Source organism: Neopsephotus bourkii, unplaced genomic scaffold (genome assembly GCF_033783945.1).
Source record: "Neopsephotus bourkii isolate Nb327-2 ecotype Australia unplaced genomic scaffold, CSIRO-AGI_Nbou_v1 NB_196, whole genome shotgun sequence".
Lineage (NCBI taxonomy): Eukaryota > Metazoa > Chordata > Aves > Psittaciformes > Psittacidae > Neopsephotus > Neopsephotus bourkii.
In genome coordinates, this window is record NW_026900709.1 from 4,962,406 (window position 1) to 5,084,301 (window position 121,896).

The 121,896-nt window shown below is 40.6% G+C and overlaps 1 protein-coding gene across 3 annotated transcripts; it reads left to right on the plus strand.

Annotated features, from left to right (window-relative positions):
- Positions 1-34,797: 34,797 nt before the first annotated feature.
- On the plus strand, positions 34,798-121,070 carry SPATS2L (spermatogenesis associated serine rich 2 like). 3 transcript variants are annotated; one of them, XM_061377575.1, is made up of 12 exons: positions 34,798-34,819; positions 76,080-76,141; positions 88,481-88,589; positions 93,320-93,369; positions 94,518-94,758; positions 98,669-98,869; positions 99,298-99,433; positions 112,041-112,099; positions 114,830-114,939; positions 116,218-116,320; positions 118,237-118,457; positions 119,632-121,070. In XM_061377575.1, exons 2-12 carry the CDS (start codon positions 76,103-76,105, stop codon positions 120,028-120,030), a joined length of 1,668 nt encoding a protein of 555 aa, XP_061233559.1. In that variant the 5' UTR covers positions 34,798-34,819; positions 76,080-76,102; the 3' UTR covers positions 120,031-121,070. The 3 variants fall into 3 exon arrangements, with proteins under 3 accessions (XP_061233559.1, XP_061233550.1, XP_061233567.1); XM_061377566.1 differs by lacking the exon at positions 34,798-34,819 and adding an exon at positions 54,518-54,576; XM_061377583.1 differs by lacking the exons at positions 34,798-34,819; positions 76,080-76,141 and adding an exon at positions 77,441-77,579.
- The last annotated feature ends 826 nt before the right edge of the window (positions 121,071-121,896 follow it).

Consider the following 121,896-nt stretch of genomic DNA (forward strand, 5'->3'; position numbering starts at 1 on the left):
TGTGATTGGGAAGTATAAAATAACTTTTCAGGTGACAAACATTAAATGCCTCTTAACAAACATCTCCACTATGAAGCTTTGTTTACATGTTTAATGGTTAAATGATTAACCAGCAGTCTGTTTCAAAAATGTCTTTCAGTTTGGCTTGCTCCTACTGGTTTTCTAGTAATTGTGGAAAGTGCTCCTAGCCATTCTGTGAGGCTGACAGAAGAACAGACCCATGAGATTTCAGAGATACAACAAGTTCCTGATAGCTGTAAATAAGAAATGTATTATAATGTCTTCATGTTGGGTTGTATTTAGAGTTCTAAATACATGCTGCTGTGGGTTCTGTGGGAGGTGTGCTGCTGTTGTGCATCTTCCCAGGGATGCCAGGCTATTCCAAGGTCATGCAGCGCTCTCAGTCCTGCTCTGCAGTGAGTTTTCCTCCCTGACATGCAGTGTCAGCACTCTGCCCACAGCAGGGCTTTGCATGCACACCGGAGGGAGAGGTTTTATTTCTGCACTGTGCCATATGGAGTTGTATGCTTTAATGCACCCTGGCATGATGGCATTCAACAGACTTGTCTCAGACCATTATGGCTGATGCCTCACTCTTGAGTGCAAAGATCAAACAGCCATGATTATCAGCTGGGCATTTTGAAGAAGAGGGTGCTCAGCTCCTGATGAGACTTGAGACAGGTGATTTTGGATACACAAAAAGGAGGAAGGGAGCTGGACATCTGTGTAGCTGTGGTGGGGCTATTACTGCAGGGATCTATCCAGCAGACAGCTTCCTCCTACACTGGTTGTTGTGGATGCAGGCACAGAACAACTGTGTATTGTCATTTTAGCATGTCCACCAAATGTCCTAGGAATACGTGCCCCATGTGACAGGAGCTGAGAGGGAAGGGACAACCTTCTCAAAGCTTTTCTGGTAAGTCTGCTCCAGATATGGGACACTGCCTAGATACTGTGGCTGTAGAGGATTTGTGGTTGGGTCGAAATTAACCTTTAACCTTTACAAAAGAGTAGGGTAAAAGAAGTGAAAGCTTCTTGAACTGTAACTCACTTAATCTGAAATCAATACCTACATTTCCTGGAACTCCTTGGCAATGATGACAAGGTTTGGGTTTCTTGAAACTGAGTTCTCATCAGCCTCAATCCTTGCTTTTGCTGGAATAGTATTTATGTAGGTGCATCCTGGGACCATGGCATCTTACTAATGCAAAAATTAAATCACATTGATGCATTTTGAACCAACATTTTTGTTTGCCTGTTCCCAGTTGTTAGTATAGCATGGGAGTATGTGATGTGATTTTCATTGATTGTCAAAAGGAAGATGGGCTGAAGTCCAATGATTTGTGAGACTTCAGCATCACTTTTGTATACAAACGTCTTAAAATACAGGAATTGTTGTTCTTGAAGCTTTTGATAGCTGGAACTGCCTGAGATTGCCTTAATACTAAGTTTTGCCCCACTTCTGCAGCAGAACAATGAACTCTTGTCTCTGTTACCTGGCAAATGTCAGCTGTTTAAAACAACCAACATTAGCATCTAAGAATTGTGACAGTTTTAGTAATTATTGTAGCTTCAGATGGAAAAGCAAACTTTTGCTCTTGTGAATTTTTCTTTGAAATGGATGATACAATGGCTAATCCCTGGCACTTAACTGAGTAGTTAGAAGAAGTGCTGGTACTGATAACACTAGAGTTGAATGATTTTTATTGTGGCCGAAGTGATTAATTTCCAAGTGCTATTTATTTTCCTGTTTTGAGAACTGTTGCTATGTTTGATGTATCAGATACCCTATTGAAACCAGCAGGGAATTGTTAGGAATTTAATGGGTCACCCAGTAAGTTGCTGTTTCTGGAAGGACTTAATGATTCATGCAGGATACATACATACGTACATAACAGGATAACATTTTTTGTTGTGTGGGCAAACAAAAGGTATCTGAGTTCTTGCAGTGTATGTGGTACAACTTTGTGAAATAAGCCACTAGTGAAATGAGTTCCAAGAATCCATATAATTAAACTGCTGAAGTATATAATTAAACTGCTGTAAAACCACTATGTTAAAGTACTATGTACTTATTGTAATGGAGGATTTGTGAAGTTTCTGGGATAGAATCTCGCTACAAATTGCCGGTATTTTTTTAAACTCTTATGCAAAGTGGTTTTTTAATGGGAAATTTTTGTAGTTTGGGATTGATAGTAGCTGCCTTTAAAAAATTACAGTCTATCCTCTCTTGTTACAAGGCTACAAGGCTGTAGCCTTTTCATTCACGTTATCCAGTGGAAGTTAAAACTGTTAAGCAAGATAAGGATCTGACATTGTTCTTCTTGCTTCTAATGTAGAGTAAGTTTTTGGTACAACTAAACCAGAAAGTGTTGGTTTATAATGTGTCACAAAGTATTTAAAGCTTTGTAATGAACTGCTTTATATGTGAACTGTGACTGATCTTCCATGGTGCAGGTCTCTGACATGGAAAAAGGTGTGGGGGAAAGAGACAGATCTTTCCTGGTCTGTGAGTGTGGATCTGTAGGGAAGGGTTGTGAAGATTACTGAAACCATGAGTACTCAACTGCTTAATAAGTAGGGGAGAACAGGATTCCTCATTCCAATACCCTGATATAAACTCATACAAAGCTTATTCAGGTTCTTACACAGAGGAAAGAAACTGAATCATCAGTACACATACAGCAACATTTTATTGCCTTTAGGAACTGGATTTTGCCACCTTTATCTGCCACCTAACAGTAATAATTCCCAGGTTTCTAGTAAGTCAGTTCATGGACTAGGACACAATCAAAGATACATGTGTACTTTGAATCTGGCTGCTAAATGTTTAACAGAGGTTTTAGATAAAAGGTAGCATATATGTAGTGAGGCTGCCTTGTTGAGTCACAGAACTGGAATAACAGGACCTTTTTGTCACTGTTCACTGAGCTGTTCATTTCCATGTGGAATTCATTTGCATGCCATTGACATTTGGGGAGAGTGCTGGGAAGCGTCTGAGAGGATCTGCACTCGATGCAGAACAGATCTCTGGCTGCAGTTGGACGGGAACAAAATTAGCTTGTCCTGTGGGGAAAAAATGACAAACTTGGCTTCATGAAAATATCTCTCAAATGTACACTTTTGTTTGGAAAGACACAGCAATGCCATGTAGCTAAGGCATAAGTCCTAAGTATTGGTGGGAATTGGTAAGAGAGTTTCATTGCAAATCACTTTCTGGGCTGCATCTTTGGGGAGTTCTTGGGGATTCACTTTTTCCATCTTCAGAACACTTTCCTGGTTTATTGAAGGGCTCTGTAGATCCTAAAGTTCTGTTCCTTACGGTGCTGACCTGGTTAATCTTGTATGAGAGGCTTTTTCAAAGGTAGCCTGTGAATGTTTTCTGAGGTTCTGAAATACACCAGCTGCAGGCTTGTCAGCAAAATGTTCCTTTGGCTTAGTAAGTACAGGAGCCAGGAAAAGTTGCCTCGTGTTTACCAGGACCAAACAGTCTGGTGGAATGAGTATTCAAGGTAGTGAGCCATGGCTGGAGTGATGCAAATGTGTGTGGACACTCAAAGCTGCTCTTTTGCTTGGAGTGAATGTTAATGACACTTCTGTGTCTCACGGTGGATTCATTCAGACATTAAGTCACTGGAAAAAATACTCTCTGAAAAACCGGCACATGTTCCTGCTGACTAAAAACCTTGTAATAGCAGCATGGTTACAAAAAAACCCCACAACAACCTGATTATTTTGTGATCTTAACAATCCAATATTGCCAGAACATACCCTGGATTCTGACTGACGTGGTCATTTCAGTTTGTCCAGGATATTTAGCTTCCCCATGGTTCAGTTAAAGACTAGGATCTGGGATGTCTATTGCATATAACCAAAGATGGCTTAGAGCAATTGGTGAAGTTGGACTGGAGAGAGGATATTTATGTTAAATTGCTGTATTGGGTAAATCATTCTTTTTCAAAAATATTTTTTAAAGATGATAACAAGGTGATGGGAGTGATTTAATTTATTATTTCTGTAATAGCATTAATTTCTAGCCTGGCACTGAAACTGTAGAACCTTAATTAGTGAAAGACTACTGTCTGAGCAAACAGAGCAGCACCTCTGGAGCTGCACCTGAGGTGACTATATTAGGACATGTTCAACACAGTCAATTACAGCAATTACAGTAAAAGTAATTGCTCAGCTTCTGCAGTTGTGGTGTGAGTGTTCTTGGTAAGGAATAGCCAGTTCTGGATTTGATGAGTCTTCCTATGTGATTTTGGTCAACTTTTATTTGATCTTTCTGTGGCTTGGGTACATCTGTTTGAGGCTGATCATTCTCCTAAATTTGTTGGTTTGGTTGTTCTTTAAGGATCTTACATTCTTCCAGGCAAAGCTGTTTCCTTCCCACTCACAGTGTGTGTAGTAGCTGGCACAGTATGTCCTCATAGGTGCTATTGTAATACAGAGCTCACTACTGCTAATAGTTGTAAAGAATTCCCATTCATGTGAGTAGGAGCTGAGCCTCAGTAAAACCAGGGAAAAGGCTTGATCAGGTAAGGTGGAGGGCGCATTGGCCTCGTGCTGGTATCCCCCGCTGAAGCATGAAGTGTCTGCTGCATAAAGCAGAGTTGGCCACTCCAGTGTGTTTTTTCATGGGAGAGAGTTTCAGATTCATGATGAGCTTTAAGCTCTATATTTAGCACAGGCACCTGCTTCATTCACATTGCACGTAGTAACTGTACAATGAGAGTTTAAGGGAGTTCAGTTTCGGGTAGGAGTGGGAGAGGAAGAAATACATCTATTAAAAAATTCCTCTCCACTTCTACAAAGATGCTGGCCACATGACCTATGGCTGGCATCTCCTGAATGGGGAGTACCTGCATATACCATAGAATGGTTTGGGTTGGAAGAGACCTTAAATCTCATCTAGTTCCAACCCCCCTGTCACAGGCTGGATCACCTTCCACTAGACCAGGTTGCCCAAAGCCTTGAACACTGCCAGGGATGGGGCAGCCACAACTTCTCTGGGCAAACCTGTTCTAGTGCCTCACCACCCATATATGCCCATAAATGAGCTATCCTCCTACTAAGATGCTTCCTGCTAAGAAATTAATAGCAATATGCTTAAGCAAGGAACAGATAAAACCATCACAAAACAGTGACTTGCTGTTTTCTCCTTGCAGATTTTGTTGGCTTTAACATATATGCATGTTCTTTATATGCTTATGTATTATTTTAAGCATGGGGACAACACCCACAAGCTTACAAATCAGTTCAAACTTAGGTGCTTATCAAGCTTGAAGATTAATTTGCAGCATAAACTGCTGCTAGCTGAACACTGAAAGCAACATTAGTTTCCAGTTCCTCCTTCAGTGAGTACTGATAGGAACATGGATCCCTCAAGCCTGATATAACATCAAACTGTTATTAGGATGTGGATTCCATATTTTGTCTTTTGGGTTCTATTCTGTTATATTTAAGCATATAAAGCCAGACCTTGGAAATGTCTGATTGGTGCTGATTTACGTCAGCTAAGGATCTGGTTCAAGGCACATGTTGGAATCCTAAATTGGACAAATTCAACTACAAAGCAGTTACTGTCAGTTCCTGTATTCCTATAGCGACTAACTTTGATTTTCACAACACACTGTAACTGAAGTATAGTTCACAGTTAACCCAAAGTCACTGCTGAAAAACTGTTTCAAAAGTGAGCTTACTTAACTTTGAAAGATATTCAGGCACTTAGAAATGGCAGGCAAATCCCTCATTGCTTTTGAAAATCCCATTTGGTGCTTACTCCTTGTTGACTACTCTGGGAATTGAGCGTGTTTGTGTTGTTTAAAAACCCCTTGTGTACTTGCATGCATCTTTACTTATAATTCTGATTCTTGTCATTTTGGAAAGTGTCATCAATCGCTAGCATAACTGGAGAGTTGATTGGTGTTCCTGTCCTGGATTTCAGACACAGTCCTGTCTACAGGGTATAGCTTACTCTTTCGTTTAGCATAAATATTACGTTCTGGCAAATGCCAGTTGACTGATTTGTTATTGATTTTGCATATGTAATAATTATTCTTCTGTGGTTTAAGGTGTGTCAGCTGCATGGGACAGAAAGGATTTCTGTGCTTGGAACTAAAAGCATACAATACATGTTTACATACGTACATGTTTAGAGATGCAGTTCCTATTGCATTGAGCAGATTTTCACAAAACCAGTCTGACCCTTAGAGTGGGCAGCACTGTATTTAATGTGCTTTTAATTTATCTGAAGGCTTCACTGATTTCAATTTTACCTTTTTAATATCGGACACATTTCCATTAAAAGGGATTCTGCCAAGAGCAATCCAAATCACAGTCAAAAAGGAAAAGGTGCAGAGACAAACACCTCATCCCCCTTCACTGTTCATAGCAAATCTGTATGAACGGTAATATCAGGCATCTGTCTATGCTGAGAGGCTGGTGATTTTTAGGATGAGAACCAGCCAGCTTGCACGTGTGAAAAGTGTTTCTCTTCTGAAGTGCAAATAAATACCTAGAAATGCATGGTAAATTTAACCTTATGAAGTGTTGGAAGTGAAGAAACTGACAGATTGTGGAAGTCATCCAGCAAAACTGAGTTGGATTTGAGTAATTTAAGAAAGGTGCAGAGTAATTTGTTCATTGAGTGCTAGCAAGAAGCAGTAAGGCATGGCTTTTTGTATTGCTGCAATGATACTCTGCAAAAGTATGCAGCCAAGACAGGACAGACAACTGCAGCTGACACTAGCTGCTCAGTGAAAGAGCTCAGATGGGTTTTAGCCCTGTGGCTTTTTAGCTTTCTTACTGCAGTTCCAGACCTAGAAGTGCTTTGAGACAAGCAAAACTTCAATAGCTAATAGAAAGTCACAAACACTGAATAGGAAGATACCACTGATCTCCTGCTAGCCTTTCTAACAGGGGAGGTCCAAAGGCCTCGGAGCATAACACAGGTTACTGTGTCTGTGATGGGTCCCACCAAATATTCATCCAGCTTATTATTCTTCTTAGCCTTCTGGCTATGATTGTAATATCTGTTCTTGCCTGCTTCATAGCTCATAGGTCTTTGCTGTGAAGACTTGCTATTAAATAGATCTGTGGAGCTCAGCTATGGCCTGTGGCCTTGCTTTGTCTTCCCTGTTTACTGAAACCCTTCCGTGACCCATCACAGTAGAGTACGGTAGGGGAGAACAAGGCGAATAAGGCAAGGAAAACACTGCTTTCCTGTATGTCCTCACATCTTCTGTCATTTGCAGCTCTGGGATTTTCTAGACCAGTGGCGTTATCCTTGTGGTAAGCTCTTGATGGAATTGTAATAGTCATCCTAACAGAGTCTTCATCCCTTCGGGAAGCTGGGGATATATGTAGTGACTAAGACAAGTATCTTTCACTGGCATTCCCTCTGGACCTCAGTGGATTGCTGATCTGCAGTACACAGGTACAGGTGGGGTTTAGAGGCTGACAGGAGCAAACTTGAAGGTGAATTGTGTGAAGTGTTTGTGAGAGACTGCTGAGGAACAGAGCTGTCTGTGGGAGCTGCCTCTGAAACAAAGGCTGATCTGCCTGGTGGTGGTGTGAGGACTGCAGTCATAAGGATTGTTTGCAGCAGGGTTTATAAACCTACACGTGGCACTGGGCAAGAAGCGAGCTGTGGTACATGAGACAGGAGGAGCCTGTGCAGACTTATGCTGTAGGCAAGCCAGAAGGCAGAAACCAGATGCTGGAGGGCCTGTTACCTGGATAGAAGACTTAAATATGTGGCAGAGCCAATGGGCCCCACATCATGCAGCATTGCTGACTGAAATGAGTTATTTGGCTTCAGAGATGAGTAAGACTGTACAAATACAGAAAAATAGTGCTGGAAATGAAATTCCTGCCAAATTCAAAATTAGCAACCATGAGTGACAATTGCTAGCAGATGTCAGGTTTCTATTTATTTGCTTGTTTTCTGGGATGTTTATAGGTTTCATTTGAATCTTTTTTTGTATGTTAGTCTTTCAAATTTTCTCATGTGAGATGCAGAGAATTTGTATACCAGCTCTTGGTAATGTTGAGACACCTGGGTGAGATCCTACGTGACAAGGAAAACTCTGTATGTGCTTATTGCAGCTGTAGATCTTGTTTATTTACTGAGTGACATGTTATTAAACAACTTGGGTGATAGGCAGACTAACCAGTCTACCCTCTCTGGGCTAGTATTGACCATCATCTCCCACCTGGCTTCTTTGCAGAGCCTGCAGAAAAAATTAACATCCCTCCAAAACCTAAGTAGCTGTCAGACAAGAAGCCTGGGCACTAGCAGTGCAAGGGCAAAACCATTCCCTCCCCTGGAAGAGAAGAGCAGGGACTTGCAACTTAAGGATGCCACTGAGCCACAGCGGCTCAGTGCTCTGGAGCCATCCCATGAGCTGGTGCCTGCAGTGCAAGTGCCAGGCCTCTGGGGCTCTCCACATTTGCAAGGAAAGCATGAAGGGAAAAGGAAGACTGTAAAATTTTGCTTCCAAGATGGTCCTTTCACTTGCGGCTGTTGACACTGTTCTTGGTCCAATGAACACGGCAGAAATCCATGTTAGCAGCTGTTTTCCCTATCAAAGCATTTTATTTGGATGAGAATGTCAGCTGGCTGAAAACTGTCTCCAACCGTTTGACTTTCCATGGTGGGGGTGTTACTTTGATCACCAATAAAATATGAGAACCTTTGGATGTGGTATTACCTGGCTTACTTACACATCCTGGTAAAATTTCCAACAGCTTCTCCTTTTTTGTGACTGTCTGCTTAATTTAAATCTCCTATTTTTTCTGTGCAGGGAAATGAGCAATGCAAGCTGAAGGGTGTTTTCAATATGCTTCTTCCCCAAAAGGACATACACTTTGTGTGCTGAGTGGGGGGAGATGGAATGGGATGGGACAGGATGGGACACAAACTTGTTTCTCTGCAGTTTCAAAGGAAACCTGAAAACTTGTTTCCAGTTTATGTGCAACTTCCTTGTGTAGGCAGCTAGACCCTTGGCAAGGACTTGGTGTCCCTCACTTCAGGAGGCTTGAGAATTTTCCTTGTTGACTCTGGTTTCACTCCATTTTAGAAACATATGGAAGAGGGGGGCAAAAAAGAGTTCAGCAGCCTACTTTAAGAAAACACCAAGATGGACCGGAGAGGACAGTATGCTGGGAGGGCAGAGACATAGGTCCTATCCCCATATCTATCATTTGATGCCGAGATGAAGGCAAATCACTTTAGGTCTCCCTTACACTTTATTCTCATGCTTTTTTTTCTCCTTGTCTATTGAGCCTTTGAATGTACAGCACCTAACACAACAGGAACTAGAGGTCTGGTCGGGGCTGCCATTACTGGTAGTCATTGCGACAGTGTCTCTGCAATGTGTCAGCTGTGAAACATCTGCCATTCCTTACCCATTCCTATTTGGCAGTGGGAGCTTGTTTTTCTTACATATATTGTCTGATGAAAAAAGTAAATTTTGATGGTCTGGAAAGTTCTACAGTAGTGAACAGTCTGGCCAGCATCCGGGATTCAGACAACTCTATTTAGCTTTCCTATGCTGGTTGTCCTTAGGTTTAACCTATCACTTGTGCTTTTTGGCGTCTTTGTTCTCTCCTGACTAAAAGGTGTTAGAAAAATCTCCTAGATACAAAGGTGTTACTGAATATATACCCAGAAAAGCTCTCTATTACAAGTACTGCTGTGTGTTTGACATTGCTGTGGAGTATACGGAGAATGAGTGGTTATAGTAGAAGATACGTAATCTTTCTGAAGCCTTTGTACAGAAAAACAATGCATTACTCCATAACACTTTTGCTTTTGGTGGGCATTGATGCAAAATGTTGGCATTAACATTTGATAAATACCATCTTTTGTCTTAACTGGTGAAATGGGAACTCCAGGCAAGACAGCAACAGATCTGTCAAAGGCATAACAAAGAGCTCACCTTCTGCTTTAAATCTTATTGCAAAAAAGAAAATTGGATCTGAGGCTGCAGGCCACTGTCTGCAGCTATTGCTTATTCTGCTTATTTAGTGCTCTGATATCTTGCAGAGACTGGAAAGGAGTTACGTATGTTTCAGTACACAGGTACTCAAAAGCCTGTCTTCACTGCAATGTGGCATTCTCCCAGCCATAGGCAGAGGTGCCATTGTCTAGCCCTATCTGAACCTGCCCACAGAACAGCATCTTCCCTCTGTGCTCTCAGACTGCTCTGCTTAGTTGGCTCTGACAGGGTCTCCAGGGACTTTGTCCAAGGATTCAGCCTTAATTTGAATTTACCTCCACTCCCAGAAGCTAGGCCATGAGATTATTTTAGGAGTGTAAATGTATGTGTGATAATTCTCATGTGTCTGCCTCAGCAGGGTCTGACAGACTGCTGTGCTCTTTGACATCATGAATTACAGCCACAATTGCATAAAGCCATCTACTAATTTTTTCCAGTGGTGACTTTTTTGTTCCAAAAGGTCACGGACTGCGCTGCTGCTCACTGTTTACTTAAAGAGAAAGAATGTAGTCACATATGTTCACATATATAAAGCATAACTGGTCTGATACTGTACTGCGTACATTGCTTTCCTTTGAATAACTGAAAACAGACTGGCATACGTAGCTTCAAAAGTTGAAGAAGAATGAAAAAGGAGGAAAACAACTGAGTGCATTTTGTTTTTATTTTGGGTTTTTGGTTTGGTTTTTGGTTATTTTGTGTGGTTTGGGTTTTTTTTTGGATTTGTTTAGTTGGGGTTCTTTTAATCTTTTACCAAGTATTGTGGGTACTGTAAAGCAAATAAATGTGTAACTTGTTTGAAGTTTCTGCCCAGTCAGGACATGGCTAACTGATAAAACTGAAACCCTTTTGTAAACGTTTGGAAAGACAGTGACAGTGATGTGAGAACCCCTGGCACAGTGTAACTGAAGCATTTCTGAACAGGGCAGGAATGGCTTTGTAAAATCCTGCTTCGGTGGTGATTTTTGAAGAAAATAGGTCAGGACTCTAGACTGTAGTCTTGTTGAGAAGTCTTTAGTGCCTTAAGATGACTTCAATACTTAGCTGAATGGCCTTTGTATCTTTCTGCCAAAGGAGGTATGGCTTTCAAATTAGAGTGAATCACACTAGTAGGTGATTTCTGAGGTCCGGTTATGACAGCCGAGTTCCACAGGCTGAGAAGCACATTACATTTCCAGCTATCCAACTCTCTCTCCAGGGCTGTCAAGTAACTTGACTAGTACAGTTCCAGAGAGCTGGCAGAAGCTTCTTTTCTGTAAAAACTTGCTAGAGTGATTGCTATAGCTTTTAGTTTAAATTGCAGAACATGAAAGGGATTGGGCAGAAAACGTCAGGTTGTGGATAAGACACTGAGCTGTGGAGGAAAATAAGCCACAAAACACTGTAAAGGAGTAACATGGACTAAACATGGGAAGTAATATGGGAAGAAGATAGCCTGGTGGTGGTTTATCAGAGCCTGACCTGCATCCCAACCATGGTTTAGTCCATGCATTATGTAACACTGGGGTGACTCAAATCGTGCATCCCCAGGACCCATGTGGTTCTCGTTGAAGCTTCTGAAACATCTGGTTCCTCTCCTGGTAATTCACAAGTGGTCTGCATGTGCAGACCTTGCTGCTTACATCATGGTATTGTCATGTGAACTCTTTTTGTTTTGCTGTCAAAAGTACATGATTTCATCTTTAAGAATAAGGAGTGAGGGTTACAGGAGCAAATAGGAGACCTAATATAGGTCAGTAATTAATTTTCTTTTTTTTTTTTCCCCCAAGGCTTATAACTGTGCATTAAGATGTGCTAAGCATATGGATGTTGTAAGTGTATATACAGCATATTCATGATCATAGAAGTGTACAAAAAAATTATGCATGCACAGCTAGGAATGCAGTTCACTAGGACATGTACCCTGGCAGTAATGTACATTCCCTGCTAAATGTTTATCGTATTGTATCTGTATTTATTTAGATGCCTTAATGTGTGTTTTGAAGCTGTGGGGCTCCATTTGGGATTGTTTCCCCGACCAAATAGTATGTGGTAGACAGGCCAACTAGCTCATTAGTGAAAGGTGCTAAATAGACATCAACACATTGATGTCCTCTGAGTACTTATCTTCTGGATTGAAGGCTTGTGCTGTTGATAGTGAAACGATGGATAAGGACAGAGGATGTTCAGTTAGAATTCAGTTGGAGTAACTGATATGGCTTAGGAATGCTGCCTCATTTAATGATAAGCATAGAGTTGTCCATTGTTGGCCTGGAAACTATGCAAAGAAGATTGCTATGTGATGTGCGCTGTCTTTCCTCTGTGGAGTAGCTGTGAACAGACTGAACTAAGACTATCTTTGCTTCTTCTGAAGACCTGAGAACAGGATGTCTAGCTAGCATGGTTAAAGCATACTTAAAAATAGCTGAGAAGAATGTGTCCTTCAGATAACTCTCAAAACTTGCTGAAGGATAGAGCGTTCTTTTACATACCAAGGCCCAAAGTAGTGAATTCCAAGGAGAATAATCTCTATCTCTACCATAGCTGTTGCCACAGGTCTGGGCTGCCGGACTCTATCAGATACTTAGTTATTTTGTTCTTCTGATTTATGCACTGTGCTTTCCTCCTCCTGATTTTTTGCCCTGTGGTTTCTTCTGGTGTGTTTATTTTAAGTTGTCCATCACACTGAATGCCTTGTGACTAAGGAAGATAGGCTGAGGCTCCTTCAGAGCTCTTGGCTATCTCTCTACTCATAAGGGAACTAATTGAAAAATTAGGCCCATTAAGCCTGAACTATTCTTTCTCTGACCCCAAGACTTTTCTTCTCCTCTGGATGCTGTGCTTGGGAGAAGTGTTCCTTTGCTGCTTTGTAAGGGATTTCAAGGAGGATTTCGAACCAAATACTTTAAAAATGAAACGAAAACTAAACCCCACACATGCAAAAGAGTTTCTCACTCTGCTGTGAGTATTATGAGAGTGAGTGTAGGAAGAAAAATGTGTCCTTTTAGGGAAGTAAAAAAAGGAAGGCAGGAACCCATCTGAGCTTATAAGAGTATAGAAAGAATTTCTGCTTTGAAACAGGAGTAATTGTGCTGACAGAGGGAGGCTGACTTTATACCCAGCTAGCTATCATGTGATTGCATTACTCTACAAGATCTCCTTCACAACTGTATGTAATATGATGCTGCAAAATCAATCTGTTGGTTTCTGTATGCAGTGTACTTAATGGCATTAAAAAATGCAAATGATTTTGTGTGAAATAGAGAATAGTTTTAAGTTGCTAGAAAACTAAATGAAGCTTATGGTGTCATCCAAAGTCCACTGAATTCAATAGCATGATTTGTATCAGGCCTAAAGTAACCAACTTAAATTTATAGATGATCAACATGTTAATTTTCTTTAATGGAGAAGTAGATTTTTCCAGTAATTCTGAAAAAGACTTCACTGTTTTACTCACAAGGGGGAAGGAAGAACCTCGGGTTACACATTGATTTCAGCATGCATAATGCTACATATTCATTTGAAATTACTAAACGTTTTCCATAGGAAAAGTGCCATTCACGTGCTTAGAAAGTAAGGCAACCTTGAAGATAATTTATCTGCTGTCAAACTTAAAGAAGAAGTCCACAAATGTTGTTAGTGAAAAATGGTGGATGAAGAACATTTCAGAAGCCTAACATTCCTATTCCACATCATGAGCTATAGTTGGAAAAGGCTGTTAAAACAAATCTGATTTCTGTAAATGTAAACCAGCCATCTCATGACAGATTTTCAATTGCAGTTTGTAATCTAGTCTTAGGCCCACTTAAAAGACTGATTTAGTAGTAATGTAACCAAGGATACAGCATATGTGTGTACATAGTCACTAGATTGATAATAATCTGTGCTACATAATACAATGTGGATTACTGTGAGTTTAGCAACTATGAGGAATCTAGCTTAAAATAGAAGTACGAACATTTTGATACTGTTTTGGACATGTGTATCTGTGACCTCTGCAACAGTTTTGCTGGAGGACAGTCAATTGTTCAGCTGCTGTAAATCTACCACATTCCAAAACCATCAGGGCATCTGCATTCTTTTGCACAAGCTGACACTCTCAGAGGATACTGTATTCTCTTATACTAATACTAATAGCAGAAGCATGTAAATAAATTAAGGGGAGAAAAAACTGTTGAATCGCAACCTATAAAATTAACTTCAGCTTAACTGGAAAAAAATAGATAATTGTTTTCTAAAGTGGGTACTTAGCAATAGATTACGATATTCATATTTGGGCAACTCTGTGAAGGAAGATGCTGAGAATTGAATTCTCCTACTCATACTGGCAGTATTCCTACATATTCAGCATACTAATCTGCTAGGCTGAGTAGAAAAACGAGTGTTTAGCTTTCAAGAAAACAAGAGCTAGGCATTCTTGGTCAGTGTAATTCCTTAATTTAGTTTAGTTCATTCTTCTGACATCATAGGAGCAACTGCTTAACATTTCCATTTGCTCAGACTTGAGGCTTGTAAAAAAGAGATGCTGGGAATAAAGAATCTGCATAGGATTCAGTCCATGGAAACAGAAGCTGATTGTCCAGATGGTGCTGGGAGTGATGGTGGTTATCAGCAGTCCATCCCTGCACTGGCCTCCATTTGTAAACTGCAGGTCAGCACTACATTTCCTTGCATCTCCCTTGACTTGGTGGGGTTTCTGCATTACTCCTGTGTTCACACTATTGAGAAGTCATATGCTTTTCTCTGTGCCTTTCCATACTAACTAAATCCATTGATGCAGTGTAGGATCTGGCCAGTAGCATCAGAGCCACAGTTTGGTGATGTTTTACGTAGTCATTTGGTCTGTGGTGTGACAGAAACTTTTATTCATTTGAAAAATAAGTACATTTTTCTACTTGAAGAGACCCTGCTTTTCCCTTGTGTGTCCTTTCGTCACCCACTCCTTCTCAGCAGTTTTAGTGCCCTGGCATTATGCTGTGAATAGCTTCAATCAGTGCTGTGGGAATCATGGAGCAGCAAGCCATTCAGGTATTGTGCATTCTTGTTCTACTAGCATTAGTTACAGTATAAAGTCATTTCACATTCACATGAAAGAACATGTAATTCTACAGCAAATACCACATACCTTACACTACTCTAAATTGCAACCTGTGAACCTGAGTCTAATACCTGAAGCAAGAGTGGGGTTGGAATTTGAGAAGTGGTCAGCAGCGGATAGTTTGTTTGGCACTGAAAGAAAAGTATTCCTGATTCTGTCATCAAAGGAAGAAGCTTTGTCTGTATAAGGAGCCCCTGAAGCCTTTTCAGCGGGATTCTGCACTCTTTCGCTGTAGTAGAGGGCAGTAATATTGGGCCTTCCAATAGTAGACCTCAGCCAGGTGAAGAGCCCCATGACTTCTTCCAAAGCTGATTCCTTTACAGTAAAATTCTAATACAGTAAAAGACTTTCTGAAAAGTCACTAAAAACATTTGCCATGACCCTGTTTTCCATTACAAAATCTCATTACCCAATTGACTTGCAGAAAATATCCCACTGAGCTATGGTTAGCCCACCTGATGTGTCCTGGCCTGGGAGCACCAGTAGTTCAGTGAGTAGAGCAGTCAGCTAAGAAATGCAAGATTTTCTGATTTGAGTTTGATCTGTGTTGACATGCAGGATGTGCAACTCACTAGTAAGCAGCTCTGCCAAAATGTTTACAAACATCATGGTGTTCTCCCATCAGACAGGTATGTAGTGAGTCCATCACTAGGAGCTGCAGCATGTGGGAGAAAGGGAGGGACCCTTGGTTGCTGTACCAGAAAATAGAAAGATAAACTGGTTATGAAATTATGTGAGTTGTCTAGATAAAAGATTAGCATAGTCTTTCAGTGTCACCTTTTCCATCTATAAGAGATTGCAATTATGAAATATGCTCATTTTAAATTATATATATATTTATATATAAAATTAATTTGGTTCACGTCATAAGTACCTCTCCAAGCTTATCTGCATATTCCATTATAATTCATAGTTTTCTACTAAGATAGCCCCAAACTAATCAGTGCTTTACAAGCTAATCAGCTCATACCATCACAAGGGGCATAATGCGAGTAATTATGCTTTAATTCAACTTCCAAACAAGGAGAAAAAATCAGATTGAACAAAAAGAGGCTTATCGTGAACTCATGAATTGATAATCATGATTAATGGAGGTTCTCTAGGAGAAGATGTGGTTCAGTCTCTTACCTGCGACCCTTTCATTGTGTTTTCTGTATGTCACATATGCATTCAAGTGAAAGGACAGACTGTTTCTCTAAAATGCTTAATTATGACAGTGGATTCCCAGGTCCTGTTCTTCACTGTGTTCTTGAATCTCTGCAAATATATGGACAATAAATCTCTCTGTCTAATATTTATATAGAGATCTGCAAGGAAAGGTGAATAAAAGCACGAAATAGTTTTGCTGGAGAAGTTAACTTTTAGTAGGAATTTTGTTTTAGAAAAATGCTTTGAAAGTAAAGAGAAGTAGTAAAAGTTCCTTAATTGTGTAAAAAATGGGCAGTATAGTGCCTGCTCTGTATCAGAAATCACAAACTGAATAAACTGTTGTTTTTCCCTGGAAAATGTATTAATATCAAGGCAGAAGTTCCATTTTATTTAGCACAGGTATGATTTTTCTCTAACTTGCACGCATTAGGCTACTTAGAAGGCATTCATTAGAACTTCTATTGCATTAAGACTGGTGTTTGAGGAATAGATGGATTAGAGCTCACTATTATATTTGCCTTTGCCACTCTGCAGAAATAATGAATGGCTTAAAAAGGGTAAATCAGGGTAAGACCTGGGCACATACAGTCTGTCAGCTCTGCAGTTTAACTTTCTTGGGAATGAAATGGAGATCTGGTGTGCCAGAAGAGAGCACAGGACTGACAGTGCAAACAGTGCTCTGTTTCTCTGGACAGCATGCAGTGTAATACTTGGGATTTTTTCCTGTACCAAGAAATTCCACATGATATTGGATTTTAAAATCTTGTTATTTTTAGAATTTACCTATTCTCTAAACTGAAAGAAGAGAATTATAGTTATCCAATGAGACTGAAATACAGATGTTTGAAACCAGTTAAATTAAATATGTTCTTGTATAATATATAGTGTCTTTTGGCAATGAGTTCCATCAGTTTAAGTCCCAGAGATTAACAGGATTTAAAAATCATTAAAGTGTAGATGTTGAAATTAACTGTTACATAAGCTTTTAAAGATTAGCTTATGTAGTCCTGAACCTTGCAGCTGGAGGCTATGAGAAGAAATCTCACTTTCATCAGGTCTCCAGCGAAACCAACAGCTCAGCTAACCAGGCTAGAACCGGGAGAGCTTGGTTTCCATGCTATGCTATAAATGTCATTGTTGAAATTGGGTCACGGTAAAGAAGTTTAGTGCTTGCGCTTCAAGGACATGAGCTTAGTCGATGAGGTATTTTGTAAGGCTTTCTGTATTTGTAATTTCCTTCTACACAGGTAATATTTTTCTTGCTTTCCTGGAGAATGACAAAATAACCACAGAGAGTAATTGGTTTGTTCATTTATGTCTTAAGGTTTTATAATAGGTATATATGTAGGTAAAGTGTTCCTGAAACTGTACAATATTGGATCTTAAATGATTCTCGAACTGGCTGAAGATCCATGCAGGTTCTGTTCTGGTTGTAGTAGTCTGGGCAGTTGAAGTGAAAGAAAACATTGCAGTTAGATATTTTTAAGAGTTTTTCTTTGCTTTCCTGGGTTGTTTTGTTTTTTTTTTTTTTTTTGTTTTTTCAATACCAGGTAAGCTCTGGTTAAAGGACAGAATTAAAGTGCCTCGTTCTCTAAGCAGCATCTGATCCTAGCCAGCAGCTAAGTATGCACACAGCTGCTCCATCACTCACTTCTCAGTGGGGAGAAAACAGGAAGAACTAAATGAAGAAAAATCTGGAGTTTTGATAAAAAAAGCTAAATAGGTGAAGAAAATGGGGTGGGGGGGAGCACTGACATAAAAGTGAAGATCACACGCCACCTCCCACAGGCAGTCTCTAAACAACCACTTTGGAAGCAAAACCCTATCTTTTCCTTCTTCTACCCCAGTTTATATTCTATTTCTGAGGATGCCTGGTATGGAATGTCCCTTTGGCCAGTCCGGGCCAGCTGTCTCAGCTGTATCCCCTGCCAGCCTCTTGCCCACCCTTAACCTATTGGCCGTGGGGGGTAGTGGGAAACAGAGAAGGCCTTGACAGTGCGAGTACAGCTCAGCAATAGCCACAACACTGCTGTGTTATCAGCACTGCTGTAGCCACAGAACCAAAGCACAGCACCGCGTGGGCTGCTACGAAGAAAGTTAACTCCATCCCAGCCAGACCCAGCAAAGCCCCAAATCATGCTACTTTTTAGTTTATCTTTACATATCCTACTTTACAAATTCCAATTTCCCATTTTCTTTGGGATCATTTTCTTGCTGTAGGGACATCGAATACTCTGTTTTCCTCAGGTGATTATCACATTCCATTGCTGCTGCAACTCCTTGGCCTATTCACTTGTGTTACTATTTCTATACTGTTTTCTACTAGCCCACTGGGGCTCATGTTTTTCTTATATTACTAGCAAAATCTGTCTTGTTTAGCCTGGCTTTCTTCTTGGTACATGTAATAGCTCTTCACAGATTCTTCAAAACTCTTTATTTAGGGCCAGTAAAAAAGCTAGTAGCATTCTTTGTCTTATTCAGTCAAATGTCTTTTAAATCTGCCTATCTATTAAATATCTCCAAGCGATCTCTGTTAAGACAGACATCTACCCCTGTCTTGGCAGACTGGGGGCTTGCAGGCACAGAGAACATGCTCACTCTATGCCAGTTGTCGAAGTCATCATGACAAGGTTTTGCGGCAATGCTCCATCCCCATTACTGTTTACTATCAGGCAAGGTGTGTCTGGTTTTTAATCAAATTGCTGTGTATAATGCCTAGCTCTAGACTTCTGTATCACTGCATGTTTGCATATACTCTGTATATGCATTTGTGAGCAACTTATTTTTGCATTTATTAGTTTATTTCTCCATGACTGGAACCCACTTAATTTCTTCAGGTTCTAAGGTTTAATAAATGTGTTTATTAAAACAACAGCCCACATCCATCGTTATCTTTGCACAGTGATTCTTTCAGGTTACTGGTTTGAGCAGCTGGATGCCAATTTCACTCCTTAATTCACAGTGCTAAGAAGTCTTTATTTGCCTGCAGGAACAACCCCAACCGTTCATTGACCCTCTCATACCTATTACTCTGGCAAGGTCTTCTTGCCCAGCTTCAAATATTCCTAGAATAGATGGCTGATTCCTTCTCAGGTCAGTTATAATCTCCTCTAGACTTTCTCTGCCTATCTTTTCATATCTTTACATTAAAAACATTTATTAGGTTTGGTTTTCACATGGAGTGAAATTACTCATACAATTTGCCCCCTTCACCTGCATTAGCTGAAAGATATTACAAGTACTTGGATTTGCAGAAAGGAAGGCCTCTGATCTCTTTCCCTTTCCTTGCCATCTGTGGCTCAAGACTTTTGAGCTACTCCCTAGACTTCTCTCTGAGAATAAAATATATATATTTGTTGCAAATTTCATCACCTTTGTAAGAAAATGAAACATTCCAGTCCCTTTAAAATGTTTAAAATTCAAAACTGCTAGTGATATTATGCATGAGTTTTGTAGTGTCTGAAATGGGGGAGGTGCATTACAGAATAAACATCAATAAAGTTCCTATACCAAATGTAATTGGAAAAATACTGCATGATAAGACAAAGATTGTTATGGAGGGATCATGACTCTTTTGTCAGTGATGAGACTCTTGACTGGCAAATTAATGTAACTATATTAAATGGTAATGTATTCCTTTCTGGTGGACTTAATGTAGCAGTGCTGTTCATACATGTACTTTTTGGGGCATACGTAAAATAGGTCACCAGTTTTTGTGAGAACTGCACAAAGAACCTGAGCCTGGGGAAACTGGGATAATAATGAAAGTGAAGAAAATGAGGTTTATGAGATAAAGCAAAGGAAAGGGACTTTTTGGTCTATAAAAGAAAAAGCTGAGTGAAGATAAAAATGAGAATGTAAGAATTGTTCTAAGAGGAACAGTGATAAGTTGTCCTTCCTCTGGACATGGGGAATTTGGTTTAATTTACAGAAAGGAAAATAGGAGTTTGATGTGAGGAAGATTTCCTGACTGTACAGGCTTTGAAATGCTGCAGAATTCAAAGTGGCTGAGAAACGTCCCTCAGCAGTGTTGGAACAGACACCTGCCAGGGTAGGCTGAGTCTGTTCTTTTACTTGTGGGTATACCTGGAATACAGCGCTGAGTCTGTCTAGACTGTGCTAAGTCAGTTTAATGTATTTTCCCAGTGTTTCAGATAAAAGAACTGACTGGCACGCACATGATTTCTGACTTCAGTTCCTATGCAGCAAACAGGAAATGTCTCCACTTCGTGCAAATGGCAGAAGTGCCAGCTTTTGTTAAAATGAGACTGTCAGGACAAGGGTTTTATGAAGTTCTCTCCACTTATACTGCTGTAAGTTGCTTTCATTTAAATCTCTGGGTAAAAGTGAGCTTGCTGAAAGCAGCTCTGCATTTGATTTACATCATTTGGCTTTAAAAATGATACATTTTTTGTATGCATTGCAAATGATTATGAAATATTTCTGTTCTGCATATGAGGAAAAGCCTAACCTGATACATTTGGCTCTTCCCCTGGAATTTGAGCATGTAATAATCATAATTTCCTTTTTTTCTTTAATTCTGTGTGTATATAGTTTAGATCAATATAGAAAAGTATTTCTCCCCTTCATTTATCTTATACTCAGGACAATATTTTTCTGATTCATTTTACTGAGGGCTTTAAAACCATGCATTTTTCTGTTTGCAGAAAGCTCTGAGTCCCAGGCTTCTTTTGGTGTTTCAAACCTGCATTCCAAGAAACAGCGCAAGAGATAAATATTCAATAATCATTATATGTTTAGTGTTCAGGAATTTGGGATTAAATTCTCCCTTATTGAAGTCAGGTTTTTTAAAGGGGTTAGATTTGATCCTTTCCGAGGATTGAACAGAAAGTAAGTTTTCCTTTTAAGCTTCATTTAACTTAGGCTGAATTATTATAATGCTTGCATATAATCTTGTTAAAGTTCTTCTGAAGTTTTCAGAAGTAGAATGAATGAAATTTCTGGAGTCTGGCCTGCTGTTTCTCCAGAGTGTACCTTCGAATAAAGACAGCTTTTGGAAACACCGAGAACCTAACACAGTTTAGGCTTACCTTCCTTCGAGCTCTGGCAGCCCCAGAGCAAAATCAGACAAGACCAAGAAAATGTCCTTCTCCTCCCACTGTTTCTCAAGCTTTAATCTTTCAGTTCTGCAAGGGGCTTAGGAGCCTGGCCTTGGTCACTATGGAGACTTTGGGATTTGTCACCCATATAAAGTAACACACCCCAGTGCTGTTTGGCATTTCTCTTTTTCAAACCCTGAAAGATTAAAATCCTGATAATTTCCACCATGCCAGAAGAAATGTGCCCTAGGTGGACTTTTCTGGAAGCTGGGAAAGTTCAGTGGAGAAGGCACACTGCATGCTTTCTCTCATTACACTCCTGTTTTAAACATCAGTTACTGACTGTGATTCCGAGAAATGAGACACTGAGGTTAGACATGTGACCTGACCCTCTGCCACTGGTGGTACAAAGTTCAAGTGCTCTTTTCTGGCTGAAATGTCATTTTTGCAGCTGACAGGAGGTGAGTCTCTCCATCTTTAAATTCTAGAAATGAGCCTGCTTTACAAGGTAGATAATATCTGAAAACTGTGAGACTGACAAATATGCTGCAGATTGCCAGGTTGCCAGGTTACAGAAGGTGAAATCCAGGTGGCATTAATGGCACTGGGCCCATTAGTTTTTCTCTCTTATATGTCTGATATGATGGGAAAAGATCTTGATGTCTTAGAAAAAGTTGCTAGTTTTTGCACAGTTAACATTCTTAGGATATGTGTTTTACCAGACCTCATTTCTGCAGTTATCATTCTAATTATTGTTAAATGCAAACAGTCAGAAACTGGCAATAAATGTAACTGTACTGAAAGTTTGTTTCAAGAACCCTCATAGAAACTTCTTGGTTCATTCAACAATGAGATGAGCAGGTTGACTAGCAATAAATCACACTTTTTAAGTGACAGTTGAATATCTTTTATTTGGAATGATACCTCATCAGGCAAGAGTAAAAGGTATCACAGCATTACACTTAAATGATAGACAGAATGATTAATAATGGCTGAAATTTGGAGGTCCTTACTGGGTTTTTGATTCCATGCTCTACTTTAATGGAAGTTTGCCTGAATAAACATCAAGTAACAACTGATTCTGAACCTCAAAATGTGACCCAGTAATACTTACCACTTACGTTGTGCTCTAGACTTCCAGAGTTCCTCTGTGGGTCAAATCTTCAACACAAAGGGGCTATTGAAGTGAGCATGATTTGGTCAATTAACCTGTTAAATCTTTGTGTGCAAGGCAGTCGGAGGCCCACTGTGGTTTTGGAGAGGGGTTACTCAGATCCAGCAATTTACAATATGTTGAGAATCCCATAGGGGTTGTATCCAAGTAAGGGACTTGTTGGACTGCTGCTCCTCATGGAATAAGAAATCATATGGTACTTTTTCAATTGGAAAAACATATTAACATATCTGCTGCTCCAGCTGGAGAGAACAGAGTCATACTGATATATGATAAATTGCATATATTACTTGTATCCATACCATTTGTGAAATATTGTTTTCCCCTCCCGTTGAAACCACAGTAACATGTAGAAAGGATTCTTTATAATGCACCATCCTTGCAGTCTGGAGGAATATTAAGGACTAATCAAAAGTATAAGTCACCAAAGTTGATTACAATACAAACTAGGCCTGATTTCATGCAGGATTTATTAAAGGCAGACAAGGTTGTAGTAGAGAGGCAAAAAGGCTGAAGAGCTGCTATATTTAGCTAAAAAAAACCCTGTACACTTAAGCCAAGAATCCCACGGAGAAGAGATGAAGGGTCAAAGTGACAAAGACAATAGGAAGCACAAACCAAAGAGCGGGAATACTGTTGCTGCATTTCAATCACATTGAAGGCTTCTCTGAGGTGACTTACTGAAGCAAGCTAAGCAGGATTTGGTTAGAGTCAGTTATCTTGAATTGGCCAGCATGCTGATGCTTTCTCCTGATGCTCCCACTCTGAATATAGCCTGTATTTATAGCTGCTGGAGGCTAGTTACTGTGAAAGCACTAGAGGTAGGGCAGTGGTAGGCAAATCACACACATTGCTCAATATGGACCAGGACCGATGTTGACTGGGAAGAGAACTGAACTTTTTTGCCCAAATCAGGTGAAGAGATGTGTGGACACATCCTTTGTTTAAATTACAGCAGCAGACCTATTTTTTCCCCTTCAAAAATCAGCATGACATGATGAGGTTTGTTTTTAATAACCCTTTTGATATCCTTGGTGTGTTGTGGTTCTGAGCAATTACCATGCTGCTTTTCCCTTCATCCAAAGCTTTCTAGAGGCTGATAGCAGCTTCACATATTAATTCCTAGCACCATCCCTGCAGCCAGCTGTGTCATCACAATTGCTCAGCCATTTGACTGTGGTTACTGGTTTGATGAATTACAATCAGTATTTTGATCTCAGAGCAGCTTTGCAACAGCAATGAATGCTGAGCATGACAAATGATATCTTCCTGAACCCACATTTGGCTAACCGTGAGAATTTCATCTTACTCAACCACTATGTAGCTTTCTATCTTGTTAATCACAATTCTTTGATGAGAGGATTGTAGCCAATTGTTGATGTCCCTGGAACAAGTACCAGGACTGCATTTTACTGCACTTTTAAGTCCGACCTTAGATTTGATTCTAAATCTGGTGTTTTCTCCCTTCATAGAGCCATTTTAGAAGAAATATGTATAGGCTTGTCTCTGGGTTGTGTTTTGTTGTTTTGGGCTTTGCTTTTGGAAATGCAGCTGTTGCTTTACGTAACTTAGTTAAAATTAACAACTGATTCCTAGCTTGTTTCATTACAATTCACTACTTCTGGGACTTGAGGTTTGACATTGCACATAGTCAAGTTTGCAATCCTTATTTTACAGCTGTTACTCACAAAAACACAACTGGCATTTGGTGAGGTCCTCTTCATTATTCATTGACCTATACAATAGATGCAGATCTTTAATTTTTCATGGGGAAGATAAAACTTCCGGAATTCTGACACGACTTGAGAGCTACCAAATCTACAAAGTCTGGAGATCTCATAGGTGGCAAGGGTGAACCCTTTAAATACTGAAGCAAGATCTATGCAGTAGAAAATAACAATGAAATTCTCCAGTTGTTCTCTGTGGACATTACCCATCGGTTTGAGATCTCCCTTAGGCATGCCTCCTCTTCTTCAACTTTGTGCTTTCCTAACAAAAGAGTAGATTATGTGGATTAGATTGGCAAAGCTACCATATTTCTTCAGGTAAGTGCAAATTTACTCTGTTTAGAAAGTTATTAGCATTTCTGCTTGATATTTATAGTCTAATTGTATGTGGTGTAGGAGACAGAAGGAAATGCTTTGAAACCCAGCTCCACAGCTACAGCGTTTATTTGTTCACATGGTATATTCTCTTCTGTGGCTCTTGAAGATCTTCTCAACACGAGACGTTCACAAAGATGATACATTATTTTTCACTGTAGTTTATTCAGGCGTTTCAATTGTGCAGCTATACCATTCAGCTTGTGGACTGTAGGGATCAAGGTGAAGTTTCTGAACTGTGCCTGCAAAACAATGTCAGCTGTTACTGTAACACTTACTACTGCCACAGCTAATAAGTGTTGGATGCGGCAGGAGAGCTGTGGGAATGAATGGTGGGGTCTGCATGTAAATTTTCCACTGTTTTTTCCTACACTGAATATCCAGTTTAGAGTTCAAGTGGAGTCATTTCTGCAACCATAAACAATGATGCATACTGAAAAGCTGTGCGCTTTTTTTCACATAAAAAACCTGTTCTACTTCAAAGGGTTTATTTAAAGCTGGGAATCGAATGGCATAGCTGTTGCAGCCTGCAGCTTAGCTCTGTCTAGCTTTCTTTCTGTGCCTTTCTCTGCCTCTTTTCCTGTGAGGAAATTAACTCTTACTTTGCTGTAGACAAAACACAGCTTATATAGTATTTGTGACATAATGGGGGGGAACAGCTAAGTACTTTGTTATTTTGTGGCCAGCTCAGCAAATGATGATAGGAGAGGTTTTACAAGGGGGCACAGGTTGTTCAGGCAACTATGTCTTCTGAGACCTGCATGAGCAAACTACATCGTTGGGTGGAGAAGGCCAACTGGATCTTTCATGATGTTCACACACACTGAACCTCTTCTCCAGGAGACTAAGACCTGCTGCATTCTGCTTCCCCTGCATCCTGTCTTCCCATCGTTCCATTCAGGTTGTTTTCCAGCCTGTTTGTGCCAGAGTTCTGTTTCACCAAGCCTTGCTCATTGTTTCTACGCAGGAATGGTGGGAGAATCTGTATCAGTAGTTTTACTTGTGCAGCTTTACTGCATGGGATTGGTGGAAGAATTCCTTTAATGTGAGAGAAAAACTTTAATTGTTTTTCTTGTGTAGAGCTGGGTGAAGAGCCTGACCCAGCTAGGAGGTGGTTGTTACTTGTTATCCATCTGTAGCATTCTCTCCCTCTGTTCTTTATTCTTTAGCAGTGGACTGTCTGCAGTGTGTTGAGTAAATCAGGAAACGCAGTTCTGATGCCCTAGCAGCTGCCTCCTGCACCAGTTGTCATGTTAGTATTTCTGATATAGTGGGTATACAGATCAGAAGCATAATCATGGCTGGCATGTTACATGGTCTTGACTGCTCCTTACTGTTTTACACACTTTCTTGAGGTACCGTCATTTCATTGTACCGTGCTCTTTCTTCTCAGACATACCATGTCCCGCAGGCAGCAGCACCATCCCGATCCATGCACTTGTTTGTGGGCAATAAAAGAAGATCCAGGTAGTTTTTGGCACGTTTTATCCCAGCAAATGCTTGTTCTGAGTTTTGTTTGATTCTTCTTATTCGTGTTGTACTGTAAACAGCACGATCAGCCTCTTAATGTTCAGTTAGCCTTATGAAAGGACAGCCTTTTGTTCCACCTTGCCTTGTCATTAAATTTCATATCAGATTAAGCTTTTAGGACACAATGCAAAATCTGGCCTCTAATTTCTGTTAAGGTTCTGAATTTGGAAGTCGACTGGCAGTTCTGCTGAGGGACAATGGGGCAGAACAAAATGGTCTTTGCCTTGCTGTCATGGTAATGGCAGTGAAGTGCTGATAAGCAGCAATATGCATCTCTGTGAGTTAACTCCTTACGTGTCCTTCTGGCATAGTGTTCTGGCATAGAATAATACTTTCTTCTAAAATTCTGAAGCCAGCCTAAGGATTTTAATTAATAAGGAATTATATTCTCATATAATACAATGGGTTGCAAATGCAAAATGTTCATTACAGTCTAGAAGGTTTGGGAACCATGGCTACAGAAGTACTGCCTGAATTCTGTTACACACAGTAGGGCACTTGTACAAAGGATGACCCCAAAGTTATGTTGGGGTTTTTAATTATGTGTGTATATATACGTTGCTTTTTCAGTTTTGTCTTCTGTTCTTCTAGTGTCAGCTCTGTCTTTTTTCAGCCCATGAGCTGTTCTTTCTGGTCTTTGACAGTAGTAAGCTGTATTTGTGCATTAAATCAAGAAACTGCACATAGACAAGTGTTGTTCTTGTTTTAGCCAGAGTGCTGTTTTAAGTAGATTTAATTTAGGGTAACTTTCAACAGATGCTATAAGGTGGAGTCCTGCTGGAGGGCTCCCTTCAATCCTTGGTTCTCATAAAGCCTTCCTATGCCGCAAAGGGTGAGGCACTTGCTGAGCTGGGACTCCCTCCTTGTTAAACGGAGGTGCTGCTTTCCTAATGCACAGAGGCATGGGGACACTTTTCTTTCTCTTCTGAGGAATTTGGATTTTACCATGTTGAGCTTCACTTAAGTCTTTTCAGAGATAAATGAACCTGTGCTTGGCATCATTCTGAATTAAACCTTGTTACCTTGGTAATTTCTGAATCATGCTGCTGGTGTATTTTCTGTTATTGTTATTCTCCTTAAGCACACTGATGATTGATCAAACCTTGTTACCCCTTGGTTTTGTGATATCTTTTAGTTTCATCTGTCATTATTATCTACTTTTTACTACTTTAATTCCATGTGTGCTGTGTAGTAACACTGAAGCTGTAATCCTTGCATTTACTGTTTTTTTTTCCAACTTGATTATATGTTTCTCCCTGTTGGCCAACCCTCTTTTCAAATACTGTCAGCCATTTCACTGCATCAACAACAATAACCTCTACTGCCAACTGCAGTAGTTAAAGTATGATTCAGATTTGCTGTTTCCATTATTTACAGTACTTCCCAGGTAAGTTTCGTATTGAATTCCAGATTTTGAAACCATGCTCCAAAGCATTGAACATTTTTGCTCTTCTCTTTTTCCTCCTGGCGAGGATTATCTTGTGCAGATGACTTTTTCTGAGTACCATCCATATGCAAAGCCAGCCCTTGAGAGTAGTCCCTACTTTGCATCCTTCCGTTACACACCTTCTTTCATTACACCAATGTAAGTGTCAGTTAAACTCCCACACATCTCCAGCAGTGGAATACTTGCTATCAGCTTCAGTGCTTAAGGGAAATTGTCTTGATTTGTGTGATTAGTAAATGACATGGTGCTCTTTACCTCAAGACTGTTGTTTGAATTCAGCCTGGCTTATTAGTAGCAGAAAGTAAATTACCATCTATAAACTCACCCAGGCCCTGTGGAAATCTGTTGTAAATTACTGTTATTAGCAGAAAGAAGGACAAGGGATGAAATACCATTTTGTATGCTGCTGAGGACAGAACTCTTATGTAGAAATTGGAATTGCCACACTTGTTGTGGAACACAGAGGTTTTTTTGTTCAGTGGTGTAGGAGAAAGGATTGTAAATAGTTTCTACTAAGCTTCACACTGCAAAATTTGGAAGCAGATCTATATCTTTGTGTGTCAAGTTTCTTCATCTACATCTGTTCTTGGCTCCCACATGAGATTGATCAGGCAGTAGGACTGAATCCACTTTAGGGAAGTGGGACAAGGTTTAGTAAATAAATAAATGAATTAATTAAAAAGTCATGGTGCACAAATTAAACATTCTCACGGAGTTGCAGTATTTGTATACCACATCTTCCAAGCTGCAGTAATTTGCTCACTGGACTACGACACAATATTGAGTTTACATGTGTTAAGAGTTGCAGTGTTGCAAAAGAGAAGGACTTTTTCACTAAATTTTATTCTGTCAGTGTGTTTGCTTTACCATCAACACTGAGATGTGACCTTTGTGTCAAAAGAGCTAGCTCTCACAGCATCTCACTTATTTGTGCCTAGGAAAAATGCACTACTGGTTATAAAATGTGAGTGTGATGTTCAAAAGCTCTCATTTTGCTTATGAATCTGCAGATGTTCTGCTCACAGTATCGAGTCCAAAGAGGGTAGCAATCTGCTAGTGCTACCAGCTAATGGACATTCCTTGTTCTTTTGTTGCTGGGGTTTTGGAGTGGACCAAGCGCTTTTGGAACATAAAGCAGTAAGGTGCTGGAGTCAAGACTGTGGTAGAAGGCCTCTGGGTCACTGAGGGTAGTTTTCCTTACAGGCAAGCAATGCAAGTAGCACTGTGGCTGTTTAGGTCATCCCTGCACTGAGGTTTTTCACAGTCTAATGTCAGGCACCTGACTGGTGATTTTGTGGCTGAAGGCTCCTGTAGAGTCAGTGGGACACCTACAGCTTCTCTGACAACATAAGCACTGAGGCTGCTGGCTTAGGCACCCATGGTGGATGCCTTAAGCTAAATAGTGAGACTAGCCTCCTTAGCCCAGTGTCTAGTCCAACCACAGAACAGAAGTTTACCATGGCTGTGAACTAAAGGACCCATCTCTTCATCTGTTTCCTAGTGCTGAATGCATACCAGCATCCTGAATGCATGGTGGAAGTCATCAAAATATAATATTAATACAGCTTCAGTGTCCAGGAACATTAAGTGTCTAGCTTCAGCATCCTGGAACTGCAAGCTTCTATCAGAAACTCTTCCAGCCAACCACATCCTTTTTGGGGGGTTGGCTGGTGTCACTGAGAGCCACCTCTGTGTCTTTCCCCTCCTTTCTGGATGCCCCCACAGGAGGAGGAAAGCCGTGGTCTCAAACAATCCCATGTATAAGTATAGAATATTTTTTCTTCCTATTCCTTTCCGCTATTGATGAATCGAGAGCTTGTGCAAAAAAGGAACACTGAGGTGGGGGAACTAAAGATATGAAGCCTCATACGTTCACACGCTCTGCTACAGCCCAGACTCTGCTGCTGTGCAGTGTCCCTGTCTGCAGTGCTGGGAAACGCAGTGAGGAAGAGTATGAGGTTACACACCCTGTATGTTGCTTGAGCAAGAATGGGGGCTGAAGTCAGAGTCAGAATCCCAGGACCTGATACATCATGGTGTATTGTTAGCTGTGTTTGTTTTGGGAGGGGTTGGCAATTTTTCTTCTAGGTTTTTGTCTCTCTATTTAATTATCCTTTTCATTACTGATTTCCTGACTTAATCTGAATGTGCATAAATCTCCACCATAGATTTATCATCTCTATAGAAAGCGCTTTCAGAGTGGTTGTGCAGCTTCCCAGAAAAGGGACACTGTTGGCAAATGAAGCTTTCAGATTCAACAATAAGCCTACTATTATGCTGATTTTTGCCAAGCTTTCCCTCACTTCTTTCCCATTTACTACAAGAGAGAGCTCAAGGCTTCTTTTGGTTTGTTTTCAAGCTTCAGTCATTCTTAAGTGTTTACCACCCTACTCAAGTCCACTCACTCTGAAACATCAGGCACCACAAGATACTGCTGCATTGCTTCTGGAATCAGAAAACATTCAGGTTCTTTTTCCCATTGCATGTTTCATTGAAGGTTCTAAACAGCTTGTTTGCCAATCTTTACAAATAAAAATCTTTCTTGGAATACTGTACTTTGTCACAGTCATTTGAGGACATTTTGTTTTTTAACCAAATGTAAGATCTCAAAGCAGCAGTTGAAATTATCTTCAGTATAAATAATCTCATTGCAAAACAGATTTTTGTTTATATAGTATGTAGTCTGCATGCCCATAACCATTTAATCAAATTCAGGCTTTGTCTAAGCAAACATAATGGCCATTAACTTACATGTGAGTTGTGAATTATCCTTTCTGAATTTGACTTGTAGCTTTCAGAGCTAAAAAAAGCTGTCTTCCTTGACTTCTTTGCTTGGGATCACACATGTAAATGCAAGGGCTTTTTCTAATATATCTCCGAATGTTGAATACATCTTTCTGCTGATAACATAGCAAGACAAGCTCAAGATTTTTGGTCTATTGTGACTGACTGTCAGAATCTTTACAGTTGTCATGAATCTTCTTTTTCTTCTTTCTGTGTTGATATTCTGTATAATGCTCTCTGTGACTCCACACAAGTCCCTTGAAAGGACCTTCTGTCTTTGCTTGGCAGCTTGCTCCTAAGCCAAGCATGTAAACATCTATCTCCTGAAGACATATCCCTGTTAATCACTTCTGGTGCTTCTCTTTGAACTTTTTTCTGTTGACACTGCAGTTTTTAACTGCAGTTAACAAAAGCCAGGATAAAATGTTATTATCAGTCCTTCTCCTGGCTTAAAAGAGCTATGTTACGTTCATGCCCCAGATTAGCAGCTGCTATACAACATGAGCTATGTAATTTGCTGTTTTCCATATCTTCACCCTCAGATCTGTTGCCAGACCACTGTGACTGTACCAGTTTATTTCCAAATTCCTGTGTTGAATCAATTTTCCCCTCTGGCAAGCCAGAAACAATTTTGTGCCAGGGGAATTTCAACTGATTTAATTTGTTGCCAATTAACAAACTTTTAATCACTGATTCTGGTATTGAAACCGACAAACAAATGTATGCTTAGAGCGATGCACCTCAGCTCCCCTCCACATGCCTCTCCTCCCTGCTCTGTCATCTCCAGTCCTGTCACTGCACATGGCACCCAGTCCCTTTGGGGGGCCAATGGGCCTCACCAAATAGGTGAGGTGAGGCTTTGTAGCTAGTGCATTGAGCAGGACTTAGAAGACCTGTATTATTTCCGCAGCTGGGAAGCTCCCTGCACCATTTATTTCTGTGCTGCTGTCTCTTATCTCTAGGGCATGAAAAAAAGCAGTGACCCGCTTTGGGCAGTACTGTGAAACTGACTGCCGAGAAGCAGTCCAAGAGGACATGGTGTTATTGATGTAACTGAAGCCTGGGAGTCTGGCAGTCTTGTGGGAACAGTAGGTGTTTGAAAAAGCAAGGAGATTAGAACAATTGCATAGGGATATATTTTATTACTTTGCCTTCAGTTGTTTTTTCTTGCATCCCTAGCCCCAATAGCAATTAAGTGGCACCAGACATAACCCCATGTCTGTGTGGCAGTGTGTTCTTTTCCTTTAGAAACAGTGAATTTACAGTGGTTGTGTTGTGACATCCCTCTGGATTACTGCAGCTCATTATCTCTCGTTAGAATATGACATGTCAGTTTTCAAGGTCCTTTTCAGGACAGGTCACTAGCTGCTGGAGCATCAATATCAACTAGATCTCAGTTAAAAAAATCTTTACGGAAAAGGGGGGGGGGGGGTGGTATTTTTAGCCCAGATCATTTCAATGGTCTGGTCTGCAGGGAACTTTCATGAACTGAGTAGAATAACAGATCACAGTGCATGGATGGAGGCTGGGAGGTTGCAAGAGAGCAAGAAATCACTAAGGCACCTTTACTGCCAAAGTTACTGCATTGTGCAGCTACACCTGGAGTATCTCATAATCTCTGTCATATACACTGAGTTTTGGAAATTCCTCTCTTCTCTGTGATCACATCAGAAATACAACCATGGTTGCATAGGAAATACTGTGTACTGAGGATTTAAGGCAAAATCCAAAGTCAGTGCTCTGACCAGGCCACCTCACTTCTAATACAGTGCAAAGGTTCCAGCTGGGATGTCTGATTGTTGCTGATTATCACTTTACATTTATCAGTGAATAACCTCTGCAGAGGAACTGAACACGTGTTGGCCATAAGGTTCATACTGCTATTTGGCATAAACTCTGGGCAGCTGGTGTCCTCTTTTTGAAAATGTGGGCTCACCATACAGCCAAATAAACTGCAAGTCAACATGGATTTGCACATTTGCTGCAAAATTTAAGAAGCTGGTGGAGCCTTTAAGAAACTAAAACTGCTTCCATACTAATGGAGAATCTCTGCACCTTGTCTGGAGATCAGCTTCTAGATATTGGCCCTTTATTCCCTACAAAAACATTGGCAGATGTTGCATCAGTCTCTGTAGGAAGGGCTCCTGTTTCCTGAAGATTTGTTTGAAGCAGCCATTCATGATCCTCTCTGCGGAATATTCATGATCCCTTCTATGTTCCCATTCCAGCCTCTGCGTTCAGTTTCTGTGGATGGCAGCTTCCTTGTGCCAGCTTTTGCATGCACCTGCAGGCTTCCCAAAGCTGTTATTCCTTCTCTGTTTACAGCTTAGCCTAGTACTTAGTGTTTTCCTCACTTGTGTTTAGTACCTAGACAATTCACTCCCAAAACTGTCCAAATTATACCATTTCTCATCAACAGTGCTGGATAAAAAAGCCACAAACAGGAATGGATTTCAGTGTACAGAGGGTACAAGGACTTTAGTGGAAAATACATGACAAGTAGACCACTTGATTTTTGTTTAGCTTTCTAAATAAATTTACAGTTCATCTTAAATAATTAAGTCGCTATGTTTTCAAAAGTCAAAAGTAAAGATACAGAATGAAGTTGCAGCTCAGGTTTTTCTTCCCGCTATGCTGTCACACAAAAATCTACGCTATTTCTGGCTGTTCTTATTTTTAGATTGCTCTTCATATACCATCTACCGTCATTGAAATTAATGAGAAAATAAAAGGAGTGACCTTTGCCTGAGCACATACAGTTTATGCATGAGCTAAACAGCAGGATCCTTTTTCATTCTTCTTTTTCCCACATTCTCTTTCTTCCTGCTCTCCCCCATCCAAACATAATTTGTAAAGCCTTTAAAGCCTTTCGTCCTATGTGTTTCCACTGTGTTTCTTTAGAGGTGTCTCAGGTCCATGATTCACATCTATTGTCTTGTACTGAAAGGTCAGCAGCACCCTTGTTTTATGAATATAATGCACTGTTCTCTTGAACTTGAGAATCATTTCCAGAACTCCCAGGCAAAATACAGCTCAGGTTGTGGATACACACCAGCAATGCTATAAAGAGCACTCTCAGAACACAAATGTAACCGTGGACATTCAAAGTTACGTTAAGGCAAACCAACATTTAGTGAAGTTCTGAATAGTTTGGAAGACATGACTCCAAATCAGGTTAATTCTGAACCTGTGGCTTCACTATAACTTGACTATCTAATTCATGCCCAGCTTTCTGCAGTAGGTGGATGAGTCCATTTAACAGATACTCATCCCATGAAGCCGCTGCAGCTGAATAGAGTAGAAACTGCCTGGCGAGGTTCACTTCGGCACCACCATCAGAGAGAATTGTGTGTCTATCACACTTAGGTGGTTTTGTGCCAGCCTGCTTGCCCACCATGGGGAAATGCTGCCGGCTCTGCCTCGTTCTCAGCATGGGTTGGCTGTGGACTTGGTGTAAATCTCACCTTGAATTATTTTCCGTGCTGCAGTTTGTGAATCCTTGGTTGAAAATAATAAGAACCAAGTGCTGCCTTCCGCCCGTGCTTGAAGGTGGAAGAAGTTAGTTTTCAGGCTGAAGGTGTGGAGTTCAGGTAAAGGTGTGTTATGGCTGGAAGAGTCATCTTTGCATTAGCAGGAAAAGAGGTATGAAGTTATTTTGTTGGGAAATGCTATGATTTTTCCAGGCCTTGTGGCTCTCAAAAATGAGAGCTGACGTGTTTGGTGAAGGGAAATGCTGATTGATGGTGTAAGACACCAATACTGATAGTAAATCCGGATTGTTTATGGAAAATGTGCTGATTTTTTTAGTTCCAAGTGTGTGGTTGTACCCTCACATTCTAGTGTTTAAGTGGATAGGTATTTATTAATCTTTAGCCTCGTGTTAACCGTGCCTGTGTATTTTCTTTGGAGCTTTTCGGTCGTATTTTAAAACGATTACTGAAAACGTTACCGGTATGTTTTTATGTTCCGGTTGTTTGCCAAGTGTATTCACAGGTAGGAAGGCTCATAGGTTAGCGAGGATTTATGTTGCCTGTTTCCTCTTGCTTACTGAGGAGGTCTTGAACAGTCTTTACATGAGCACTACCGGTGTCGCTGCACGTCCCGGACACCCATCTGTACGTGGCAAGAGGGGCACACATACGCTATGGTCCCGCTGCAGGAAATGCTCTCCCCGCCCGGCACCCGCGAAGCGCACGACACGCTGTTGGAGCCGTGCTTCGGGCAGGTCCCGGTCCCGGTCCCGGTCCCGGTCCCGGTCCCGACGGAGCACCCCGGCCACGCCGCCGCCCTTGCAGTGAGCGCCATCCGCTCCGCCATTACTGAGGCGGGCCTGGGGCGGTGCGCGCGTGCAGGGGCGGGGCAGGGGGGGGGCGGGGCGGGGTGCTAGGCGTGTCCCCACGAGCCGGCGGCAGTACCACAGCCGCGATTCGCAGCCGGTCGCCGCGGTTCCGGAGCTTCGGCACCGGCCTCGCTGCGGCCCGGCCGATAACCGGTAAGGCACCGTTCTGCTCCCTCCTCGCTTCCTTTCTCCTTCTCTGCACCTGCGCGGGCCCGCCGGGAGTTTCCTGCCGGGGGGTGCCGGGCGGGTGGGGCGGTTGCTGTGGTGCCGCGCGGCGCCCGCCCGCTACTCTAACGCTTCGGGTCCCGGCGCCGCGCAGGGAGCCCCTCCTGGTGGCACGGGGACGGCAGCGGGGCCGTTTGCGGCCGCTGGGGCTCCGCCCGGCGTGCGCTGGGACCGGTTCGTCGCGGCTTTCCGGCGCTCCGCCAGCCCCCCGGCGCCGCCGGAGCCGAAACTGGGCTGTGGTGTGCGAGGCTATTCAGTAACAGCCTTGGTCATAAATGATTAACTGCGCACCCGGGGAACGGGGAGCCTGGGCTTTCCGGACGCAGCCGTTTATCCCCGGCTGTCTTGGCGGCCAGACGCGCTGAGCCAGCGGTACGTTTGTTCCTGAAATGCCGCCTTACTTTTTTGCATGGGCTGTGAAACGCTGCTGCGAGTGCTGACATACCACAAGGCAGGGACGAAGGTTGCTGTGCCCTAGTTGCTGTTTCTGCACAAATCCAGTCGTTTGAGGGTTTGTTTTATTAGCACGAAGGTGAAAGACCGCTGAGGTGATAAGGGAAGTTTGCTTTTGCGCGTGTTTTTTAGTTTGGGTTTTTTTTTCCCTTGTGTGTGTGTGCATGTGGGGTTTTTTTTGGCATTCCTTTTTTACTGTGCATGAGACATTTAATCATTAGGCGTGGAAATCTTTGATAAGCAGTGGCAGCTGGCAGTATTCTTTTATTCTCAATTAGAGTGCAATGCTTCCTTTGTTGAGCTGTAAACGAATAGTGTAGGTTTCTTCCCCACCCTCAGCCTCATCATCCTGAGATGTGAATCACTTGTATCTGCAGATTTATCTTCTTGAGGAGAGCTGAGAGGCACCACAGCAAATCCATCTTTTTCATTCCAGGACACACTCCACTGGACTGATTTAGTTGATTCCACCTTGAAAAATATGCTTCAAGGCAACTAATGATCTTCTGTGGGGATTCTTTTCTGTTAATTTTTAAATTTGGGTTGCTGGTTTCTGTGTGATTCATCTTTCTTCTATTTCTTTGAGCTTCTGATAGTCAGATTTTCCAAAATGTGATGATTCAAGGAAGGTGAACTGCAAACTTTTTATGCAGCAAAAGTCTGCTGCATACAGAATGTCAGGGTTAACTAGAAACGTATTTGCACTGGCCATGAAAGAAATCCCGGGTGGTAACCTGTTGAATGCCACTAACTAGAGTCTTCAAGCTGCTGTGAGCAGGGCACTGCGCCCTTGCCACAATTGTTTCTGTGAATGTGGTGAAACCGTGTAAATGCAGAATAATTTCCAGGTCAGAACAGGTTGATGCATTTGGTGAGGCGCCATCACAACCTGCTGGAGCTGAATGCTGCAGCTCGACTGAGTGCTCGCCCATTAATTGTGTTATGGGAGTTGAAGGAGTTTGGCCCTTCAGGAGAGCAGCAGGATCTGTTAAATGTAATGAGACACTAATCAAGATAAGGTTAGTACTGTGTCAGGTGCTGTATAAACATGTCGGAAGGTAAGGTCACAACTCTGGGAAGCTTACGATGTAAGAAAGTGTTATGATTAAGTAAATTAAGTACCCTTCAAAATGTTCTCAGGGTTATTCTGAAGTGAAGGGTCTGTTTCCACAGTCCTTATGCCCAGGCAGGTGTCTGAGAAGGAACATGTGCCTAAGAGTTACTGTTTTGTCTGACCTACTGTAATAAGCTTAAAAATTGAACACAATCATTTCCTAAGTACTTTATATGTTGAGGGAAGTTTGGTTCTGAATGTAGATCAGTTATTCTTATTTAGTCCTTCTTGCTCAAAGAAATGGAAATGAGGCTAATGTCAGGACACCTTTCTGCCATTTCCTGAATTTTAAGGAAATACCTGTCCAGTACCAAAATCAGTTTAGGCCTATTTTGAAGAGAAAGCACAACAACATTTCAGTGGCCTTCAGTGTGTTTTATATCTTCTCTGAGTTTTCTTCTGGCAATGGTAGAAGCACCAAAGCTGTGCCTGTCAGCAGTTGTAGGCAACCTGTGCTTGGTATTAACTTCCCTAGGCTGTTGTATTCATGGTCCTTTTCACCCACATGTGTTGCCCCTGTTGCCACTCTGGGAACTGCTTTTCCTAGTATCTTTTCAGGGCCTGTGTCTTAGAGGTCTTTAGTCACTGTTAAGTAATGTTAGTCATGCAGAAAACAAAATCTTCAATCATTTTCTCAAAACAATCTGGTGTGGTGCTTTACACATCTGAAGAGAAGGTCAAACTCCATTTATCGCTGCTCACTGGAGGATAAAACTGTGCAACAATTTGGAGCAGAGGACCCAGGGACAGTAAGGCTTTGCGTAAAGATCAAGGGAAGAAAAATAACTAATAGTTAACTGTTAATTTTAGTTAACTTGTAGGTGATATTAGGGATATTACTGTCTGTGTTACTCTGGGGAAATATGTCTCCTCTGATGTTACTCTGCACTGTTTCAGTCCTACAGTTTCTTTCTTTCTACCTTTTCTTCCTTCATGTGCTTCACCAGCTTTCTCACTTTTTTTCTTCTTCATGTACAAGAATGAACAGTGCTGAGATAGTTAACTTTGATAGCAGGCACCTTCCCTGCTAATAGTTGTTTCGAAGCAACACTTCGTAGCATTATTTTATCAAAGAATTTGGCTCTTCACTGAGACTAGCAGGTGGCTGTGCAGTTCATGTCTTTTTGCTCCACTTGTTTCTGAGTCTTGACCTTCAAGAAGGTGGTGGAACATTGTTATGCCTCTGCATTTGCAAGATCCTCTGTATAGTCCTGAGGACCTCTGGAGAACTGTATGTTCATGTTTTACAGAGTTTGAGATGATGGGTGCATAGTTACCTTGTATTACTTCCAATACGTATTTGAAAGGGGCATCGTGGGCAATTCCCACAGCAATGATTTTGGCCCTGGTAGTGCTTGTCTTGTAGCATGCTAAAGACCAGCTCCTTGGCAGATTAATTTGATGGGGTAATCAGAAGAACTAAATCCAGCTCGTACCTTGACCAATGGTGTGTGCAAAATACATTGCTTTTATTTTGGGAGGAGTTGTGGCAGCACAAGGGATATAAATTCAGGGATGCAGAGAGAAGCTGGAGAGTGGAAACTGATATTTTTTGACTGTTTAGTTTCACAGTCTGTGGGTGGAACAGACGGGTGTCGAGGGCAAGTCTGACAGCTGTGACTTTTCTTTCTGAGTGGAAGTAGAGTAATTCCCTAGTTCTGGATATGGATTAGAAGAAATCTGGTTTTGGTTATTAGCCCCCACTGTCTTTCCTGCTGAAAGTTTGTCCATGTGAAGCTTGTTTAGAAACTCCATAATGAAATCCTGTGTGCAAATCTCATTTTGGGTGTGTGCATTTGTGTGTAAAACCTGAGAAATGAAAATGTGATTGGGGCAATTGGAGAAGTAAAACATTACTTCTGAGAAGTTGTCAGCAGATGTAAGCTACTCATTTTTTTTTTTTTTTTGGAAGATATTTCAGAAGGAGACTTCAAAATTCAAGAGTCAGATGTTGGTTTCTCAATGTAAGAAATGACTTCTTGTTGAGTAGGCCACCGTATACTTTATGGGTGATGGCTCTATTACTCAGTTACTAAAGTCATTATTAAGCAACAGTGACAGTGCTTTCACTTATTCTTCCAGTGCAATTATACTTTCACTAGAACTTGTACCAAAAATGTTTCTGACAATTTTTTTGTTTAGACAAGGCAAATAGTGCTGCAGACCGTAATTGGGGTTTTGGAATAAAGTCAAAACTGCATGTGTTTTAAACGTCTTGTAAACAACAGTAATACAGAATCCCTCCCCATCTTTTTGTAATATGAATTAGAGACTAATCTAAAAATATGCTTTGCATATACATAGCAGGAAAGGACTGTGGCATAACATTTCCAAAGCTTGTTCTTTTCTTGGTTTACTCTTAGCTGAAGGTATACCGTTTCTTCAAAAACCATGAGTTACAAATGAATTTACAGTACTTTGTGACTCCTTGTCCTTTTCCTTCAGACAAAAGGCCCTTTCAATCCATTGTGGAGCAGTCACTGATTTTCATGTGGTCATTCAAGAAAAGGATAGTGATTTGCCTTCATAATAGGCCTTTCAGTACTCTCTCTAGTGGTTTGTTGACTGAAAAAAATGCCTATGGCTGTGTGCTGTGTCCAGTGTTTAAATTACTGATGAATCTAATTTCCCAAGTGTTGAAAAGTTAAGAGTTCAAATGGCAAGGAAGCCTCACCTGTTTGTGAAGACCAGTGTGCTGCTGCTCAGAGTTGAGGACAGATTTTGCCCTCTGTAAACTTGATACAGTTTTACGTTCACTGCTTGAAGGTCTGCTCTATTTATTTCATTTTTTTTTAAGAAACCTGGTGTTTCTAGGAGCTGTGCTTCTAAGAGGGCTGATGCAATGTTATCTGTTTGTGCTGTGCATGGCCAAGATGACTGAGTGAGATTTCTTGGGAGGTGTCTTATCCTCGAAAGCTGTGGGTGTGTTTTGAGTTAGCATTAAAGAAGCTGCTGTCACTGTTGTGTTTACAGCACAGTCTCACCGTGGAGTTATCCTTCTGTGCTGGTAAGGCCAACCTGCCTGGCAGCATTCAAAATAAACACCCCACAGTTGGGGCAGGTAGGCTGGTGTTTGTTGTTCCAACGTTATGCAAAATCCATGCATGGATTTATGATGTTTGACCTGAATCTTTCTTGGAACAGTACCAGAAGATGTTTGTGGTATGAGACATTTCTGAATGATGGTAGATCTTCAGGATCCCGGTTGATCTTGTTAGAAACCTGTGCAGATCTTGAAGGTTCAGTGCAGGAGTGTGTGTCTGAGTACTCTGTGGTATTTTGTGGCTTTTATTGCTGAAGACTGATGCATGTTGACAGCTCATGGGGTTGGCACATCAGGAGTTAAGGCTTTCTTGCTGGTTTAGGTACAACTGCCAAGAAAGAGTATTTGGGTTCTGGATGACTCTAAGCTCAAGCAGGTACTCAAATGGTCATTTCAGACTGAATCACTTTTAGTAGTATATAAAAACAGCTTTCAGTATGTACTGACCTACACACATCCAATTCATGGCTTTCACTTCTGCACTACACTTAAACTATCTGCTTATAGTGTTTAAATTACAGTGCTGTGTATGGTTTTCAGTATAAAATTAAATGCAATAAAAACCTTGCATGTGCTGTCTGGGTGTGGTGGTACTTCTGGGTGGGAATGTTTCAAAGACCGTGCTTTATGCTAGTGTTGGAAAAACCTGCAAATCCCAAAATGTCATTACTACGGGACTTCCTTCTGTGTTGATGCAGGGGAATAACTATCTTGTGCAGTAATACTAGCTTGCACAGATTTTGATTTAATGATCTTTACAACTCTGAATGAAATGTTGCCTTTTCTGTAAGTTTGTTTTCCAATAATAACTTAGTGCTGGCTAGAAATTGTTTTGAGTTGGCTGCTTTTTAAGCTGCTGGCATGAAGTTGTGCTTTGGTGTTTAAGATCAGAGCTTGTGCTCCTTGTTCTGAAGTTGATGAGGAGAGGGATGATGTGGACGTAGACTGCTTGCACAGCATCCTTCTGTTCCTGCAGCTCCTGAGGTTTTCCGTGCACTGCAGCCACTTTGTTACTAGAGTGAAAGAAGAAAACCTACTTCTCATTAAAATCTTAAAAGAACTAGGGGGTTGCTTCCTCCACAATAGCCAAATTATGTTGTGTACAAATGCAGTGGGAGCCAGAAACGATTAGATGATTCCTTTGGCCAACAGAGAAGCAGCTGTTCCAAAAAAGATTCAGTCTATCTTAGGTCTATTTGCCAATGGTGCTCTGAAGAGGTCTGCAGTGTGAGGCAAATATAGATGAACTAGAGCAGCTCCTGTGTAAAGAGAGTCTGAAGGCTTGTAGTAGCAAAGAGAGTAAAACATGGTGGTTGGAAGGAGCCTTGGTGAGAGAAGAAGGTCAGAGAAGATCCCATGGGCTAGAAGGAGCTCTGGCAGTAGGAAGACACAAGGCTTTTGCTTTGGTCTGTTTAGATACCCAAGTGTGAAAGAGGAAGCTTGTGAGGTGAGGGGGGGAAAGGAGGGAATTGCAATATTTTCTGTGATGCTAATATAAAATCAGGGCTTCCCTGGCCCCAGTGGGGTTTTCCTCAGGTTTGGCCATTTGGTTAAAGAACTGATGGAAATGGTGGGCTTTCTGCAGTTCATATGTTACTGATTTACAGCCACATTCTGTTATGCACTTATGTCCACTGAAATCCACAAATACAGAGTTTGGACCATTATCATTGCTTCCTTGTCGCTCAGAGAAAAAAAAAAAGTTCTTCCTTTATTATCTGTTCCTAAAATCACCTGTCTAATATCCATGTTCTTGTGCCTCGTCGGCTTACATATGCTGTTTCTTTACCAAATTGCTGGTGGATTGGAAGATTTTGAGGGAGGCCAGAGAACATTGTTGGCATAGTCGATTGCGATAGCTGCTCTGACTTTTTTCAGTGTGGTAATTATTATGTTATCCTAGAAGAAGTAAAATAAATATCCAAATGATGATGATCTGGGGAAACCTTGAGCTGAGTGGACAATTAACTTTACATCAGAAGAACTCTGACTCTTGAGTGTTCATCTTTGTGTGAAAGGGGACTATAGAGAAAGTCACCATTTTTCTGGTGCATGCCGAAACATGAAATCCTCAACATTGGTGGAGTTGCAGTTTTGTGATACTGGTATAAAATCAGTATCTTGCCTTATGTAATCTTTCTAATATTAAATTCTCCTTTTTGCTGTCTAGTTATATTTTACATTAAAAAGCCAAGAATATGGCGTGAAACACAGCTGTGGAGCAGGCTGCAGCAGTGTGCTGCCCTTCAATCCATTAGTCCTGTGTTTATGTAGTGCTCAGTCCTGAAACTTCTGGCAATCCTGTTAGAAGGTTCACAGTCTGCAGAGTGTTTTGTGGTAAAGGGTACTCTATAATGTGTTGTATTTTGTAGTAGAGAATAAGTCTACAAAACCAAGGAAGTTTTGAACAGGCATTTTGCAGTCTGGAAGGTCACTCTGCTGTTGCTTACTCTGGCAAGATGTTAGCGTACAAAAAAGTAACCCATCACTCTTTATCAAGTGGTGTCAGTGCAGTGGACGGATTTAACATAGATGAACAAGACAAATGGAGGTTCCCATGTTAGCACGTTGATATGTTACACTGTACCCAATCCTGATTATTTTGCACATTACTGTATAGATTAGGAAAGGTTGAAAACATCTAATTGCCTTCCTGGTGTTGGATTTTCAGAGGTGTTGAGTGCAGAAAGTTTTAATTGGAATTGTGTGCAGTCAGGTCCTCATGAAGATCATGCTGTGGGTGAATGGTGGTACCTTCCAAAGCATTTTAATGAGAATTGCTAAAGAGCAAAACCAGATTTATTAAGCTCTAGCAAGGGGCTTGTTAAATGAAAGAGGGATCATCTTACAATTGCAAGGACTGTTAAACTGCAAAAAGGTTACTCATTACCATTGGTGCATCATATTAAAGGAATGAAACAGCGTAAATGCAATCATTAATTAAACTGAATAGCACACCTTTAAACTATCATTCACTGTTTTAAGTGAATAATATCGTCTGCCTTTTGGAGAGCCACTCAGCCTTAAAAGATTCATTTTCTGTAATTAAAAAACAAAAACCTCGATGTCTGTTTATTGTCATAAGTAACAGCAATTTTGTATCATGGTATGATGCTCATTCTGGGCTGAACTAAGCCTGCTAAGCTCTGCATCCTGACTGAGCTGCCTGCAATGTCAGAGGCTGGCTCTTCAGAAGCAGTTTAATAGAGGGAAGTGGTCAAACATCTTGATAGCAAGAGCTCTTTTTATGCGGTGCCAAAAGACCTGGGCAAGGACAACTCATTTTGAAATCTTGGGCTATGAGGCAGGAGCCTGGTGAAGGCACTTGACCACACTTGTATGGGAGTGAGGCCCCTGCAGAGCTGAACTCTGCATGACAGGCTTGAGGAGCTGCTGGAACTGCCGCCAGCTGGCAGCTGGGCTGGTTTGGGATGGCTGTTGCTGAGTGTGCTGGTTTTGTTGGATTTTCATCTTTAAACAGATTTGGTACCAGACTCCATAAAAGGCTTTGCCTTTCGCTAGTTTAGGATTTTTATGGGAGGGACCTCAGGCTGTTATGTGCTACATTTTTGGACATTTTCAGTTTGCAGTACTGGCCACAGAAAAGAGCGTTTGAAAGGAATCTGCTGCTAACTGAAATGGAAACTACAGGGATACACAGGCTCTTGAGCAGCAGATGGGCTCCTTGAGAAGCATGCCATAAATTATTAACTCTCTGTGTTAGTGCAAATGTAGAAAACTACCTGTTCATGGGTTAAAGTTTAAAAAACTTCAAAAACCAACACCATTTCTTCTCTACCCCAGAAAAACCCAAATCACAAAAAGCCAACCATCACACACACACACACACACACACACACACACTATACAAATGAACTGTGAGTAGTTAAAAGAAACATCCAGAGACCAGTAAGATGGTGATGATGGGATGGGAATGTATCAGCCACTCATATTCAGCACTCGCTGAGCTCTGCTACACTTGATTTTTCGGGACATATGATCCATTAAACTTCTCGTCACCAAAATGACAGAGAAGAAAAGCACCCATACAAAGAGTGCATCTTTCAGAGCTGTTATAAAAATGGTTCTGCAATTCTGTTTCATGTGCAATATGTATGTAAAGAGTCGTGGCAAAGCAACACCTTGATCTCTGGAAGCTTGTCTGTTGCAGATAAATGTTAATTTATTAATTTCTCTTGTGGAATTATTTCTGTGGAGTTACTGTTCTAGTAAGGAAATAATTTGTCAGTTTCTAAGTTTGTCTCTTGCATAAAATATAAAAACCCACATCTGAACAGTACTCTGTTTTATTGGCTTAAGTAATATTTACTAAGCAACCTGGATTGCAGGTCCTGCTCAGCTCTGGCTATGTTGCCTCCCTCATCCCGGATCCAAGGTAGTCAGATTTTGGATGATTTGTTTTTTGGGTTTTTTGGGGGGTTTTGCTTGCCTTTCTTTTCCCAGTGGCTCTCTATCTTATCCTCCCATGATAACATATTAGTCAAATTTAGGTCAAAATAGTATCCTAAGGAGAGGCTGTTTCCAGAAGTCTTCTCTTACTTAAATGCCAGGTATGTGAGAGGGACCAGCAAATGGTATTTCTAGTGAACTGTTAGACTAGTACCAGACTGCCTTCAGGCTTTTGAATTTGACGTATTATCTTTATTTTATATAACAAATAATAACTATCGATTGATATATTTAGGCTTACCTGAAGTTTAAAGGTTTTTCTTAAATTTCTGTGTTCATTTTACTTAACCATAAGGCATCAGTGCTGAAGGAAGACTGTTGCAGTGGTTTCATGTTTGTCCCTTAACGGCCTAATGTTGAGTATTGTGTTCTATAATGCTTCAAGTTTCACATTTTTGCATTTCCAACATGTTTATTTTTAGGGGTGGGAATGGGCAGGTCACTTGTGTCAGTAGACTCCTCTGAGTTTTTCCTTTATTCCTGCCTTGTGTTAGAAGTTCTGACAATAGTCATAGGGACTAGGATACAAAATTGGCCTCTAATACAATGAGGAGTGGCTGTTTTGGTTTTATCTGCTACCCTTTTTAAAATGTAAGAAATTAAAATAATTGTTTGCCTCTACCACCCCTACATATAACGTGCCTTGCCCAGATGAAAAGTATTTGTAATGCATTAAAAACTTTCTTAGAAAACAGTCATGTTTCTTCTCATGTTTTGAAGGTCTTCTACTCTAAATAGGAATTGAAATGAAAATTTTTGAAGTCTGCATTTTTTTTTTCTTTCCTTTTTTCTTGTTCCTTCTTTCTAAGCTTATTCCTGGAAATCACATAATGTAGCATGCACCTAACATCCCATTTCTGATCTAGTGGGTCTCATAGTCCTCTAGGATTGTCAGCTCCCTAATCAGGTCCTGCTGGTGGGAAAGAGGAGTAACAGCAGTGGATTTTCAGCTGTGCTTCAGTCTGACTTTTGATAGCTCACTGTTAGTATGATTTGTGTCAAGTGAGGCTTTTCATTATATATAAGGTGTGAAAAGTTGTAATCATTTCACCCTTATTTTGTAACTTGGTAATTTTGTGTTTAATTTACAGCTTTTACCATGTGCTGTAGTCCTATCATACACCAGGAGTTGCTTGTATGAGTTCTCAAGTGTGTTGTCTTCAGTAATTAACCAGAAGCAGAAATATACTAAGGTGGCTGAGATTAATTTTATTTTATAACAGGTTTTTAAACCTTTGTGTTACTTCAAATGTAGAAAGGTACCTGCTTGTGGATGCAAGGTGGTCAGGCAGTGTGCATATTTGAAATCTGCATGTTAAGGTATTTGACACATGAAAGCTTCAGTTGTTTGTACTGAGGACTAGAGTTAAAAGGATGATGCTGAGTTGATTTTCTGGGTGATGTGAGCAGAACCTGTACCATGCAAGTAGATCTGTGAAAGTCAGGAGACTGTGGAAACACCACTGTAAAACGACTGTAGTAATTTTTATTGTGCCCCTTCTCCCTTCAACATAATCAGCAAAAATCTTAAGAAATAAAATGGAAAAACAACATCAATTTACTGCGAGTTTTCAAAGCTAAAACAGACAGAAGCCTGATAGTTCGCAAAGCAAAGGTTGTTTAGAGATGGTAGTTTGGCCACATTTCATGCATGTAATATTTTCCCTGCAGTTTTCTGTTAAATGTGACATTACCTTTTTTAGTGTATCATAAAATATGCAGACTATGTCTTGTGGGTGAGTAGATATTACTGGAACCAGCTTTACTCTCAGTATCTCCAATGCACTTGGAGCAGTGGTGCCAAGTCATACGATGGTTTCTGAGGCTCAGTGTCAGCAGTACACACGTTTGTTCTTCAGAAAGTAAACACAGACAGGAATTCTGCAAAAATGGTCCATACAGAAGGTGCTATGCCAATAAACTGAGGCAGACTGATTTCCTTTAGCATAGAGTCTGAGTTCACTGAACTCATTCCAGATTTGTACCAGCACTCACTTTCATCCAAGCTCATTAGTAGAAAAGAAAACCAAGCTGTATTTTTGCTTTATTTTAGCTAAATTCCTTTGTACGTAAATGAGTGACATAAGTGTTTCAGCTGAGGCCCAGGCCAAAGTATTTTAAATCATCAAAGAAATGCTGAGTTCCAGCATGAGAAGTTTTCTTCAAAACTTTGGGGGCTGTTATGTTATTTGTATGTCATTCCCATGAAAAGGCTGCTTTGACGTACAAATGAGTGTTTTGTGGAACCTTCTGTCTGAGGCCTGTGAGAGCTCTGTGTGCTTTCGTTTGTGATGTGAAATACCACATGGGAACAAGATCTCATTTATACTCATGACTGAGTCTGACTGAGATTCCCCTGGGTAATTTTGCTCCTCCTTCCTATTAAAACTTCAAAAGAGTCTAGAGTTATATTTACATTTGTAAATTGATTGTTATTCATTTTTTGTTCATTATGATCCCATCCTTGGAATTTGTATGCAACAAGAAAAGAGGGTATTTCCCCATTCTAAATGGTGGGAAAGAACGATTGTAGTTTTGTGTAAGCAGGAATGTATCTAATCCCAGGAGCTCTGTACTACAAAACGTGCTTCATGTTGTGTTCAGCTCTTGTAGGAGCACCAGGGAGAAGAGAGGAGTGTGAAACTGTGCAGTCAGTAGCTGGCTGGGAGTTCTCTGTCCTTTCCAGAGGTCAGGCCAACTAGAATGGAGTTGGGTGGAATCAGACTTGAGGATCCTGTGGCCGCTGCTGTTCTAGACCCTGAGTAAAGTACTTGCTCACCAAGCAGGATGCAGTTCTTGTTCTGATGGGGATTCCAGTAAGGATTCCTAGGAGATGCTGTCTTGTTCTTTGGACTTAATGTCCACTTACGCTGTGTAAAGGGAGACCCAACGCTGTCATTATGATGTGATGTAGGGTTAAGTTCTGCTTTTCACATTCATGATGTGATGTTTTTTCATAAGCACACAGAGAGTATCAGTAGATAAGTCCGCTGAAGCCCCCTTATCTCTGTGTCTCAGTGTAACTTGGAGGGGACACCCTTAGAAGTCTCTTACTGGGGTTTTTTGATTTTAATATAACTATATGGTGTTGCTTTTGGTACTGCTGCCTTACCTGTGATATTAAGCTGCTGTAATGCTGTCTACAAAATTGCAGTGTAAACTCAAGATCCGCAGCCTTGCTGTATTATCCACCATACACTGATTATGTTCAGTAGATGTCCTTTGCCTCCTAAAATAATCTCTCATTCAGTTAAAAGCATGAACTGTCCTTGAAAGGTTCACATAGCAGAGAGCCAACAATGCACTCAGGCATACATTTTGTTTGCCTGCTGCTTATTTGGATAAGCAAATAATTTTAACTTTTTAAAAAAGCATAATTTACATTGATTGCTTTCTCAGAATATGATTGTATCTTGAAATGTGTATAAAAATACATATATTGGCTTTGTTATTAAGAAAACATGTATTTGGGGTTTGGAGCAGTTTAAAAATTTGCTTTATGAAGTTCTGAAAGAAAACCATTTGATGGACTGAGGGCATAACTGATATCACTGGTGTTCAAAATACGAAGTACTGCTTGCTTCAGAAGATTCTGTCATTTGTTGGGAAGGCTGAAGACACTACATGGAGGATGTAGCAATTTGCAAGCAGTAGTGTTTGCACTTGAATTGAAAATTAGGTATTTGAGCTGTAAAATGCTTAATTGTTCTGATTTGCTAGAGATGAATGGGACGATAGGTTTTGCCCAGAAAATAACATTGTGGATAGTCTTTGCAACTTGGTTATACAGTTTTTATGATTCCCATTTGGAGTTAAAAGGCGATGTTCTGTGTAACATACTCCAATTTAAATGGGTCCACAGTGAATTTTCTAATAAATCTGTGGAGGTTATGTTGAACTTGTTAACACACTGTCTGAGGCACAGTATTTTTGAGTTCCCCAGCCTCAGTAAGAGGAGGCTTTCCTGGCAGATTGACCTTTTACTGTGCAAAAATGACAAGTAAAACTCACAGTGGAATCCAAGTGGCAGAATTCATTTCAGAGGAGGCAGTTTTCACATGGAGACATGGAGAGTTCACACACTGTACAGAATCTTTTTGTCATTCTTTTTAGGATCTTGTGAGCCCCGAAGTGTACAAAAATGGAGATCTTGTAGCTCCTATAGGCACTGAACATACCCTGGCTCATCAGGGTATCAGCAGTTGTCTTAACCAGTGCTTTCCAGCTTTGTGGTGTTGCTTGGTTACCATCATTCCCACAACTCTCAAATAAAGCAAAGCAAATGTAAAAAAAACTGGTTTCTATTTATGGGCTAGGTTACTGTACAGATCCAAACAAAACAGAATTGTAAATCCTCTACAGCTTCTTTAATGATCATTTCTTTTCCTCAAGTATTCCGCTTGGCTACTCACAAAGGCTTTCTATTTTAAATATGGGTTTTTTTTCAATATACTGGACTATTTCTAGGATTCTGCACAAACTCATTGCATTCAGAAGCTGGAGTCCTGACGGGAAACAAGGAATAACAAATAATGGCTTGTGTTTCAGGCAGTCTTGCTAACTCCAGCTGGGATACTGCCTTTTCTGATATACTTTATGTGCGGCCTCAGTTCAGGGCAGGGAAAATGTCGCAAAGCTTAGTTTGGAATGTGTTGAGGAATATTTTCTTTAGTAATGGTAATAATGAGGAACTGTCATAACCGTTTGGCTGAAGAGCTCATGTCATCTCATGTCATTTTGTGAATATATCCTAATGTAGCTTCATAAATCCTCTCCCTTAGGGGGAATAATTTTGGCATGTGGGCTCAGGGAAAATTTGCCTCTTAAATCAAATTAGCAGATCTTGACAAAGTATACAGACACTTAGAGAACTGAATATAGCATAGATGTCTGGCTGGCTATTCTGTTGTCCTGCTCCACAAAGAGTTCTGCAAAATGAAAAGTGTAATTTTTCTTTATCACCTACAGGTTGAAATAGATAGCTATTCTATTGATTTGTCACAGTTGAATATACGTTTCTTTTCATTAAGTTAATTCCCCAAATAAGGCTTCTCTGGGAACATGTGGATGAGTTTCTTGGTGAACGGAGAGCTTTCCATAAATCTACTAGCGTCAGTAACAGTATTTCTAGAGTTGGTTAGTGAAACCATCTTACTGTTTCTGAGAGTGGAGAAACTTAAAATAAATGGAGATATCTGAGTCAGCCGGAGACTGAGGAAAAAATAAACACATCCAAGTAGAACATTCCCAGCTGTGGAAAAACTATCCCCATCTATCAAAAGTATGGAAAGCATAGGAAGTGGGCAACAATTCTTGTAGGATGTAGAACTGCTAAGTGTGGCCTTATGCTCATTGTCTGAGAGCCAGTGCTTTAGTGGGGTCCACAACTTAGTCTTCTAACCATTCTGGGTTTCTGGTGGGTCCAGTTCTTCTGACAGTGGTCTTTTCAAGAGAGATTTCTCATCCGGTGTGTAACTGCGATGTTGAGTTTTCAGTGTTATATGGCTCGTGTCTGTGCTACAGGTTCATTCCAGCTTCAGTTCTGTCAGTAGGAACTGGATTAGGCCCTTAATGCTTTGGGAGGAAAATGTTGACTGGAATTAAGTTAGGAGGAATAACAGACTGAAATAATGACAGATCACTGTTGGGAATAAAGGTACTTACAGACTTCTGCATATGGACTTGTTTTAAAATATGTATCTATAAAGAGTCTGAGGCCCATCTTGATGCTTTTGCTCACAGCAAAGTTCCCACACAACCAGGAAAACCTTCATAGGCCAGAAGGACTGGATATTCAAGTCTTTTAAAATGTATAGATCATAGTAAACACCAGAGTTGGTTTGTTTTTTAAACCATGCTATTTCATGCTGGCTGAAACTGTGCCAGTGAAACTGGCTGAAAGTGGTGCCAGTGGTATGTCTGATTGCATTGCTGGTTCTATGCTATGAGAACCTTCAGGAACAGTTTTTTCTCTTGACAAGGCTACACAGCATTTGCAGGTTTTCTTCCTTATTGCAGCTGTTCTTCATTTACTGTAGTTCCCTCCTGGACCAGTGTTGAATATGAATCCTCTCCTTTGCCCTACTGTGATATTATTATTCTATTAGTGTCATTGGACAGAAACCTGGCATAGGATGAGAGCTGGTCCAATTCTGAAGCTTTTGTTTGGTTGTTTCCCAGTCCTAAAGTCAACAGATTCTTTTGCTATAAAATCTTGGACAAATATCAGATTAGGGTGGTTTTAGTCAGGGAGCTTATGCTGTTTTATAATCTTACACATCTTTTGTTGTAGTAAGAAATGTGTGTTGTAAATGTCAGTATGAATTGTCTTCTGAAGGCTGGGTGCTGCTGAGTATGCTTAACACTGCATTCCCTGGCTGGAGTTAGAAACTGCAGCGTGCAAAATGGAACACCGTGGGTTAGTTGGAAAGGCAGGCAGAGTGCAGCTTTGGAGGATGTTGTTATTAATTCACTGAATACTGAGATGCAAAAGAGGAATCTTGCAACTGTGTTGAAGTGTAGCAGTGCCAGACAAGGAACACCCCTTATTTACTTTGACTACATCAGAGCTTAAAGTCTGTTGGGCATAAGGTTGAGCCTAAATGTCTTAAGGTTTGACTATGTGTCAAAGACATGCAGGTTTGCTTTCCATGTGCTAAATAACTGCACTGGTGACTGGGGAAGTGTGATTGACTCACTAGCCAGGCCAAAATAAAAGAAACAAAACAGGTCCAGAAAAACCCAACTGCCAAAACCCTCAATGACATCTTACTTTTTGTATGTGTGTGTATGTACCAGCAGACTCCAGATAGGCTCTACACTCAGTCGTGTCAGCATTCAGTAGAAGATTCCCTGCCTTCTGTTGTTTCTTACGCTAGATGTTCTATCAGTGGCCTCACCAGAGAAATATCCTGAAATGAAAAATAGCTGTAATCCGTTGTGTCCTTGTGTTACCAGCATTTATCCCAGTGTGGCATGCCTTTGATTCCAGCAATAAACCTAGCTTTTAATTTTTAGGAAAAGGGGAGAGAAGATAAAGTGAATGAAAAAGCCACACACACAAAGAAAACACAAAACGAAACCAGAACAAACTATTACTAACATTAAAGGTACATTAAATGTAGAAGTAACAGGTAAAGACTAATATTAAACTCTGAACACTGGACCCTGAAAGCTAGCAGAGTCGTCCACTTGTTATGGTAGTCTTTGAGCTTGTGAATCTGTTATGTTGAGTTCAGTTTAAGGTTCAGCCCTGCAGTATCACTGTGCTTGTATGCAGGCTGCTGCAGTTAGGATCTTAAGGCTCCTGCTTAAATTTGGTGTTGTGGTGGATGATAGCTATGTTTTAAGTTGAGATTTTGATTTGGGACTGGAGGACTGTAATTTACTGCTGGCTCCCACAAAGGTAGGATCTGATTCAGAAGTTTTCAAATAACTTTCAGTTAACTACAGTGCTAATCTTTGGCACTGGGCTATACTTAACACTGTATTTTGGACTCTGTTTAGGATATGTACTGAGGAATGGAGGGATTGAAGGTTATGTTTACTGTTAGGATCTAGAAGGTTTATAGGTCTACAGTGGAATTAGCAGAGTGGCATGTTTAGTGTTTTGAGCTCTTCTGTGTGACAGGTGTATTGTGAAACGTTAGGTTAAGGTTGGGGGTCAGGGTTAAGCATAAGAAGAGAAGTGGTCAAAGAACTTGTTTTGCTCTTTGGAAGAGTATTCACACAGGATGAGGACTGCTGGTCAGAGTGTTACATACCTCATACTATGCTTTGATTCCACTCTTTAGATTCTTCAAGACCTGCATCTTTATGAATAGCTGCTGTGATCTAGGTTTAATATTAGTATCTGGTTCTGGTCCTTTTTTGTGTCATATCACATTAATACTAGGATTAGGGAACTGTTAAAAAAGGTCAAGAGTTCAAGATGGGAAGGGATTTAAGTGTTTGCTATATTTATATGTTCTTCAGGGCTGGAGCACTAATTCCTGCTGCTTTTTTTGGCTTATGTTAGTTTTGGTGCAGTTGTTTGTCACTGAGCTCTGCTTCAGGTATCGCATCTGGTGACATGGTACCTGAAGCTCTGCTTCTTTTTGTACCCTGCAGTGGGGGACAATGCACTGAAGGTTCTGAGAGGGTGTTTCATGTCATTTCCACATGTATGGTTTTGCTGGCCATAGCTCTGCCACAGAGGGGGTATGGGCCACTGTTTTTAAAGTGGCTCTGTACAAAGCATACTTTCCTGTTTCAGGGTCATTGTTGTTTGAATCTAAAAAATACCTTAAGATTTAATCTTTCATTATGATGGGAGATTACCTTAAGCATTTGCAGATGTTAAGCAACAATATTTTATTTGATAATGAGGTGAACTAAGTTTCCTTTTAAGTGTTGTACCTTTACTCCTGATTTCCATTCTCCTCTCTTGAGTCATTATTTCCTGCATAATGTTTTCTTTGATGATATGCTGTGGAACACTGCGTAAGGACAAAATGGTGAGTAGGAAGGTAATCAAACTTATTGAGACGTGTCCCATAAGAATCCATTTAATTTTTTTCAGGGTATTACATCTTAGTCAGACTTCATAGATATGGTATCGTTTGGAAAGAACAAACCTTAACAGCATCCAATAAAACATATATGTATTTAATTTTACATAAGGTACATAGCTGTCCTATACAGGAATTACAATTTTAACTTGAATAATTTCATACCAGTGACCGTATTTCATACCTGAGACCACATCAAGAAATGGGATTCTGAGATTACCTATCACTTTGGTCTTCAATATTTCATGAAGTTCCAAAGGACAAGAACTGTTAACTCACGGGGGGGGGGGATAAATGTGCATGGTATGACTTGTTCTGTTTAAATCCTAAAAATACTGTGTGCAGACTGCAGATGTTACTGGAAGGGGTTAGATGGCCATATGTTAATATAAGAAATGCTGTAACTATTAGCAATGTTGCTGTTTCTCTGTCTTAATTCAGGTGCTCACTGGACAAAAGGAATGCATGACATCTCTCTCATTCTCAGCTCTTCCTTGTGCCCTTCTGAAGGGTATAAATAGCTAAGTCTTCCCCTTGCTTGCTTGGAGAACAAAGCACTGGTGGGCTATAGCATAGGCCTCTTCCTGAGCTCTTGCTTAGGGTCTTCTGACCAAAGGCAAGGAAGTGGCTATGCTTCCCTTACCAGGTTTCTAGCCCCTCTGTTCATCTCATGGATCTGTGCCTGTTGTGTAGATTGCTTCCAACTGCAGTAAATGCTCTTTAACACTGTGACATGTGCGAGTTCTTGTATTTCTTCATCGAAGCATCACATTTCAAATTGCTCCATTCATTCCTTTGATTTTGAACATAACTGTGACTCAGCAAGCCATGCAGAAATGTGTGTTTAGATTGCAATGGATTTTGGGACCTAAGCTGTGAGAGGCTTTGTTGTGGGAGCCTTTGGTAGGTGAGGTGCTGCAGGGAACATCTGGCTCTTTCAGATGCAGAAGCACTTAAGAACTTTCTACCTTCCTTTAAAATGAAACCTGTGACTGACAGGACTTTTGCACTCCAAAGCTTTGCTTTGGCAAAGTATGTAGTTTCAATAAGGATAAAATGAATTAAATAGGACAGCAGTCACACTCTTCTAGTCTGTTACAGAGTATTTTGTAATTCAGAAGGAAAAATAAGTTTGCAAAGACAATCCAGTACAGGCAGATTTCAGCAGTCAGGATGCCTCAAGTAGCAACTGGAAAGGAATAATTCCTGTCTGGCATGCATAGTTAAATCATAGACCAGTTCACAGCTGCCTTCTTGTAACTGCAGAAGAGAGTACAAAACTTAACCTATTGCTCTCTGCCCCTCCACCATCCCCACCCCCTTCTGCTAATGAAACCAGGAAATCAGTTTCCATTCATCCGTTATATCCATGAACAGGCACTCGCTGTCCATGTAGTTGTATGTCTTTAATTTGGGGGAGAAATCCTCTGAAATTTGTATGTGAATTGGCAAAGATGTTCTGTGGCCAAAGTGCTGGTGTCACTCTTGGCACTTCCCTTTATTTCAGCTGAGTTAGTATTCTTGAGATAATAGTGTTGCTTTATTGGAGACGACCTCACTGAAACTGCACTGGTGTTGCTCAGAGGGATTTGTTTAGTAACTGGTGAGTTTCTGTAACTTCCAGGTATGGCCCTCTTGCATTAATGGGTAGAGAGGTTCACACTGCTTAGGTTTATCTTTCTGCGTATCCTCATGTGCTGACTGGTTTGAGTTTAAAGTGTTAGTTTTAAAAGTGGGTTTGTTTTACCTGGGAGAATTGTATGTGGTCAGGAATGGGCTAACAGCAAGGCTTAGTTAATTGCCTATGCTTGCATGGCAGTGAAGATAAGCCCTGTAAGAACTTGTAAGGGCATCTATCAGCACCCCCACATGTTGACCAGAGCAGTAAGGTGATGAGGGATGTTTTTTTGCGCTAACATCTGTAAGGAGAGAGCAGTAAAGTAAATCAAGAGTAAATTAACTAATTACTTTCTTTTTAACTTCCATCTGTTTTTGCAGGAGATAGAGTCTATTGGAGAAGATAGAATAAGAGCAGAAACTGAAGTCATTCATAGTGGTAAGATAGCTTTTATATCTCTTTGCTAATCATTGTGACTGACATGTGACTGGGTAAGTTCAGAAACTTGTAAGTCACACTTGCACTCATACCACCACATTCCACAGTGATTGTGGGTGTGGGGGCCAGACAGAATGGACGGAAAAATGCAACAACTAGTAAAATGGTGCTTTTGGAATTCCTTATTGTGTAGCTTAGTGGGTAAGCACATATCTGCTTTCACATTGTGCATCTGCGTGATGGATAACAAACAAGAAAGTATTTTATTTATAGGTCTGTCAGTTTGGGAACAAGAAGCCGGGAATTTTGGGGCTCCTTTCAACAGGGCAGTGGAGTCTATCTGAACATCTTAGAAGCTGCTTTGGTTCCCGTTTTGCTTGCAGTCTTTTATCTTTCATCACTGCAGATAAATTTCTTTCCTTTATCTTCTTTCTCTGTGTCACTAAGTTGACCAGCTCATAGTATATTGTCCTACTGCTTCTGTTCATCCTTTTTTAGTTGTGTGAAGTGCTGTAAAGATCATGTTTTACAGCTGAAAGTCCTGCTGAACTGGTATTCTGAAATCATCTCTCACTTAGTCCAAGGTGATGTTCAGGTAGCAAAGGGCAGTTTCGCAGTAATACCAAAAAATAAATTGGATAAACCTACAGACTGCAGAACTGAGAAATGTGGTCTCTGCAATTGCCTTAGTTCAGAGATGGACTGAACCAACTCCTTTGTTCTGAAGAAAATACTTCTTTAAGCATACCAAGTATTCCTTTTGCGGTTGTGTCCGAAAGTAGGCATTTTCTCTCTGTCCAGCATATTACAAAAGCATAAGTCTGTTTCGAACCCGAATCTAACAAGTGGGCTCATGACCTCATCATTCTGTGTAATTCTAGTGGGAATGACCATTTTTTCCAAATGTCTTCAAGGTTCTCCAGTTTACTTGCAGCTTAGGACATCTGGATTGTGTTCCCTATGAACAGTTTCCTGAGAAATCTTCAGTGAATTGCTTAGTGCCTCATTTTTAAATCTGTAAAATGAGATAACAGTACTCCTGCACTTGAGCATGGGTGTCAAGATGATAAATAGGTTATGTACTGAGGTTCATAAAATACTCAGACTTTATAATAGGCAGGAGGAGGACTCGTTTGCACATTATTCACTGCATGCACACTGTTTCTTTGGTGGAGGGCACTTGCACTGTTTCTTAAGGATTTCCTTTCTGCTTGAATTTTATTTTTTTTAACAGAGTTGCTACATGGCAAAATTCCAAAGCTTTTGGTAATGGGAGGCTTGCAGGGCAGGGAGTGGCTGTCTAGAATCAGTCTGTTGGTTAATAGTTCAGTGTGCGAACTTGGTAGTGTTTTCTACTGAAACAGTGTGTGACTTCCTCAAAGGAAAGAATAAAAGAAGATACGGATGCCCAAAGCAGTTCTTGCACATCTGCTGATCCCAAGTGTGGCCAAGTGCGTGATGAAATATTACTTGTCTGGCTATGAGCTTTATTTACTACAGCTAAGTGAATCATCGGGTCAGTTCCTGACCAGACCTTGAGTTCTCAGAAACAGATGGCCTGCCTAGAGAGCAAGATACCTTGGAAGCATCTCCACCCTTGTCAGCAGTGTTACACAGCACAGGGATTTCTCAGAAGACCAGTGCTGGCGTTCAATGATTGCAGTGAAAAGAGGATAGTTTTTCAGCTGTTCTTGGTCTTCTACATCAGAATAGTGTCTTGTGGCTCTGAAAATAAGGAAATTGTTGCTGGCTTGTTAGTGAAGATCCACGTTTGTGAACCAGGTCATGTACTTGCAGGGGCAGTAGTAGGGAGGTCAATGAAGCCTTCTTGTTTTCCAGTTCAGAGAAACCATCAAATTGCTGTTAAAAGGTGGCTGGTGCATATGAATGTTCTTCCTGGAAATGAAGAATCAACTCTGAAAATCTTTTTCCATAGACTGTCTTGACCTTTCTACCCATCAGTAAAGTGATGTTAATAATAAATGCTTCCCCAGACTGTAGAGTTGTGCTAAAGATTACCCTCAGTTCAGATACTTGGATGTGAAGTGCCACACACAGACCTACAGAATTAATAGAATATTTTAGACAGTGAATACTGGGGCAAGTTCTACATTAGAATCTGAGAACAGTGCCATACACCAATCTGGAGTGGATTTTCTATATGTAATGGGTTCACCCTGGCCAGCAGCTAGGCATCCACATAGCTCCTTGCTCACTCTCCTCACCAGTTCTCCACAGTGGGGCAAAGGGTGAAAACGGGAAGAACAAAAATCAAGAAAAGACTTGAATTTTGAGTGGAAAAAAACCCACAAAAACAAACAAACAACAACAACAAAAAAAAACCCCAGTTAAATAAGTGAAGAAAAAGCGAATGTGGGGGACATGAAAGGACAACACACACAAGTGGAGCAAAGATCAAATACTATCTCTTATAGGCAGACCAATACCCAGACAGTCTTTAAACAACCGCTTTGGAAGCAAAACCCTATCTTTTCCTTCCTATACCCCACTTCATATGCTATTTCTGAGGATGCCTGGTATGGAATGTCCCTTTGGCCAGTCTGGGCCAGCTGTCTCAGCTGTATCCCCTGCCAGCCTCTTGCCCACCCTCAGCCTACTGGCTGTGGGGAGTAGTGGGAAGCAGAGGTGGCCTTGACAGTGTGAGTATAGCTCAGCAATAGCTACAACACTGCTGTGTTATCAGTGCTGTTGTAGCACAGCACCACATGGGCTACTGTGGAGAAAGTTAACTTCATCCAAGCCAGACTCAGTATGCTTACTTAATTTTTAATGTAGTACTAAACGAAGAATTATTAGAAGAACAAAATCCCATTGTAAGTTCATAAAAACTATTTTCTTGATTAAAAACATTTTCTAGTATGTGCATATGTGACATTTTCATTAGTATCATGGATACTTCTGAAACAGTTCAAAAAGTATGAGCTGAATCTCATTTTTCTCTGAAAAATGTCTCAAAAAAATCTGTTTAAATTTAATGGAATGTCATGGAATTCAGTAGCACTTAAGTGCTTTTCTGAATAGGGTCTGTATGTCCAAGCTGACTGTCCTGCTGTCCTGCAAAATCAATTCTGAAGAAAGGTCCAATGTTCACACTGAGCAAGTTATCTCAGAAGTGGGTAGTTCTGTAATTAACTATAAATGCATCTTGTTCATATAAATCTGGATCTTATGCCTTTACTTTTGATCATGTATGCTGCTGTCAGTGAAGAAAAACTGGCAGCTGTGTGACACAGAGAACTCAAGAAATAATTCAGATTAGATTTCAGTGATCGCTTTGATCAATATCAAAGTGTGAAACTGAAGGTTGAGCTTTCACACCATTTTCTGACGTCATCGAGGTTAAAGGAGGCTCTTGAGTTTCTTTATTTTTAGCAGCTTGGACTGCTCTGTTGTTACTGCTGTCCCCTTTTTATTCCACTTCTGTTAATGTTAAGATGGTTAAAGCATTTGTTCCTCATGGTGAAAGCATTACAAAGGCTTTGATAAATGTATAGTGGTGTGACCAGTCTGAAAGTAAGACTTCGAAGTGGCCATCTTCAAATCTGTTACTGGATTTGTCAGTTAATGCTGTTCAATTCTGGGAGAGATATGATGTGGGATTTGGTTGGTCACATGATGAAACTGAAATTTCAATGTCTTCATAAAAGGTGGTATGTGATTTCTCATGGCTTGTCAGTACTGAAGCACTGACTTGAATGAAGGTTTCCTTGAATGATGTTTTGGTGGGTTGTTTGTTTTGGTTCCAGCCTGTCCAGGTCCTCTGGATGGCAGCACAGCCTTCCGGCGTGTCGGCCACCCCTCCCAGCTTAGTGTCATCAGCAAACTTGCTGATAGTACCTCAATTCCCTCATCTAAATCTTATGAATATATTAAATAATACTGGTGTGTTGAGGAAGAGTGAATGATAAAAAAGCATCCTACAGGGAAGGCAGAACAGAATTGCTCCTCTCCATTATGTTCTGAAATAGTTCATACTATAAGGGCTCATAATCAGAGCAAACAGTTTTTCTTTGGCAGTTGTAGCTTGTGTGTGTTTTGTCTTCTCTATGGAGCAGATACTTAGAGTAGGTTGGAAGACCTGTGCATATCTTTATCCTCAGCAGCAGAGGAACAAGCACCTTCTCTGAGGGTGGTAGGATGGAGTGTGTGTTCTGCGAGAATGGAGGACCAGGGCAGTAATTTGTGCCCTGTCCAAAAGCAGGGTGTATGTGGGGATAAAGTGGTGAAAGAGTTCCTGTATTTTTCCTCCAAATGCACGGTTCAGGCAGTTTAAGAGCCAGAGCATTCCCTGCTCGCTGTGCTGTGGTTGTGAGCAAGGTGGCTAGCCCGTCTGGTCTCAGTTCATGAGCAGAACCCCTGGAAAAAATAATGATGGATAAAGTTCAACTCTTGGAACAGCTCTACCTCTATCGATATTATTGGGAACTTGCATAGTTTAAGGAAGACAGGCAGTGGGGCTGAGTCTCATCCTGTGTGAATTGCTTCTCGCAGTCCTGTGCAAATTGCTTCTCATACATGCGTCTTTTTTTCTTCTTTCTTCTCACCTCCCCACCCACTGTTAGAGAGGAGAGTCCAAATATTGAGCAGTTATAAAGCTAACTCTCTCCAGCCAAAATCCTTGGTTCTGTGGATGCCAGTGATACAGCTGTGTTAACCACAGAATCTGGTTGCAGCTCACATCTGCTGCGTGCAGAGCCAGCCCTGTGTGTTTTGCTGTGTGGCTAAATGTGAATCTGTGGAGGTTCTGACTATGTGGTTCTGCCTACAGTAAGAAATGAGTGAGTGACTGCCAGCGACTAATGCTCTATGTGAATGAAGGTAACTTAGTGAGTGGCTTCATGATAATATAGTCAGGCACTTAAAAGACTAGCTGTTCAGGAATAATTACCTTTGCCTTTACTTTGAATGGCTCTTGAAGAGTGAAGGAAAGGCATAACTGATGTAAAGCCTTACTTGACAATGACTGGTCAGCTCTTCTGCTTCTGACTTGAGTGCACAAGCCACAGCAACTTCCTGCTTTGATAAGTTGAACTTCATTTATCCCAAGTTTTGCTGTGGGATCCGGAGAAGGATAACTGGCTCATAGGGAATTTGATTAGTTTTTTTGGAGAAGCCTCGTTCAGCAGATGTTTGAGAAATGTTCCAGTTATGATGAAGTAACTCCACCCGCCCCATCAAAACCCCGGTTTGATTGGAAAATTCCTGGCCAGCCCAGTTTACTGTCTGCCAGTTTTTACTGCTTACAGGGTGGTTAGAGCAAACTGAGATCCTGAGCATTCGTCTTGCTTAGTGTGGTAACTGTTAACTGCCACTGTTTATTTGATAGTGCCTGCATGCAATATATAGGAGCTTGTAAATGCTACTGTAATGTCGCTAATTAACAGCGGTCAAAAGAGCAGTTAGGACAACTTTGAAGTTCTATACAAAACATGCTTTTCTGTGTACTTCTGGTGAGTTGACCCAGACTGGATGCCAGGTGCCCACCGAAGCTGCTTCATCATTCCCTCTCCTTAACTGGACAAGTGGAGAGGAAAAACAGCAAAAGGCTTGTGGGTCAGGGAGATCACCCAGCAATTACCATCACGGGCAAAGCAGACCAATCAAATCAGAGCATGATATTGAGAAATAAACCCTAAATCTTAAAACACCATCCCTCACTCCTCCCTTCTTCAGGGGCTTAACTTTAGTCCTGAATTCTCCATCTCCTTCCTGCCAGGCAGCACATGAGGATGGGGAATGAGTGTTACTGTCATTTCATTGTATGTTATCTGCTTCTTTAAGGGGAGGACACCTCATGCTCTTCTCCTGCTCCAGCATAGGGTTCATGCCACGGGAGGTGGGTCCCTTCCATGGGTGCAGTCCTTCAGGGCAGGTTGCTTCATGGGGTCACAAGTCCTGCCAGCAAACCTGTCCTGGCGTGGGCTTCTCTCAGCATGGGTCCACAGGTCCTCCCAAGAGCCTACTTCAGTGCAGGGTTCTTATAGGATCACAGTCTGCATTGGGCACCCACCTGCTCTGGCATGGGGTGCTCCATGGGCTGCAGGTGGATATCTGCTCTCCCATTAACCTCCATGGGCTGCATGGGCACAGCCTGCCTCACCAGTCTTCCCCAGGGGCTGCAGGGGAATCTCGGCTCTGGTGCCTGGAGAACTTTCTCCCCTCCTGCACTGATCTTGAAGTCTGCAGAACTCTTGCTCTCACGTATTCTTGCTGCTTTCTCCAGCTGCAATTGCTGCTGCTCAGTAGCTCTTTCCACTTCTTAAATATGTTCTCATGGAGATGCTACCACCATTGCAGGTGGGTCTGTCTTGGAGCCAGCTGGCATTGGTTCTGTTGGACACAGGGGAAGCTTCTAGCAGCTTCTGACAAAAGCCACTCCTGTAGCCCCCTGCTACCAAAACCTTGCCACACAAACCCAGTGCATCACTTACCTGAAACGTGCTGCTGTCCATTTTTGCCCAAGAAAAGTGGAAGTGGTATCCTTTAGCATGCTGACAGTTTCAACAGTTAGGGCCTTGCTGGTAACTGCAAATGAGAGCTTAATTTGATGCTTTTGAACAATAGATTCTGTGGAGGAAATGGTATGTTATTTCATACTAGAAAGCTATGCTAAATATTGCTTTGCAGAAATTCCGGACAGATGCAAAGTAAAGGTCTGTCTAGTGTGCCACAGATTTTATCAGTTCCTGGATTCTGGCATGCCAAAGATTGCCTCCAGTGAATGGGCAAAAACAGAGGAGCTGAGAAATGCCCAAGAGTTATGTATCTGTGCTGTATAGTGTAACTGATCTTACCTGTCTTCAAAATTATTCTCTTTAAAATGTTCCTCAGCAGATAAACAGAATACCTTCTTTTTATTCCATTGATAAAATTACTCCATTTGCTGCCCATACGTTCAGTCTCATGGCTAGTCAAACAGCTTTCTGTATCAGGATTGCCTTTGCGAAGTTAAGAAACGTGTAATTTATTTTTTCCTTTTTGAAAGCCCCTCATGCCTGGCTAAACAAGGGCCTCAGTTCATGCGTATCAGACAACACTTCATGTGCTGCTGACCTGAGAGTTTTCTGGTATTGTCTCCTGACTGTTGGGGTGGGTGTGGGAGGAGACTGGTTGAGGTGCCTTTGCGTATCTTTGGCACTACACAGTCTGCATTGAGTGACTGTACTCTTACAATTAATTTTGATGTGGCTGGGTAGCATGGGTTTCAGCTGAAAAGAATAAGATGTTTCCTTTTTGCTTTAAAAAAGTGCAGTTCAAAGTCCAGTAAATACTGTAAAAGGCACTTATTTCAATGTGTAATAGTAATTAGGTTGAAGGGCTGTCTGAACAATAAGTAATTAATTTGTTTATATGCTGCTGTTGTTGTTTCCAGGAATAGCTTTTGTTAACATAGAAAATCACCATTTTTCTTAGGAGTAGGAAGGTGGGGGAGGAAAAGGCATCTAGCATTTGTTATGAACCTGGGACTACCAAAATGTCAGGGGTATTGTTTCCAGTGTAGTCTGTGACTCCCTATGGGTGCTGTTAACATGGGAATACTGCTGGGCCTGTATCTGTTTGTCATGGGCATACTTCGGGTCATTTTAATAGAGGAACTTGTAAGCATTTTGAAGAGTTTATGTACATGCATTTTGTGTGTGTGTATATATATATAAAATAATATAGAATATTGTTCAAGGAAAACTTGCATCTTCTTTAAAGGACCTCTATGGGGTGACTTGGTCTTAGAAAATTAAAGGCTGCATTTAATTTTAGTGTTCAGTTTTGGAACGTTCAGGCTGCTCTGACACCTTTAGATCAAATACTTACCTTCAAGCATATGCATAAACTCAGTGAATCATAGAGTATGTTTACATACACTTTGAACATACATTATTCACCTGGGGCTGGCTGCATTAGGGCCTCCAGTTGAGTATCTGGTTTTATCAGTTTTTATCAAAGGCACTTTATTTTTCAGGGAGCTCTCTCAGAGCTCTGGTAAAGTTCTTCCTCAAGCTCACCATAAACTTGCCAACTCATCATCATGAGCATGATGCTTTCCTGTGTGTTTGGCCAGCCCAGCTCTGCCAACTGTACTCAAAATGCCACTATCCAGAGGCTCCTCCTCTATGTCTGCAGCCAGGGCTGGGTGTGTGTGTGTGGGGGGGTTGTTCTGCTGTTTTGTCCTGTAGAACTAGCAAGAAGCTGGTTCAAGTCCATATAGCTCCTTGAACTGAAAAGGAGTTGCTCCAACCTGCATTTGCTGAGAATCAGCCCTGTGCATCTAGCAATGGTAAACTGGCTCTTCAGTGTCTTAAGTGTTGGAAAACTTAATAGAAAGAAGCCTGAAATGTGAATAGCTCTAGGACTTTGTTTGAACCTGATATTTATTCCAAGATTACGAGAATTTACTATAACAATTACACTGTACAGGTTTGCTGGTAGAAGTTTAATTCCTTGTGGTAATTTTATTTCTTAACATCTAAAGTGTAAATTTGAGCTTCTCCTGACATTCACTTTTGTCCCTCTGCTCTTACTGTTTAGAGAAACCACTGTGATTGAGGCAAGGTATACTACTCCATTACATACTTTGCTGTTAGCATTTGCATACCATATCTTCTAGCAGTCCACATTTGGGCAACTGCAGAAGCAAATTAACTGGCACTGTCTCTTGGCATACTGTTCTGAGATGAAATAGAAGCCAGCATAAATGACTTGTAATGATTAGAGCACCTGGCAAGAATGACTTGGACGATACTAACTAGTAGGTAAAAAGTGAAAGTTAACCTTCTGTATTTTTTGGTTCTGCAGGAAGTTCACACAAATGTAGAATTTGAGTAGATCGTATTTGACTATTCCACTGCTCTTTATCAGTACATTTGGCAAGATTCCTTCAGTAGCTTGAGGAAGAGCAAGATGCTGATGTTTATCTTGGCAAGCACTACTGTAGGAAGAGAATTTTCTCAGTCAGAAGATTTCTTTCCATAGCCTCCATCCTTCCTGCATACCAGAGAGGACCATTTTACTGGTAGTGTAGCTGAATCCAGATATTCTGAATTGGGCTCAGCCCTACTAGTGAGATATATGTAGTAAATGCAGGAATTTTTGACATCTTAAGTTTATGCTAAATCAGAGTGATGCTCCTCTAGGATGCCAGCCATCAGAACATAGACTGTAGGTCCGCAGCAGTGATGCTGTGGCTGAATAGGGAGGGTATTAAAGCCCCTGGGTGCAGTCCCTAGAGTGGAGAGCACTGGGAGCCAAGCAAGTTGCTACTTTATCCTGAGCACCCACTGGTAGATGTGGTATTGATGGAGTGATGCTGTGATTTTTGCCTTTGAACCTCTGGAGTGGGGAAATACCTTTGTTTGCTCTTTACTGGGTCCGGGAAACTAGTAAATGGGTTTGAGGAGATGATGAAAAATATTTAGAGAAATTCCCCTTCTCTTAAGAATGGCCCAGGGGTTAAAGTACAATTCTAGTGTAGCAGGAGACTTGTTTGGAACAAGTACCTAGGTCTTCAGTATTTGTAGGCTAGAGACATTGTCTTGTCACTGGGCTGCTGGGATGATTTTTTCAGTCTCTTCTGTTTGAACTGTTTCATTTTGGTTAAGTGTCACCTGGATTTATAGGACAGGACTCCTCATTCTTTCTGAAGTTCTGATTTTAATGAATGATGATTTCCTACTCTGAAATGAAAAATTGTTGGGAGATCTCCTGACTCATCATATTTCAGCATTTCAGTATTTTTGTAGTTCAGTATAGCTTCTTAATGTAGAGCAGAGTTTCGGTGCCACTGCTGAGTGTTTGCTTGTTAGGTAAAAGGGTGGTATAAATTGTATGGGTCAAAAAGAATGGGAAACACTGTAACCTCAGTTTTGAACTGAATGTGCATTCAACCACTAGCATCCTTTCAGTGACATACTTGATAGTCGGGTCAAATCAGATCCTGTACCTTATCAAGGACACAAAACCAAATGGATAGGGAGTTCAAATACATGATGAGATATATACCAGTTGAGGTGGGAAACTTGGCTTCAGCTTTCTGGCATTCCTCTTCAAATGGCAAGTTGTGCAGCTTTCAAGAGGGTCTGGCTTGAAATGTTTGGCTACTGATCAGTATGATAAAGAGGTTGGGAGAAATTTTCAGAGCCTGTTCTTAAGTCACTTGGTTGTTCACTAGGAAACAGCTCTTCATGTAAATACCCTTCCATGGAAAGACCTGGTATTGTGCAACAAAGACTCCCAGGAATTCAACCTTTTTTGAATCTGACATACTAGTTCAGTTTAATAAACATACTGTTACATGTGTTTTGGGTATGTTTTTAAGTGTTTAGAATGCCTTTTTTTTAAATAACGGTACTTACTTCCAGATTTATTTTATGGGAAGTATGATTGTTTCATAAAACATTTTATTACATTCATAGTTTCTGAAGACTGAACTACTGCTGAACTGTCTAGAATGTGTTCTTAGAATGCACCAAGTAAACTTAATATCCAGTCGTTAACAAAGACTTGATCAGCTTTTTTTTATAGTGGAATATGACTTCATGACATTTGAACGCCTCTTCATCCTTATTATCTCATATGAACAAAGATGGAGGGTGGGAGATTCATCTGCCTTGCAGCTTTATCTCTGGTTTTGCCAACTGCATGACATAATCTTTTGGTTTTAACTCATAATATCATTAGAACTGCCATGATTGAATTAAATGCAATTTAATACAAATTTGTCAAATAGTAGAAAAGAGAGAGTGAGCAGTAATGAACTTCAGAGGTCTCAGGGCTTGTAATCGCCTGCCCACCATGCAGAGATTGGGGATCGCTCATCCTAAATTCATTGTCATCCTGGAATAGTTGATGCCATCCTCTGAACTCAGTGAATGGATCATAATAGACCACACAAAATCAGGCTTGGATATCTGTATTATATGTATTTTTAATGCACAGATGCAGAATCTGAGGTAATGAATCAAAGACCCTTTTTATGGATGGGAGCCAAGTAGTCATCAAAGGAAGCAGTACTGCTCCCATTGCATGGAAGCAAATTGTTTATTAACTGTGTTAAGTACAGAAGTTGGCTGCTGGTGTAAGAATGTTTGTGCATTCCACAGGAATGTACAAACATTATGAGGGTATACATAATACCCTCATAAGAGAGTTGCTGGACAGGGGAAGTAAATGTTTTTTTCTAGTGAAACATATATGATGCTGTGATGATTCTTTGTCAGACAGTAAAAACTGGGTGCATATATATATATATTTATACACACACACCATATTATACACCTTGGCTCATGGGTTATCACAGAACAACTTAGTGGAAGCATCACTTCTGGGCGTGCATATGTGCCTGCCTGTATACATGTCAGCAGTCACAGAGTGTGTACTTTGTACTGGTACCTGTCTGTTGAAGTATGGGTACTTGCTCTGCACAGAACATACACGTCCCTTTCTGTCACCCAATTCTTCATTCCAGTAATTTGCTGTAAATAATGCAGAGCTGGCCTTTCTCTCCACTTAGTGGTGGGGTGGGGTTTTTGTGTTTTGTTGTAGTTCTTTTTAGAAAAAAAGTATTTCTATTGCTCAGATGCAGGATGGTGTTTAATGACCTAAATGAAAGCAACTGGTTTGACTCCTCCTCAGCCCAAGGTATAGTCTACAAAGTTAGCAGATTCTGATACTTAACACATCTCCGGAATGGTAACTCTGGTGGTAACTCACATGATGTCAGTCACTTGGCACAAATAAACATCAGCTTAGTACACTGACAGTCTAGCATCATCAGATCTAGCATCTGAGGACTGTACAATAAGACAATTTCTAAGCAGTCTTTGCTGTAGTAACAAGGATGTGTTGTGCACCAGTGATAGGAAAAAACAGACAATCTTTTTTGATGTATTAATATATGGTCATACCACTGAATACTTCTGAATTGTTTGGATGAGATAGTAATGGAGCTTGGGAAAGGTGCCAGTCAAATACTTTTTTTTTTTCTCTGACTCTTTCAAACTGACCTTCATAAGGGTTGGAATGTTCCTCTGCAGGATGTTCACAGTGAGGGCAGCAGCACCAGGTGTTTAGAGGACCTGAGCATCTATCACAGCACATTGTGCTCTCTCCAGCATGAAAGCACAGATGCCTGTGGTGCCCACATATGTAGTGGCCTGGTTTTGCAAAGTGTTATATCAGAGTGAGGTACAGGACTTGTGGGTGCCTGACCATTTTGTTGTGACACTGGTTGGACATCACAGTGTTACCACGATAGCTGCTGCTTTCTCAGATTATAATGTTAGTCATTCCAGAAATCGTTAGGGAGGAGGTGATAAGTCATGGGGGAGCATAAGCCTCTTTTCTGAAGGAATCCAGATCTACATGTGGAATCAGTGAGACGTTTTATCTCCTGCATCCTGTTTCCGGCTCTGCCGCCAGGAGGTTTCAGTCAGAGTGTGGTGACCATCAGGGGAATTGGACTGCATTAGCTGAGCAGAAAGGAGAATGCAGAGGCAACAGCTGCATTCTGTGGTTCAAACAAGCATGACAACAGGGTGGTAGTGGGTCTGGGCTCTGCAGATGGGGAATATTCTGCAATGTTTATGGCATGCCTTTAACGAGAAGGATACTAAAGAGCTCAGATATAATCAGGCTTACCCAGAGGCACTTAACTAGCCTGAAGTGGCTAATTTAAAACTCCTGAAAACCTGGAAATACAAAATGGTGGTGTGCCATTTCTGGATACAGTCTTTAAAAAGGCCATAAAACAGTACTGAAAAAATAGCATTTTGTATTAATTATACTTTACATTGTTTTAGTAAGTGTGTTCATTTATAATGAAACAGAAGGTTAAAAGGACAGCTTGGGAGGACACTCAGTAATATGTCCTACATGCTTTTGATGCTGGTTATGTTTATGCTTTTTTTATTGTATGCATCTTTAGTCATTAGACTACAGCAAATAAAAAATTACACCCATTGCTAATCTGAAGGCAGTGAAGATGTGTCTAAATCTTATGCTGTCTCTTGCAGCATTGCAACCGCAATGGCGGGGCTTTGTGCATAGCTAATGGCACTAACTCTTGTAACTTACAATCATATGCACTCTAATGTTTGGCCTTTGACCTCTTGAGGTCGTTTTTCCTTCTGCTATTTAAATAAAATCTGAAGATGAGAAGAATGCCTTTCAGAAATACTTGAGTTTTGGAATCACACTTGCACTTTTGTTAGTCTTTCTGATACAATAATGTTAACTTAAAATTGCATTAGAAAAGGTGTCTTCATCCCAGCCTTCATCTGCAATTCTTCAGTAGCAGCTTTTTATAATAAAAGACAAAATAAAATGTGGAATGGAGGACATGTGTCTCTGATTTTGCTAGTTTTGTCTTACCTCTGCAAGCAAAGCAGTGTAGGATAATACATGTAGGTAATTAGGAACCCCATTTAAAAATTAGATTGAATTTGGTAGAGGCAGTAGAAGTGCAGGCAGTGAAAGGATAGTGCAGGCAATACTACGATCTCATTAGATACTGGCATGGCTTAACCCCAGCTGGCAGCTCAGCCCCACACAGCTACTTGCTCACTTCCCCCTGATAGGAGGGGGGAGAGAATTGGAAGGGTAAAAGTGAGAAAACTCATGGGTTAACATAAAGACAGTTTAATAGGATGAAGCAAAAGCTGTGTGCACAAGCAAAGCAAGCAATTCATTTACCACTTCCCGTTGGCAGGCACCTCCAGGAAATCAGAGCTCCATCACACATAACAGTTACTTGGGAAGATAAACAGCATCACTCTGAATATCCGTCCCCCCAGCTCTTCCTTCTCCCAGCTTTCTATGCTGAGCTGTGTCCCCTCCCAACTCCTTGTGCACCCCCAGCCTACTTGCTGGTGAGGTGGGGTGAGAAGCAGGAAAGGCCTTGACTCTGTGTAAGCACGGCTCAGCAATAACTAAAACATCCCTGTGTTATCAACTCTGTTTCTCTCACAAATCCAAAACATGGCCCCATACCAGCTGCTATGAAGAAAAATAACTCTGTTCCAGCCAAAACCAGCACAAATACTTAACATTTACATGTTTGAGTTTTTTTTAATTGGCTCCAAAATTGTGATTGCTTTGTTCCACCCATACCTTGCATGCTCTTGCTCTTTGGAGCTGAGGGATTTTGACTGAACTGTTTGGAGATAAGTAAGTGATCCTTAATTAAAATAAAAGATCCACATTCTAGCACTGATCTACTTTATTGAATGTATTGGAGGGATAAAACTGTAAACTCCAGTTGCTTTGTTAGCAGTGAAAGCTTATTCAGTGACCTTGCTTGGTAGGGCTGACAAATGGATCCGTGGCCCTACCCCTGGTAAACTTACCTCGTGCTTTGTGGTGTCGTGCTTTCACTCAAAGCATCTGTAGTTATGGGATTGCTGGACTTGGAAGAGGAGGGCAGTGCAGAAGAGCCTGGCAGAGGGTTTTTAGGCAGTGCTGTGTGTAACTTTGAAAAGGTTAGCTGTGGGGCATCTGAAAGAAATGAGCACAGGGTGCAGCAGGTGAATGCAGAAGCAGATAGGGGCAAGCATTGACAAGAGTTAAGTCAGTTAGACCTGGGATTCTTGTTGTGCTGTCGTGGAGGGAGGCGTTAAAGGAGATGGTTGCAGTGGGCAGATGAACTAATGTGTTATCTTTGGGGTGCAGGAGATTTCATCCATAAACATACAGGTGGGAAACCCTTCCAACACTGGATTATTCTGTGCTCTTTCATGGGGAATCTTCTGTTCCCTGTTTCCAAAGATAAATTGTATTCCAGATGTTGGAAGTGATGGAACAGGTGTCACGCAATCTCCTCCACTGACAGAGCTTACTGCTGAGGCATGTTCACACATCCTATCTTTCTGGCAACATTATGTTTTCATAAGCACCTCCCCTCTGTGTATTTTTGCTTTGTTGGAGAGCAGCACATCTATTTCCTCTTCTTCTGACACTAAGTCTGAAAATGGAATGTGGCAGGTGGTCATTGCCAGGGTTTGCAGGTGGGGCACGGCACAGACTTGGTCTTGCGATTCTCTGATGTTTGAGATGCAGGCAATCCCAGCTGTGCAGTGTAGTGCAAAATGGAGTGTTTGTCAGCTTTACCTGAAGGCCTGGCTAGTTGGAAGGTGTCTGTGAGCCAAACAACTCTAAAGGTGGTATTAGTGGAAACGTGGCAAGTGTTCTTTGGAAGTTGAACATAGCAGCAGCGGGATTTCAGAACTGTTTGAAGAGAGAAAAGAAACTTCTGTAAAGGCTGGGCGAGCAGCCACGTACTTAGGGGCTGTGACAGGTGAGCTCTGGCATATTTTGCTGCAGTGCTTAAAGGCTGTTCCTAACTATCTGCCTTGCTGGATATTGCTGCTTGCAGTAAAGTCAGCAGGACAGAGCATGTGCCAGCACCATAGCAGCCCTGGTTCAGTTTCACGTTAGCTTAAACCTGTGTAGAAGAATATGAACTGCTTCATTTGAACACCCTGACATCTGTTGGAATGACGGTACGGCCCGGCACAAGCAATCCAGGAGGTTCCTCAGTTGTGTGGAAGACAACTTCCTTCTGCAAGTAATAGAGGAGTCGACAAGGAGAGGTGCCATGCTTGACCTTGTGCTCACCAACAGGGAAGGGCTCGTTGGAAATGTGGTGCTGCAGGGCAGCCTTGGATGCAAAGACCACGAGATGGTCGAATTTGAGATCCTTAGAACAGTGAGAAGAGCATGCAGCAAGCTCACTGCCCTAGACTTCAAAAAAGCAGACTTTGGCCTCTTCAGGAGCCTGCTTGGTAAGGTTCCGTGGGATATAGCCCTAGAGGGCAGGGAGGCTCAAGACTCTTGGTTGGTCTTCAAGGATCACCTGCTACAAGCTCAGGAGTGTTGCATCCCAACCAGAAGGAAGTGCAGCAGGAGGGCCAGGAGACCTCCTTGGATGGATAAGGAGCTGCTGAGGAAAATTCAAAGGAAAAAAGAGTTTTATAGAAAGTGGAAGCAAGGACAGGCAGCCTGGGAAGAGTACAGGGTTATTGTCTGGGAAGCTAGGAACCAGGTTGGGAAAGCTAAGGCCCACTTAGAATTAAACTTGGCTAGGGATATTAAGGATACACAAAGGGATTCGACAGGTACATAGCAAATAAAAAACAGATCAAGGAGAACGTAGGCCCCCTCAGGAAGCTCTCAGGTGAACTAGCTACGCAGGATTTGGAGAAGGCTGAGGTTCTGAATGACTTCCTTGCCATGGTCTTCTCTAGCAAAGGCTCTGACCACACCACCCAAGTCTTGGAAGGCAGATGCAGGGACCATGAGAATGAAGACCTTGGGCCCACTGTAGGAGAGGAATTGGTTTGAGACCATCTTAAAAATCTGGACGTGCACAAGTCCATGGGTCCTGATGAAATCCGTCTGTGGGTCCTGAAGGAGCTGGTGAATGAAGTTGCTAAGCTGCTGGCCATCATATTTGAAAAATCATGGCAGTCAGGTGAAGTTCCTGATGACTGGAAAAAGGGAAATATAACCCCCATTTTCAAGAAGGGGAAAATGGATGAACCGGGGAATTACAGACCAGTCAGTCTCACCTCTGTGCCTGGCAAACTCTTGGAGCAGATTCTCCTGGAAGGCATGCTAAGGCACATGAAAAACAACAAGGTGCTTGGTGACAGCCAGCATGGGTTCACCAAGGGGAAATCCTGCCTAACCAATTTGGTGGCCTTCTATGATGGGGCTACAGAACTGATGGACAGCGGTAAAGCAGTTGATGTCATCTACCTGGATTTGTGTAAAGCGTTCGACACTGTCCCACACGACATCCTTGTCTCTAAATTGGAGAGACATCAATTTGATGGATGGACCACTCGATGGATAAAGAACTGGCTGGATGGCCGCACACAAAGAGTTGTGGTCAATGGCTCAATGTCCAGCTGGAGACCTGTAACGAGTGGTGTCCCTCAGGGATTGGTGTTGGGACCAGTCTTGTTTAACATCTTTGTCGCTGACATGGACAGTGGGATTGAGTGCGCCCTCAGCAAGTTTGCCAATGACACCAAGCTGTGTGGTTCGGTTGATACGCTGGAGGGAAGGAATGCCATCCAGAGGGACCTTGACACGCTTGTGAGGTGGGCTGATGCCAGCCTCATGAAGTTTAACCATGCCAAGTGCAAGGTCCTACACCTGGGTCGGAGCAATCCCAGGCACAGCTACAGATTGGGCAGAGAAGAGATTCAGAGCAGCCCTGCGGAGAAGGACTTGGGGGTGCTGGTCAGTGAGAAAATGAACATGAGCCGGCTTCAGTGTGCGCTTGCAGCCCAGAAAGGCAACCGTATCCTGGGCTGCATCAAAAGGAGTGTGACCAGCAGGTCGAAGGAGGTGATCCTGCCCCTTTACTCTGCTCTTGTGAGACCTCACCTGGAGTATTGTGTGCAGTTCTGGTGTCCTCAACGTAAAAAGGACATGGATCTGTTGGAACAAGTCCAGAGGAGGGCCACGAGGATGATCAGGGGACTGGAGCACCTCCCATGTGAAGATCGGCTGAGAAAGTTGGGTCTGTTCAGCCTGGAGAAGAGAAGGCTGCATGGAGACCTCATAGCAGCCTTCCAGCATCTGAAGGGGGCCTATAAGGGATGCTGGGATGGACTCTTCATTAGGGACTGTAGTGGTAGGACAAGGGGTAATGGGTTAAAACTTAAAGAGAGGAAGTTTAGATTGGATATAAGGAGGAAATTCTTTCCTGTTAGGGTGGTGAGGCACTGGAATGGGTTGCCCAGGGAGGTTGTGAATGCTCCATCCCTGGCAGTGTTCAAGACCAGGTTGGATGAGCCCTTGGGTAATATGGTTTAGAGCGAGGTGTCCCTGCCCATGGCAGGGGGGTTGGAACTAGACGATCTTAAGTTCCTTTCCAACCCTAACTATTCTATGATTCTATGGTAGAGGGGAGAAGTAAAGTTGTGCCAAACTTAATCCAGTCTTCTCTGCAGTATTCCCTTGAATATTACAGAAATGCTTCATTTTACAAGGCAAATAAATGCATATAATACGTATAGAAATAACACTCTTCCATCAGTATTTGAGGTCAGGGTGTGGCGAAAAACTGAGAGTGATCTCCTATTCCAGGTAACACATTTGGAAATTGGTGCCAGGAATTAAAGGCACATTTATGTAAAGGATTCTGTAGTATGTCTTTCAGTCCTTTTTTGTGGAAATCCTGTTGGTGTGACATGCAGTGACATTTCAGGAAACAGAAATACAAGCAAGAGATGTGGAAAAAGACAAAGCATATAAACTGACATTCGAGCCGAGAACCTCTTGTATAGAGGATGTTTTGGGCATTATAAATATAGAAAGCCTGGAGCTAGAGCTTCTAAACTTTGGTAGGACTGTTTTGTTCATAAATGTTTTCATGCGCTATAATCTTTTGTCACAGGATTAAAAATGAAGTGATTGTTCAATACAGAGATTAAAAATATCAGAGGAAAAATAACAATCAGTTTGTGTTACAGTGAGAAAATTAAATTGATTAGCTATTAAGTATAACTAAAGGATATTTTTAAGTATTAGTGCTACACTGGCGTTTTCCTTTTAATGTATCATTTGTATTTTATGTAACAAGCAATGCTGGACTGAGTTATGTAAATGAGCAAGTGTTTTATGCAGGTTATTTCAATTATCTGTCCTTGAAGAAGGTGAATGAAAAATAGCGCCAACTCAGTTTTAGCATCTTCATTTTGACAGCTGTAATATGCATATTAATGAAGAGCCTGAAGTGTAGAGGAATGAGTCCATATGTAAAAGCTGACGTCCTCTGAGTTCTTGATCTTAAAAGGAAGAAGAAGAAATTAAAAAAAAGAGGAAGAAAGAGAGAAACCAAGGGTATGTTTTTGTGACTTGCCAGGTCTTCTTGAAACAGCTTCAGTTACAAGCTGGCTGGGTCAACACCACATTCATCAGTGGAAGACTATAATCATAGTAATACCTGGAGCGTTACAGCAAAGAAGAGACAAGTCAAATCTGGCAGAGTGTTGCGCAGAGCTTTTATGTCTTGTTTTAAGCTGAGTCAGGGCATTGCTACAAAGAGTAAACTTGGCTAAGTGCTATAGTGGGGTTTAATCAGTGAATTCAGTTTGAATTTGAAGAATTATTTAGTATCTTTGAAGCAACATCAGTTGAGAGGTGTGGGGCTTTCACAAAGTATGGTTATTGGGATTAATTTGCTTCCTACAAGATGCAGTTTTAAAATGTACGGTTTTGGTATAAAATTAGTAAATTATCTGCTGAAAAAGCAGAACCTGGAGATTTCAGGTGGCAAGTATCTCTTCCCATTATTCATTGGGAGTTTTTTTGTAGATATTTTTTAATAGACTTTTAAAGCCAGAAGCATCTGTTAGCTATAATCTGTCAATAAACTAGTCAAATTCCTTAACACAGGATTATTTATTGAACAACAGTATCAGTCAAGCATGGTTCTGATGTCACTATGTGGAAAGCATGTTTTTTTGAAAAGCAGAAAGGGAGGTTAAGACTTACAGAGTAATCTTAGGGCTAAGTTTTCCAGTCTGCATGGGAAATGTGATGACCTGTATCTTGTGTTCTGTGCCCATTTGGCATGAGAAATAGCTGAGAGCAATAGACAAGAAGTACATAAAAAATGTTACATAGGGACTACAGACTATAATATTTTTTCAGTGCTTTCCTTTAGTCGTTGGAACACACTAAATACAGGGAATAGGGTTGCCTAAACTCATACTCTGTGTGATCTTCCTGCCTGCTCTGTCCAGACATTTTATAACTCTGCTTTTAGCTATTGGGTGGGTTTGGCACAGAAACTAATTTGAACTCTTTCATCCTTGATTTAAGGAGGGACAGGGAGGGGAACCTTCTGATCTGAGATACGAGCAGAGAGGAAGGCATTCAGAGTCACAGTGTGGCCCAGTTGCCAGGAAGAAGACTTATTGGGCAGAATGGGATTCCAGTTCAGTGCCCTGACAATGTGGTTGAACCACTGACTAAAGACAGGTATGAGGTATGTGAGTTTTAATAGAGAGTTTCTTTTCATGGTAAAGTAAAATAGAGATGGAAGGAGGAACCTTATTCATTTCAAGCACTTTTTCTAATAACTGGCAATAGAAAGGGTTTCTTTTTTTCTCCTGGCACCTTATTTTTTATTGTTTCTATAATTTGGGGTCTGCTTTTCATCAGACCAAAACTGAAAAATTGATTTCTTTTTCTTCTTCCTATCATCTTTCCCACAAAATCATATTATTCTGAAAATGTGCCTTCTTGAATTTCATCTCTTCAGTTAGAAAATGGACACACATAAAAACTAATAACGTTTAAATGCTATCAGTGGATACTGTGATAGAAGCACTGGTTTCTGGAGTTGAAACTCCACTGAAGTGCTGTGTTTTAAAGCAGGAGTTAAGGGAGGATTGTTTAAGTGCATTAAAAGAGATTTAGAAGAATTATTGAAACTTTCATATCAGCCCACATAGCAAAGGCTCTCAAATGTGGACAAGGAGGAAGTGTTTCAATTTAGAAACTTGGAACTAGATTTCATTCTCATTTATGTACATCTATGTCTTCTTATCAGTGTACAATAGAGTTAAATTTGGTGACCAAACCGAGATTTGTTCCATTTGACTTAGTAGTTGCTGTAATTCTTTGCGTGTAACTTAAAACGTGAAGATTTCAAGCCTGTTCCTTACTGAAGTTGGTTTTGATGGTAGCAGGATTAAGCAACTGGACTCCCTTTCATGTGTTAACTCTTCATTGTGTGTACAGTTTCTCTCACCCAGCCACATAACTGGAAATAGAAAGCATATTGTAGGATTTTTTAATCACGTGCAAATTCCATTCCTGTGCCCAAGTTTTCAGAGCAGACTTGGAGATTTAACTGTACGGATGCTGTTAGTTTCAGTAGGGGCTGTATGGCTAAATCCTCTGAATCACTTTTAAGAAAACAAGAAAACCACCAAAACAAACAACAACAACAAAGCCCCACCAAACCAAACCAACAAGGAAGCAAAGGAAAAAAACCCACCAAAACCACCAGCCATGCAGCACGCATTAGTCTAGCCTCCTGGCACATTTAGCTGCTTTTTTAAGATGGGATCTTCAGACAAATTTCCTGGCAAAATTTAAGGTTGCTGGTGAATGAGAAACAAGGAGCTGTTGAGTTCATCTAAGGTGTTTCTCCTCTTTAAAACCTCAAAGTAATCAAGTAATAGTGAATGGAGTCCAAGAAACATGGCTGGGAGAAGTATGATGCCTTTCTATCCAGATTCATATCTATGAGGCATTTTAAAAATGTGTTTACAGAACTAATCTGGGGAAAGTATGAAATTTGGACTAGCTTTGCTTTTTTGGCAAGATTGAGCACTGTGTTCATTAAGTGTTCTCATGTTTCTCTAATGCTTAGAGGTAAGCACATGCAATTAGTCTTTGTAAGTATAGCTTTACTAGGTTGGGATTAAAACCTCCAAATTAATCTGTTTGGGTTTTTTCTTTCACAGACAATATTATCACCTGAAGAGAGATGGCAGAAACCAATTCTCCTGTAAATATCAAGGAAAAGGTAGGTTCAAGTCACAGTACAGTGCAAACCGAAATGATATTTGCATACGTATTTTATCCCTGCTCCATCAGACACTGCTTACATACATAACTTTAATATGCGTTGACTCTGTGCATAGTTAAGTACTCAAGCAGGTTTTGGTGAGATTAATATATTAATCTTGGTTGATGAGAAACATTTTTGCTTTTCTGTAAGGAGGCAATGTTTTGTCAGACAGACTTCTATTCCTCTATGATTCTTGTGCACGCTGATGCTGTGGAGAATTGCACTCTGTGGTGATTGCTGCTATACAAAACACAGCCTTTGGGTAAACACATCCTTTAGAAAATAATTTTTCTGACCAAAAATGTTACACCTCTACTACTTAAAAGACAATTTCTAGAATTACAGGGTCTGAAAACAGTCTTTTTTTTTTCTTTTTTTTTTCACCTATGTGAGTAGCTCTGTATTCCATGTACTTGCATGTGTCCTCTCCATGTCCTGTCTATTGCTAGGGCTTCACCACCCTTTCAGGAGCAGTAAAGGACCTAAAGCTAATTAGTATACAGATATGAGGTAGGTCAGGAGATCTTTTGTGATTCTCAACAGGAAGGTTGTGAAGAGAAAATTCAACCTTAAAATACTCCTCACCAACATAAACCAGAAACCATAATGTCTCATAAAGAGCGAGAGAGAAGTGGGAATATAACACAATAGGGTTGTATTTAAAAATAAGCCAAGATTTTGAGAATTCCCCTGAATTGTCTTTTCTAAGATCAGGTTTTGTTCTATTTCACGTTTGGTAAGAGAAAGGGAGCTTTTCATTTAGGTAATCCAGAGAAGGCTAATGGGCTCCTTGATTTACAGCTTTATGAAGCCTAAGGTAGCATAATAAAGATGCAGTTTTTAAGGCAGTCTGATAAATGCTGAAGGCCAGAATGCAGCTCTGTCAGTGAGCCCAGGTTTGTTCAGTGAAAATCTGATTAGGCCCATACACTTCATGAAAGATGCGCAAGCAGAAAGGATCAAGAAAAAATAAATAAATAAATTACCAAGACAACACAGTGGTGGCAATGTGAAACTGAGAAATGTAGTCATCTTGCACTGTATCATCAGACTTTTCTGTGGCAGATTACACATTTTGCAGGGCAGTAGGAATGTGGAGTACTCTCTTCTCTCTAAGCCTGTTAATGGAAAGGAAAATAATAAAAATTTGTGTGATTCCTTGGATCGACTCTTTTCCTGAGCTGACAGAAAAACAGCAGAAGAAGATTTGCCTGCCTTCAGTTTTGCAGTTCATAACTTCAGTTTTGCAGTTAGGTGGACTGATAACAAGGAAAAAGATGCTATTTGGCCTGGGGAGTATGTGCAAGGTACTGTAAATGTGACTTTCCAATCTGGAAAAGTTTAAAGAAATGATAGTTGACACAGCATGACAGGGAAAAGAAATGACCTTGAGGTCAGTATTCAGTTTTTTAGTTAACTTCCTGGTTTGCTTCCAAGTTCACAAATAATGAACTTTTGAGTTGGGATAATGTATTTCTCAGCACTAATTATGACTAGTAGTTAACAGACACTGCATTTGTTTTGTAAGAGTTGATAAGCTGTGGTAAGTACTGAGCCTGAAACTAGGTTTCCTTAAGTTCCAGTTTCCTAATGATGTTTCCTGAGAGAACAGTCACAAACTATTACCTGCCTACCAATACATGAATGAAGCTGCTGAGAAAACAGCATAGCAAGTGATGATTTATACTAAGTAGTTTAGGCAGGAATGAGTTCCTGTTTGAACTGTTGTACCTCTTTCACTGCTTACTCACTTTCTTTGCTTTCAGAAGGCAGCAGACTTTTTTTGCTTCATATCCCTGATAAGAATCAGTCCCTTACCTATTGCGCTGCCCAGGTGCCTGCTTTTTGAGTGGTTTTTACGAGTTGTAAACTACTGAGTCTCTCGTTGTGCTTGAGTACAGATGTGTCGACTTGAATCTGTATTTTGGGGATGAGTATGTTCCTTAGTCTTCAATAACAGCACAGGGTTTAAGTACTGAGTAGCATGATGGATTATGCAACAGAAAGTAATGTCATCACATTCTTTCCCCTAGTGCCAGAGTGCTGGAACGTAAATTAAAGTAACTCTCAAAATGCAACTCAGTAAATCGATTGAAGTTCTACTGATTCACTGTGTGGCCTGATTTTATTTTTTAATAATTAATTTAGTCAGTTTTCCAACTGCAGGATTTTAAACAGCATCTGCTAGTTCAAGAATGAAGATCTGTAAAGGGACTTTATTTACATTAGATATCTGCTATTCCAAGTATGATATCTACTGGGAGTATCTTAAAAATCAAATGTTTATAAGCATATACATTTTAAGGCCGGAAAATAATTGGATAATATACTCTGTTACAAATAATTCCTTCCTTTATTCTTGTATCTTCTATCAGTATTTAGTGCCACTAAATATCTATGCCAAGCAGCAATTAATATTTTATTGCAAAATCACTGGGTTTTGTTCTGAAAGATACAGGCTAATAACTTACTAAGTAAAGGCTTAATGACTGAACAGCATAAATCTCATGAACTCTACATACATCAACTGAGAAGCTAGCATGCTCAGTTTGCCATTTCACTTGGACAAGACTGTCTTGTTTTAAAATGAGATTGTGATAGCACAAGACCATTTGACATCTTGTATTTGGTTTACAGTATGGTGGCTCTTTCTGTCAGCAATAGAATAAAGCAACTGTAGCTTTAGAACCCTCTGAGTAATGTGCTAGAAATACAAGGAAGGGGTTGAACAGATATGTCCTGCAGAGTTGGCTTTAATTATATTTGCACATAGACTGCTGAAATGTGGGGGCCTCATTTGTATGCTTGAAAAGCAGACTTATTTACAGTGTCCTGGTAAAAGAGTCAAAATCAAATCCCTTTCTCACTTAAAAAAACAGCAGAGCAAGATGTGGTCATGCTACACAACACTGAAGCAACAAGTTTTGTGTTTACTTTTACCCACCTTTTGGGCATGAGTATTTCTGGGAAACAAAATGAAGATTTATAAATGTAGTTACTTTTGCTGAGCTCAGTAAAAATCCATTGCTGTCAACACAAATGTAAGCAGGCCTTGTTAAAGCAGCAGAATAGAATACAGTTTCTTCCCACTTCTTTCTCTTCTACCTCAGTGTGTGCAGATCATAATACATTTAAGACTTTGATCCTGCTAAGACCTGAATGAAGCCAAAGGAGCTGTACATCTGCACGCAAATGCTTATTCTGGCAAGTTTCTGCAAAAGTAGAACACAAGTTTCCCCTTATATTGAACATTGTTTCTCTGATGAAAATGTAGTACAGAGCCCATGAAGTTTTAGCATAACGTTTGTTGTTTAGGTTTGTGGCTGGGCTTCTTTGTTGTTTTTTTTTTTTCTGGGGGGAGAGGAGATGGCTTAGGGGTTTTCTTTAAATGATGGCTTTTCCCCATGTTCTCTCCATGATCAGCTAGTCATTCAAGGAATTAAGACCTCTTCCACTGTTTTAAGTGATGTGTGTCTGAGGGAGACATTCTGGGTATTATGCTCACAGCCTCTGTAAGACCCTACTCTGAATTTGAGTCATAAAAGAATGCTACTGTAGTGCTGATGCTTGTGTAATTCATTCTTGGCATTTTAGCTGAAATAGATCATAAAGTCAATAGGTTAAACATTCTCCCGCCCCTACCCCCGAGAGTTTTATATGAATGTTGGCCTGTGATGTCAGGAAGGCTAATGGAAGTTTCCATAGTTGGCAGAGGCTCCTGCAGCTGTGATACTCTATGTGGAGAGCCAGGACTGTTCCGATTAGCATATTTTCATGCATATAACCCACAGATTTTCTGGAATAACACAAGTTCAGCATTTCTGCAGCCACAAGGTTCATTACGTGCCTGCATAGCTAGTACAAGGAGTTTAACATCAGGATCTCTCTCAGAATATTTCCCTCTGCCCTGACCCTTGCAATAGTCTTCCCGCACTATGCCACTCTCCCTTTCGCCTCTGATTATATTAATGTCTGTGCCTGAAAATACAGTATAAATAAGAACTTATTTTCTAGTATCAGGGTTTTCAGAGACTGGGTTTTACATAGTTTAAATCATATGGACACAAATTCACTGGATTAAGGAATAAAATAGGCCAAATTTGGTGTCTTAAATCCAAAATAATTCCATAAAATTAATGGAGGTATTCATGCATTAACTTGATGTATCACCAGAAGAGGTGCTGAGATTCCGAGTGAGAAGGCCTCCAAAGCAGTAATTGGAGTGAGGAATTCAAGCAGTGTGTTGTCTCCTTTAACAATTAGACCCTCTTAGTTTAACAAGAGAAGAGTATCAGGCACACCCCAGGGTAACCATTCAGCTCTGGCACAAGGTTTTGGGTTTGCTCCAAAGAAATACTGGGAATTGTTCAAACTTTGGGACTTGCTGTTAGGCCTCTTTCCCCGCCACCTCCAACCCTCCCACCCCCCTCCCAATTATTGTGTATCTAAACATGTTTGAACAAGTGAGATCTGTGTCAGCTGGAATTGGCAAAATAACCCATTCAGATTAAGATCCTTCTCGTGGGATTCTGTTAGGAGTGAGGTTTTGCTGAAGTTCTGAAAGGTTTGCTTTCTCATTTGCCATTTCAAGTGTCAGAGCTGTAGGAACAGATGGGGAGGTTTATTCCATAAACTGCAAGAAGGAAACTTTATTCAGATGTGGTTTGGGGGGCTTCACAGTTTTGTTTACATTATACCATAACTTAAGCGATAGCATGCAAGGATGGAGTAGGGTTCATAGTGGAAGGAATGGAATAGTATATAAATTTAAAATCACCCATTACAAAAGCAGATAGCTTCCAATCTGTAATTTCACTAGGCTTTCTTAAAGTGGTCCTTTGCAGCTGTTCCTTGCCCATGTGTTGCACTAGATGGACAAAGTTGATCAAAATGCACTTGTGTCACTTGATTAGCCATTTAACTTGGGTTAAGAATATTATAGATTCATGTCTGCAAGTGTCTGCTGTCATTACTCAAGCAGAAGAGTTCTTACTGAGCCAAACTTTTTAATATGCTCTCTCAGGATTCCTTAAATGTCTGGGTTTTCCATTTAATTAGTTTACAAACTGGGGGAACAGGGGTGACATAAGAAATTCATGATGACTGCCTAAGTAGTTTACTGCAGCAAGTAAATTGTTTTGTGCTTCATGGGGATAAATAATCCAAAGGTATCAGTGTGATAAATGGGTCATGTAGTGGAAAGAGACATGTAGACCTGATCAAAGCTGTTATTTTGCTCAAACAGGATGTTAACAACACTTGGTCAGTGTGTTGTGATGAGCTGTTAGTGAAGTTTCTGGAAAATTTCTCTGACATAACTAATGGGCTCTTAATGCAGCAAAGTCAAATTGTATTTATGAAATACGTTTGTGTAGGAGTTTTCAAAACTTCAAGCAGTTTTTAAATGCATTTTCCTCCTTAATGTAACCAGGACATATGCTAATATCCTAGATTATAGAAACCAGCAGGGTTCTGCAGACAGCCCTCCTTGCCTGTTCCTCATACAGGATTTGGGTCGACTTCAGCTGGAGGCGTGATCTAGTTGAGCATGGTGTACACTGCTACCTGTCCTCAGTGGCAGTGGGTATATACAGTGTGTATGTGTACATAAAGATTTGCTGCTGAAGTAGGAAAATGCCTGTGTATTTGTTGGTAACCATATTTCTAAATTAATTTGGCTCCTAACTTTAGAGAAAATCCATTTATCTTAATGTTTAGTATAAAGGGAAGGTGGATCTGCATTTGGTGTTCCTAACCAAGCATAAGTAAGAATATTTCTAAGTGACTATGGTAGTAACTTACTACAAGGGAATTAGAACAGCTGTGTTCAGAGGTTTCAGAACAGCCGTGAGCTTTCAGCAAAGAAGTTTAATTTGTCACTATGTCAGATATATAAACAAATTCCCTGAACCCCGGATATGTTACTTACTCAGGAGAAACATCCTCTTTGAGATGATGCCAACGGGGAGCAGATGGAGTAGAGCAGCAAACAGGCAGCAATTGATTTCATGTTGTTACGGTTGCCTGGGAACCATTTGGAATTTGACAGAGAACCTAAAGGACTCACAGAAATACACAGCAACATCAGCTTGATTCTGGGTGTGGAGTAGGTAATCTGCTGCCACAATTTTCAGGCAGGCCGTTATTTCTTTCTGAGCTTGACTTCTCAGGAAGGTCTCACAAGACGGGTGTTCCTAAGAACTTTGAGTAAGACACCATGAGACATTAGAATTTCCGTGTCTTCTCCTGTGTGCTGTGGTCCTCAGAAGTAAACTGATTTTTTTGTTTCAGGAGAGCCAAAAATTTGCCCCAAGTAAGATTGTCTATAGTTTAACAGTAATTCTCAGAAAAATAGTCACTTTGTATCTGATCAGGCTTTGGGGATTTTATTTTAGGGTAGAAACAGCTTATCTGAGGGGACTTGGAGCCTTTTTCAATTTTTATATCACTTCTGGGCAGACCTCAGCAATTTGTGTAAGAGACAGATAAAAACAACCTCATGACTGTGGAATTTTGGTCTTGATGAGACGCAACCCAGCTCAAATTGCAGCAGCTTTAACTGTGCTTGAGCAAGCATTTCAAGCTAACTGTGTGCTTAAGACTTCAGCTCAGAAAAATGGTTAAAACTCTTCTAAACTTTGAACTAACTTCAGACTTATCCAGAAGAGAGTAGGTAGGTCCGCTGGAATTAAATGCATGCTTAAAATAGGTAGTCTCTGGATAGTGAGTTTAAATAGAGGTGAACGTGGGTTCTGCCTTCCATGTGCTTGAGCGTACACAGTTGTTTTTGAGATTACAGCTCTGTAGTTTAGATCTGTAATTGCTTTAAAGTAGCTTTTGTAAGCTGTAATTCTGAGCAAGTTGTCTTAGTAGTAAAGAAATAAATGTGCTTTCCAGTCAGGCTACAGGAGGGAAAGCCCAGGAATTTAACTACTGTCAGTGACACCTTCTCAAGTAATGCTAACAGTAACAGCACAATTAACTGTGGTTCAGAAGGTATGTTACTGAATTATCTTAGTGTCCCGGAATGCTTGTCCAGCATCCAAATGATGACAGAAGTTCACTGGGAATCTACACTGGATAAAGACGGGATGATTCACAAAATTGTTAGAGTAATTGACTTCCCTGTAGTCTGTCTGGTAATGTTCCTCCTATGATCAGGTTTCAGTGATTAGGAAAAAACTCTATTCTCCCACAAACACAGAAGTAAATCTAATAAAGTAGACTGCTGTGCGTTTGTTCTTGAAGACATCTAAGTATTAATGAAGAATCACTGTATGCTAGGGGATTGTTTGGCTCTTGTACTTTTTTCATCCTTTAGGATGTTGAATAGTTTTTCAAAGGAATTTGCTGATGAGAAGTTCTCACTGTTAGATTATTCTAGATACATAACCTGTTGCTTACTTGTTGAGAAGACAGGTGTTCTTGGTAAATTTGAGGACTGTAAGCTTAGAGAGATAAAGATGGGAATTACCTCCTGCCCTGGTATCTCCCCATCACACCTTTAATAAAAATAACTTTATAGTTTTCTGGACTGCTCTCAAAGCTGGAGACTTGTAAGCAGTTGAGGTATATAGCAAAAGGTCTGCTTTATCACCTGAAATAGCAGGTGAACCAGAGAGGAGTCAGCATACGTAAGCTGTCTAGATCCAGCTCAAATCCCTCCCTTTTAATATATCTCCCACTTGTCATCTTATATTTCCTGGAGCTTTGTGGCTCCATTCATCACAGTCTGTGATATGTCTCTTAAGGCCTTCAGCTGTAGAAGTGCATTTGTTAAGTTTACATGGTCAAGACAGTTGTCTACCTCTCCCTTCAGCTTTTCCTTTTGTATTGCTGTGTCCCTTTCCAGAAATATATGGGACATATTTTGCATATGGGGATAGACCTGAGCTTCAAGCATAGAAATCTATGCATGTTTCTGAAACCAGGGTGGAAGGACTAAGAGGTCCTTCCTCTTAGGGAATGTATCAGGGACCTTGAAATTTGCATTTCTAGGCTAAGGGTGTCGTATGGCCTGGTCTCCCTCAACACACCTTGCCCTTCCCCAGATACACTGTCATGTCACAACTGGAGAATTGTAACCATTTGTCAGTAATTTCTGGATGTCCAGAAATCACTGGCTTTTTTTGATGTCCTCTGTACAATAATTGCAATGTATTCTGGCTGCAAACATTATTCAAACAGTGCATATGTTGGAGATCTGGTGCCTGATACAAGGATCTGTATGTCTTGGAAATTGAAAAAAATTGTGGTAACATTATTCCATTTTGTTCCTAAAAGTTTTTAAGGCAAAATATTTTATTTTGGAACAAAACCTTTTGGGATTTCTCCTCTGTTGGAATTCTGGGTTTGTATCAGCTTTTGTTATTTCTGAGCAGAGTAGTACATATATTTTACTTTTTTTCCTTAATATTAACATGTATTCTGGTTGCAAATTTTAGTTTTCATCTGTCTTATCCCATGTAAGTCACTGAAGAAATCTGGAAAGCAGAAACACAACTTGTAGGTATCATGGGTATCACAGCATATGTACACAAGAGAAGCCTATTAGACAAGTGTAAGCAACTTCTGATTTAGTGTTTCCTAAACCCTGGATGCTGTTCTTTGCAATCTGATGTTCTTTTCTGAGGAAAGTTTTTTGATGAAGCTTCATGAGATAGAGAACTTCTAAATGGAAAGATAAACAAATGTATATTTTGTACAACAGTCAACAAAGGATATTGTTGGGGTTTGGCAGTAAAATTGTTGAGCTCTGCAGTACATTAATGTTGCCTAAATTGTATTTTTACATAGTCCAACTAAAACAGGACTGTGTCCACAGTGTTGGTCGTATGCTTAATTTCCTTTCTGTGTATTGGCAAGTATTCTTCCTGAGATCATCATCTTGCTTTTTTTGGGTTATCTCCACAACTGTAATGTTCCCATAACCTTTTTGTATTTAATGACAGTACTAGTCATCTGAAACACAGTTTAGCTTTTAATTCTGGTTTTTCTATTATTCGGGAATTTCTTAACAAAGACCACACAGTGCAAACAGAAAGTCTGCAGTAGGTTCTGTAGTCTAAAAGATAGTCTGCCTGGTCAAGTTCCTGTGTCTTGGTGTTCTCCACCCCACAGATGTTCTTCTTAATGTCTTTAAGAAGTTTCCTAGCTGCAGTGTGTGGCACGTTGCCTGATCCATCCTGTGGTCTTGGCCTCACTTTGTTGTTTCCAGATGCTTCTTGATGCTTCCAGGCCTTTCATAGCAGAGAAGGACCTAGAAGCCTTATGATATTCCCATGATTATATTTAAAGATGGTTAGAATACACTAGATATTTCCTTTACTATTTTTCCTGTAAGCAGTTGCCACAAGGAGATTATGCAGTTTTGAGTAGGCAGAGATGATCCACGTGATTGTGAAAGAAGATGGGAGGTTTTTGTGAGAATATGAAGATGTAGTCCACATGGTGGAAACCTTTGGCATCTACCACCATAGAACATAAAATAGACTGCAGTTTGCAGCCTAATCTAGCCTCAGGTCTTTGCCAAGTTTTATTCATATTTGTTGCAACTTTATAAGAAAATGGCATGCCTGTGCCCACAATCAGTTGAATAAAACTCCTTTTTCCAGGGCTTTCTCTGCACCTCCTGTTGATCTGGGTTAGTTTTCACTTGAATGCCTGCAGCTCACAGAGAGCTATACTCTCTATTTCCCTCCCCATGCACCCAGAGCAGCTGAAGAGATAAGCTTGAGCAGAGGTTTTCTGGGTAGTTTCTGGCAACAACAGCCAGTTGACAGCCTAGCCTGCCTGAACTTCCAGTAGTCACCTGTGTTTAGTAGAACCTCCAAAGCAGCTAGTTGTTGAGAACTAGCTTGTGAGCATAGGGCAGCAACATTAGACAAGTTATTAGATAGGCATTTGGAAAAGGTCCTTAGGAAGTAGAGAAGCCATTTAACTCCACTGCCCTCTATGCCTGTGGCCTGAGTTATCCAAGGCTAGCCTTGCTACTTGAAATGTGTTGTAGGCAAATGTGAAGCTGCAAAGACATGAGATGATGGTAGGATGACAAACAGAGGGTAAATTGTACTAAGTAGACATACTGGAGTTCTGCGCTGAGGTCAGAAAGTGACCTTTTTACACAGTGAAAGAGATGGGCTAATGTGGAAAGCATCCCCCAGAAAGTTTGATCCCATGTGGATTTAGCTGAAGCAAGTATCAACTTTTTGTGGTGCTGAAGCTATGTTCAGCAGGTGTCATGAATCAGAGCTCTCAGTTGCTGTGTATTAACAGAGCTTGAAATGAGTTGTGGCTTCTGTTAGTACATGGGACAGGGAAATACAGTGATTGAGGAGTGGGGTGAGCATACAACAGCAAAATAAGATTCTTGGTCATAAATCAGAGCACTTAAGTGTTCTGAATCAACTTCTGGTCCCTCTACTGATGGAGACTCCACAAAGGGAATCTGGAAAGATTGGTCTTCAGCATCTAAATGGTCAGCTAAGACAAGGTAGTGTGAATGTTTTTACTGTGTAATCCAGCCTAGTTCACTTAAAGAGGTCTATCTTCATGTATTATTTTTTCACAATTATTTTACAGTACAGTAAAAAGACCACCCATCAGAAATTAGCATGATGACACTGTAATGCAGTAAATAAAGTACGCCCTAATCAAAGATGTGTCCCACAGAAAGGCGGCCATCCACGGGGTGCTGGATGACCATTTGCAGTACAGTAAATACATGGTGGATAGCTTGACATGGTACTCAAAAAGCTGATTTGGAACAACTAGATTGGTTTTGGCATGGATTCTCTTGTCTTTTCAGAGTACTACCTTGACCTTTTGTTAGTTTTGCTGACTATATTTAAGTATTTTTATTTTGGTACTCCTTCCCCTCTACTCTGCCCTGGTGAGACCTCATCTGGAATATTGTGTCCAGTTCTGGGCTCCTCAGTTTAAGAAGAGCAGGGACCTGCTGGAGAGAGTCCAGCGCAGGGCAACTAAGATGATTAAGGGAGTGGAGCATCCCCCTTATGAGGAAAGACTGAGGGAGCTGGGTCTCTATAGTTTGGAGGAGATTGAGGGGTGACCTTATTAGTGTATATAAATATATAAAGGGGGAGTGTCACGAGGATGGAGCCAGGCTCTTCTCAGTGGCAAACAATGATAGGACAAGGGGCAGTGGGTACAAAGTGGAACACAAGAGGTTCCACTTAAACTTGAGAAGAAACTTCTTCTCAGTGAGGGTGACAGAACACTGGAACAGGCTGCCCAGGGAGGTTGTGGAGTCTCCTTCTCTGGAGACATTCAAAACCCGCCTGGACACGTTCCTGTGTAACCTTATCTAGGTGATCCTGCTCCGGCAGGGGGATTGGACTAGATGATCTTTTGAGGTCCCTTCCAATCTCTAACATACTGTGATACTGTGATACCTAGTAAAGTCTTGTCTAGCATTAAGACAATATAGCACTTAAGTTTCATGTAACTATTTACTTTGAACTATGTTACATGGGCAAGAGAAAGTAAATCATCAACATGATTCCAGTAGGAACATTTTATTTAAAGCGTAGTGGGTTGAATTGCCATTTGGTGTAAATGGATACTGAAGACAATACAGCAGTAGCAAATGCTGTGAAATAGAAGCACGGTGTGCCAGAATCATGGGTGGGTGTAGCACCTCATCCATCAGCAGTTTCCTAGAGGAAGCATTTGGCTTCCCATGTCCTTTGTTCAGGATTTTGTTACACAAGCTTCCTGGTCACATATGTATGGAACAGAAAACTGAAATTATGCTGAGCAGCCACTAGAGCTTTTAAAACTTATACTGTTTTCCCTTTAGCCTGTGACTGTTTTAATGCATATGACTGTTTTCCAGATGTCAAAAAAGTAACGTAGGTAACGTAGCAAGGCTGTGCAATAGCCTTGTCAAAGTGCTTGTGTACTCTATAAGTTTGTATAGGTGATGTGTCTTGTCAAGTTGCGTGGGAGCAAATAGAACATTTAGGAAAAAAGCATAAGGTCAAATTCTGCCAGTTCGGATAAACTAGTTCTCCTGCTGTGATTGAGGTAGGATTTGGTTCCAGGCTTACTGGCTACCAGTTCTGTATTCAGTCTCTTGAGGAAATTGTTTTCATTATTTGCATGGGTCAGTTAAGGAGAGGATGGGTATTGTACAGATACATTGGTGTGTACCTGTCAGCATGTCATGTATAACATGCATATATATAAACATCTCTTGGCACAAACGTACCTTGCTGTCTGAAGGGGCATGATGAACCCATGTGTTACTGTATTCCTGTTTTTTCCTTCCAGATCAATGCAATCCGATCAGTTGTTCCAAACAAAAGCAATAATGAGATAGTTCTGGTGTTGCAGCAGTTTGATAACAATGTAGACAAGGCTGTTCAAGCTTTCATGGATGGTGAGTACAGCATACCTTTTTCACTAAGGCATGAGGCATTCAATTGCATGCTGAAGTATTCATTGTCTTTAGTGGCTTAAAAGTTGTTTTGATAAAATACTGCTGATTGTGACACTTGGAAAGCTCACTAGTTATAATTGATACTTCTGTCTGCATCTTTACTTCTTCACAGTATGAGTTTGATACGGCTGTTCATTTGTTCTACCTAACTTTGCCTTTTTTTTGGTGCCAATCTTTTGCAGGCCTTTTTTATTCTGCATTAAAGTTAATGCTTTTTAAAGTGAATTATGTCAGAATATGATTTACTGTTGAAGATACGGTAACTAATAGGAAGTTGGAATAGTTCTGAAGCAGATAACCAGGCCTCTAAACCCCTGAACGTGATGCATACATTGACATTCAAACCTCAATCTGAATTTTGCAAATAGCCTTGACATTTATAATGGCTGAACTAAGACTCCATTGAAAGTTCGAGCCATTCTAAATCTGGATCTGTTTGTATTTTGCATTGTGAGACCATCTCTGATGAAAGGTCACTTGTGTTTAAATAACACTTCTGATAAATATATAATAGCAAGTATTTTGAACTTTCACCAAAGACTGTGGGAAACCCTTTGCAGGAATAACAACATATCAGGAGCAAAACCTCTCAAAATCTTTGTAGTTTCGGGCTGCTTAAAAGATACCAGAAGTTCAGGGGTTGTAAAAGCCCTGTATATCTGTCATGGTTTAAGCCCAGCCGGTAATTCAGAACCACGCAGCTGCTAGCTCACTCCCCCCCTTTCTTCCTCCCCCCACTCCCAGAGGGATGGGGAGGAGAACTGAAAGAATTTAACTCCCACGGGTTGAGATAAGAACAGTCTAGTAACTAAGGTATAGAACAAAACCACTGCTGCTACCACCAATAATAATCATGGTAAGGGAAATAACAGGGGAGGAGAATACAACTGCTCACCACCTGCCGACCGATACCCAGCCCAACCCGAGCAGTGATCTCGCCCTTCTGGGTAACTGCCCCCAGTTTATATACTGGGCATGACGTGCTGTGGTATGGAATACCCCTTTGGGTACTTTTGGTCAGGTGTCCTGTCTCTGCTTCCTCCTGGCTTCCCCTGCTCCCTGGCAGAGCATGAGACTCACAAAGTTCTTGGTCAGAGTAAGCATCACTGAGCAACAAATAAAACCATCAGTGTTATCAGCATTGTTCCCAGGCCAAAAGTCAAAACCACAGCACTGCACCAGCTACTAAGAAGTAGAAAATTTCTGCTACTGCTGAACCCAGGACAGTATCTTAAAAAATGCCTCATAGTGTTGAAGTGCCATCTCAAATTTGCTTATTTCATATCTATTTTACTTGAGAATAGTTTGGGGTTTGGTTTGGATTAATATACTAAGAAGTATCAGCCAGAAAGCTCATGATGGACTAGGAATTACCAATATGCAAAAGCAAATGCAAACAAACCAGACTATTTATAAATACATCAGAATTCTTCCATCCCGTCTATATGATGCCTCTTGATTCAGGTATATGCAACAGTCAGATTCTGCTGGAAAGAGGAGTTTGTTTGTTCACACACAGAGAAAGGAAAATGTGATGCATCAATTAATTTTGTTCTCCTGTAATACATGACTTGGGAAAAATAGTGGAGGGGTTGCTCCCTAATCATTCACTAAGTTCCTTTCATGCCGTTTATTTTGTCTTAAGTTACTACTGCTTGCTTGAGTTGTTTCCAGTGATTCTTTCGAAGGGGAAGTGCTTTCATAGCCATATGTTGTCATCTGCTATGAAAAAGAAATAGGGCAAAAGCAAGTGCAAGAATGCAACAAAGTCTTGGAAAAAAGCAAGCTGTTGTAACGTGAGTTCAAATCATCTTTGAGCTTCACCAGTTTATGATCACTGTGCCTTGAGTTCAGAAGTCTTTGCAAGTGAGCATTTGAAAACAGACAATATTTGTAACTGTCTGGAAATGGCATGAAAAAGGTCATGTCCTTTCAGCTACCAGTGTGGATAGAATGACTAGCACTTTGAGTGCCTTTTCACACAAATGAAAAACATTGATAAGATTGAAATACCACAATCGCAGACCACCCATTGCTACAAGCAGTGAAAAACATGGGGATAGCCATGCTGAGTGAAAAGGCTGAGCACCTCCATTCAGTGGTTCTCTCAGAGGTGCTGCATGCTGAACCAAGAAAGGTGCAAATTTAGTTTCCTGAGATCAGCTCCTATCTTGCTTCATATTTGGAGTGGTGTATAGGTGATGTCTGTATTATAAATTTACTTCTGTATTTGAAGTATGAGTTGAGTTAAATAAAATAGTGGTTCAAATTTATTATTTGCAATGTTTTTACCTAGTTAAGCATACACAGAAGGGCTGTTCAGCTGCTTTCTAGATCTAGTCAAGAAAATATACTGGTGGGTTTAAGTGAGGGCTTTGGGACTTGCAGTTAGTGCATTTCCAACAAGAAGAAACTAGGGTTAGTTGGGTGAATCCTTAAAATAACCCTCACCCTGCACAGTATTTGCAGGGAATCTGAGGGAAGCAAAGCTAAGACAACACCAGCCAACACAAAAAGAGTGTTGGATGATACTGTGAAAACAGTTAACAAAGCTGTCAAGTAAAATCACGTATTTTCAGCAGCACAGAATAAAATGGGCAGCAAGTGTCTGGGTTTGTTTCTTCATAGTGAAACATGGTGTCTACTGAAGGCCAGCATATTTCTTGGAGAGGGGTTGTATTTGTATGTACATAAGTATGTATCTGTGTAACTAAATATATGTATAGTTACACACATAAGTTTTCTTAGCCTTTGGTCTGCATTGTAATGGAAACAAAATATGGCTTTGATGGATTCATAGAATCATAGAATGGTTTGGGTTGGAAGGGACCTTAAAGACCATCCAGTTCCAACCCCCTGCCATGGGCAGGGACACCTTCCACTAGACCTGGTTGCTCAAAAGACACTTCCAACCTAACCCTGAACACTGCCAGGGATGGGGCAGCCTGTGCCAGCACCTCAGCACCCTCACAGGGAGGACTTTTTTTCCCCAGTATCTAATCTAAATTTACCCTAAATTCCATACATGTTTTTTTCACGATTTAACAGATTTGGCTTAGCACTTCTAGTGTGCATGGTAGACTTGACAGATAATTTTGGATCTGTATTATTGTGATAGAAAAATTATTTTGATATATTTGAAAATGTCACGTCTTTGGCTGAATCCAAATTCATGACTCATGGTTGTCTGAAAACAGGGTTATTTCTTAATACTAATATTGTCAAGAGTTCACTGAAATGAGTGAGAAGAGTATGAGACCCATTTGGAAAGGATGATAAACAAATATTTACTAGAATTATGGAGTGATGATAAAGTGATTCCTCAAGCAGAAGACCTTTAACCTGGTGGCGATTAAAAGGGTTATTGTGGCAGATACGGCCATTGTAGTTTGAATGATGATTCAGACTGCATGCTTACCATTGTCCTGGGTTCAGCAGTAGCAGAAATTTTCTACTTAGTAGCTGGTGCAGTGCTGTGGTTTTGACTTTCGGCCTGGGAACAGCACTGATAACACTGATGTTTTTAGTTGTTGCTCAGTGATGCTTACTCTAACCAAGGACTTTGTGAGTCTCATGCTCTGCCAGGGAGGAGGGGAAGCCAGGAGGAAGCAGAGACAGGACACCTGACCCAAAGTAGCCAAAGGGGTATTCCATACCACAGCACGTCATGCCCGGTATATAAACTGGAGGCAGTTACACAGAAGGGGTAGATCACTGCTCAGGTCCGGCTGGGTATCAGTCGGCAGGTGGTGAGCGGTTGTATTCTCTTCCCCTGTTATTTCCCTTATCATTATTATTATTGGTGGTAGCAGCAGTGGTTCTGTGTTGTACCTTAGTTACTGGACTGCTCTTATCTCAACCCGTGGGAGTTAAATTCTTTCAGTTCTCTTCCCCATCCCTCTGGGAGTTGGGGTGGGGGGAGAAGGGAGTGGGGAGTGAGTGAGTGACTGCATGGTTCTGAGTTACCGGCTGGGTTTAAAGCACGACACCGTGAGCACGTATTTTCAGCTTTAGAGTCCAGGAGAATAAAATGATGGTGTTAACTGGGTGCAGAAGAGTTTTCTTCTAGTATGGCAGCTAGCACTTGTCTAAAACAAAGCTCTGCTTGCTTTGTTCCATAGATGTCTCTAACCAACTCATTAGGGCTGGCAGACAGAATTTCAAGTATACAAAATTGTAATAATTTTTCAAAATTCATTTTTATGTTCTTATGTCTTCTGACTATGACAGATGACACATCGGAAGTACATGATAAAAATGGCAGAAGATTAAAAAACTGTGGGAAGCTCTAGGGTCAGGGTAGTCTATATATTTTACACAGTTATTATACTAGCATGCTGAGATGCTTCCCTTTTTCAGGCAACAGATTTGAGTGTTAATTTTTCTAGGGCTTATGCTAGTGCTTTAAGTTAGACACCCACTTAATCACTTTGTGGAATGAAGACCATGAAAAGCAGTAGTGCCAGATAACCCATGTAGCGTAATCAAATAAAATGGTAACTAAAAAGGAGAAAGGCAGCAGTACCCGCTTTGTTCTCCCCACATAAGCAAGTTCACAACAACAAATGGAAATGCTGCCTAGGCTAGGAGAGTAGAAACTGCTCTTGAACACACCTGTTCTTTTTCATAGCTGAACTTTCCTTGAAATGTTTGATCTTCTCTTTCTCTAGGCAGCGCAGCTCAGGTTCTAAAGGAATGGAATATGACAGGGAAAAAGAAGGTAAGAACTTGCTCTTGAGAATAAAGGCTTTCAGGCCATTTATCAGCTGTCTGTAGTTGAATGTAGTGCTTTTATTTTGGCCAGTGCTCTGTCTGCCTTTGCTAACATAGGTGACTTCATTCACACCTGTAGTCAGAAAACTTGAAAGCAAATGCGTGTGTTATTTCTAATCTGTCCGTCTGTTGTCTCTCCAGCCCAGTGTTCTGAGAGAATTTCTGGGACAGCACATGTGTATATGTGTGTGTGAAACCCAGACCCTGGGCAAGTACAGAATGAATCCTAAACCAGCCCATGTTCAGAAGCACTTAATGAGCAACTGTATCCTGGGTAATCACAGCCAATTATAGTGCTAGGGATTTTGCTGACAAGTGTAAAAATAACATAAGCATAGGAGTCATGCATTAGGAGTCACGCATTAGTGACACCATCAAGTCAGATACTTCAAGTATATATTTGGGATGTGATCTTCGTGCATATGTATCTCCAAGCCGGAGCTGTACCAGGAGGCTGCCCTGAGAGTCAGTGTCATGGAGGCTCCTTTTTAAGGCTGGGAGAGCTACAGTAGCAGTGGTCAACTTGCGTCCTCTATGATTACTTTCTACCTGATGAGTGATGCCTTAAGTGTTTGTCCGTGTTACTGTGTGGATGTCCCCTGAATCATAGGATAGAATCATAGAATAGTTAGGGTTGGAAAGGACCTTAAGATCATCTAGTTCCAGCACTCTGCCATGGGCAGGAACACCTCCCGCTTAAACCATGTCACCCAAGGCTCTGTCCAACCTGGCCTTGGACACTGCCAGGGATGGAGCATTCACAACTTCCCTGGATGGTTAAGAACTGCTTATCCTAAGTAACTGGAAACAGTTTGAGCAGCTTCTTAGCAGTGCTTTTATTATCATTCGCAGTGCAAGTATTTTGTGTGGAAGGAAAGGGAAAACCAGTTTGGGGCTCCAGGTTTTGTTTGAAACAGTTTATATGTTCAGCTGAACAGATGCACTGTGTTTGTATAGTACAGCACGTCCTGTAAATTACATTACTCTGATGTCACTAGTATAGCATTTTAAAAGCATGGGCATGTTACTGATTGTATTTTGAGTTATTAGTTGCACTGAGTGATGTCTCTGTTCTTGCACTATTTCTCCATTTAGAACAATAGGAGAAAAAGAAGCAAATTTAAACAGCACCTGGGCAATAAAGATCCTAAAACTAAGAATGGTGGACCCGAGAAGGCATCTCACGAGCCCCAGGGAATATATGATTGCCATCTGAATGGATGCTCCAAGGACAACTCTTGCAGGGCTTCTGCCAATCAGAAACGGGAAGGTGCTTCTGTTGAGAACAAAGGCTCAGGATTTGTAGACTCAGCGCTGGTCTGTCCAGAAATCACAGGTCAGTTCATCTGGCACCAGACACCTTTAACTGGCAATATCTAAGCCCCCATTTACATAAAGAACATGGCATTTATATTGCCATGAAGCAGAATATAATAAAAACAATAAATTGGAGGGAGCTATTTATACAAAATAATGCACCTAGCTATTAAAGTCATGCAAGTAGATTTATATCGGGGCACAATTCATCTTGCAGTATGTTCCCTTGCAAAATGTCTTTTTTTTTTCTCTTCTAGAGACAAAATGATCAAAAATATAATTAAATGCCCAGCTGATACAGAATACTGCAGATATAAATACACAAGAATGCAGGGTTAGAAAATAGCTTGAGTATAAAATGTCTCCTCATCTGGAGCAAAGATATCAGGGTAGTATGAGCTTGAGGTGTACCACAGAATTTCTTTATTACCTCGTTCAGACTAGTCCATTTATTTTTTTTTCTCATCTCCCCCTAATAGGAGAGTGGCATTAGATCTCCACTGGCTTTCTCTGGCAGGGAAGGGCCTTTATGTTGAGGGAATTCAGTCTGATAGCCTCTTAATACACACACGTTTCTGCTAGGGTGTAGGTTCTGATACTGGAACTCTGGGGCACAGTAATAAAGAAAAGTCTTTCCTACTGGTTTGTAGTAGGTACAGAGTTCTGGTTATAGCAACATCAATGACAACAAACTTTCTCCTCTGGGGAAGAAACTATGTGAAAGCCTTCAAGTATCCTTTCATTGTGTTATGTCAAGATCTCATGTCAAACTTCTTAAGAATTGCTGGTTTTGAAACGATATGTGTATGAGTAAAGGTACATAGACTGAATCTGTCCATGCATGGGGAGGAGCTCTTTCTAGGGAGTAACAGACCTGAACGCAAGAATACCCGTTCTTTTCGTGATCTTTTTCTGCGGCATTGGTATTGAGTCCTTTCTTTTTCTCTTTGACATGATACAGTGAAGAGTTTTACATACCAAAGGCAGAAAGTATCACAGAATTTTACTTTGTTTTTACAAGTGACAAATGAGGTATTACCAAAGCTTTACAATGTTTATAGACATTTACATATATCCCCTGTTTCAGAAACAATGGGAGAGGGGGATGAAAGTGAAAGAAAAAGGTGGGAAAAGAAAGGAAAGGTAATGGAGAGAAAGGAGAACCTGAAACTTTTCTATTCAAGTTTCCCTTGCATAGTAAAATCAGTTCCTGGCAATTTGTTTAATACAGAGAAGGAAAGAGCTGCTGCTGCACTTTGGGTTGCACTAGATTCTTTGCCTTTACAGCCAGTATAATAGCTACTTTCTTAAGGTCAAAAGCCACCTATGTACATATTGTTAAATTTGTGCTGAAGTGCATGCTGCTAAATAGAAGAGTGATCAGAATTCCTCGGGGGCCAGCAGCTCAGCCCTTGTGGTTTCTGAGCAAGTCACACAGACTTGGAGTTTGAAATGCTGAAGTCACTCCAAGGTACACCTGTTTCATATTGCTCCCTCTTGTGTTGTAACCTCCTTTGTTTTATCCTTGTCTGTCTTGTTTGTTTTGGTTCCTTCCCTATCAAATTAATGTTACTGCAGTCATTTCACCATCACCTTCAGACAGCTCACAGCTTAGAATGATCATAGTCAGGTATCTGCTGACAGGCCCCTATTCTTTCTTCCCCGTGAGGAACATGAGATTGAAGCTTTGCTTATACCAACTCACAGTCTGTGAGATAAGGTCTTTCTGAGCCATAAATTCGTGGCTGCCTGGAAGGGACTTCAGGGACTAGAAGTGAGGACGCAGTGTGTCTGGTGTTTTTCCTTGAGGTGTCCCATGCTAGAAAATGACAGGGGAGAACATGTGGCTATTACTTTTAGTTCATATCTGCTTATTTCTTGCCATTATTCCATCTTTCTTTTTCTCAGAGATACTTGGTTGTTGCTTTTTTGTGTTACGGTTTCCTACAGGGAGTTACGACCTGTTAGAGAAAATGAAGCACACAATTCAAGGCCCTGGAAAGCCGAATTACCTCATCATGGAGGGCCATGGAGACTGTTTCGCTTAGTTATGAGTCAGTTCAAGGGCTCTCCTCAGTATCTTGAAGGGGATAAGGCCTTCAATAAACCAGATTACTTCAAAATGATGACCATAACAAACTCGCCAACTTTCTTTCTTGTCCTTGACAACGCAGGACCTGAAGGACTTAATGGCTGCGTTTTCTGTGCATGCCCTTGTAAAGAAGGGGCATGAATGTGCTGAAAGAATATTTAATGCTGCCTTACCGTGCTTTTTGCAGGCAGTTGGGTAAAACCAGATATAAATCAAATACTGATTTCTCACCTACTTTTTAAAAATGTTTTTCATGTAGGATGATTTTCAGTGAATTCTTTGAACTTCCTGTTTATATCTCAAGGGTTTGTGGTTTTTTTTTCTTCTTTCAGTCAAAGAATCCACAAGGTTCACTTTATTTAAAAGGTGTTAAATGGCAAGCTGTTACAAAAAGATAAATCACTTGTTTTGAAGATAGTAGCTCAGCAGATTTCAAAGGAACCTTATTTAGGCTGCTGCCATTACGGGCAGGTCTGGTAATACTTGATGGCTAATACAGAGAAGGTCACACATTAGACTAGTGCTGAAATTCTAAGGCACCGTCTACTGAACTCTGCAACAGTTTACTTGTAGATATTACTACCCAGAGGTTTGACTTCTCTTCCAAGTATTTGAGAGAGACAGAGTTTGTTACACATGTTGCTTAGCTGGCCCAAGTCTTCAGGGATTTGATGCAGGCTTTCTCAATCTATTTTCAATTGTGCTGATTGTCCTCAATCAAATTTGGAAGTTCAGTAGCAGCATACTAAGGTATTGTCTGCTAGGTGATATTGATCATTGTGCTGCTGGGTTTCACAATAGCTCATGTGTCATTTGGAAGAAACAGTATCGAAATATATTGCAGAGAAAAGACTTTAGAGTATAACCGTTCTTCTAGATGACTTTCTTTAAGAAGCTATCAGTTTGCCATTTGTCTTGGCAAGAATACCAAAGCTTCTAGTTAAATGCAGTAAATAACAATTTTGCACTATAACAATAAATTTCGAAAGGTCTTGAGGACAGTAGGCCTGGCTTTTCTCTATAGTTTAGCTGATAGACTGTTTATTTCTAGCTATCTTTTGGAGTTATTTAGTCAGGCCAATCTCAACTGACAGTGGCCTTACCCATTAGTTTTCATAGTCATTGTTTGACTCCTTGGCCCTCTGCCATGATGCTGGGTCTCAAATCCCTTTGGAGTCTTGGAAAGAGTAAACCATGTTGTCTTGTGGCAACAAACAGGCTCAGGCATTTTTTTAGCCCTCTCAAGCTGTTGAATCCAAGAGCCTAGTCTTAGCCGTTGTTTCATTTCCTGCTTGGTCCTCTTAGCAACTGCTTGTGATAGAAAGCTGTAGTCAGGCAAGGTAAGTATTTCAGATAGGAATGTTTAATTGGTGCTTTTAAAATGCTGGTAAAATAGCGAAAATTATTTTGTGTGAGGCAGATACATACAGATAGACAGATATCAATATTAAAGTCTCATGCTTTCCATAGCAGACTTCCTCTCAAGTTCTGGTCTCTAATATTTGGGCAAAGATTACAATTGTTAATATGCTTTCTATGTTATGAGGTATTTTTTCAAGTCATCATAGAAGAGTTGATTTTTTTTAATGAGTTTTTCTTTTTAGACTGTTGAAACGTAGATGTGCTCAGATCAGTGTTTAATAACCAAAACATTTTGTTTCTGTTCTGTCACTGCTTTTCAAGGTTCTGTAGAATGCCTGCCAGTGGGAGGTGGGGTGAAAATCCACAAAACAACTTGATTTTTCCATTGTATTAAGTAGTTCAGACTAAACAATATGTCTTCATAGCTTTCTCAATATTCTAACTCCCTGTTTTCTACCTTAATGCTTTCTTGCAGAGAAGGAACGAGAACTCCAGAGAGTGTCCATGGAATTAAACCCAAAGACTATGAATGGAGTTGAACAGCATGAGTCTTCTCAGGCATCAGTTCAACTCCAGTGTAACCTAGGCAGGCCAAAGTCAAAATCTTCCTCAGTTAAATCACCCAATACTACAACTCAACTTGAAACAAAGACAGATGATTCAGTCAAAAAAAGAGGTAAATTGGGTCCCTGGTTGCTGTGTACTGAGATGATCAGACAGTTGAGGCCTCAGGGGGCGGGGGGGAAGCACCTATGTGAAGAAGAGATAAGTTGAAAAGTGAGAGCAGAATCATACTCAGCATAACAAAAATGAATCGAACAATTTATAGTCTATTTAACTTTATAGTGAATGAAATTAAAAATAAATAATTTGAATCAGTAGTGCTGTTTTAATATTCGCTTTGGAGAATGAATTTGAGCAGCGTGTTTAGAAACTGAAAAGTACCATGGAAGGACTGTGGAAAAGTTGGATTTTTGGACTTGAGTAGGATAACCACTTTGTCGTAATGTGGGCAAATAACATGTTGAACTCTTCCTGCTCCCTCATTCAGAAAAATAAAAAACAGATTTCTGACTTTTGTGCAATTTTTGTTTTCTATTTTAGGGCCAAACATTGAAAAATCAGTAAAAGACTTGCAGCGTTGCACTGTTTCTCTAACCAGATACCGTATGATGATTAAAGAGGAAGTCGATAATTCAGTGAAGAAGATTAAAGCTGCTTTTGCAGAATTACACAGCTGGTAGGTAAATCAGATGGAGAGATCCATCAGCACCACCTGAGAAGAGGGGCTAAGAAGGCCACTGGCATTGGTGGGGAGGGGTCACTGACACCCTGTGTGTTTGCAGCATTTTGGTTGCACCAAACAAAACCCATGTGGTGCCCCTAAGTAACTTCTCACCAACCACAAGTAATACATGCATAAGTGTATATTTACATACATAAAAGGGGACAAAACTACAGTTCTTTGGGGAAAAAAAAGTATCTCATTATGTTGTTTGGGTTTTTTTCCCCCAAGTGATCCATCTTAATTCTTTTGTATCAAGTTCAGTGGCAGCATATCTGATCTGAAGCTTTTCTAAAAATCCTGTCCATGGGGTTTTCTGAAGTCTCTTTACCTTCTTTAATTCTCTTCTTTCTATACTACTACTTTGATCTTATCTTCTTTGGCAGACAGTCCTTTTCTGTCTCCTCATTTCCCATTATCTTTGCTACTTATCTGACCATTCTTTGATTTTTCTTTCCCTCATAGTTTCTTCCCCCATCCATCACTTCATTACCAGTTGTCATCTCTAATCATTCTTTGTCCTCATTCTTTTATCTCTTCCTTTTTTCTAATTCTTTTCTATTATAATTTTGGTTATTCCTGATCCTCAGCGATGTCTATGCCCTTTGAACATTTGTAGCTGAAATAATTGCTGTAGTAGCAAGCTGTATATTTTGAATATAGTTGTCATAGAAAAATGTTTTTTAGTCTGACTTTTACTTGGCCTTTCATTAAGCATAGATGCTATATAAAACCCATGCATTATACATCATTGCAGTAAACAAGGAAATTGTATTAAAATATACAGGATTTGGTTACAAATCACAGAAAAGTACAAAAACCTTTCACCCTTAATTCATCCATAATATTTGTCAGTATTTTTATGAGCATACTTTGTATTATGAGCATATTACAAAAGTGCTGTAGTATTAGCAGAATTTTAACTCTGGACTTCAGCGGTGCATTTGTCTTCAGTGATGCATTTGAAGTGACTTCTGTGCCACTGGGGCTCCAATTCTATATGGGCAGAAAGTCAAAGCACTGCTGAGCTGATTAGTGGAAGATTCTGTTGCACTGAGCCAGTGGTGCATCTGGCTGTCTAGCAGAGTGTCTTGTTTCTGTCTCTGTACTCCAGTGAACATAGGCTGTGATCATCAGTTGTGCTAAACTCTAGTGTTGTCAGAAGTGCTCTGGAGCCAGCATAGCGATAGTTGCTTACAAACTAAAGTGCAGTAATTATATTGTAATTATAGAAAAATTAAGTAAAATTCATCAGTCCCCTGCACCTTTTTATGGTAGTTCTCAGAGGTGGTTTTATATGGCTTTAGAAAAATTATAAAACATTTATGGTTTCTGTTAAGGTGTGACCTTTTCTCTGAGTAAACTCATAGTTCAGTCTCATCTGCTGTGTAGTTCTCACTATAATATTTTTTGTAGCAGTGTTAAAAATACATAATGTCCCTTGTATCTGATCTTGTTTCCAGGCAGTCATGGTCAATTCGATCTTTAAACAATAGTCACTCTGGGCATGGAACAGGCTTAAAACTCTATTGTAATCTAAGACTGCGGGGTGAGGTGCTATATTAGTAACTTCAGAACTGAAATTCTTCATTATTCATGTTTTAACTTGAAAAACACTGAAGTTGCATTGCCTAATCTATGATATGTTCTTTAATAGGTGAACTTAATAGGGGAAATGACAGAATGACCACAAAACAGTATGTAAATCCAGGTAGATTTTAAATGATGAAAAATAGCCTGGAAAACTTTTGAACATTCTTCATTTTAATTTTTCCTCTTACCAACTTCAGGGCATAAATTACTGGAATCTATGAGAAGCTGTAGAATGTAACAGACCTGAATATTCAGGCCTCACAAAGCAATTTCATGCATGTAATATTGCAACATAATATTGCAACAAGGACAGCATAATGTCAGGACATATTTATGAAAATCTCAATGTGGGCTACATTGCTTTTGGCAGCTCATAACCTAATATTTAGGGTTTTTTTCTTCAAATGAATGAAAATTTGGTTTAAATACTAAAATGAATGACTTAACACCTTCTTTACTAAAAGGAAAAACAGGTTTGAGATAGATTACGTGACTTTGTGGCTTAAACACTGAAAAAGATGGGAAAAGCTGTCTTTAGTATCTCATTTATAAGAAGTTGCTGCCAACTGCTCTATATTAACTGGATTTGAGTAAAAAATCACCAGGGCCAGCGATGCATACAGCTTCAGACCTCATAGAGTCAAAAGATCACATTCCTGGGCTGAATAGTTTAGTTTGTGTTATTTACATGGCAGTTTCCTTGCTTCAGAGTTGAACAAAGCTTCACTAGTGGTAGCAGGAGGATAGGGTAGCAAGGCATGCAGACTCTTGATTATTTATCACCCTCCTTGGGCACTGGAATTCCGCTGTGGCAGTCGACTTGTTTATCATGGGAAAAGTTACAGAATCGTAGAAGTGTTTGGGTTGGAAAGGACCTTAAATATTATCTAGTTCCAATCCACAGCTGAACTGTTGTTCCCAGGATGCTATGGAGTAACCAAAATGACAGTGATACCTGGTCATCTTTGTGAGAGTAATTCCAAAGCTTTTTGCAAGTTGTTCTTCCAGTTGCTGCTGGAGTGTGAATTGGTTGAGGTGTAAAACAGATAAACATACAACAGCAGCTAAGTGATGTCTGTGGTCAGAACTGCATGGAATGCTTGAATGGGATGAATACAGTAACCTAGATGGGAGCTTAACCGGTTCATGTTACACACAGCTGTCACCACCCAAGAGGTTTTAGCGAAGCTAATTGAAGTCGGAAGCTTTAATCTTGTATTGCAGCTGAATGCTGAGGCACATACTACTTTGTTGTTGCTCTTCGGTTTTCTTCCTTTGGGAATAGGATAAAAGACCCTTTTTGTATCTTTCTTTTTGCATTTACTGTCAAGATCAGAATCAAAACTGCATTTGAGGAGGCAGTAATCTTCTGGACTTCCTTATAATCTTTTTTTTTAATCTTTTCATGATTTTACCAATCACAGAAAGGATGGAGAAGTGAAAAGATAACGTCATGTATCTTCCTCCTACCTCCAGATAGTATAGCAAACCATGACCATGGAGATAAATGAATAGCATGTGTGGCCTAAGATGTCCTGAAAGTTTCAGCAGAAAAAAATCACAAGAACTTTCCCTTTTGAACAGCAGAAACTTCTGAGTGATAGTTATCAGTAGAAGTCCATGTCTCTGTCTTGCTCAGTATTTCACAGCTTGTCCTAACCGATGAAGGGAAATTACTCCTTAACACTCTCAGTCAGCACTGTACTGCAATTTAAAAGTCACCTACCTGGCAAAACAGTGCATACCACTGTCCCACGGTTTAAAAAAGGAGTAGTATAGAGCAGCATGCTGTGGACACCTGTAAATGCTTGGAAAAGAAAATACAAAGCTTGCTTCCAGTTTTAACATTTTAACGAAATGGGGCCAGAAAAAATCCCATAAAGATGTTTTCTTAATAATGCTGGAGTGGGCTCACTTTCTCTTTCAGGAGTGTCCCAGTTGGAGTTCCTGCCAACTGGAGTAATTCTCTGCATGCTCAGAACAAGTGATAACAACTTGCTTTTACACAATGCTTTTCATGCCAGAAGTCACCAGAGCATTTTACAGGCCATGGGCTGGACCACACAAGGCACTTTGCCCTACTCTGTGAGAATTCTTTTGCAGTCTCATGTGGATTGTGCTTCTGGTACAATCTGGCGCTCTCATCACCCCTGCTCATGCAGGGCCTTCTGCAGCATTGCTTTCCCCAAGGCTATGAGAGCACAAGGCAGAGCAAGCTGAAGGGCACCATTTCTCTGATGTGCATCTGAAAATTCTGAGGAAGATTCTCCTAACAGTGCTTCTTAAGCCAGTATTTCTCCTCATTGCACCTTAGTTTGGTGTATGGTTCTCAGGAATACTTTTGTGTGAGTAAGAACATAAGCTGCTCCACTTATTGCTTGATGTAAAACATGTCAGAGCATAGCCATGTCTCACAGTAGTGTAAGGCAAGAAAAAGAATAATACCAAATAGTGCTTAAGTTGCAGTAAAAGGTCACAAAAGCTAGGTGAACTCTCCTCTCAATAGACTGCGCTTGAGGCATTTGTTGCCAGGGTTAAAGCCCATGCGATATAATTGTGCTCTCGCTTTTCTACCAGGAGACTGAATAATAATCTTTGGGGTAAAAAGAGAGCCCCAGGAATCTGAGTGAAATGTGTAGAGCACAAAAGAAGCCACAGTTCCCCATAACGCCTCTTGCCAGAAAATCATTTTCACATACTGGGCATCCACACAGTCATATGGAGCACTAAAAGGAAACATCTGCCACTTGCCCATACAGTCTGCTTCCAACCACAAATGGAAAATAGTCTGTAGAAAATAGTAAGGCCAAGTTTAATTACACTGCACAGAGAACTGGACCAAAGACAGACAAGCTTCCTCTACTCTTTGCATCTCAAACACATTGGTATGTTTATAAAGAGCATGAAAACCAACACAGTTGATTTTTTGAATGAACAAAAAGCCCTTGAAAGCTGCACCATAGGCTGGATAAAAAATTGCCTCTGACATAATACTGGGGAAATTGAGTTTGGTAATACTAACAATTTTTAAATTGATTTTAATGTATGTTTTATATTTTTACATGATATTTTAATATGTATTTTTATACATTTAGGGAACAACTGGAAAGCAAGTACTGTATGTTTTGGGAAGATAAAACAATTTTTCTATTGCGTTCTAGGTTAAAATCAAAGCAGACGAAGAATGGGGAAAAATGGGTCATTTATAAGAACGTAATTGTGTCTGTACTAACTCAGTGCTGGGCGATGAGCAATGTTGCCAGTGCTCACAGGCTCACAATTGCAGAACAGTGAGTGAACACAGTCATCCCTTTTCTGGGACCCTTACTTGGCAAACGGTAAAAGATGATGGTTTTCTGTTGCCCAGAGCCCAGAATCAGTGGCACCAGATGAAGAACTGCCTGTTTGTGTTAGTAATGTGGCAGTGTAGAGCATGGGCAGATGGCTGGAAAGGCCAGGACTGGTATTGCTTTACACTGAACAGAGTTCCTGTGCTATTTCTTTGTGTTTCCAGGCAGTCCACATTAGCTTTCTGCCTCTGTCTGTCTGCCAGCTGACCTGTGGTAGTCTGTATGCCTCTGAAGTATGGATTATCAAATCCCCTCGCAATTTGTTCTGATATTTGTTTGCCTGTCACTCACGCAATGCAGTCTGTAACTTTGCCAGGGCAGAGAAGGAAAAAATGGTCTCCTAGGCATTTCCTTGAGCACAGGTGGGTTTTCAGGTGCCTTCAAAGACCAGTGCTTTTACCAAAGCCCCTGGACCCTGCTTCTGCTGTCTGGGGGTCTGCTCTAACAGCTCTGGCCTCAGACTCGCTACTGCCTGCAGAGCTGCAGCACTGGGAGAGGGGCTTGTGCTTGCTCTCTTCTCACGACCTCCAGCAGTTTGGGATTACTCTTGCTGTGTATTGGCGGAGAGAACAGACAGAGCTCATGAAATTGGAGGAGTTGGGTTTCAGTGAGATACATCCTGTCCCCCTTTTGGCCCCTTTGTCTTTTACAGATATTTGTTTTGTCCCTGTTTTTTTTACTACACTTGTGAAGACAGATTACAGAGGTGAAATTCAAAGGTGGATTACGCTGTCTCTTAGCATGTTGTTCATACTTCATGGCTTCTCTTTCCTCCCAGTCATTCATGGGTATTTGTTGTCCTCAGTAAAACACAAGTACATGTAGTTTTTGGGGTCCTGCAGGTAGATTGTTCTTTTTTGTGCATGTCATTGTGGATGTAAAGTAAATATATCCTTTTTGATCTCGTCAGACTAAGGAGAAATCTAACTTATTAAACGTATATAGGGAGTAACTGTCTCAACAAATTTCAACAGGTGTTAGCCCAAAGAGCCAAACTCTTACTTTCTTTGTGGCTACTTTCCAGGGTGCTTTTGGGAAAGTTACCTCTCCTCCATAGCAGAAGCCCAACAAGGACCACAGTCTTCTGCCTTGCCAGAGTGTATTTGGGCGAAAGTATATAAAACCAGTAAGATATTCTGGTACTGCAGTAGTTGTATCAGAACTGAGGGTCAGATAGGAAATAAATACTTATACAAATTTATGTCATAAGGTGCAGGATGCTATTGAGCCGTGGTGCAACTCGCACTCAGTTGTTAAAGCTCTGCCAAATCCAGAGGTCTGATGCCTTCACTTCTAAATAAATAAAATTTGGAAGCATTCTTTCAGGAAAAGGTTTTCCATGTCAGTTTTTGGCTTAATCAGGTATTTATGATCAGGCAATAAACTTCTAACTGTTTGTAAAGAGGTCTTAAAAATGCGAAGAAACCTTCAATTATGATGGCTTTGCCAGGCCCTACTGTGCTAGCTGGCTGGTAAACAAAACATTAGTGAAGGTACATAAAGAATAACACAAAATCACTTGAATAACTAAAAGCCTTTCAGTGTTTTTACTTCTACCAGATGGTACACTGCAGAGGGAAGAATTTCAGTGAAATTGATTTATTCTGTCTTTTGTTTGTCTGCTTATTGTCAGACTGTATTTGTGGTCAGCATGAAAATTCATGTAATCTGGTTTGCTGTGTAAACATCCTGTGTGTGCTAATACAGTGATCAAATAACTATTTTCAAGCACCATGAACATTTAAATACCGTTGAGCTAATACTGGAAGAATATAATTTCCTGAAACATTGCAAAATATGTAACAACTGCTTTTCCTACAGGTTTATTAATATCAGGAAAACCTGAAGTATCATTTCTCCAGTTACAATATAGCACAGCTGTTCCGTAATCCTATACTATCCTATAAATCCTTTTTATTCCTATAAAACTTGTAGTCACCCATTACAGGTGATCGGGCTTTATACTTACGTTCTCAGCACATCATTATAGCTCCTTGCGTTGAAAGTCTGACAGAGGCAGTTCTGGTGTTTTGGATTCAGGTGGGTGATTTGTCGTGAAGGACATGGTTATGTGGGTCTTATCAGTTGTCTTTTCACCCCACCTTTGGGTCAAGTGTGTTCATGCTAGAAGGGAAATGTGTACAGGAAGTCAGGCATAATACTTAAAAGACTAACACTGATCTTGTCAGGACTATCCCATGAATTTGTATGTAATCTCAGTTCAAATAGAGCAGCAACAGTGACTACTGATGTCCCTCAAACTTGCTTGAGTTTGGCAGCAGGTTGTTAACTAGCACAGCTTCAAGGATCTACTGGGATCTGTTCCAAAGCCCACTAATAGAAAAAGATGCTGGAGAATGGTGTGTTGTTTGGGGGTTGGTTTGTTTTGAAGCCTAAACTGGCAGACTCTGGCCATGTCCCACAAATAAGTCCCTAATGAAAAAAGGACTTGAATTGTACCTCAGTGTTCTGGTGTCCCACCTGCTGAAGCAGACCCCTAAGAATGACCATGAAAAAAAGCTCTTTTCCCCTTCCAGATGAAAAGCCCTACTGCAGTTGTTCAGAATGCCACACCTAGCTGCTGATTGTGTCTTCCTCAGTCTCTAACATTGATTTCCACTGATACATAAAGCTGGTTCAGGGCAGAGCAAAGCTTATTAAACACCTCAAGGAGAAAATTGGCATTTTGGGGGGTTTAAAAGGGTTTTGAAAGGACTCATTTGAATTACACTCTTAACAGTAACCTCTGTACCATGCAGCTGTGGCTTACCTTTGTGATTTGTGTCAGCATGTGTGCCTCCATGTCAGCTTGGTCCCTTTATTTCCTCATCTTTTAAGACACAATAGGTTTATTATTATCAGAAGGAAAGAAGATTCTGGTCATATGGAACCCTTGTGACTCTCATCAGTAAAGCTGTAATTCAGCCAGCCCGGCAATTGAAGCGGCTTTTCTGAAGAGGCACTAATAACTTTAATCATTTTAGTGGGATTTTGAGGTATTGCAGCTGACTGAAAATTTCTTTTTCACTGTGCAAGCACCAAATTTCATGCAGTAAACTAGAGGAAGATTAATTGGTTTCCAGTAATGTCAGAACAAATTCAGAATTTGTTCTGAGTGTGAAACTGTGAAATGAGGCAGCTGTCAGCATAATTTACTCCTGTCTTTGCTGTGCTGGCAGCTCACTGCAGTTTGGCATTCACAGCTCTTTTGACATTATATGGTAGTGTGAATTCTGCCAGCCTGCGTAAGTCCAAGGCACGAGTACTGTCCATTTGACCAGGAATACAACACTTACACTCTTGTCTTCAGAACCAGTTCAGCAAAATGAATCCTCAGGAGCTGCTGCCTCTACTGCTGCGTCTCACATCTCTACAGCACAAGCACTAGCTGTTCTCTGGCCCCATTTGCATGTTCTCTATATTAAGCCTCTGCCTTGCTGTGTTCCTTCAACAAAATTGTCTCCTTCCTGAACCCCATCTCAAAATTTCATCTGGTTATTAAAATCAAATAGTGCTGAGTCCTATGCTGCAAGCTACAGATACTGACCTGCGATGAACAAGGATACAATGCTGATAGCTTGAGCTTGGTGCCCGAGTCCTGATCCTGAAAAAGTGGGGGGTGAGAGAAGATCAGAATTAGTCCTTTCAGAAGAAGGGTTTGCAAAGGCAAACAGAAAAGAAAGAGGTATTTCTGTTCTGGCTTAACCATCGGTCATGGATTATAAGACTTGCTTGATTCAAATCTGTCCTTGAGCCTGGTCAATGGGAGATGGGATTTGAGTCCCTGCATTTGTTCCAGTATGTATTATAAATGTGTATTATAAATAAAAACCTGAACATCTGTAGCAGAACTGACAAATACAGTACATCAAGGGATCCTACAGACTGATGATGAGGGCGTGGATTCAGGTACATGCAGAGAGGGAAGTGGTGGAACAAATTTCTGTGGTTGCCGCAGGAGTCTTAAATGGTATATGGAATATACTCAAGTGCTGATATAGGGAAGGAGAAGAGATAGCTGAAGCCTGATAGAATGTTAGTGCTAGGAGTACTCAAAGAGAAAATTGACAGTGCTACGACCTCTGCAGAACCTCAGCTAAAGAAGCATCTTTGTGATCTTAACCCTGACTCCTACCATCTGTAGCAAGACCCAAGAGAAACAGCATAACTAGAGAGGAAGGAATTAGCAGAATGTTTGCCTTGAGGTGTCTTTAGATCTGAAATGTACTCTGGTCCTTGCTCTGCTAGAGTCCAAATCTGGTGATATGTGAGTGCAGGAAGTTCCAATAGCATCCAGCATTCAGTTCTTCTCCACAGCACACCAGTGGTTGCAGGCTGTGCACTGGAGTGTACCAGCTTGGTGTAACATGTTGGTATCAAGTGGACACTAAGAAACAAAATGCATTCCCAGGAGGTATTTCTGAGCCAAGCTTTGAGCGGTTTTCAGTTATAGTCAATGATGGACACTGTGGTCTGATCATAATCATCCTATTGAGCCTGAGTAGGCTCCAGAAAATACATTAAAACCAGTTGAACTTCTCATGAATTAAGAAGCTGTTCAGCTTAAGTGGCTGTCTGAGCTTCAAGTGAAAACAGTGAGATCTTAGCAGGAGCAAGAGACAAGATTTGAATTGTTGATTTTTCCACAGTATTCTTGTCCTTTCTCCTATATCTGTTAGCATTTAGTTTTCTCTTTGTGTTTGTTTTGTTTTTTGCCCTTTTTTATATCCAGTTTTCCAGCTTGCTTTGTTACTTTCATTTGTTCCTAACTTTGCCAAGTTCCTGATTAAGAGTTGATCAGTTTTGCACTGAAGTTCTCTTATGTGACTAGAAAGGAATCAAATTGATTCCTACTCCATTTCCTAAATAATTGACCCTTAAGTAAACTAAGAAGAAAACAGCATTTCCTCATGCTAGTTGGCCTATGACATTTCTAAAGAATTATTAAATTACCCCATTATTCTGTGATAGTAGTTCTTGATTTCCAGGCTGAGAAATGTGCCTATACACTTCCAGATGAGAAATGAGTGTGTTTCTTTCCTTTTGGTGAGAGGGCGTTCATTTTTTCAACTGGTATAAGTTAGTACAGCTGCATGGTCTTCAGGGAAGGGCAACCTCATGAAGATCTGTCAAAGGAACTAGTCTTGTGTTGACAAAGGCACCAAATGCTCTTTCTCTTGTTTTATTGTTCAGTTTTCCCAATGTTAGTTTGTATCTACAAGGGAAGTACTCAGGTGCTTTTTCTTCAAATTCTTCAGAGTCCTGGCATCTGCTACTACAACATCCAAATGCTTTCCTGAAATGTTCATCAGAGACCACACAAAAACCTCAGGAGTAGAAAACTGTCTAGTAACAGCTGAGATATAAAATATGATAAATACAGGACTGATGTGTTATCATTCTCATTCTGGTGTTAAAAGTGTTTTTATTTGGCATCAAAAGGAGATATTAGGGGCCAAGCAGTTTAGCAAGGATCTGTTATTGGAGTGGGCAGAGAGCAGCTGTGGAATGAACTGGAACAAAACATAGTACTGATGAGCTCTGCTGTTGTGAACTGGATGCTTGAGTAGTTTTCCAGCCAAAAGTTTATGCATATATAACCTGTGTAGTACACTAGGGAGGTGCTTTTGTGACAAAGATGGCTAAGGAGAAAACATGCAGATTCTCTAAATTTAGGATAAAGTACTAAAGACCATTAAAATCTTGTATTTGTAGAGGGTAGAAACAGGTGAGAACTAAAAAGACTCATTTCAGCCACCTGCTGTGAAAACCAAGAAACTTTATTATACAATGTAGTTACAAAAGCTAATTGAAAACAGATTAATTCTGAAAAGCTATTGCTATTTAGGTTAGGAAGATGGAATCGTCACCTGCCTGTTTGGAGTCCAAGCTTAATGCATAGACCTGGAGAATATTGAGGGCTAACTGAAACAAGCGTGTCCTTTCATTCTAAGTGTATGCCTCTTAACTGATTTGCTCTACCATGGAAAACCCTGATGGTTTATTTCCTCTGGTGTGTAGGTCACGCTAAATTGATCAGGCAGTCCAAAACAATGGTTTTAGTCTTGTTTATGTGTATGAAACAGAAAGATGTGCTGTGCTCAGTTTTATTGTATTGCTGCATGCTTTGCCATCACCCAACCTGCTTCTGTCCCTCTTGTTGGCTATTGGGAGGCAAGGTAAAGGTAGTAGCCTCTCCTCCTCCAAGTGTCATGGTTGATTGGTAAAACCCAAGGGTAAAACTTTGCAGAACTTCTGTTGCAAACCTCCTGTATGAGCTTGGTTAATTTCTGGGAAGATTTCAAGGAAAATTGCATGGCACCCGATATTCTGGCTGGTAAATTTCTGGTTAAGTCAGCTGTATATCTGCCATGTGTTCACCACACTGCATGCTCCCTAATCTTTCCCTGGTTTAGTTAACCCATCAGTCCTTCTCCCTTCTCTAAGTCTTCTATCTTTGATTGCTGGCCACTGAACTCTGTAGGATCCTTCTTTCTTTCCTAAGGGCATTCTGGACAAATGTTTTCTTCTTGAGTTTTCTGTAATGTTTTCCTTCTGGTGAAAGCTAGTTCAAATACAACTCAGTGTCTACTGGGTACAAAAGCTTATGTTTAAGGATTATTTTAGTGCAAGGGTTGAGAACTCCACTCTTCCCTTGAGTGTGTGCCTGGCATTTACTCCTGATGTTTGACCTACTTTTTGCGATTTTCCCCCAGCTGCTTGAGTTTACTCACTTATGCAAACATAAACATTAGCATTGGTGATGTTTATTAAACGTGAACATGACTAAGAATAACCCAGTGAGGGGAAAATGGTGTGGCACACCGGAGCACTATCCACTGGAGAGCATTCTGCAGTGGTGCTGTTTCACTAAACAATGTCTCTGGGTTGATGATGTGAACAATTTACCAGACCTGCTGTCTGCTCTCAGTAGACCCAACTGATCCCTTTACACTTTGATAGCTTAAAAGCACTATCAGTGATTGCACACTAGAGATTTGTGAAAGAGGAGTCATACGAGACCTTGGGGAAAGCCAGGTAAAAGTGGAACCTCACCTTTCCAGTCCTGGAGAGAATTGTGGGTGGGGGGCATGAAAACTGACCTCCGTTATGGAGCCATATTAATGCTTATTTACATCACAAACAATTTTCTTGTTACTCTGTCATATTTTGCAAGAATATCTTTATTTAAGGAAGAGAAGAACTTCTTTCCACACAGCTCTCAGTTTTAGTCTTAATATTGTGCCAAGATAAACCAGGGTGGATATTCTGCCATGGAATATCTAGCTTAATTAGGAAACAGGCTGTTTAATCATTTGAGGACTGTTGTGCTGAGGCAGTGCTGAAGAGGTAAAGCCAAGTGACTTCCACATCAGTGCAGACAAATGGAGAAGCTGGTGAGATGGTTATGTAAATCAGCATACACTGGTGATCACTAATTTCTTGTAGCCAGCTTGCCTAGCTGTTTCTTTAGTTTCCATTAAGTCATATTAACTTCAAAACTGCCCATAACTAAGGTCTGAAGACTTTGTGTAGTTATGTCTTTTGATACTCATGGAGTTCTAGCATGGATTAAATTATGGGTTTTTTTCTTTTTTTTTTTTTTTTTCATTTTCTAGCATCGTAGACAAAGAAGTGTCATTAATGGCAGAAATTGATAAAGTTAAAGAAGAAGCCAGTAAGTAAAAATATACACAGGGAACTTTTGGTATAGTCATGGAAACATTTGTTTTGTTTGGCAGAAAATCGCACAGTGTGTAAGTTTGGTTAGCAGCTTTCCAGTGTCTTTCACATATAATGATTGTGCATCAAAATTTCAGGGTTATGAAATTAAGGTAAACCAAAGGTTCATCTGAAGTTAGATCTAAATTATTATTACTGACTGCTCCTATACTAGTTAAATACTTATTTTAAAAACATCTAAATCTGCCATTGCTAGGCAAGTGTCTTGCAATTGTGTACGTGTGGAAGCTAAAAGGTACAAGATTGCCAATAGTTTCAGTTTGGAATTTTGTATTCTAACTTTTCTAGTACTAGCAATAAATAGATGTGGATTTAGAGGTCTCTGTTATTCTCGGGAAGAGTTGTGAATGGAAATACACCAGCAGCGTTTTGTTTATGTGCAGAGAGCAGGTAGCTGTAATGAGCTACAGAGCATCTGCTCACTCCCAGGAAAACCAGTGGTAAAATTCCCATTAATATCAGCAGACATGACTTTAATCCCTAACTGCATGAACAAACACGTTCTGGAAATCCACTGACCTGGGCTGATGGTATCCTAGAGCTCCGTCATTAATTTTGGCAAGGTATAATAGTAGTTTTTGTGGAAAGTAAACCTAATTCATATCTAGAATCACGCATGTGAAGTGCCGTGTTTGCACATGGCAGGTTCTCTTTCCCTGCTTTCATGCCAACTCCACATGTGACACTGGATGGCCCCTGTACCTGTCTTAACAGTGTAGTTTCTGCTATCTCAAGATATGTAGGCTTATAAAGTGCCTTCACAACCTTAGGCAGAAAGTTGTTTTAGGACTGTAATATGCTAACTGTGAGATTTACATTATTGTTTATTTTACATCTCTTTGCTGCACTGGAGGACTGTTTTACAGTGGGTAATATTATTCTTACTGTCAATGCTAGGAAAATTCCAAATATGGTAATTTCAGGGTTTTTTAGAAAATGGGTATTTGGCTGGCATCTCATGTGGAGATAAGTGCCAGTAGGAAATGACATGATATGGTTTGGGCAGTCACTTCAGCAAAGGGGATGCTAACCTTGGGGGGGAAACAATATTAGCATTACCTAAAATAAGCAATAAGGCAAAATTAATGAACAGAGGAAAACAGCTAACAATAAACTGTTCTTTTAATCTGATAAAAGTTTCTCAGACTTGTAGACTGTATTCTACAAAATGAAATTAAAGTATCAGCTAGAGACATAGATACACACCTGTTTGTAGCATAAGTAATAACACAGGCACAGATTTATCAACAGGGCTAAAGGAACTGTAGCCACCCTCTGCCTTCCCTGCCCTGTGAGACACACGCTTCTCCATCATACGGTTTGGTTGCTCGCACACAGCTGTACAGCCACAGCTCTGTCTCCCTGTGCCTGCACTAGAATAGGTTGCCCATGGAGGTGGTAGAAGCCCTATCCCAGGAAACATTCAAGGCCAGGCTGGATGTGGTTCTGAGCAACATTATCTAGTTGGAATATGTCCCTGGTTATTGCAGAAGGGTTGGACTAGGTGACCTCTGAAGATCCCTTCCAACCCAAACTGTTCTATGATTCTATGATACTTGCAAAAGAAGGTGATTAAATAAATGATAATGGGTTGAGAAACAAGCTCTCTGTGAAATATCATTAATTCTCACCTAAAAAAAAGGCATTGCAGAGTATGAGCTAGTTAAGTGACTTTCCAAGCCTGCTCTGGAAATCTGTGGCAAAAGAAGGCAAAGAATCCAAGGTCTCCACAGCTGTAATAGAGTCTGTGGTCTCAGGGTAGTTTACAACATCTACCACTTACCCTGGCTATAGGCGTAAGCTCTAGACAAAAGACTATGATTGTTATTATTTTACCTTTATATGCTGTCTTTCCTCTCTGCCATAAGTGCTGATCCCAGCAGCCTTCAAAAAAATCAGTTGTTGCTTTTACATTAAGTCACCATGTAGGTAATAGAGTTTACATATATTAAATTTTCCACCAAAATTGTAATGTCATATTATCCTGCATGTAAGTAGACTGTTGTCTTTGTGGTTCGTGATTTATCTTTTCCTATAAGAATGCAACTATTCACCCTTTCCTTATACAAAATACACAGGATAGGAAGTAGTGAATGTCTAGTATTTTTCATAGAGACTGTTGGCCTTTGTAATACTGCTTTGGTGTTAAAACAGCAACTGTATATACTCTGTACTTAAAAGCAGAATTGCAATGCAGGTGATTTTAAAGTCAGCTATATATGAGCAGACTTTTTTCAGAGGAACTTAAGTGCCCTTGTGTAAATAAATACAGTGTGTCTTCAGAAACAGGCTGTTGGCTCAAGGTAATGCTGCTTTCCATGTCTCCATGGAAGGCTCCTTGACCTCGTGCTTAAAAATAAAGCACTAGAAAACTCAAAACAACGTGTCTCTGCCCTATTTGTCTAAATGTTGAAAGATTGGTTTTACTTTGATTTTCTAGAACTATCCCATTTCCAGATCTTTTTTTACCATCAGGCAGTTCAGTTAAATATGCTGATTGACTTAATCTGTGCAAGCAGCATATTGGAAGTCCAGCTGAAGTCAGAGATCAGAGATGTGTGTTTTCAGTCTCACTTGTGATGTACAGTGTTAATGCCCAAAGAGTAATGAATTACAGTGCACATTACCTTCCTGGCATTAATTATTGACTCTTGGTGTTTGGCAGTGGAAATCCTGACTGCTAGGCAGAAGAAAGCTGAGGAGCTGAAGAGACTGACAGACCTAGCCAGTCAGATGGCTGAAGCACAACTGTCTGAACTCAGGGCTGAAATTAAGGTCAGGCATTGACTTCTGCTTGGGTATTTCTTCACATAAAGCCAAGAAAGAGCTGTCATGTTGACATGCCCAGGCTGTTCATTCCTGCTATGGGCCAAAGGGTAACTAGTGAGTAACTACTGTTACATGGGGAAAGCATAGCTTCTTAAAGCAGCATAGCACCTGTGAACAGTGTACAGCCACTATCAGAGAAATGTAAGCTATCCATCCCTTCATAAGTGTAGCAGTGGAGAGCTTTGCTGTTTGTGTATCATTTATCAGACTCAGTTAACAAGTAAACATGTTAGTGTCAGCTTCAGTGATTAAACCCATATACTCCCTTGAAATGACCCACTTCCCAAGTGTGGGAGTGATCCACCCATCATTGGGCTGTGAGACATGTAATTTGGTAAGGATGGGAAAATACTTGGTTCTGCAAAGAGATCCTGCATACAAAGCAGGGTCAAGAGTTTGCTGAGCCTTGAAGTGAACTTAAGATAGAACTTAGGCAATCTCAAGCACAAATACAGGCTGAATGGAGATGGGATTGAGAACAACCCTGAGAAGTACTTGGGAGTATTGGTTGCCAAAAAGCTCAACATAACCTGGCAGTGTGCACTCGCAGCCCAGAAACCAACCATGTCCCAGGCTGCATCAAAAGAGGCGTGACCAGCAAATCAAAGGAGGCCATCCTGCCCCTCTACTCTGCCCTTATGAGACCCAGTCTGGAGTACTACATCGAGCTTTTGGGGCCCCCAACACAAGAGGGGCATGGACCTGCTCAAGCGAGTCTAGAGGGGAGGCCATGAAGATGATCTGAGGGCTGGAGCACATCATCTGTGGAGACAGGCTGAGAGAGCTGGGCTTGTTCAGCCTGGAGAAGGCTCAGGGGAGACCTGGTAGCAGCCTTCCAATAGCTGAAGGGGACCTACAAGAAATCTGGAGGGGACTTCTTACAAGGGCATGTAGGAATAGGACAAGGGGGAATGGCTTTAAGCTGACAGAGGGTAGGTTTAGATTAGGTATTAGGAAGTTCTTTACTGCGAGGGTGGTAAGGCATGCTAAGAGAAGTTGTGGCTGCCTCATCCCTGGAACTGTTCAAGGTCAGGTTGGGCATGGGTTTCAGCAGCTTGGTCTAGTGGAAGGTATCTGTGGAGATGGCAGGCAGATTGGACTAGATGGTCTTTTAAGGTCCTTTCCAGCCCAAACTATCCTATGATTCTATGACTGGTCTTCTGTACCATCCATGTCGTCTTGCTCAGAATGCAAATCACTGTTAACTTGTCTGTATTTTTGCAGCACTTTGTGAGTGAACGGAAATATGATGAAGAGTTGGGCAGGTCTGCACGATTTTCCTGTGATACAGAACAGCTGAAGACCCAAATTCAGCTCTGTGGAGAGAGTAAGTGCTGATGATTTTTCCCACCAAAGTTCTCACAAGATAGTGTTCCACATACCTGTTCAGGAAATGCTGGCAGAAATAACGGCATGTGTACTGCCAGTGTGTGTGTGCAGCAAGCCTGAGGTGAATGGTATGTCTGGATGCAGCAGTTTTGCTGATCATTCGCAAGTCAAGTTTACAGTATGCAATACGTTAGACTCACTGTACATGTGCTGCACAGTCAGTCCATCTGCATCTGCACAGTGCCCTCTTTGTCAGAGATTTCTAGGCATTACTCGGAAGGAAAACAGTTTCAGGAAGAGAGATAATGTTTTCAAGCAGTTACTAGAAATAGAAAAAAGATAAAATATCCCACAGTCTGCCAGTGGTGCTGTGAGTGCACAGCTGCAGAACTGTCGACTTGAGGCATAACCAGTGTAACTCATTAGACCGTAAGAATTGCTTTTGCAGAACACTTTGAAGATCCATCTAACCCCATATCCTGTCCCTCACTGAAGCCAACTCAGGATGTGTCAAAGGAAGGCATAAGCTTCCCAGTAATATATCTGATTGTTCACAGTCACCTCATAGACCCTTATACCCTGAAGCTTAAGAGATTGAAAATTCTACTAAGGTTATCCTGCCTAATATAACCACAGCTGCTGTTGATACAGCCATGGATGGCTTTTTTTTAACTCACTGAACTATTTTCCTAAATAACCCCCAGCTGCAGTTAATTCTGCAAGTTAATTATTTAGACTTCATTTCAGTAAAGCGTTACATAAGCATGGTTTGATGCAGGCCTGTTGCAATCAGGTCAGTAAAGTCAAAAGAACAGCTATTGCAGGGAAGCAGTGTAGTCCTAAAGATGACTGATAGTGCACTGGCCTTCTGAAGAATTTAACTGTAATCTGCTCTTTGTGACCTTAGATAAGCAACTCATGCTGTTGGCATGTCTTTGATAAGAGCTGCTTGGTGCAAAGTGTATTTCGGTTTGGAGCATCACGCAATGAGGCCTATGTCCAGTGGTGGGATGTACCCTTTCTTTTTACATCTTTTCTGTTAAAGTACATTTTTATGACAAGCACCTGGGTTTTTTTATGTGGGCTTCCATGTGCAGCAGTCTGGTTTAGACAGGAGACAGGAGTAGTATTCAGTGACATCTGCCCTCACAGAACGTAGGACAGAAAGCTCAGTTCTTCGTGCAGATTGTTTCATTGTTTTTCTGAAGAGGACACCTAGTGGGAAAAATAGCTGATGTTGACGTAAGAGCCTCAAAAAACCTAACAGATGATGTCAGTAGCTAAAATTATTCTGCATATTTTTTTTCTCTGTACTAAAAGGGGAAAAACAGAAGTACCTTTTAGATAGAACAAGAGGTATCTCAGTTAAGTGAGCCTCCTGTTTGTCATCTATGCCACAAGGGAATGGGAAAATTCCATGATCAGAAAAATCAGAACAGCAAATTAAGATCAAGAACCTACTTCAATATCCTCAGAGTCCTCTTTGAGACTGCTTAGGGACCATTGCACAAAAGCAGGCAGCTTGGAAGAACTTGTGGAAATGCAGAGAGGTAGGAATCAAGTATCTGATGTGCTTCACATCCAGACATGGAAGTGGCTAAAAAAACAGGCAGTCTCAAAATACTAAGAATTGGGAAGCAGGAATGTACAGGGCAGAGGTGAGCAGTACTGGTTCCTGATGGTGCTTATGTTGCATTCAGTTCCAGTTTTTATAGATACACATGGTTCAGAAGAACCTTTGTTAACCACCTCCTTGAGAGGAATGAGCCTAATTCCAACACTAGTTATCTGGCTTACTTCATTATTTATTTATTTATTATTACCAAAATGAACTGTAAGCAGGGTAAGAATAGAGCCTTGTGTTTAAATGTTGATCATTTAACTGATAATATGGAATGATTGGGTTTTTTATAGTTTCTCATCCAAAGAACAACTATTCCTCAAGAACACCATGTAGTTCGGTGCTGTCTTCAATGACCTCACATGCAACAACTGGCAAGCAGAATGCGCACACCCGGAAGTTCTCTAGTAACGCCAAGAACTCTGATAATAAACCAGCCAGCACTAAAGTACAAAGTCATCTTTCTCCCAATCCTACAGAAGCTGCTTCCCAAGGAATCCCAGCAAATAAGCAGGTAAGAAACGAGTTATGAACTAAACCAAATTATTCTTAAAATATCAGAAAATAGGCAGCATTGACAGTTGTTAATACAAAATCAAATACTGGCTTGCAGTTTGTATATTTAATGCCTAATTTTTGAAAACATGGATGTATATATTTTCCAGCTTCACTTTCAAGGCAATGTGAATGTATAAGGTGGAAATACCAGAAATGCCATAGCAGCAAAGACCACTGTCTGGTTTTCAGAAGTGACTAGTAGCAGTTAATAAGTGAAAAAGAAAACCCATCCATAATACTTGCTAATTGCCCTATGTGCTACGATGGAGAAACATTCCTGAAGCTTGAGAAATGTTAAAGCATGATTATTAGATAGGCTTCAAAACTGGAATCCTGCCAGTTTTAAAAGCATGTTACTTCAGAAGCTTTATAATACATCTTTTAATACAGCTATTGTGGTATACTGGTAGCTCCTTCATTATAAGAGCACCTTAGAATGTCTTTGGACTGTTGTGCTTAGATAAAGCTGCCACTGAAGTGTCTCTGAATTTTATCCCAGTAAGGATTTTAGGCTCAAGTAGGTGCTTGAAGGGAATCGTAGGAGCATTACGTAATGTCAGTCATATATGGAATCAGCTGCCCTTGCAGTCGCAAGTAAAGTGATTCAGCCACTCCCACTAAGGGTCAGATCTTCCTCTGAGCAAGTTACCACAATGAACATCTCTCCCACGGTGTGGATTTTTAACTTGACTTTAATTTACGTATGAATTTCCGTTCTTCCTTCTGTCTTACTGTAGTTTTTACACAATACTAGCAGAGGTATTTTTGTGATTTTGGAAAAAAACAGCATTAAGTTCTTCAATGCTTCTTAACTGCTTGCTGTTGAGATGTCCAGTATTTCATTCCCTTCTCTGTGTTCTCTTGAATCGTGGCAGATTTTAATTTGGCATTAGTAGTGAACCTACCATCTATATTTCCAGGCTACTCAGATGTAGCATGTTACTCACAGTTCAGTTTTCAAGTGTTATAAATAGGGAGCTCTAGCAACGATTGAAACTGTATAGTGTTTTCCCTCTCCTAGTTACGCAGTAGATTTTATTCTGCAATTTTTGGTAATTCTGATTGCTGTATTTCTTGTCCTGTTGGAAGGATTCAGATAACATAAAAGTTATCAATTTCTTTCTGGGTAGAATGGGCCTTCTAACCAGAGACGAAGATTCAACCCACAGCACCAAAACATCCGGCTCAATGGATCTCTTAAGTCACAAGGTGCCAGTAATGAGGCAGATCAAAATAATATAAAGAGTGGTTCCAGGTCTGAACACAGAAGACAGCAGCATAATAGCTTCAGATCAAAAAATAAAGGAGCTACGAAAAATCAAGAGCAGTCTACAACTACAAGGACCACAGAGAATCCAACACATTCAGAAAAGACCCGACGAAAGCATCATACACCAGACGCTGCAGATCACAGGCCTTTCCAAGGCAATGTTGGCAGGGCGTCTCAATGCAATTTATGTCCTGCAAGGATGGAGGTTTCTACTGATAACACTGTTCTTTCAGTTCCAGCTGTGACTTTGGTGGCTTAAAATGTCACTGTGATGGCAGGCAGAGAAATTTAATCTCTCTATTTTAGTTTCTTGCTCAAGATGCCTGTTGGTTAGGAAAATAAGTCAGAATATAGTCATTTTAAATCTGTTGCTGCTTGAAACTTGTTGGTATTTTTATTATTTACTAATTATCAAAATTAATTCATACTTTCAGGGCTTTCCCCAATATGTTCACAGTTATTTTCTCATGACAGTATAGAATCTTATCAAAGCAGCATTTGCTACTTAGAAAAATGAAATCTAGATTGGAGAAATAATTTGGTAATTAAATTCATAATAGTGAAAACCTGTTGTAGATATGTGGTTATACCAGTCAACATTATTGGATTTTAGAGCAGCCTGTGTTAGAAGGATCCCAGGAAGTCTGTCTGCTGTGGTCTGCAATGAAATCAGATAATCCTGTAGAATTTTTCAGCAAATCTGTATACACCTCTTTCTTTCTGTGCGTGTATACACGTACATGCATGCACACTGTATACACAGAGTATTGGTATATACGAGAACATTTGAAAAAGCACTACATTTGATTTTAGCTTATTATTCCATAATCTGAGATCTTTAAATTCAAGTATAAATTGTATTAAATGTCTTACATATTGGTATTTTTCATTGACAAACTATTTTTATGAGGCTGAGAAAAATCACTCATTTCTTGAGTTTGGAATGTATATAGTCATGGCTATTCAGGTGCACAACCCTGTTCTCCATCCTTATCAGCCACTTTTCTATGACTAGTTGGATTTATTTTTTTGCATATGAAAGCTGCAGGTCTTCTAGACTTTAATCCAAATTATTTTTCTATATTTTTGCTGTAGGAACCATCTGTCCATAACGAGAGCTATGACTAATGAATTTGTTACAGCAACATGCACCAGAATGTGGAGGTACATATTTGAGCAGATGCTACATCCGTCTGAGTTTTTTATTGAAATAAAAAATCTTACTTAGTCTTAATGTTCTGATTCTGTATTTCAGAAAACCTGTTTCTTCAGAAAATTAAAATCTTCTTTCTAAAATGCTTTGGTGTTTGCTGCTTTGCAGTGTCTAACCTTCGTGATCTTATTCAAACGGTATTTGCTTAATACAGCTGGTATCAGTGGGAGGCTTTCAGATGAGTTTGATTAAAACCAGGCTTTTGCTTTTAGCTACATTATAATACCACAGCTGAATGGAACAGAACCTTCACATGTGAGCCACTCCATCCTGGACATACTTCTAATACAAGTTATTATTTAACACAGTAAGGTGCCAGAATCCAGACCTGGCATTAAGTGAAGTAGTGGCCTGAGTGTCAGAATAAGGAAGGGGTAAAAGGTTAGTAGGACGCATCTCCCACTGAAGTCAGTAAGAGTGGGACACTTGTGGACCATGGCAGAGGGTTGGAAGAACATGATCTTTAAGGTCCCGTCCAACCCAAACCATTCTGTGATCTTTAAAAGTTTATTCCTGGGTTATTGTCTGCATAATTTCTGTTAGATGACTGCACGCTTCCTTAGGACTGACTGGTTTGTTTGTCCTCTGTGGCCTGTGAAAAACAGTCTCAAAGTGTAGCGTGAGGCACATTCCTTATGTGGGCTTATTAATTTATTTGATTATTTTTATTTCTCTTGATATGTATATACAGTTTTCCACCTGATTCTAAAAGGCAAATAACTCCTCTTCATCTGGAAGATTGGTGAAAGAAAAATAAACATGCATAGGTAAACACTGGCTTTCTTAGCATTGTAAGCACTGCTTCCATCCTAGTAGATTACCTACCCTGCTTTAAAGCTGAATGTTTTGAGTACATGGAACTGAAATTCCAGAATCTGTGTGATGCACACCCATCAGATAGGCAGCTTTTCA

What these genes read in the sequence shown, in the direction of transcription:
- SPATS2L (XM_061377575.1), top strand. Translation starts at nt 76,103, where the DNA reads ATGGCAGAAACCAATTCTCCTGTAAATATCAAGGAAAAG. An exon ending in TGATTCAGTCAAAAAAAGAG is followed by an intron (nt 98,870 to 99,297) that starts GTAAATTGGGTC and finishes TTTCTATTTTAG; the next exon opens with GGCCAAACATTGAAAAATCA. An exon ending in AACTCAGGGCTGAAATTAAG is followed by an intron (nt 114,940 to 116,217) that starts GTCAGGCATTGA and finishes GTATTTTTGCAG; the next exon opens with CACTTTGTGAGTGAACGGAA.